The sequence below is a fragment of the Gopherus flavomarginatus genome, chromosome 12 (assembly GCF_025201925.1).
Source record: "Gopherus flavomarginatus isolate rGopFla2 chromosome 12, rGopFla2.mat.asm, whole genome shotgun sequence".
NCBI lineage: Eukaryota > Metazoa > Chordata > Testudines > Testudinidae > Gopherus > Gopherus flavomarginatus.
In genome coordinates, this window is record NC_066628.1 from 32,127,051 (window position 1) to 32,271,229 (window position 144,179).

The 144,179-nt window shown below is 46.0% G+C and overlaps 1 protein-coding gene across 1 annotated transcript; it reads left to right on the forward strand.

Moving 5' to 3' along the window:
- Positions 1-28,234: 28,234 nt before the first annotated feature.
- On the forward strand, positions 28,235-110,218 carry LOC127032178 (heparan sulfate glucosamine 3-O-sulfotransferase 3A1-like). Its single transcript, XM_050919181.1, has 2 exons — positions 28,235-28,746; positions 106,172-110,218. The coding sequence occupies exons 1-2, from the start codon at positions 28,235-28,237 to the stop codon at positions 106,788-106,790; spliced, it is 1,131 nt and encodes a 376-aa protein (XP_050775138.1). The 3' UTR covers positions 106,791-110,218.
- Positions 110,219-144,179: the final 33,961 nt, after the last annotated feature.

Sequence of the window (144,179 nt, forward strand, 5' to 3'; positions counted from 1 at the left end):
AAGTGGACCCCTTTGGTCAGCTAGTGTGACCTCCTGCATAACATAAAAGACCATCATCCCCTCATGAGACTCGCACCAGCCACTCCTGCCTTACCCCTTAGGCAACAGGGAGTATGATCATTAAACCAAGTTGAAAAAACTAGGTCTACTTGCAAAGGGATGACTTGCTTGCTAACTTTGGGGTGGAAAAAGTTTCCCATTAAGAGATGCTGGGAAGGCCTTGAGCTGGAATCATCTGAGCATAACCCAAATGACAAACTGCCTGCACTTGCAGGGGGAAAAGGACCTCTGTCCTTCCTGTCTTTTATTTCTATGTCCAAATATATGGAGCACACCCCTTCCCCTGAGCACTTCCTGGTGACCTAGTTCTTCATCTTGTAAAATTTAACACTGGGACTGGATATAGATTGTGAGAACAGCTGCAGTGACGTAGATTAGATTTAGAAAAAAGGACAGCTCTCATGCTTCTGGGCGTGAGCCAGTCACTAACTGCCTGGGGTCAGGAAGAAGCTTTCCTATAGACAGCTTATTCCATAAGGCTGAGGTTTTTTTCAAAGGGGTCTGAGGGATTTAAACACCCAACTGCCATGGAAAGTCAGTGGAAGTTGGGCACCTGACTCCCTTTGAAAAATCCTAGGCTATCTTCCCACTACTAGGTTTTTATCACCTTCCTCAGAACCATCTGGGGTTGGCCACTGATAGAGACAGGCTGCTGGGCTGCATGGACCTGGGGTCTGACAATTCCTGTAATGGAAGATGCAGTTAGTTATCAGCAATGTTGGACGTGAGGCTACCTCAAGGAATGGTTTGTGAAGGAAACGGTCCAGTTTGCAAACATTATTCTTATAACTAACTCTGCTTCTCTCCTTCCCTAACACTCGTGATAAAAGCCTCCTGACTGAAATGTCCCCATGGATTATTTCCTAAGGGTATCTAATGGCTGTCATGAGTATGGACTGCTACCTTTCTACCATAAGGGTAAAACTGGGCTGTACAGGAGACACAGGCACTGACTTTCCAATGTGCTGGTGTTGGAGGGTGTTGGACCTCCGGCTCGGCCCCAGGCCCCACCCCTACTCCACCCCTTCCCCCAAGGCCCCATCCCTGCTCCACCTCTTCCCACCACAGGTCCGGCTCTTACCACCCCACTCTGCCCCCTCCTTCTCCGGGGGGCTGGTGGCAGTTGCTGGGGGGGCAGTCCCTACATGGGGGGCTGGGTGCAGGAGGGCAGTCCCTGAGGGGGCTGTTCTGCCCTGGACAGGGCATGCTGTCTCTGCAGGAAAGGTACATGTTGCCAGCTCAGTGTTGGGGTGGGGGAGTCTGGATGCTGGGGGCACAGTCCCAGAGGGGGTTGGGTGATGAGGGGAGCAAACTCTGGTTGTGGGGCTGGGTGCATGGGGGGCAGTCCCTGGCTGGGGGGGGACATCCCATACCAAGCAGGGCCTCCCATCTTTGTAGGCAGGCTCTGCAGCTGTACTCTCCCAGCCCCGCTTCCAGCAGCAGTGTGGAAGTGAGGGTGGCAATGCATCATACCAGGCCACCCTTACAGTAAATTAATTAATTTGAACAGTTAACCTTTTGACTTATTTTGCTCATTTAAAATGCTCTTTGTAGACATTTGCCAGTGGTGAAATGAAAGGTACGAGAGCGACTTGAATCGTATTGCTGTCATATAACAAATACTAAACCTTACTGTTTTTATAGATGGACAGGTAGTACCGGAATATATATTGTGTGGATGCGGCCCACATAACAAAGAGAGAGATGCACATACAGCCCACAATGGTAAATAGGTTGAGAACCGCTGCTACAATGCATCATGGGAGCTGTAGTTGTTACCGAAATATCGAATCTTGCTGGCGAGCTCACCCCATAGAGAATTCAAGCATGAAGCTCTCAGACTGCAACATCTAGGAGACACCATGGCACCATTTCCAAATCGTAATTTTTTTGGTCTAAACATTTTGTATTTGGCTGACACACTCTAGTTTTCAGTCAAAAACCAAAACCATTTCAGTCTTCAAGCATTTGACTTTTTGACAAAAAAATCAAAACTTTCCATAGAAAACACACTTTTTGCAAAAAAAAAAAAAAAAAAAAATTCACTTAGTCACAGACCCAGTTTTTCATGGGCCAGTTTCGACAGAACTTTTTTGGCCAGCCCTCATCTCAATTTTTTTTATTTTTGGTTTGGTGAGAGGTGAATGTGTAATCTCAAATGTTTTGCAGGCAGTATGTGGCACTGCTAGGACTGGATAAGCGCTAACCTTGGCAGTAGTCGCTTTCTGCTGGAATATTTAAGCCTTGTTTTTGTTTGTTTGTTCTCTTCTTGTCATGAGCGGGGAGTATCTGGACCTGATGGTGACACTGCCAGGAACTGTGTGTGCTCTTCAGGCCATATACCCGCTGCAAACATCAGAAGCAAAATACTATAGATGACATCTGTTTGGTAGTTCATAAATATTTCATAAAGTACTGTGAGCCACCCGGTGAAAGACAGAGACCTCAGCGCTAGTTCGGAGCTTATTACCGAAGACTGACAAAAGCTGCTAATTGCGTTGGTGGCAATGATAATATTGATGGTGATAGAGGATTAATGACTGTGGTTGATTTGCTTTGCTGTGGGTGATCTGTGTTAAAATGTAATTTGAGGGTGACAGATACGGTTTTGTGGAGGGTTTCCTGTCTTCTCTTGTTAGACCAAAGTATCAATATAAGCAAATAGGTAGCTATTAAGTAATAAGTTATGCATATGGGGACAAATTCTGCTCTGAGATGTGCCAGTGTAAACCTGAAGAATAATGAGAGTTACTCCAGATTTATACTGGCATATCTCAGAATAGAATAAGACACAATGCCTTTCTTCTAGCCCCACCCAAACTGGAGTCAAATGGTTATAAGGCTGAAAGAAAATTCTCAGTGAATTCAGTCCAGTTGCTTTAAACTGTAATTTTTTAAAAGGAGCCTATGGGAATTGGGGAAAGTCAACAGATGCAATTCCCCTCAGTCCCTTTTGAAAATTCCTGCTGAATTGCTTCTACCATGTGTAAAGAGGAGAGATTTTTTAATAAGTAATTGCACTGGGCCAAATTCTGCAGTCCCAATTCAAGGAGAAATCCCTTTTTACCAAACGTACTTCAGTTCTATAGGTCTCTATGGATAGGGGGAGGGAGGCGCAGGGTAAGGGCAGTGGGACTCAAGACTCCAGGTTTCCATTCATAGCTCTGCCACTGGTTTGCTGTATGCAAGATGTCTCACACAGGTATAGAACTGCAGCTATATGTCTCTATAATGTATTCCATGGATGATGTGAGGCTTGATTCATTAATGTTTGTAAAGCATGCTGAGGTCTTTGGCTGAAAGGAGCTTTTATTAAAGAGTCTCCATGCTAAGAACTGCCTAAAACTAATAAACAGAAAGTTGGAGAGATGTAATTTGGGGCCATGATGACAGCTGGCTCTGTGTGCGTGCCTGCACGGATGTGTTTACGAATCTTGGAGATACCTATTACATTTAGAGATAAAAGAATCTTTGATGAACCAAAGGGAAGAATTGTTGAGGTGTTTTTTAAGTTTTTTTTTAAAAAGCTCCTTTATAAGCTTCAATTTTTGCAGCTTGTTGGGGTTTTTCGGGGTGGGGGAGAGGAGGGCTTGCCGGCCATCATTACCTTCCTGCTGGAGCAGATTAACAGATTGCTGGAAGGATGCAATTTAAGTGCAATTAATTCTGCTTCAAGTCCCAATGCAGTGTTGCTAAATAGCTCTCGAATCCCCCGCATCAGAATCCAGAGCCTTGCACTGCCTATCAAATTCTGCCATGGGGCTGCACTTTTAACAGGGTCTGTTCTGCCAGTGCAGCCCTTTGTTTGCAGTCAAACATTTTGCTCTGATAATTGGCTGACAAAAATGGTATTTGTGCTATTGCTCTACATTTTATAGGGATACTTAGGAGGTTTTCTGCTCAGTTACTTCTAAGCACCTCACGTGCAGGGAGCAAACTCCAAACAGGCTTGCAAAATGCCAACCACAGCATCCACTTTGGTATCTGTTTGATATCTATTTTATTGGCTCTGCCAAACTGTCAGAGCAAACATGTTCCCATCTGCTTGCATAAAGTAGTAAGAGTTACTCGTAAAGTAAAACAGATAAAATATAAGACAGTAAAATCACACTAGGCAGTATGCTAGTCACTTTTTTCCAGATAAGACTGTTGTCTTGACTGTAGTAAACAGGATTAAACTGGATTCTTTATTTAATCAACCACCCCCAGATTCTGCAAAGCCTCATACAGGGGTTTAGGTTTATGAAGGTGAAAATGGGACTCCTGGCCATAGGTGCTGGAGCCAAGGGTGTGGGGGGTGCTGCCGCACCCCTTGTCTTGAAGTGGTTTCCGTCCTACACAGGGTTTACAGTTTGGTTCTATGGCTCTCAGCACCCCCACTATACAAATTGTTCCTGCCCTCCCTATTCCTGGTGGGTGTAAAGTTAAGTATGTGCATAAAACTATGGAGGATCATAGCCTTGGTCTATAAGTGCTTTCATGCAGGGATTGTCTTTGTCTTGTGTGTACAGTGCTTAATACAGTGGGGCCCCAGCCCAACAGTGGGCCCTGGCCCTCCATCTGAGCCTGTAATCATCATCCTCTCCTTTACAAACACAGAACACCCCTGCTTGCCTGTTGTCTCTGGTTCTCATCCCTTCCCTCTGGTCCCCCAAGTATTCACAAACATGTCTTGCACATGCTCAGTCTAGGAAGCATTAGCTACAATAAATCTACTTGTCTGAGTGAGGAGGTCTATATAAGTATCTGAGCTCCTCCCAGTCTTTAATGCATTGGTCCTCCCCAGACCCTGTGAGGCAGGGCAGCGCTGTTATCACCTTGTACAGATGGGGCACTGAGGCCCACAGAGGCTAAGTGGCTTGCCTAAGGTCACATAGGAAGACCATGGCAGAAGTGGGGACTTGAACTTGGATATCCCAGCTGGCATCCTAACCACTGGGCAGTCCATCCTGTCAAAGAGCACATGACTATGAAACTGCTGCTCCTACTGGCATTTTTAGGGTGATCAGACTTTCAATGTGAAAAACCATAACCTCTTGGAGAAAGAGGGAGTGGGGTTGGGGGCTGCTTATGAGGAGGGGAATTCAGGGGGAAGTGCACAATAGGGGGGAGAGGGAAAACAGTGCCCTCAGCACCCCTGGCTCTATTCAGTGGGTTTTGGCCTTCCCATTCATAGGCGCTAAACTCTGAGACGCTACAACAGAAAACACAAATTCCCAGATTTGTAGCAGAGCAGAGGGAAAAGTGCTGGCCCCGAATTTTTGGCCAAGGCACTAATGGAACTTCCCGTGCAGCTCACACTCATCATTCATTTTGTTTTAGATTTATCCCGACTTGTCTCCATGGAGCCAGTCAAGGATAAAACGGGTGAAAGTCATTTTTTACATGCGTGCAGCCCGTCTGCACTAAGGCTTATATGGATGCAGCAACTTCCCTGTCACTATGCTGGTGCTAGACAAATACAGAAGGACCTGAATTGCCATGATCCTGCACTGTGTGCAGTCATGCACAGCACAACTTGGTTGTAAACCACCAACATGCTGAGTGAGGTAGCTCTTTGCGCTGGTACAAAATGGCTGCATGTGGTGCAGGTTAATGGAGAATTAGGCCTCCAGTGTAGACAAGATGTCAAAGGAGCTCATGGCAGCTCATGTGTCTCAGCTGAGAAACAAAACACAAAACTTACTGATAAATGTCAACTTCAAAGGGATTCTCCATCTCCCACTCCTGCCCCGGAACAGAGCTTAGCACATTCCACACACTCACCCCCTCGGGCAATGGCCTGAAAAAATAGATGGCCCTTATACACCGTACTCTAAAGGTCAGCAGACTTCATGCTGATGGGCCGACAGGAGGAGTGAATTCCACAGCTGAGGGACCTCTGCTGAGTGCGCTCTGCCACTGACCACAGGTGTCCAAATCCAGGAGCTCATAACTAAAGTGTCTCAACCTACCAGCATATAAGGGACGGGGAGAGGCTTCATTTTCACACCCCTCTGCACTTTGGGTTGGACCCAAAGGCCTGGCCCTTCAGTGGGAGATGAGGGTGCTCAGCACTTCGTTGTCAACAGAGGGTGCTCACAAGGGATGACCAGAGGAACACTCCATTTCACGGCAGCTTCCTAAGTTTCTATATTTATTTTTATTCAGTGCTGGAATGAGAACAAGGATCTGCAAATGCACATGTGCGCGCACTGGCTTGGAGTGTGGGGGAGCCAGGTTCACCTTCCTGCTCTGCTCATTTAGAGCAGACCTTTTCAATCTGATTCAATCAACCTTCCCGGTGAAGGCTCAGGCGAAACCAAAACGTCTCCGCGGAACGTGTGGCTTCGTTGAAGCAGCACGCTTTGCAGCAATTTCTATTAAGCGAAAATGTTCTGAGCAGTGCTTTTGCAGGATTGGGCCTGAAGTGCTGCTGACTACTGAATGCAATGAGAGAGGGGCTGCTCTTGCAGTCGGAACTAGGGCCTGGAAGTTAGGCTCCTAACGACCGAAGAAGCTCTGGGCCTAGGAAACCTTGTGAGACAGCAACAGGCTGATTTTGTTACCAGTTCTTGGTGTCTTAACCAGATAGGATTCACCTCAATGGGGTGGAGGTCCTATTTCTGTGATGGGGGCATCAGAGAAAATGACTTCTGCTGCTTAATAATACAAGGTTTTCTAGCTGAGCATAACATGTGCCTGTATGGAATCCAGCCTGTATGGAATCCAGCCTCATGTACCTTTGTCCTTCAGGGATATGTCCCCAGTCCCCAAGGCCAACTCCTAGAATGACAATGCAAAGCAGTTTTCATCGTTAGTCTCCCACATCTCACAAGCCAAGCACACAGGACAGCTGTAGAGGCCTGATTGTCTTAGGACCCTTCAGCTAGTTTCCTTTGGCTGTCTCCTCACATGCTCTTGCACCACAGTGCCCTTGTGCAAGGTGCCTTTTCCCCCTGCCCCCCGAGGGAATGTACAGCAATAGCCAGCAGCCCTACAATGCAGTGAGCAGGCCTTTGATGTAGTAATCAAGCCAGCTGTGAAGGGTATGTGTCATTGTGTTTGTGTGTCTATGTATACACATGTGCATGCAGGGGCTTGTTCAGCTCTGGTTCTGAGCTACAGTGATGGATCCAAGCCATGAAGTTTAGAATCTGATCTAAACTCATGCAATGCATGAGTGGGGTGGAGCCTGTATTCCGGTGTAAGCTTGGCTCCAGGCAGTGGGAACATCAGCTCTGCGAGGCAGAATGCTGAAGGAAAGCCTGGACTGTGTCTCTGCTCATCAGCCAGTCCCTGCTCACCCCACAGACTGTGCCTGTTACATTGGAGAAACTTCACAGCCAGCTCCCCTATGGGAAAACATGACTCCCCCCCTGCACACCCCTGTGCTGAGACCAGGCAGGGCCAGCAGCTGAGGAAAGCTGGCTGTGGAATTCTGCTGTCCTGCGGGCAGCTTCCGCTGGCACTTTTCACAGATGTCAAAGCACTTGAGAGATGAGGGGCCACTTTAAACTCAGTGACACTGCTGTCTCTGATGGGGGAATGGCTTCCTCCCCACTAACAGGGAGGATCTTCATCAGCTCTGCAGTCAGCCTGCTCTGAGGGAGAGTGTGCAGAGTTTGCAGGGTCATGCCCTTGCCTCTTCCCTGCCCTTCCAGAGTGCTGTGCACCCTGGGGACTCCATCCTGGGGACAGTCCCTGTGCTGCTCCAATTGCAGGGACGTCTGTTGTGACAGACCTAGTATCCTGTCCTCACACGCTCTCACAGTCTGACTGGATGCGATTGCACCAGATTGACACCCGTGTGAGATCAGAATCTGGGCCAAGACACACAAATGTGCTTGTGCTGGCCAGTCCTGCTCTTCATCTCTGCCCACATTGTCCTGTCACTATAGAGACATCCTCTCCTCTCTTCTCTCACCCTGCCCCCTTCTCCCCTGTGTTCTGCCCACCTCCTCCCCACTTCTCCCCACCTGCCGGGGGCAGCCAAGTCCTCCAGTGACCCTGGCAAAGCCCTCATGCTCAGACAGGTTCATGGGCTGCAGTGGTGGCTGACCCCTGTGTGGGGGATCTAACAGGGAGAAGAATCGGTTTCCTCCTTGTACACCCCCAGCATAGCACTGTCCAGTCTTGCTCTCTTAGGGCCCAATCCACTGAAGTCAATGGGAACCTTTCCATTGCCTTAGCGGGTGCCCGGTGCCAGCCCTGCCCTGCTGTGAAGTCTGAACACCAAGGCTTGTGGATAATGAGAACTGATTATTATACACCAAGACCCTCTTCCACAGCAGCCTCTGTCACTGGCCGGCCTTGTGACATGCCTTTACTTGTCTGGACTGTGCAGTGTTCCTGGCAACTGGGATTCCCAGCGGGCTGAGGAGACGATGGAGACGTACGCCTGGCACAGATCTGCCAGGGGTTCCTCTCTCCTGATGCAACCAGTTTACAAACCAACCTAGACTGCAGAGAGTTACTGCTATTCTGGGATGAAAAGGGAGTGATTTATAACAGAGGAGTGGTGATTGTGGGCAGCACCTCTTACAGGCAAAGGGCGTGAGCTCATTTGCAATATAGCCCTTTGCAGGTCTCTCATTCGTGATGCTCTGGCGATGGAGAGACTGCCCTGAAGCCAAGAGGGAGAACTCTTCTGTCAGATCCACTTAGCCTGTCTTGACTGTGAAATGCTGCTCTCACATGGTGGATCTCCCATCTCCCTGCATTTGGCAGGAGCGGGGAGGATTTCGGAGCTGAGATCCTGGCAATGCATGTTTGCAATAAGTCTGGATTAACTGTGATGTCAGACATCTGGTGAAAGCATCATTTAAACGGCGATAGTAAAAACATCATGCCTCAAAGCCAGCCAATCCTGGCTCTTCCAGAGGGTTGATTCTACAGGGGTGGCCTGGCTTGCATCCCGAGGGGGTCAAGTGACACCTGTCTTGGTGTGGCCAACTGTTTCCTGAGCTAGCAGGTGCACCTGCTTTTAAAAAATAAAACAAACAAACAAAACCCAGCTCAACTATATTTTCTCCTGTTTTGCACTCTTTCAAAACCAACAAGTGAACAGCCATTGAAGCAATGCCCTGAATCTGATTAAGAATTCAGACATGAAGAGGTTCACAAATTGCCTGGGATTGAAGTTGGGTTCTTTATTTTTAGTAGTTTCACAGAGAATAAAGAATTAAATGCAGCCTTTTGCAAAGTTCACGCAGGGAATGAAATGCACCCTGATGCAAAGGGCGAGCGCAAGTCCAGTGGGATGACTCAAATACTTAAACTGACATATGTGAACAGGACCTGTGTGAGCCAGGGGAGTAGGTGTGTGTGTGTGTGTGTGTGTGTGTGTAAATTTCTGGTCTACAGGCACTCTATAGGTGTCTTAGTGCATGCAACTCATGTACAACCAAAAATGAGCAGAGGTTTAAAAATTTAGGGCACAGGCTTTGATTTTTGGTCTGGCTTTAATGGGGCCTTGGGTTTTGCACCTGACAAATAGTTGTGAGTGCCATTTTGTGCCAGCAAGTACTGTAGGTGCTGTCTAGGTCATTTGAAAGTTGAAGAATTGAATTTACAAGCACAGCTAAGAACTTAGGGCCCAGATCCTCAGATGCCAGTTAGGCTCCTAACTTCGAGCAATGAAATTAACTTGAAATCAGTGGAAGTTAGCACCCTAAATACTCTTGAAGATCTGGGCCTGGTTCTCTAAATGATCTAAGGCTGAAACTTTCAAGCCACCTAGATCAGTGGGAGTTAGGTGACTTGCCCACACTCATATGGGTAGTCACTGGTAGAGGATGAACCTGAATCTAACCAAAGGATGACCTTCCCTATGGTCCCACTGGCCACGCAGTCTGTCCTGTTCAATTGTGTCTGTCTCTGTAATGTTGTTTCCTGTCTCCCCAGCTGCTGGCGAAAGCGATAGCTCATCCACCGCATTTCAGTTAGCGATGGAGGGAGAGAGGCCTAGGGACCGAATAGGGGCTGAGGTTCACCAGGATGCTGGGATTCCATTTCTGGCTAGGTCACTGGCTGGCTTCGGCCTCAACCCACTGAAGTCAATGGAAAGATTCTTGCTGACCTCAGTGGGCTTTGGAGCCAGCCAGGAGAGGTGCCAGGGTTTCTGGCGCCTGAGGCAGAATTCGGGGGATGGCATTTTGTGCACTCCGCACTGGGCGCGTGGGAGCTTCCGGTTCCGCTCCCATCGCGCCACCGAAAAAGGACCCTCCGCCAAAATTCCGCAGGCGACAGCAGCAGTCATTGAGCTGCTCAATTGCCGGCCACTGTTTTCTGCTGCACATCGGCAGAAGGTCCTTCTTTGGCAGCGCGATGGGAGCGGAACCGGAAGCTCCCATGTGCCCCGTGGGGAGCACACAAAATGCTGCCCCCCGAATCCTGGCGCCCTAGGTGACAGCCTAGGGTCGCCTAATGGAAACACCGACCCTGGAGCCAGCCCTGACCCTCGTTGTGCCCCAGTCCAGCCCTTTCTAAAACAGGGCTAGACTGGCTAGCAATGCTTCCCTTCCTCATACGGAGAGTGATGTTTGGAGATGCTAGTTAGGTGCAAAGTCTTATCTTCTTAGCACATGGGATCAGCCCCAGTGGGCTCTGGTAATACAATATAACTAAACAGCACTTGGAATGGATAGAGCAGAGGGTCAGGACCTGAACAGGTGTCAGGGGCTTGGGACTATCCTGCCCTTCCTATGTTACTCAATGGGTAGGGAAGCGAATGGTCCTGGCGAGAAGGGATCCTGACATGGAAGAGGCTGAGAACTGATGGGATCAAGCTTAGACCCCACCAAGCTAGAAGCAGTCTAAAAACCTAGCACAAGACAGATGCATAAAACCCTGAACCCAGACCTGGGGGCTGGAATCAAATAGATAGTAACTAGCTTCCAGGATAATTTTCACCTGGTTTATGGAGTGGGTTTCCCTTCTCTCCTCAGTTTGAAGAACACACCAGTTCCTAGGCAGGCCCAGAAGCAGTTCCTGCTGACAAAACCATTTCTGAATGCAGCCTGTCCCTCGAAAAATACAGCCTTGCATGTGAACTGACAGTATTGGAATCACTCTGGGGACAACCAGGAGGGCTTTTACCTCAGTTCAGTTGTGCCCACAAAGAACAAGGGATCTTATCCATCCAGCATTGCAGATGGTAAAGCCTGGGCTGCCTTTTCATGCCAAAAAATATCAGCATTGCTGCTTAGAAGTCAAATTCAGAGCAGTTAACCCAGTGTAGCCTGCAGACCTGTACAGTGTATACGCATCCTCCTTAAGCATTCATTTGGCTACAGAATGCCAGGACTTGAAGGGTTAATAGGGATGCTGGCTAGATAGAATATTAGAAATGGAGCAGTGTGGCCTCAACTTATTATTTTCCCAGTTACAATTTTCAAAGCGTGTTTACCAGCTCTAGTCGATACCAACCCTTTCATCGACTGCTGGGGCAGTCAAATAACAGCTCATAACGACTGGCCAGCAGGGAAAAAGATCAAATGCCTTCCAAAAAATCCCAGCCCACCGTCTCGTCGGAGCTCTGCACACTCAAACATCTGAACCCTTGGCAATGATTTAAAGGATGGAGTGCGGTCCAGTACATTCTTCAGCAGACAAGTGGCTGTGTTTTAGAGGGGGGCAGAGGTGGAATAAGACAGTTCTTGGCAAGCAGTGTGAGGAAAAGATTTATGGAGGTTTTGTTGTGTTGTCTTTAGGCAGCTTCTGGGAGGTGGGTTGTGTTTTTTTCTTTAAATCTATTTCTTTCGATCTGAAGCCAAATCCACCTTTCCTACAGAAGACAGGATGATTTGCCATCAGAATTACCATTATTGATTCATTAAACAAAAGCTGCCCTTTTAGCCTTAAAATTCACGGGTGCACAGTCTTTGCCTCAAAGATCTGATGCAAGAAAGTAAGAATGCCTACAATAAAGGCCTTAAATGCTGAGGTTAAAAAGGGATGACCTGAGGTTGGGGATCAGTTCCATGATATTCTCTGGCACCCAAAAACTCCTCCAGCTCTTGAGAGATTAGTACCCAAAAGAAGGTGATTTGTTAAAGCTATGGGTGTGTCTCTTTTGTATCTTAACCCAGGACATCTGGCAGAAGCAAGAAGGGTCTCTGATCGCTGGCTCCAGCCCCCATTCTCAGCCAGTGAGCTGTGCATCATTGAAACACTGACCGTGGATTCTCATGCAAATGGCCGAACGGTGAGAGCAGATGTGAAACATTTGGTTCTGTTCTTGTTGGCTTGTAAAGAAATAATACAACTGATGGGTGGGGGGTGAGGGGGAGAAGGGGCGGGGGGCAGGGGGGTGAGGAGAGAAAGTTTACAACAATGACTTTCTCCCTTGGTGGCCCAAAGTAATGAAGTTTATGTCAGGCTGTGCCAAATTCATATCACTAGGTGAATGGGAATAGTCTTGTCAAATTGGAGGTAGAGGCAATGCACCAATATTATAAACATAGGGAAGTGTGGAAGCTATGGCATGTCCAGTTTGGGAGCATCTATCATTTTCTCCTCAGCCTCAGTTTATAAAGTGGTTTCTTACAGTACTTAGACAGTTTACTCAGGCAGTGTGGACTGGCTGGAAAAGCTGACTGCATGTTTCGAGTATGTTGCGTTTGCTATGGCAGAGCTCTGGTAATGAGGTGCACTGGCAGGTTTTGTTGATATTAACGGACCAAAAAGCAGGTGTGGGGGGGGGGGGAAGGAATTGCAGGCTCAAAGGAACAGGCAAGTAGGAAAAACAATATATGCTACGGATGACCCCTTCCCAGCCTGAAATGAGCACAGCATGTCAGTCATTTCCCAGCCGAATCCCCCGAGTTTCATTCAGCTCACTGTATGTGCAAACATTACTGGGCAAATAATAAATCCTCTAATGACACAAGTGATTCAGCAAAGTGGCTGGAGTTTTCTCAGACGTTGTTCATATTGGCATCCTCAGCATGCAAGTGTTCTCTTCCACATTCACATGGTGCATAACCCACATACATGCACACAAATTCATGTTCACAGACACATATGCACTAGCTCATCTTGGCAGGCTGACAAATCCATGCACACATTACACACATTCATATGAACATATGCATGTAGGTATACACACTTGCATATCTGCAAACACATGCATGCAGGTGTGCATAGACATAAAACATACATGTGTATACATGCACACAAGTATGAATACACACACATGCCACAAACACACATGCAAACAAGCATTCTTATATATGCATATACATACATGCACATCCATATTATTATTTATTTCTCCTGCAGTAGCATCTAGGAGCCCCATTCCTGGACCAGAACTGCACTGTACATCCATACACATCACTATACATACAAGAACACACAACTCACTCTGGTCAAATCAACATAAAGAACTGCTTTCCGGGGACCAACCGCTCAGCCTTAACCAAAGCTAACTGACATTGTACGGGGTTCATAGGCCCTGTTAAATCCGAGTATCTCCCTTTCCCAGCCATGCCCACTGCGCTGCAGTACACATGGAGACGCCATTACCTAAATGACTACCTCCTTTTTGTTCCCATTTCCTTCGGTCCACTTTTCCATCTGTTTGTTTGCTAAGAGAGGCCTCTGCATTGGGAAGCAGAAAGGGGCAATTAGGAAAATTCTGAAGATTGACTCTGGCTCAGCTTTGGGGGTGGATGTGCCCTCTAAGCATATTCCAAAGGATGTTAACTTACAAATCATGAGCCGTGGGAGGGCTAGATTCACTGAGAGAAGTGGGTTTTGTCAGATGTGGGGCCCAGGAGGGAAGGGGGAGAAGGGAGAGAGGGGTCCTTGGGAACAGAGAGGGGGTCACCTGGGAAAACGGTTAAAGACCCAGTTTGTACGTATAGGCTAAGTCTAGACTAGGAAAAGCAATTGTGATTAGGTGGGTTGAGGTTAGCTAGCCCCAACCTAATCTTAACCTTCTTCCTAATCTAAATGCGTGGTAACACCTTGTCTCTTGATTTAGCTGGTTGAGGTCGACCCTAGGGGTTAGCTAACGTCAACTTAAACTCAGCGATGTTGACATACCCATAGATGCATGGACACAAGTCTCGACATACCCATAGTCTCGACATACCCATAGATGCATGGACACAACAGCCTGGTCTGTGCTACAAAGTTTTACTGGTAGAACTTGCCTTACTTTGGCGTATCTTTGCATGTGTCCACACTTGATTCTCAGTCCTGTCTGTGCTAGACGGTGCCATAGGCCACCCTGGAATGCCTGCTCACAATGGAGTGCATCAGCAAAGGCAGCTGAGTGTGCACACACACTAGCAACCCTGCAGTGTTGGCAGCTATATGCCAGTATAAGTGTTATCAGTAAAATCTTCTACTGTAGACGTGGCGATTCTGTTCTGTGAAACAATAAGAACCAGATTTTCAAAACATTCCAGTGGACAAATTGCCTGCACAGATCAGGTAATGACCCACACAGTCATGATAATTGCCCATGCAAATTGGGTGTGAAATTACACCTGCATTTTGTGCTCCAAAGCTATTAAAAACCCAGCTCTGCATTTGCCCCCAAAATGCTTTAGAACTTAAAGTATTCCCAGCCTTGCCTCCCTTTTCATTCTGCTTCCTGGCTCACCCAATGCATATATATTATTGCCATTGGAGACCCTGGAGTTTCAGGTTGCAGCAAAAAGGCACCAGCTAATTCCTTAGAGGAAAAAAGAAAATCCTCACAAACCATTTCTGCATAAACTGTCCAATCCCAGGCAGATTCCCCACTAACGGATGCTAATTTTTGTGTAGTACATGGATGCTATGGTGAATGACATAGTATAAATGCTTAAGCAGGCAGATGGGCAGGCAGGCATATAATGGACAGATTGATAAATGGATGATAGGACGGTCATTTCCCCATAAATCCCCCCGGCAATTTTAGTTGCCTTTGGTTTTCTTTGTTCCTTTCTCATTTCCACGATGCCTTTTATCCAGCAGGATCTCAAAGCGTCACAGATATCTACAGAGATCACTTCACCAACTACTGATGTACAGCCACCTGTGGGAGGCAATGTTGCAGCTTTTTTAACAGTGCACAGCAATGCTGCACAGTAGTTTGGGACAAGAACTGAAGGATGCTGTATCCACCCGAAACAGACAAGGAGCTTTAGGGAAGGCAAATTTCCCATGCAAGGATCTGAGTTTGTGTCTCTCACTCCCTAGTCCAGCAGGAGGCAGCATTCTCTGTCACTGCTTTGAGTGAATTTTACAGAGCCCTCCCCACTGCATCTCACTCAACCTAGTCAACCCAAAACTCCTGTTAAGTGGAGCAGCCTGAATCCTCAGCCTGAACTGAGCAGGAACCCTGATGAAAAACCTTTCAGGGAGAAGGGGACATCTCAGAGAAAACAGCATGGAGAGGCAGCATGGCCCAGTAAAAGGGGCACTGTACTAGGAGGCAACAGTCACGTCTGGCTTCACTTCCTAGCTCTGCCACTGCCTTGCTGGGTGGCCCTGGGCAAGTCACTTCCCCTTTCTGGTTAGACTGCAACAGACAGGGACTCTTTCAATGGATATGTACATCACTTAGCACAATTAGGCCCTGAGCTTGGTTGGGACCTCTAGGTGCCACCGTAATACAAGTCAGAGTCATCCCCACCAACTCTCCAATAAAAACATGGAAAATGGCCCCTTGTTAGTAAGGGATGATCCCAAAGCCTGGGTCTGAATATTGTTCATGAGAGATTTGCCAGGATTTCACACCTGGATTTTACTACCCACCTCAGCCCCAATTAAGTTCAGGAGTCTTCCAATCTGGGGTTTTGGTTCATACTCTCACAGCCCCATTCACTGCAGTGGGCTTTGGCTCAGGCATGTTGTGATGACAGCATATTTGGCTTTCTTTTATAGCCTCTCTCCATCTGCAGTTATCTAAGGCTTCTCACCTGTAAATCTCAAAGCACTTTACTTAGGTGGTTAAGCATTGTTAGCCCTATTTTACAGATGGTGAAACTGAGGCAAGGAGTGGTGATGTCATTTGCTCAGGGTCCAATAGGAAGCCAGAGACAGAGGTGGAGACTGTGGCTCCCAGTTCTGTATCCTGTCCTCAAGAACATGCTGCAATTTCACCTTACTTTGGCAGTGGAAAGATATACAGTATTTTAATACAGAATGTGAATGCAGATGTAGAGTTTAATTTTCCTTGTGTGGTTTGGTTTGTACTTTTTTAAAATTGAGAATATTATAAAAACACCCCGCTCCATGGTATTTACTGTCATTCCAGATTGTACTGAATTGTGATTGTATCCAACCAAGCACAAGGTGCTGCTGGGCACAAATGAAGCAGCACGTAAACAATGATGATAAACCAGATAAGTAGCTGTTTCAAAAGCACTTGGCTGGCAGCAAGAATGCATCTATTCCCCATTCCAGCTAATATTGCTGTCTCAAGTGATCCACACAAAACTATACCAATGAGCAGTTTGTGGGTTTCCTTTGCAGAGCTCTGGTAAATATTTACCTGCGATAGTTGAGGGCTGTTATTAATGCTAGCGATGTGCTGATCATTCAGTTTTCCAGACAATCTTGAGTAACCCACTGCTCAGTGGATCAAGCATACTTGAACACGGACTTGCACTAACATGCCAACATGGGTTGTACTGTGGCTTTTGTCAAGGTGCAGAAGACACTGGCTTACTGGGACACCGGGTTGTCCAAGAAATATACAGGTTGTGTATGTGAAATCTGTGTATATGGCACAGCTAGATTCAGATGTGAAACATTTGACTTGTATAAATAATGGTAGTACATATTTTATATATGTGTATATATAAAGCGCCTTTCATCCAAGGATCTCCAAGTGCTTTGAACACATGAATCAACTAGCACAATGCTTTTGCCAGGCACAAAGTGGTTCATTGACCTTCCCTCTGCTCTATCGGTTCCACTTCACAGGCTGGGGCTGGCTGGCAGCAGTGGAATCAAGCTCCCACCATCTCTCTCCCCCTCCTTGGCTCCGCTGCTGTGTACTTTTGGGGCAGTAGGAAGGACAAGGATTGCAGCTGTGCCTGGTTCTATGCAGGCCACACAAAGAGAGGGGTGGAAGGAGATTCTTGGATCTGGCCCCTCTAGATACCAGTGAAGGGCCAGGAAAAAGTTGGCCTCTGTGAGCTGACATGGATCTGGGTGTTTAAGAGCATTTCAGCGGCACATGTACATGACAATCCCTCTTGCTGGTCAGTGTGGTTTGCGTCTGAATGATTCGATGACTGTACAGCAGCAGCGTGCGAGGTGCTTAGCAGATAGGTATGAAGACGAGGTCCCTGTCCTGTAGAGGAACATGCTATTATGTACAGAATTTAATATTCGGTCTTTGAATGACATTAGTAACATACAAGATATTGATCTGTAACTCGGACGAGTTGTGTGTCCGAGGGATTTATTGTCTTGTTGGATGCAATCATTTATTAGCATCCTACATTCTGGCTGCACTCTGGAAAGGATTGTATCATAAGATAAGAAGTACATGGAGCTCTTAAGCTATTATTCAGTAAGGTACTAAAGCACAGGCGTAACGTCAAGCAGACAAATGGTCCCATTGCAGCCAGTGGGCTGCTCATGGGCTTAGAGTATGGCACATGCTAAAGTATTGTGCAGGATTAGGGACTTGAATGTGTATTTTGGGATCTAACACATGGCCTAATTTTCAGAGGTGCTGAAATGGATGAGATGAGAGCCCCAAAGCTGCATGTGCCATCACCCCGATCTGGGAGGCTGTGCTGAATGTATGGCACCCACACACAGCACCCCACCACTCCAGCTCTCTGCTACATTGTCAAAGGAGCAGAACAGCACCGGTTGCAGCTACATGTTTTCATGTAACTTACATCAGCAGCTGAACTCGCTTCAGGATCTTATTTAGAGAACCCCTAAACTCTATATGTCTCTCTCCAGCTTGCTTCCCCCTGCCTCTGTGCTTCCCGGTACCTCTGTACAGTGTGCCACAATCCCTGTCGTCAGAACCTAAGGAAGGGCACTTACTGCAGCTGTGTGGGTGAAACTCGTAGCAACGAGTTCAGGTGTACGTGGCATTCAGCACCTCTAACTCATCGACTTAGGGAGTGACTAGGGGTTACAGAGCATTGGAAGAGCACACCCTGCCCAATGCAATGCTGTACATGCAGCAGTCATTGCTATGCTGCATAACCTTTTACAGGTGCTGAAGACTGAGCAGCCTGACTTATGCTTGGCAGGATGGGGCCTTTAGCAGTTTACTTTGTGTTCCCAAACTTGTGAAAGTTGAACCTCCCCCTTCAGGAAAATGAGCCCACTCATGCCCCTTCCAATCCCACCAGTGGTTGCTAAGGTTTGGCTCTTCACATGATCCTTCCTCTCCTTTGTCAGATGCTTTGATGAGCAGTGACATAGTTAACAATGTTGCTGTTTAAAGTGTCATCATTTGGCATCTGAGTTCACATTGAAATGAATGGGGGCAGTTCTCACTCTAGAGCCCTTGTTTCAGGCTCTCTGCAAACTCAGGAAGACATTGCTGCACCGGTTACACTCAGGTCATGCTTTCAAGGTATCTTGGCAAACAGAACAGCTGGAGACTTAGTTTAAAAAAAAATTAGAAATGGAAACTCAGACTGTGGTGAAAGATGGAAATACCTGGCTGGGCTCCCCTTTCTCCAGCTAGTCCTGTATACTTTGGGAAATGTTGAGAGAACTGATTTCACAGAACATCTGATCTATTAGAAGGCTATGGAAACCCACCCAGGAAATCACCAACCCCCATATCTTGGGGCAAGCTATGTGAACCAGTCTTGTTTACAGGCTCATTTGAGCTTTTGATCAATTTCCCCCGTGGATTATATTCTGTATAACATAATGCAGAATTCAGGGTGAAATTCTCTCCTCCCTTATGCATAGGACTGCACCATGAATTCAGTGGGATCACATGGGGTCTCAGGGAAGGCAGAATCCAGTTTTTTGGCTGTACAGAAATCAGGATTGTGCCTGGAACCACCAAGTACAAAGTTTTTCTATCAAGGAGCTGGAAAGGTTTTGAATCCTGTTCAGCCTCCTCGTCTTACTGGCTCTTATTAATTCATGGGCAGGTGTTCCTGCCTCAACGTCTCCCAGATGTCCTCTATTCTCATGCCAGCTTACCAGTCATGTTGGTCTATCTTTGTTCCCTGCCTGGGACAGGGTATCAGATACAAGGTGGATGGAGCTGATTTTCAGCACTGGATACAAACAACAGGCAGACGAGAACACTGCCTCCTGCAGCAGCTAAAGCAAGACTGGGTAAGATTTCAATGCACTGTAGTCTGCTCAGAGAATTGTTGCCTGCTTCCCTGGGCGCAGGCAGTACTGCCTGGGTAACTTACCTGTGTGATCACCTGCCTACTGCTTGAAATTTTTCTATCACAATTTTCTTGACAGAATATTGTGAGAGGGGGAGGAGGAAGCATCTGCTTTCCTTACATGATCCATTTTACATCAGAAAACATACAAATCAAAATGTTCCATGAGAAAAAAAAACCATTTTCTGACAAGCTCTATGTAAAGTCAGTGTCTAAGCCAGGGGTGGGCAAACTTTTTGGCCTGAGGGCCACGTCGGGGTTCCAAAACTGTATGGAGGGCCAAGTAGAGAAGGCTGTGCCTCCACAAACATCCTGCCCCCCCCCCCGCCTCCTATCCGTCCGTCCTACTTCCTGCCCCCTGACTGCCTCCCTCAGAACCCCCAACCCCTATCCACACCCCTGCCCCCTGACAGGCCCCCCCAGGACTCCCATGCCTATCCACCCCCCTGTTCCCTGTCCCCTGACTGCCCCAACCCCTACCCACACCCTGTCCCCTGACTTGACCCTTGCTGGTAGGCAACTGAAGCCCTGAAGCATGAGCTTTGGGAACATAAGCCATAAACCAAAAGTGATCCCCAGAACTGCTAAGCTCTTTCCCCTTCCACCACAAGCATCCTGATCATACAGTTGCACTCATACATTTGTCCAGCTCGCTCTTAAAACTGTTTGCCCCCAAAGCTCCTACTGGTAGGCTGTTCCAGAACCTCACACACTCCGATGGTTACAAACTGTCTTCTAATTTCCAGCCTGGATTTGTTCATGGCCAATTTATATCCACTGATCTACCTTAAAGAAGTCTGCATCTCCAGGGGACTGGACAGACACTGACCAGGGCCTGTACATCCCTCTTATCGGCTGGTAAAGATGCGCCTGGTTTGTCCCTCTGTTGCATGGATGCAACTCCCATCAGCAGCATTAACTACAGCACAGATGGCAGACCACATATCTGCAGAAGTCTGAGGGGATGCCCAAAAAGAAGTGGCGCCTGATGCATCCCTGCCCCCACGCTGCAGAGTGCCAACCCTGAAGAGTGGAGGTGAAAGTCCGGGAAAGGGTAGCCTGAAACACCAGTTCTGCTCTCCGTCTTCCATGCCGCCTCTGTGCCCTCTTTCACTCCCACAAGGGGCGCATAGGGCCTCCCCCTCGACCTTCCCTCACTCTCTTGGTTTAGCTGGGGGCTTTATCCTTTGGTGTTGTGTGTGCCCAAGTATGGACAGATGCTGAAGCTCTGTATTTCAGCAGTAGTGCCCAAGCTGGAATCAGGACCCCTTGGTGCTAAGCCCTGCACACACATATGGTGGGGGGAAAAGGATCCCTGCCCCCAAGCTCTAGCACTCTGAGCACACAAGTTGATAAAACACTGAGAAGGAAATGAGCTTCTGGGGATGTAGGTGAGACTTACACAATGGGCCAGATCCTCAGCTAGTGTGAACCAGCGCAGCTGTACTGGAGTCAATATAACAGAACTACTCTCATCTCTACCAGGTGAGGACCTGGCCCTATTCTGTCAAAGTATCCTCGGTATGGATGTGCCCAGCCCCATTTAATGGTAGAAATAATGAAAAAAAATAATAACCATGAACAATCCTAGCCTGTTTCCTCATTCAGCTCTGTGCAGCTCCCAGAGGGGTTTGGGGTGGGGGGCTGGGGAGATTCCAGCAACCTCTGGCAGCTGCTCAGGGACGCAGGGGGGAGATGAAGGATCCTTTCCCAGCAGACAGGATGTCAGTGCCTGAACACAACACAGGAGTGATAGAATGAGACATCCTGCAGGTGAAGGGCAGGAGTTAGGCTGTGGCCACACCCTCTTCCATGCCAGCTGGTCTGGGAGGACTGGAGGGAGCACATCTTGCAGCCTAGGACAAGGTGTAGCAGTGTCATTCTTATGCGTGCTCCCCCTTTTTACCCCCTCTCCCGTGCTGCAGCAGTGCTCATTAATGCTACAATACTCCTATAAGTGTTTTTTCCCCCTGAGTTGAAGGCAAAGGGAGGCATCTGCAGAGCATGGAGCCCCGGAGCCTCCAACCACAGATGAAAAGTCCACTAGGACAAAACCAGAGTTCAAGAGAGAGCTCTGCAGCCCGGTGAGCCATGCAACAGCATTTGCCTTGCAAAGGCCAGCTTTAAATCTGTCTCAGGCTGGATCACACATGCTATGAGTTAGGTGGTCTCAGTGGAATTTCTAGCGGACAATACCTACGTCCCCACAATTCAGAGGCAAAAAGTCCTTGAACTTTCAGTGCAATTTCGAGGAGGGGAAGGCCCAGGAGATTACTGAGATCAATAGAGGATTTGGGTAAAACAGGACCCTCCATTGACTCCTCTCCTCCGGGCTTTTAAATCCTCAGGCTGCTGCTGGACCAGCCCCATTAGCTATTGTTCCTATTCATTCTAAATGAAGGGGCTTTTGTCACAGGAACCCGTTCGGGGTCAGCCTGCCCCTTGGTTATCAATCTGGCTCTCTCTCCTCTGTTCATTACCCCACCTCCCCTGGTACAATGGGATGTTTTCTTCTGGAGCAGCTTCCTGACACCAAGTGGCTCCCTTTGGCTTCCAACCTTGTAATGAGATGTCAGGATGTGCAAGCCTCAGACACCCACGCCCCTAAATTCCCAGTTTAACTCCTGGTCCTATCTACATTATGGGAGTTGCTAGTAAAAAATAAATAAATCAATCAATGAAATTCTAATAGAGGCTGTAACTGGCTACCCATTAATGACACTTCCAAGTTGTCATGTGCTGTAACTTGCATTCCCACAAACTCCTAAATAGTATGGAAAAAACCTTCCTAACCCAGAGAATGGCACAGACCAGCCTGTGCAAAAGGGACTCCTGCTTCAGGGTGCCCAATGCCCCTCCACTGGGACCCAATTCTCAGAAGGTGTCTGCTCAGCACTTCTTGCAAATCAGGCCCCTTTAAGGTGCCTCAGTTTGTGACATCCCCCCAAAAAAAATTAAGCTCCCCCCCCAAATCACTAGCCTCTTTTGAAGATGCAGGCTGTATTTTCAGAGAATAGGCCAGATCCTCCTGCCATTGAAGTCAGCAAGTGTCTTGCCATTAACTTCAAACGGAGAACTGTGCTCCCTGCCAGAAATATAACCAAAAAACCCATTTATAGTCGTATCATATAGTTGGGCTGGGGCCAGGTATGGGATGGTTCAATCTCCCAAAAAGGAGAAGTTGAAGAAATTAGTGGGTGAGTGCAAACAGGGCAGTCTGATGACAGTCTGTAAGTAACGTTAGCACTAGTATCTGCTGTTCAGGCAAAGCAGCATGATCCTGTGTGAAGGACAAAGGCCTGAGAATAACTAGTATTGGAATCTATTCCCAGCTGTGTTTCTGACTTGCCGGACTAGCTTGGAGGACGGATTTAACCTCCCAGTGCCGCAATTCCCATCTGTGAAAAGGGGGATAATGGTGCTCAACCACCCTTGAAAAGAGCTCTGAGATTTACTGATGAAACGCAACATAGCCCTGATTCAGCAAAACTCTTACACCAAGATAACTTTAAGCATGTGCTTAAATCCCATTGATTTCACTGCACTGTAGCTCAAGCCTTGTAAATCCTAAAGGCTAAAGTCATGTTTACAATAAACTTCCTACATTTCTCTCCTTTTCCCTCCAAAAAAGGTTGCCTGTGAGATTTGAGAAAAAAAATTGTTTTCTGAGATTCGGCTGAAAACAAGGAATCTCTTTGAGGAAATACTGTGATCAGTTCAGGAACCATCCCACAAGTACCTGCACGATTTTATATTTCTTTTTCATTTATTTATCACATCTTCAAAAATTTATGAGCAATTTAAATGAGGAGAAGAAAAAGAAAGTGAAACAAAGAATACACTAGCAATCAATGAAGGGGATCTGGCTATAGAATGAACATCCAGGGAAGATTAGATGAATCCAGAGTCTTTACAATCTTTCCAAAACAACGAGGAGTCCTTGTGGAACCTTAGAGACTAACAAATTTATTTGGGCATAAGCTTTTGTGGGCTAAAACCCACTTCGTCAGATGCATGGAGTGAAAAATACAGTAGGCAGGTATATATATTACAGCACATGAAAAGATGGGAGTTACCTTACGAAGTAAGGGGGTCAGTGGTAACAAGGCCAATTCAGACAAAATGGATGTAGCCTATTTCCAACAGCTGACAAAAAGGGGTGAATATCAACAGAGGGAAACGTACTCTTTGTAATGCTAACGAGGGTGGATGGGGCCCATTCCCAATAGTTGACAAGAAGGGGTGAGTATCAACAGAGGGAAATTTACTTTTTGTAGTGACCCAGCCACGCCCAGTCTTTATTCAGGCCTAATTTGATGGTGTCAAGTTTGCAAATTAATTTCAGGTTTGCAGTTTCTTGCTGAAGTCTGGTTTTGACGTTTTTTTTTTTTGTTGAAGAATGGCCACTTTTAAGTCTGTTATTGAGTGTCCAGGGAGATTGAAGTGCCCTCCTACTGGTTTTTGAATGTTACCAGGGCTTTGGAGCTGTGATCTGGCTCCGTTCCAGCTCCGGGCAAAAACCTGCAGCTCCACTGCTCCGGAGCTGCTCCGCGCTCCAGCTCCTGGCTCCTCTCCAAAGTCCTGAATGTTACAATTGTTGATGTCTGATTTGGATCCATTTATTGTTTATGAGAGATTGTCCAGTTTAGCCAATGTACATGGCAGAGGGGCATTGCTGGCACATGATGGCATATATCACATTGGTAGATGTGCAGGTGAATGAGCCCCTGATGGTGTGGCTGATGTGGTTAGGTCCTATGATGGTGTCCCTTGAATAGATATGCAGACAGAGTTGGCAAGGGGTTTGTCGCAGGGACTGGTGCCTGGATTAGTGTTTTTGTTGTGTGGTGTGTAGTTGCTGGTGAGTATTTGCTTCAGGTTGAGGGGCTGTCTATAAGCAAGGACTGGCCTGTCTCCCAAGGTCTGTGAGAGTGAGGGATCGTCCTTCAGGATAGATTGTAGATCCCTGATGATACGCTGGAGAAGTTTTAGTTGAGTGTAGGTGACGGCTAATGGCATTCTGTTACTTTCTTTGCTGGGCCTGTCCAAATGTTCAGAAATCCTGCCAAACCTGAGAAAGCTTTCCCCCCATAACAGAAATAAGATTCACAGCATCGAACACCATTTGTGCTTCCTTTAAAGCCCCAGACAGGGCTTCCAAAGAGAATAGCCAGAGATTCCATGAAGTTTGCTAGGAAATTAAGGATTTGCTGTTGTGGAAGGTACTCAGCTGGTGGTGGCTGGCAATACAAAACCTTATGATAGCTGGATAGATTAGCTAAAACTATAAAAGAAAGGAGAAAAGGACAGAACTAAAATATAACTGAATCTGTCATGATGGCAAAATGTGTTTCAATATTGCTGTGTTCAGTGGAACTACAGTGTGAAACTTCCTTTGTTCTGAAGTGCAAACTTCCTGAAAAATCATGACTATTACACTGAAAAATAGTTATTTTGTATTAAAGCTGAAACAGCTGAGGTGCGAACATTCACAACTATAGATAAATAGATTGTACTCTTCTAATATTTCTAACATTAGAAGTACAATATTCAGCAAACAGTGTTTATACCAAAATGCATAAATCTAGAATAGGAATATTAACAGGACTTAATCTTGAACCCCAATTAGTGCCAAACTCTGCCTCCAGATCCACGCCTTTTACCCTAAGTGAAGTGAACGGGATTTGTGCATGCACACCTGCAGTGGTGCCAATTCAGATGTTTCTTGGGGAGGTCAAATTTCAGTCTCCTCTCAGCCAGGACCCCATTCCTGTCCTATTTTATCCCTTCCTCCCAGAGGGACACTGGGTCTCCCTCAGCCAGGGAATCTCTTCTCTCTTTAACCCATAGTGCATGAGCTGGTGCTGCCAGGAGTCGAGTTCTCAGGGGAGTCCTCTGTGCCCCACTGTACAGGAGCAGACTCCCTGTGTGCCAGATCACAATGCTATTCACTGATTTGGCCCAGCCACCCCTCCGTCTGTATGGAGGGGAAGACGAGTCAAATTTCAGTGGCATTGTGACCACAGAGCCAGTCATGATTTTCAAGGGTTTCTCTGCAACCAGAGGACCTAAACTTTACTCTTTTTTTCCCAAATGAAAGTTGAGAGTCTAATCTAGCCACATGCCTCCAAGAACTTTAAGAAAAAAATCAAATTTCACAAGAGTTGGCAACCGTAGAGACAGACACACCCTGTGCCAATGTTCTCTCTTATGGAGACTTCACTTTTGTTCTTTCTTGATTTTGTTCTCCTTAGTCTACTACTCTGAAATCTAAAATAGCAGTTATTCAAATTGAAAATACAGGTTGCTCTATATGTCTGGAAAAAACATAACAACCAGCATAAACTGCATTAAATTGATCAGAGTCGTTATATAAGACCTGCTTCCAATATCACTGAAGTCAGCTAAGTTTGTTCACTCACTTTTATAGGCTTTGTATTGGGGGCCACATTTACAAAAATATTTAGGGACTTACGATGCAGATAGATATCTAGCTGGAGATAAATGTCTAACTTGTTCTGGCCCTTTAGGTAAATACCACTAGGTGCCCTTATATGCATCTTTAAGTACCTAAATACCTTGGTAAATCTTGCCCTAGGCCCATAAAGTAAGTCAGTTTCACAAATTTTAGATAAGCAATTTTCTCCGGTTACCATGTATCAGGAGTGGGTATAGATCTTGAAAATCACAAATTAAGGATGTTTATTTGCTAAAAGAGAAAAAAAAAGTGTTATCGAATTTCTAAGCAGACCTAATAGAATAATTCATTGTAAATATTTGTTACCAATTATAGTCTGTTTTCTGTTTACAAACACATTTGTATAACTCAACCCATGCTGCAGACATCTAAATAGTATTCATTGCAATTTTTTTATCTTCTTTGAATAATTTGAAAATATACAAGCTCTACTTCCAAGTAGCTGCTGAAGTCTAATTGCTTAGCTACATCCATACCAAATAAACAGAAGAAAAAATCCAAGTCAAGTGTTTCACGTGCAAGTGTGTTTAAAAACTCTATAATCTATGACAAACATTTCATATTAAAAGGACATTCCCACAGGCAATGAAATAATGAAGCCCTTAGTATCAGGCATTCCAGGCATGAAGATGATAGCTATTTCAACATTTGATTTACTCTCAAAGGAGAATAATAAATTCTGAAAGCAATATGCATATTTTTATGACAAACTGAGGGCCCAGTCATGCAACTCGATCCTGAAAGCATAAGTGAGTTCCATTGAAATCGCTGGGGCTGGATCTAGTTTCAGGACTTTGTGGTACTTTATAAATTGCTTCCTACCAGTCTATGACCAGAATCCTGCAAAGATTTATGGATATGCCTAATTTTATACATTTGAGTAGTCTCATTGATTTCAGTGGGATTACTCCTATGTGTAAAATTACTCATGTGCATGAGTGTTTGCAGGATCAGGGCCTAAATCAGAAATTTGTGCTCCAATACCATGGTGATGGATATAGTATGAACACCTAGGTGGATGGATGATTACACAGTCAGATACAGTACTGGATAGGTTTGTCTCAACAGAAAGCCCTTATGGAAGTCTTATAGAACTTAATAGAGAATTGAGATTTTTTTAAGCTATAGAATTTTATAATTCTCTAGAAATTCTAGAAGATGATTTAAAATCGGGGTCTATAGAAATACCCCAAACCCTATAGAATCTAATAGGATGAGATCCTTTCTATAAAATGTTTAAACCATCCTATAGAATGCTGGAGGGAGGACACAATTCTCTATTAATACATTCTATAAGATTCCTTAAACATTCAATAGAAAGTAGATCATTCATTATTAAATCCCATAGGGTTTTAGAAAAACCTCAGCAGACCCCTATTACATTTCTCTAGAACCCTACTTCGTTTCATCCTTAGTTATAATCCTAATAGGGCTTCCTCCATAAAAAGAAGCGACTTCTGTGCTTGCTCTGTTTAAAACATGTTTGGTGAAGAAGTAGCTAGCAAACGCTTAGGGTGAATTACAAACTGTTTTTCCCCTAAATCTGCCTGAGCTTGTGACAATAGAGAATGAGATGAACCTTTGACTACCAAATCCACCTCTCGTTGGAGGCTGATACAAACACAGCGTGCAATGTACCAGCGGCTCCTCCTAGCAGGGGAAGTGGGGTGGGATATTCAGCGCTGCCCACGCCCCTCTCACTCCATTGGGTCATCAGCAAGGGCTGCCCGACCGCCCCGCCTGCAGAGTCCAGCCCCGGCTCTGCGCTCCGCTTTGCCCTAGCTCAGGGGCGCGTCTTGCTCGCTGCGTTTGGAGAAGTTTTGCTCCAGCTCCACGTGTGGCAGCAGCTGGAGGCGAGAGGGGCGGTGACAGCAGCCCCGGAGCGCTCCCCAGCCCCCCCCCCCCGGCAGGTCTCGTCGGCCCAGGTGGCAAGAGAGCGGAGCCAGAGGAGGGAGCCGGAGCCGGAGCCGGAGCCGGGAGTGGCTCGGTCCCGTTGGTTCGCAGCGATTCTCCCTGTGGCGAGCAGCAGCCGCTTCAGTCGTGCAGATTGTGACCCCCTCTCCCCATCCCACTGCCAGGGGACTGGCCGGGCGGGGGCCGGCGATAGGCAGGACTGGGACCTGAGCTCAGGGACTCCGCGAGCGACTCGCCCTCCGCTGGGAGACGGGATCTGTTCTCGTCGGGGCTACCCTGCCTGCGGACGATGCCCCCCTGAAGCATCACCCTTAAGAGACCCGGGGCCGGCGGGGGCACAGCCCGAGCCCCCTCCCAGCTCCAGGGCGGTGACGATGCGGCCCGGGGCAGCCCTGCGCCCCCCCGCTCGCTGCTGACTCCGGGGCCGGGGGGCCGCCTAGCATGGCCGGGGGGCCAGGCTAGCATGGCAGGGAACGGGCCGCCTGCCCCCGCCGCCTGCCCCGAGCCTCTGCCCCGCAGCGTCTTCAGGAAGTTCGTGCTGATGCTCATGTCCCTGCTCATGTCCCTCTACGTCTTCTACTGCCTGGCCGAGCGCTGCCCCAGCCTGCCCGCGCCCCTGCTGGCGGCCGCCCCGGAGCAGGCGGCGGGCGGCGGCGGGTGGCTGGAGCCGGGGTCCCCCTCGCTGCCCAGCTGGCCGCCGGCGGCCCGGAGGAAGCGGCCGAAGCAGCCGCTGCTGCGGCCCGACGCGCCCGGCCGAGGCGCGGGGTCGGGCGGCGGCGGGGAGCCCCCGGGCACGCTGGCCCTGCTGCTGGGCGAGGGCAGCAAGCGGCTGCCGCAGGCCATCATCGTGGGCGTGAAGAAGGGCGGCACGCGGGCGCTGCTGGAGTTCCTGCGGGTGCACCCCGACGTGCGGGCCGCGGGGGCCGAGCCGCACTTCTTCGACCGCGGCTACGAGCGGGGCTTCGCCTGGTACAGGTAGGGGACGGGGCGCGGGGCGGGAGCCGCTGCTGGGAGGCGGAGTTACAGAGGGGTCCTGCTCCCGCCTTGATCCCCAAAGACCCCCCAGAGCCCTGATCCCCAAAGACCCCTCAGAGCCCCCAGAGCCCTGATCCCCAAAGACCCCTCAGAGCTCCCAGAGCCCTGATCCCCAAAGACCCTCAGAGCCCCAATCCCCAAAGATCCCTCAGACCCCCCCCAGAGCCCCGATCCCCAAAGACCCCCCCAGAGCCCTGATCCCCAAAGACCCCTCAGAGCCCCAATCCCCAAAGATCCCTCAGACCCCCCCCCCAGAGCCCCGATCCCCAAAGACCCCTCAGAGCCCCCAGAGCCCTGATCCCCAAAGACCCCTCAGAGCCCCAATCCCCAAAGATCCCTCAGACCCCCCCAGAGCCCTGATCCCCAAAGACCCCTCAGAGCCCCAATCCCCAAAGATCCCTCAGACCCCCCAGAGCCCTGATCCCCAAAGATCCCTCAGACCCCCCCAGAGCCCTGATCCCCAAAGACCCCCCAGAGCCCCAATCCCCAAAGATCCCTCAGACCCCCCCGGAGCCCTGATCCCCAAAGACCCCCCCAGAGCCCTGATCCCCAAAGACCCCTCAGAGCCCCCAGAGCCCCGATCCCCAAAGACCCCCCAGAGCCCCGATCCCCAAAGACCCCTCAGAGCCCCCAGCCCTGATCGCCAAAGATGCCCCTAGCCCCCAAAACACCCCAGCCCTGATTCCTCAAGACATCCCATAGACCTGATCCCTGACGCTCAAAGGACACCATAGCCCCCAGTCCTGATCCCCATAACCCCTCCCAGGCCTTGATTCTCATAGCCCCGATCCTCATACCCCTTATAGCTCTGATCCCCAGACACTCCCTCACACCAATTCTTTTAGCCCCTCCAGCCCTCCAGTTATGATTCCCAGACACCTGTAGCCCACCAGCCCTGATCCTTGAAGATACCCTATAATCCCCACTCCAGCCCTGATCCACAAAGACACTCCTCAGCCCCATAGTGCTCCCTCCAGCCCTGATTCCCAAAGCCCTTCCCAGTCTTGATCCTCAAAGTTTCCTTTGCTCTCCAACCTCCATAGCCTTCTGCACATCCCTTCCCAACTCCCTGCCAGAATCAGGTCATGAAACATGATGAGCAATGTCTCATGTGTCCACAGTTGCATCAGTGAAGGGGAAACAGGGTGAGGGAGAGAAGAGGGGAACAGCATTTATCCTAACCCCATCAGTGCAGGGGGAGCCCAGCATGTGGGGAGGCCACAGCAAAAGTCATTTTATAAGAAGGGACAATCAGCTCTTGAAATGGCCTCCAAAGTTTTCAACCACTTATAGCATGTGATTCATTTAGTGACTGGCTCCTTTTCTTTGTAAGGGTTCTTTAGTGATTAAAACAAACAAGAAAGCAACAGGCATTCATACCCCCTCCTCCTCCTTATTAAGGAAGGGAAGTACCATGTCAGGATGTTTAGGAATTGTTGGGTGTTTTTAAGGTATATTTTGAAGGCTAAGAGCAAGTCTACACTACAAAACTAAGTTGACCTAAGTTACGTCCAGGTATAGCCACTGCAGTAATTGAATCAGTTTTACATGTCCACTTACGCTCCCTGTGTCGTTGATGTGTGTCCTCACCAGGAGCTCTTGCCCCGATTTAACTGCCAGAGTGGGGCATTGTGGGACAGTTTCTGAAAGGCAGCAGCAGTCTACGCTGACACTGTGTTGACCTAATTATATCAGCATAAATGCTACCCCTTCACAGAGGTGGAGTTATTATGTCGGTATAGTGGATGAGTTACATCAGAGAGAGCTACATTTTTGTGTAGATACTTACAGGGTTAGGTTGATGTAAGCTGCCTTATGTCAACCTAGCTCTGTAGTGTAGACCAGGCGTAAGTTGATAACAAACTATATTTTGAAAATCTGGCTCAAGGTACTATCAGTTGTGATGATCTAAAAGATTTAACTCAGCATTTCACTTGATTTTTTTGTGCGTGTTTGCAACTTCCATGTACTTAACTTTACACACACGCTGGGATTGCTCAAGAGTGTAAAATTGAGCATGTTTACAGGATCAGGGCCTAAATCACTATTTTCAGTGGAAATTTGGCTGATAATTTTAGACATCATCCTGATACGAACATTTCTTTAGATGATCTTAAAAAACAAGACTTGTTGCAAGAAAACTGAACTTTTTGTTTTTAAAAAATGTCTCATGGGAAAACTGAACTGCTTATGGATGAAAGTAGATGAAAACATAGCAATACACTTCGGAGCCCTGCCTTTGTTCGATTTTTGTTTTTTGTAGACTGCCTGGCTCATCTTTCTTTTTAAGAAGGAAAAATATCATGCAGAAGAAAGCCTCAGAATTCCCTTAAATTTGCTGTTGTATTTGTAAAATCAGGTAGTATATCCCTGTGAAAATGAGATAAGATTGTATTTTAAAGTAAACAACTGACAGCGTGGAAACAAATATGCTGTCGGGTATTACAAAATCAAGCAAATAAACAACCCCTAAGAATCTAGTCTTTAAAATTTATTTCCTCGATTTAAGTATATGGAAAGTTATATGTTTCACTCATATAATTTTGGGCAATCTGATAATAATTAGAATGTCAGTGGTAGTAATTATCCATAAATAGCCATGAACAAAGTCAGGAAAGAAAGCAAATGTTGTTAAAGTGTCTTTGTTTTATGGTTTTGTTAAAGTAATTAATTTTTCATTTGCAGGAAAAGAAAGTAAGTGTGAGCTCTTGACAATGTGAAAACAGAAATTAAAGCCATAGGGCAATACTTCCAGTGTTATTAGTTAGATTTTTTTTTCTGTTGTGTCATAGTAATTTAAAGTTAATAAAGTTGTGTCCTCTGGCAAGTTCATATGAAAACGACTTGTTGAATCTAAGAATAGGTTGTCCTCCTTTTGCACAATAGAAATATTGGGTTTTTGCATCCGGCAAACAAGCAAAAAAGAAGGGACTTGAAGTCACTTTAGAACTTGTATCTAATTGTCATTTAACTCTTACTAATGTTTTAGTGGAGGGTGGTATTTAGTTAAGATTGTGATGACTGACTATACTGAAATTAGCAGTATCATCATACAGAAAGTCAGAGTCTAGCCCGAGCATTTGTGCAATACATTTTTGCAAAGGGAAGAGACCACTGTACTTCCATATATCGCACTGGATAGAATGCACCTTATTTTCTCAGATTGCAGAATGCATTTTTTTCTGAGAGTAAAGATTTCCTCTTGGGAGGGCTGAAGCTGTCTACAAAATGATATTTTCAGTGTGTGCTTATCCAATTTTCCATGCACTGACCCTATATCAGAAAGGAAATATTAAAAACAAATCTGAAAACCTCAAGAACTTTAATCAACTCTTGACTTTGAAAAATAAACACATGGCTTTGGGAGAGGGTCTGCCATTATTTATGGTAGGTAATTCAGGAAGTCTGTTTCTTTGACAATGGATTCCTTGATTCATTGCAGAGGAGATGGCACTGTGGGTTAGCCCAATCCTGGAAATCTTGCCTGAGCAAGGAATACAGAATCAGAGCATATGTCAGTGACCTACATTGTTGCACAATATATTTCTTAGTGTCTGGGGTTTAAAATTCAAAGAGTTTGGGCTTGATTTGGTAGCTGTTGCCCATGTGAGTAGTTCCCCTTCAGGCTCTTCATGTAATCACAGTGTTATACCATCTGATACTGGAGTGTTTACATTAATTGCTTCACTTTGTTTGCTGTTTGATGTGTTTAGTTTCACTGTTTTGCTATTAGCTCTGTGGAGACTGAAGTACAGTGAGATCTTTGTATGGGGCTATTCATTACTAGGGGCCCAATCCTGCAACTGTTACTCATGTGAGTAATCCGTACTAACGTGTAGTTCCAGAGATGTCAGAGCTGCAGGATCAGAAAGTCGGTAATCAGTTAAATGGTTCTGTTTAAAAACATTATTTTAAAAAAATCTTTGCATGCGTTTGTCATGATCTTTGAGTAGAATTGAATACTGGGAATATCGCCATATGTTTGCTAGTATCTCTTGATTGGTTGTCTTTGGAATCACCATCTTAGGTTTCAGATTTATTTTTATTTTCAAGCAGGCAGACTAAACAGCATCATTACAGGATATAAACATTTTAGTTCACTTTCGGTGGCCTTAGGGAATCTCCATGGGCACTGAATGCTTTATCTAAAATGTAACAAAAAGGGCCAGGATCTTTACACTGAAATGAAAAAGACTTTAGATGCTAATATTCATAGATGTTTATTGACAGCAGCAGCTAAATAGCAGGCTTAAGGGAAGAGAGGGGATCAGTGGATTTTACATGTTTCATGAAGTTTGTGTTTGGATTCTTGAGCGATCGTTCAAATTAGACTGTATATTGTCACAACAGTGCCCCTCACAGGCTGAGAAGAGAGAAGCAGTGTTGACCACAGAGGAGATAAAGGGAAGAACGTCTATTTGGAATAAAAGTCCAGCTTTAGTAGCTGTTGTATGTTATCGTGAGATCCTTTTAATAGGGACGTGAGTGTTTGGAGAGGCTGATACCAGAAGCAAAGCAATATCAGGTTATTTTTTAACCGATTAATTAAATTGTAATGCCTGTAGGATAGCAGACTCTTAAGGCAAAGAACTTGTAGCAAAGCTCTGTGCTAATTGTCTGAACACCTACTGTGGTTCCAGACAATAAATGAAACCGATCTAAAATGCTGTATGTTAAATCAAGTGGAATAATCACCTCTCCTTAGACTGCATTGCGTCTGTTTAAAAGGCAGCTCGCCTACAGTGAGATTTATTTAAAAACAATCTCTGTGATTGTATTTGGGAAGTGTGACACCTACATGTGTATTTGCATGTGGTTTGAATATCAAGGGAAGTTCAATGCCTACAACAGCTTTCTCCATTTCAGTTTTGTGAGTACTTAGTTCATAAGGGAAGGAAGGAGGGGAAACAGCCCACAATGGTCTCATTGACTTTAAAACACAGAAATCTCTGCTCTGGTCCTGAACAAGTCTATTGAGTTGACAGAGTTCAATAGCAGGTGAGCCTGTGTATTAATAGAGCTGAGCCACCATCCCCTCTACCCAGCACATGACTGTATACAGCCTGGGGAAAACTTCAAGTCTTTGGGGTTAATACAGTCGAGTAAGAAATGTCTGAAAGAAAAAATACGTGTTTGTTGATGGTAGTGTGAGCCTCGCTGTTTCTCTCTGATCCTTTGTTAGCTGTTCACCGATTCAGTCGCCCGTCGGAATGTCATTATGCTGTCAGTCACACAGGGAACGTTTATTTCATATGTTTTAATCTCCCTGCCTTTGTAATGCTGCTGCCACTTGCACTAGAGAAAAGTTGAGCTAATCTCATTAGGCTACAGCGTTCTGCAAGAGATGAAAGATTACTCAAGGTTTCTCTGTCAGGCTGGGAGTTTCCACCTGATGCCTCTAGACCTAGGAAGTTCCGTGTCCTTGTATCAATATCCTCTTGGTTTTTTGTTTTTTTTTTTCAAGGCAACCAGTAATGCTTGAGGGTCAAAGTGAGCTGGGAGTTGTTCAGTTCCTGGAAAGAATGGCAGGAAAAAGCAAGTTCATAGCAGCTGGGAGCAGCTGTAAAGGACCTTCTTGTCCAGTGAGTTTCCCAGCCCCTGTGCCTCAAGCCTGGATTCACACAAAGAGTCTGAAATGAAATCGGAGCCTCCAGGACTCTGGAGGTCAGCCGCTATTGCGAGGTCGTATGGCCAGAGCTCATCTGGACAGCAAAGTTCAGAGGAGCGGAGTGGGAGTCATTTGCCACTCGGCGAGTGACCAGAGGAGAGTATGCATTTTGGGTAGGGTGGGAATGTTTGAAAAAGAACTAGCACGGAGGGAAATGTTTGAAAAAGAACTAGCGCAATGAATGAGAACTGTGAGCAGCCCAGATGGCCCAACCATCATGAGTAAAGTAGTGCAGAGCAAACTACTTGATGTAAACACCAAAAGCCCTCTGCTCTCTAAGGGGAGGTGCGCTAGCAGTTGTGAGCCACAACCATCCTCAGTCATATCACTATGCCTGGTAGGGGAGACTTTATGTACCGTACAAATTTCCTCAGGGTAAGTGAGATTTTTCCCCTTCGTCACGCAGCTTGGCTGACAGAGTCTTCGGTTTCTAGACGTTGATGTGTCCCCCACGATACTGGAACTGTGAGCCTTTATGTTGTTTGTATTCTCTGTGGCTAGATAATTATATTCGGGCATTCGCTTCATCTTGATGCTTTTGGTGTTTTAATTCCTGGTTTATACCCCTCAGCCCCCAGTGTGTGCTTGTTGTCAGAAGCTTGCCCGTTAAAGTGGATTTAAGCTTTCCAATCCTTGTGTTCAAGGACAGAGTCATTATTTTTTGGCCGTTTTTTCTATTCCAAGAGATGTTTTTTGTTGGGGAGGCTGGAGTTCAGGAAAGCTCGTTTACATAAAGCCACAACTTTAAATATTTTTGGGAGAGGTGCCTCATTCTATGAACTCTGCTTCTCCCAAACACACTTGACTTGATGACAGTGTTGCCTGCAGATTGTAGAAGTGACTTTGCAACCTGCTTATAGTGAGCTTAGGCTGTGTAGGGAAGACAGTGGGAGAGAATGGGAATCCTGAATTATGTATTTGTGTTGTAGTAGGGCCTGCAAAGCCCAGTCATAGACCCATTGTGCACGGTGCTGTACAAACAACAAAAAACTGGTCCCTGCCCCAAAGAGTTTACAATACGAGACAAGAGACAACCAGTCAGACAGATGGGTGAGTGCAGTGAGACAGTGTTGGCCAGTGTGATGGGCAGTGGTCGAAGCACACCAGCTGCCTAACTTGTGGAGATTTGTGTAGGCCTCATGGCAAAGGAGAGTTTTGAGGAGATGTCTGAAGGAGGTTAGTATAAGTCACTCTGGCCATTTAAAGGGAGTTCCTCAGCCTGAGGGACAGCTGGGGGGCAGCACAAAGGAGCTTGTTTGAAAATTTGACACGTGGGCGATAGAAGCTGGCATCATCGAATGCAGCATAAGATAATGAATGGAGTCAGAGAGGGGAAGTATTGTTCAGTGGTTCAGGTGCTTGCCGGGTCTCAGATTCAGTTCTCTGCTCTGCCATAGACTTCCTGTTTGACCTTGGGCAAGTCGCTTAGCTGCTCCGTGCCTCAGTTTCCCACGTGTACCATGGGGATAATAGAGCTGTCCTGTCTCACAGGAGTATTGTGAGGATAAATACATAAAGATTATGAGGTGCTCAGATACTGTGGTAATGGGGGCAGAGTCATAGACATACCTAAAATAGGGAATCTTGTCATTGGATTTCCTGTTACAGACTGACCATCAGGTTAGTGAGATATTTATCTGTGGGCAAAACACCTTCACTGTGAGGAAAACCCTACACATGCTTCTGTAGCTGTGGAGCGTCCTCTGACAGTGAACCTGTGGGCATGGGGTTGGGGCAGGAGAGCTGTGCAAAGGGGATTACTTTGCACATGATGCAGGGCTCCATGTCCTTTAAAGGGTCAGATTCACCTGTATGTTTCAGCTGCCTTGAGCCACTCTTAAGATACAAAGCACCCATAAACCTGCTCTGACTGTCCAGTAAAACCAGATTTATGGCTGCTTTGCACTGCCGGAGTATGCCAGTGAACTTGGCCCCCAGTTCGCAATACTGTCTGTGTGGAATTTCTTGATTAGGGCAAAGGCTGACTAGTTAAGAGAGTGAATAGACAAGTCCTCAGAGAAAGCTGAAAGAGACAAGTCCCTTCTATCAAAATCCCCTCCATAGCCTGTTCGTTACCTCTGCACAATCTGACATTACTTGGGAACTAGCTTTTTTCACCTCTCTTCACTACGCGATGTAGAGCGCCATCTAGTGTATACACATGGAGGACAATTAAAAAAGCAACGTTGATTCCACATACCCAGCACCCAGTAGGACCCAAACTTATTTTGGGTGGTTAATTTTTGGGGGATAAACCAAAGGGGTTTTGTTTTGTTCAGCTATTTTCAAATAAGTATCATCTTTGATTTCTTGCCTGTAGGGAGGCTGAAAAGATACGTAGTTCCTTTCATTTCTAGTCATTTAGGATAACTCGTCGTTTTGAACAGGAGGAGATCTGTGACAGGGCCAGGTTTTCAAAAGAACCCAGTTCCCATTTAGGCACCAGAATAAGCAGTTGGATGTTTTTAAGTGCTCTGCAGCCAATAACTCCCACTGTGACCCTTACAAACAGGCTTTCAGTGCTGAGCTGGGAGCTCTTTCAGAAGTGTGGCCTCATGTCTGGCTGCCTAAATGGAAGTGGAGCTCTCTTGAAGACTCCATCCTGTTTGTGGGTTCTGAGTAGTATTGAGAATCGGGCTCTGTACATCAAGGACTTTGTAGGCAAAAGTCCCAAGGCCCAGTCCCATGGAAATCAGCTTTGAAATGCCATTTGGCTGTTATGAGAGGAGATTAAGCCCATTTTCCTGCAATTAAGACTGAGGGTACGTCTATACAGCAGCAGGGCTGTGTAATTTCCCGCTTGGGTAGATGTGCATAAGCTAGCTTTGCTCAAGCTAGTGCTCAAGCCCCAATGGCATGCGTGGCAGCTTGAGCTAACCACCTGAGAATGTACCTTGGGGCTGGACAGGATCATATTCAGACAGCTAGCCTGAGGGTATGTCTACACTATGGAGATAGCAGTGTATACTCTGGAGGTTGTGTCAACATCGGTCAGTTCCCATATGTGTAGACATATCCGGAGTGGCACATTTTAAAAGCATGCATGAAGCCAGCGTAACAGTGATACACTTACCTCCATTTTTAATAAGTAGCTGGTGCCATCTTTGATCTTGTGAACTCTTACACAAATATCCCATACATAGGCCAGTAGTGCTGCTGCCCTCAGGAGGACTTTTGTGAGTAATTGTATTGAGTCTTTGGTCCCTGGGTAGAAACCTGGCTCCATTGAGACAATGACAAAACTCCTAGTCACTTCACTGGAGCCAGGATTCATCCCCATATCTTTTGAAGCATAATAGGAAATTAGGCATATGGGAGTAATTAGTTTCTTTCCAAAGAGCTCAGAAGAGGGAACAAGTGATGAGAAAACCTGAGAATAAAAATGTTCTCGAATCTCCCTCTCATATACACATTAACACTTCTTAGCTACTAATTACACTTTTCTTTCCCTTGAGAATATAGGAGTAACCCAAACTGTTTGCATGCTGAAAGAGGGTAAGGGGAGAAGAGGTGATTGTTATGGTCATAAATCTTAGCAAATTCTCATTAAGTACCTTTATTATGGAAGGGAAGTGGATTAGGTTGCAGCTGTAGTTACATTCCTGGGGCCAACCCTATAGCACTTTCTCACATAAGGAGCCCAAAGTAAATCAGTGAGACTATTCATGTGGGTAAGGGCTGCAGGATTGGGCTCTTGCAGTTTACTGCTATACTCTCTAGCTTCCTTACCCCAGATATCCGTTGTTTCCAGCCCTCTTGGCGCTAATCTGCCTTCAGGGAAATTCAGTAGTTATGCAGAGATTTCATACAGTTTGTAAACTGAGAGACCTGATCCTGCAGGCCTGACTCTTTTGAGGAGTCCTTACTCATATGAGTAAGTCTATTGGCTTCAGTGAGGTCTCCTCATGTGAATAAACTCTGCAGGATCAGGCCTATAAATAGAGATTAAATGAATACTTTGGGGAGGGGGTTCTAATTATTCTTAGTCTTTCTATTTCATCGACAATGTGATTCTGCAAGAAGAAAGATGCATATTTTTGTTCCTGCTGAGGTCATTGCTTTCTTTTCTTTGCGGAGAAGTTCATAAAATAATGTTTCTTTTGCAGCACCATCTGTTGCAGTGATACCATCTAAAGTTCCCCCAATCTCCCGCATTCCACAAATCTTGTTACTGGTTTAGTAATACAGCCTAGGACACTGCAAGAAGGAAATTCCACTCTTCGCCCTGTGGGATGCTTTGGAAGCCAGAGAGAGGCTGCATTCATTTGGCATTGATTTGTTATTTAGATGTTTTTGATGCTGTACTGTAGAGGTGCCAGAATGTTGCTCTTTTAAGGCTGACCGTGCTGGTAACTTGACACCTTATTTGCACAAATTGCTGCTGATTGCAGATGCCCCATATTTAACACAGATGCAGCCTACGGTGGCTATGGTGCCCAGCATGCAATGCAGCATCTGGGTTCCATTGGCCTGCCACGACAATCTGAGATGTGAAGGTCCGTACCTCCACGTGAAAGTAGGGAAAGGGGAAACTAGTGGCAGCATTGTAGAACTCTGCAGATCTTGTGTGACCTGTTATCTACATCTTTATGCGCCCAGTTCTAGACTGTAAATCAGGATCTGAATGACCAGGCTGAATTTTCAGTTTGACAGGCCTGATCTAACTCCCACAGAAGTCTGGAGGGAATCTTCCCATTGATTTTGATGGAAATTTCACAGAATCATAGAAATCATAGAATTGTAGGACTGGAAAGGACCTTGATAGGTCATCTAGTCCAGTCCCCTGTACTGAGGCAGGACTAAGAATGATCTAGACCATCCCTGGCAGGTGTTTGTCTAATCTGCTCTTTAAAACCCTAAAAAAGCATGCTGAAGAACTGTTTGCTTTAATTTCCTCCACGGCATATGCCTTTTAAATACTTGCCTACAGCAGCAATTTCAGTTAAGTATAACACCTGGTAATAAAGGATTTCAGTTTTTAAAGGGTTTTTCTAATTTCATCATTAATACAAACACAGTTTTCCAATGTTTCTTCAAACACAATGTCTTTTCTTTCTAACCTCTGCCCCAGTCTCTTTATATATAAACCAGTTCACTGCTGCAGGCATATCTAAATGAGATTTTCACTGGTTAGGATTCATGGGTTTCTTGCTTTCTTCTATCTTTTGATCTTCCTAATCGGTTGGGGGAAAACTTTTTATAAAGCCTATTTGCAATGTTAAAATTCAGATGCTTAAAATCCAAGTTCCTCTTCTTCTGATTGTAGCAAAAGTTTGTAGTTTTCATTGCTTCAGTATTCTTGGTTTATTTTCTTCCTGAATCTTTAACTTCCTATAATGGTCTCTAGGAAGCAGGAGAGGTTCTGTCTGGTTTAAGGAAGTGGCATGCGTTCTGGCTTGACTCACATGCTGTTTACCTAGTGAAGTAGAATGGGGCTTTGCTTGGATAGAACCCAGATCTGAAAGGCCATCTTCGGGCTGGCTGGGTGCACCACACAAAACCAGGTAGGAAACTGCACAGTGGAAAATGTCCAGCTGGAATTCTGGCTGAAGAGCTTCAGAGAGGCTCTGTCTCAGGTCCTCCGTAACAAGAGCCACAGAGCTTCATTCTGAGCTAGGGCCTCAGATGCAGGGGTCATGATCCGAGTAAGCATGCTCCCCTGAAGTGACAAGAGCTGTGAATAGGAAAATGGGGCGGGTGACATGTTAATGCTTCTTTCGCTGCATAGTCTCTGTGGGCCGGGTTCTCTGTTCTGCCACGTTCCTACAGTCTCACTGGCTACAAATGTGCATCCTAACTCATAATGCTACTTAATCCATTTTAGACTTAAAGGGAATGACAACAGTTTTCAGTGGTTCATTCCTCCAGGAGAAGTATTATTGATGAGTAAACACCAAGGGTAGCTAAAACTTCTACTACTTTGAAAGTCTGTCCGTTGTAAAGAGGCACCCTCATGTGGTTTAGATTCCGACGTTAGCTGGTTTGAGGTTTTTTAATGTTTGTTACACGAATCTAATAATGAACAGAAAAGTACCTGGACCAAATTGTCGAGTCTTTCCAGTAGATCAAAATATCCATTGATTTCAAGCCCAGGAGAGTTCCTCCATGCAGACACCATTCATCAAAGGTTTTGTTGGGGCAAGTATGTGAGAAAGTGTCTGGTGAACCGGAGGGTTTGATTTCAGTGAGAGTTTTGCTTATGCCAGGATTGCAGTTTGGCTTTTGATGATACGGTTTGATTTTTCCGTAATTTCAGTAAAAAGGATTTTGTTTGTAATGTTTAAACATATTCGTCTGCGATGTGGGACATTCAAACCCCACATCACTGGGGAGAGCTGGTGGAAACATTTTCAGCAGAGCAGTTCTTCGTTAGAGAAGGCTGCTTCATTGACATTGAACGTTTTTGTGGGAACGTGTTGATTTTCAATGAAATTATCAACGGGAAAGTGTTGAAACAAATCACTTTGACATTTGTGTTTTGATAATGTAAAAAGCATTTTGTTTCAGCTGTATCATTCCATTTTGTTTCATTTCAACTTTGATAGCTCAGATCAAGTGTATTATCTTAATTTCAATTATATTGAATATGATATGATATACTATTTCATGCCATAATGTTTCAACATTACCAAACTGAACTGTTTTGACTGGGCCAAGACTACAGTTTTTTGGTGTTTCTGTTTCGTGAGAAATTTTGACTTTTTTTGGTTCAGTTTGGAACAAATATGAATTTTGAACTGTTGGACTGTTGTTCCCGCAGGACAGAAATTCCAGTTTCCGATGAGCTGTAATACCATGGTAGCAAAGGAAGACCAGGACATGAAACTGAGGGCGATAAAGGGCAATGCCAGCCAGTTTGGCTTCGCTGTCCAGTCAGTGCGAAATGTTAAATATCAACAAACCCCACATATACTAGTGAATGGGATGTTTTAAAGCCCTTTCAGATTTAATGAACTGCAGTACCATTGGCTCAGGTAGGGCATTGTTTTTCTTCTATATGGAGACAAATTCTCCCAGTCTGCAGACTGTCCCACTGGATACAAGGGCCAGTTTGCACTCACAAAGGGCCCATGCCAACTGCCAGTGAAGTTAATGGAAAGAATCCTGGTGACTTCAGTGGTTGCTGGGTTGGGTGGTTTTCAGGTCCGTGGAGCCTGTGACCTGCCATCACAAGATGAACTGAGATCCACATGGAAAACCTTCAGAATGCAGGGATATGCAGAGTGAGGACTGACTCCTATGTGCTGTTCCCTGCTGTCTCCCTTGCCTTCCTGATCTGTTCCTAACCCCTCTGCAGTGGGCAGGTGGCACAGAGCTGGAAAGGGACAGCATTAACTCCTAGAAAGGAGCTTTCCTGGAGGATAATGCTATGTGGGGTTCTTTTTGTTCTGTGTTTGTATAACACCTAACCCAATAAAATCCTGATCCACAACTGAGGCTCCTGGGAGCTACCACAATAGAAAGAATAAGTAGTAACTGTAGTGACAAGTTAACCTTTGTGCAGGAGACTGGAAATCTGTTTCCACCCCCCTCTAACGATGATAATGACTTTCCCATTGCAGATAATACTTTGTCCATTAGATTTTCAAAGTACCACATGGACATTGACTAATGACTCCTCACAGCACCTATCAGGTAGCTGGATTATCATCATCCCCATTTTACAAATGGGGAAACTGAGGCAGAAAGGTACCTTGACTTGCCCACAGTCACCCAGTGAGTCAGTAGCAGAGCCGGGATTGCAACACAGGACCTCTTGATGCCCAGTTCCATGTTGCCACTTGTTAGGCTCTTGTTGTTGTGATGGGTTAGGAGAGTACCAAGGAAAATCCAGGTACAGGAAGTGGTGGGTGGGGTTCTGTGGGGCGGGGAATTTCCAGCAGGGGGCTCCCAGTGTGTTGTCGGAGGCACCACCTTTCATTCTACAAATGAAATTGTGGTCCTTACGCTTGAGGTCGGTCAAAGTTCTTCTGACTCTTTTTACATGGTGTCAATCCTGTCATTTTGGCTGAATGCCAACTCAGGTAATTCTAGTCTCCATCCCTAAAAATTGACCCAGCGGTTTCAATTGGCTATGATATCCCTTCTTCCCCTTTCACAAACTGATGGGCAGTGTGTTACTGGCATCAACTGATTGCTGGATTCCAGCCCAGGACTGGTTGAATTTCAGTGGTGGGGAAGTGATCCTTTGCCTATAGTCTGCAAAACAACGTGGGATCCTTGTGTAAGAAAAGCTCTGTGGTGGTAAGGGATGATGCTAATGTTCTAGCCGAACCCTGGCCTCTCATACGGTGTGAATATTAACATTTATTTACGCTCATTTCCATGGGTTTTCTCAGTGTAGCATCTGAATGACGGTGACTGTTAAACAATCAGTACAGTTTACATCCTCCAGAAGGAAGAACTAAAGCCAGCTGTTGTCATACTGAGTGCTCAGTGCTGTCTTCACTGCATCTGATGTTGTATTGGGCCACAAAAGCAGGTTGGTCTTTCAACTCTGATCACACGGTGAATGGGCATGGGCTGTGTGTGCCACTTGTACAGCTGGGGACAACACGACTTATGGCTTCAGCAGGCCACCTCGGAGACATCTGAATCTCTTTGTTGAGTTGCAGCCTCTATGTCGCTGATTTGATGTGTTTATATATTGCATTAGCATGAGAAGGCCCCAGGTGAGAGCAGGGCCCAATTGTGCTAGGTGCTGTGTCAACATATAGAAAGATGCAGCTCTGCCCTAAAGAGCTCACGCTGTAATGAGACAAAGAGCAGCTGCAAGGTGGGTAAAGGGTTACGTTCCCGAGGGGGCTGACTGGCACTCTGTGCAGTGGTGGGGCTTCTTGTGAGCATGCTCCTTTTAGATATGGTATTTTTTTCACCAGAATGGAGCTTTAGCAGATTTCCGAGTGTGTGTGTGTGGGGTTGGGGATGGGAGGCTGCTTGGGTTGGATGTGGGGGACAGGAAGGAGGGCGAGAGAGGGCGAGGGGAATGGGGGGAGAAGGGCAATGAGGAGGGGGGCGGAGTAAAGGGGAACCAACAGCCAATGTGATACAGAAAAGGAGGGGTGGAAATCCAGAGTCTTGACTTTACAAGTTGAGGGGCAGGGCTGGCAGGGAGCGGTGAGAGCTCCTCTTGACCCCTGCACCCCATGAGGAGAGGCCACTGGGCCCAGTGATATGGGTCTGGAGGGGGTGGTACAGGAGGGCTCTGTGCCCTTGCTGTCACTAGCTGCTTGGGAAAGGTGCTCTGGGAGTCTGGGAATTTTCAGCGCAGGTGACTGTGGTGGGGATTAGGGAAGGGACAAATCCGGAGCCTGCAGGTGTGAGAGTGAGGAGTGTTTCCCTCACCCAGCGAGATCCTCTCTCTGGCATCCCCTCCTGGCTGTGCCAGATGAGAGTGGCAGCCAGACCCCTTGCTTGGAAAAGGCCAGAGCAAAGAAAACAAAATGCTAGCCACATACATCACGTTCTTCATCACAAATGCCCTGTGCTGTGACGGGTTGGACCCCTCCGTCCAGGGTGCCACCTGCTGTGCTGGGGTCCCACTGAGCCCACCCATTCCACCAGCCTGGGATTCTTTATCCTATCCTTGCTCTGCCAGGCCCTCAAGCCTTCTCTGGCACATACACAGGTAAGGGGACACCCAGCTGCAGACACAGACTGAAATCAGCTCTCTGGATTTACCCAGCATTCACATGCACACCTCTTTCGAGCTTTAAACCCAAACTATTGCCTTGCGCTGTATAGAGAGATGTGTACCGCGCAAGCTCCTAAAAATCACCCCCTCCCTCAATGTGGAGGGAGATATGCACAGCTTCTTGCCTCTCTCCCCCCTATTATGAATTGCACAAACTGGGTTTTGAAATAAATAAAAGCAAGTTGATTAACTACAGAAGGTAAGTGTTAAGTGATTATAAAGGATATCGAACAGAAGAAAGCAGATTACTGAGCAAATAAAACAAAAAAACACAACCTAAGCTTAGTTCACTAAAGGAACAGGTTACACATAGTAATTTCTCTCAATAAATGTTGGTTTAGGCAGATTGCAGAGTTTCCTCAGCTTAGAGTTCCAGTTATTTCTCTTTACAGGTTAGACCCCGTCTCAGCCTGGATTCAGCCCTTGCCTTTTCCCAGCTTGATTTCTTTGTTTCTTCAGGTGCTTTCAGCAGTCTTCCTTCTTGGGCGGGGAGACAATTGACTCTCTTCCCAGCCTTAAGTAGGATTTACATAAGGCAGGAATCCTTTGTTTTCAGTGGAAAAATCCCAGCAGTGTCGCAAGTGGTACTCCGTACCAGGTGACATTATCACATGACCTTGCAGTGTTAAAGCCACCATGCGACAAGGCGCCCCAGCACCTCTATACTTGGCTATTCATAGCCCCAGTGCTTGCCACATCAGTTATGAAAGTAAAAACATTGCTTGAGCCCCAGCACCTCTTTCATTACAAATTAAGCACTATAGCAGAGCTACCAGTGAGTGTATGGTTGGAGTGTGAAGAGCAGTGGATCAGAGCTAAGAAGTATTTGCAAAAGATCTCAGTGAGGTGAGACTTCATGTTGCAGGGTATCAATGGCCCACCTAGTCCAATGTCCTCTTTTCTACAGCACCCTGCCCAGGCTGTTTTAGAGACAGACGTTGAGCCTCATTCCCACTTCACTCTGCACCAGGTCTGTTTGTGCAGTACAGTGCCATGGGGCAGCATTTTTTGCTGATCCACCTGGCGATCCGTGTGTTCACCATCTGATTGTGCCATTCTGCTGGGAGCCCATGTCTCAGCACTATTCCCCACAACCCGTCCCGACTGAGTTAATTAATACTGTGCCTGACTCATGTAGGTAGAGGAAAGTGCATTATCTGGGGCTCTGTAGGGGATCAGTAAGGAAAGCCTGAGTGTTCTCCTGTGCCCCTTGACAACAGAGAGTCTGCCAGTATTTGTCATTAGACAAATGCCTCCCTCTTGCTCTCTGTGTACTCAAGTAACTGGCCATTATCTCCTTTAATCCTTGTAATAACAGTGTCAGGGTGTCAAGGAGTCTCCATTGCCCAGGAGCCATTGAGAGGAGGGAAAAAAGCTGGATTGTGTTTTTGAAAAGGCCTGAGAGAGTGAGAACCGTGCAGGATTCTAAAGGGAGCAATTAGCCAAAGAGAGCCGCTGCCGTGGATTTAAAGAGGGAATGCAAAGCTCTCCAGGCCCAGCTACTGCGCCCATTGCTTTCAAAGTGATCATTGTCAGTGGAAACAGAATTGGGCCCTCAATCGCCGCTATTAAATTGCAGACAATTTCCTGCGTAGGGGCGAATTTTCCAGTAGGCATGTGAGGGTTTTAGGGTGAAGGAGAGAACTGTGCACTGCACCCACATTCCAGGGTCACCCTAGTATTAATGAAAACCTCACACTGAGTAGCTTCCTCCTCCTCCAGTACTCTCATGAGGCTGTGTTTTGCAGTCCTTACTCAGTCATAATTCCTGCTAAATCTTGTTGGGCTTGGGCCTAAGGATTTGTCTGTTAAGAACCTGTCCACGGGTGTAACTACATCAGTTTAGTTACCCTGAATCAAACTGCTAATGGAGAGGTTAAACTAATTAAACTAATCTGGTTTCAGCTCCATTTTACCCTAGTGCAGCATATTTCCACTGATGTCAGGAAAGCCGTTCAATTACCTCAAGGCACGCTTTCTTAATATAGACAAGGTCTGAGTCAGGACTGCTTTTTCCCATTCTCACAAACTGAATAACAATGTAGATCTTCAAATTCTGTGATCTGACGGGGAACAGGAGGCAAGGTGAAATGACCTAAATAACAAATTATTCATTGTGAATTACTCACTTGGTTCTAGTTATCAGACCAGAGTCAGAGAACATTGGAAACAAATGTCCTGTAGCTCTCATCTTAGTGAGGCCAGGTGAAAGTCAGAGTACCAGCCAGGTAAATGATCACGACAGACACTAAGGGTATGTCTACACAGCAGAAAAAGGCCCCCAGCAGTGAGTTTCAAAGGTATGTCTACACATTAAAAACTGACAGCTGGCCCATGCCAGCTGACTTGGGCTCGCAGGGCTTGGGCTAAGAGGCTGTTAATTGCAGTGTAGACAGTCAGGCTTGGGCTGGAGCCTGGGCTTCAGGACCCTGCAAGGTGGGAGGGTCCCAGAATTCAGGCTGCAGTCTGAGCCTGAACATCTACACTGCAATTAAACAGCACCATGAGCCCGAGTCAGCTGGCACAGGCTGGCCATGGGTATCTAATTACAGTGTAGACACACCCTCAGAGCCCAGGTCAACTGATTTAGGCTTATACTGTGGGGTTAAAATTAGCTGAGTAGATGTTTAGGCTCGAGATAGGGTCCAGGTTCCATGACGCTCTTCCCTCATGGGGCTCCAGCCCGAGTCTGTGTCTACACTGCTCTTTTTAGCCCGGTAGTGAGAGCCCTGCAAGCCTGAGTTAGTTGCCCCCTGGACTCTGAGACTTGCTGCTGTGGGGTTTTTTGCTGTGTCCCACCTCTCCCTCTCTATACTCATTCATAAGCCGACCCTCTTCTCTGGTGCTTCCCTTTTTTACTAAAAAAAAATTCGGCTTATGAGTCAGTATATACCATGTATATATTATATATAGATACATGCTATCCACAGAAGCAGTGTGGCCTAATGGATAGATAGCACCCTGGCTTGGGATTCAAGAGACCAGGGTTCTTATTGGCCATCTGGGTGACTTTGGGCAACTAATTTTACCACCTTGTGCCTCAGTATTCCCAGCTGTAAAATGGGGATAATGATACTGACTTCTCTTTTAAATTGCTATGAGACCTACTGATGAGAAGTACTATATGAGAGCTAGGTATTATCACAGACTCTATATCCCTGTTATAGATTCTATGTCAGTCTCAGCAGGTATTGTTCAGGGAGCTTTGATTCCCTGGGCATTACGAATGTTCCACTGCTTAGACACCTCTGTTATGTTTGTTCAACAGAAAGGAGTGGTAGAATGGGAATCAGGGAAGGGTGGATGAACAGTTTCTGTGGGTTCAAATGCCCACTGGATTGTAAATCACCAAGTAGAAAATGCATTTCATCATCTCCACGTGTGCATGTACTAAAATCACCATGCAGCTTAGCATGAGGGCCAGCTGGTGGTCAAGAGAGGCCTGGCACCTCTAGGTGATTTAGGTCAGGAGGGAGACACATTAGCAAAGGCCGGTGGGTGGCTCTTGCCCCATGTTTGCTTCTGCAGTGCCTGATTTCAGTCTGTGCTGAGGGCCCCTTACTTTCAGGGGCAATAAATTCACTTGCATACTTTCAGGAATAAAGAATAGCAGGAAATGCAAGCAGCTGGCTGCAGTCTCTGAAGGGGCCAAGATGGGGGAAGTGCTTCACACTCTGACTCAAATACACTGCACAAGCATTTAATTGAATTAGATGGCGTCAACCACCGTGAGTGTGATTCAGCCTCACCATTAGCTGATGGAGCTCCATTGAAGTCACTTTGGCCACTTGTGCCTACTCCACTCAGCCCTGCCTGCACTGAGGTAACAGAACACTTGTCACTTGCAGGGTACCTTACAATCCATGGGCTAGTGATGCTGCATTCAGAGCTGAATGGCTGTGGCTGGAATTGCATAGCAGGCCTTGGAGAAATTCCTGAGCTCCAGCCGAAAACAGAGGCTATATTTGCCGATTTCAGGGGTAGGCATGTGTGTTTTATAGGTTTCATCTGTTCATCGTTTCCTAATTACAGATGATTAGGAGGCCATTTGGCGAAGTGACAGCTAACTTTCAGATCCTGGCTTATGCATGGATGTCTCCGTTTCTGATTCACCCATCTGTGCAATGCTGACATTCAAGTGTCTTTGGCTTCATCAAAAACCAAACTGTTTAAAAATTAACCCACCTCTTTCTCCAACCCATCCACGTGTACATCCCCAACACACACTCCACAATCAAGGCTGCAGGAGGGAAATCTCTGGATAATAAAACCCACCTTTCTCCTAACCCACCCCCCATCAACAACGAGGGATCTTACCCTGCCGAGGTGTAAAAATTCCCCCACTCCAGGCTGTCTGCGCAAGGCAGAGAGATCACTAACAGATGCTTTCCTGCTGCTGTTGAAAGTCACAGCCATTTGCTTGATTTAATAGTTGGGACCCGCCAGCCCCCCAGGGCTAGACAGAAGGCTGCAGGTTTTCAAGTTGTCCTCGAGGTTCTTCAGTACATGAGATCCATCCTCTTATGTTGTAGTTGGTGTTTTTGTTTTTGTTTTTTTGCTTTTTTAAAAAATTATACAACCATCCTCCTTTTCCAACCAAAGACTATTCTGTGGAGACCAGCTTCCACCCAGCTCTGATCTTTCATGTCATTTCTGAGTGTGCCTCAAGTCAATTTCAGCACACAGCCACACCTCATTCTGCGTCAACTGGAACGCCTGTGCCTGTGCTTGTTATAGTGTGCATTCACTGCCTTTAATTGTAAGTGGTAAAGAGAGCAGATATAAACTGAGGGGGATGAGAGATTTAGACACAGTGGGATTTAGACACCCTGGCGAAGACTTTGCTCATATCTGCACTGGGTAAATCTGGGATAAAATGAAGAGTGACTCTGGATTTAGACTAGTGCATCTGAAAGCAGGATTTGTTTCGGTGGGCCAGATTCAGCAGTGATTTATAGGTAGTCTTGGCAGAATTTGATTTTTTTTTTTTAATAATTTTGACGGACAGTATCGATGTTTATTTTTAAATATATGTTAATTTGTATTGATTTAAATTTTCACCGTTGTACAAAATTAGAAGTAGTAAGCATTTTTTCCTATTTTTATCAATGAAAATTTTCACAGTTATGGGAAATTATGCGGGGCGCCTCAGACAATAATTATTTAATGACAGTAGATGCTGAGATTCAGAAACTTTGAATTTGAATTTCAGAGGCTTTATAACCATTATAACACACATTGTATGTTTTGATATGTGATATTGACAAAGTAAATATCCTTAAATCAAACTCTAATGAGTTCTCAAGCAGCATTTTTCTTATTTTGCTTCTCTGTACATATTGATTATGGAAATATTCGTCTCTCTGTATGGTGAAATTGACGTTTACCGATAAAAATTTTGTCCTACCGTGCGGACATACAGGCTGGTGCTAACATGCTGCCAACCTCATTTGACCCCGTGCTGGTGCTTGGGCTGCTGCAGCGACAGAGAGGGCTGCAGCTGTGATTCGCCTCCTGTTGTCATAACCCCTGTAGGAATCCTGGCAGCAGGCGCTAGCTGAGGTGTAGGGAAACCCACATCCCTGCATTCCTGGCCCACCTTGGAATACCCTGATATTCCCACTCTGCAGGTGTCTGAAGGGACAGAGCAGATCCAGTGCTTTGACTGGTGGAGAGGCTTCAGTGGGATTCACTGGCGGGATGGGGAGTACTGTGAGGGCAGTGCTACATCTTCTAGAAGAAGATGCACATTAAAATGGAGGAGTGGCCTCCTTTAACCTGCACCTTCTTACACCCTCTGCTCAGCTGCTTTTTCTGCTTTACTCTTTTCCGACTCCTCTCTGTGCAAGTTACGCCACTATAGACTCTATTACAGGCAGCTACCCCAGCAGTGGAACTTAAATCCCATTAACCATCACCTCTGAATATGTCCCAGTACAGTCCCTCTCCAGCCAGGGGCTGTCCGAACTATGTGGAATGATGTGGCAGGGATACCCCGCCTCAAAAGGACAACAAAGGGATCTGACCAAAGAGCTCATTAGAACTGAGTGTAACTCTTTTTACCCTAGTGGAACTAGCGGACAGCTGGCTGGCTTTAGTTTTCGGTGCTCATGACCCTTTTATGATATACAATCCCCCTGTAAAAATAAATAAATAAATAAATAAATACAGGCCATTCAGTTAACTCAAGTTTGCCGAAAGTATCTTTCACTCTGCTTTTTTTTTAAGACTAAAATAAATACTGTCACAGTAAATATAAGAATTTTTAGTTACGGGGCCCATCTGTGGACTGTAGAGACTCTGGTGCCTAGTGTTTTGTGCCTTGATATTTGATTCTTTGGCTCAGGTTTGGCCCACTGAAAATCTTTCCAGTGTTTTTCCATCAGTGCAGAATACCAAAGCTTACAGCCCATAAATCCAGTAGTTCAGCTGTCGGGGAGCTGAGGGGGCAGGAAGAGGGAGATGAAGACAGAGAGGTTTGAGTAATCAAAGTTTTTGCATCAGGATTGTGTTTCTTCAGATTTTGAATCTATCTTTCACACTGGGCATGTTTATAGGGCCATTAAATCCCAGGATGTAAGGGAGATCAGAGGAGGCGTGGAGGGACTGTAATGTCAGGAATTGGATTGGGTTTCATTCTCCCCTTCCTCCGGACTTACCTCAGTGGTCACACTTGTGACAGGATACACTACGTCTGCTCAGCTGGCCTCGTGGACAGACCTATCTGAGCCCCGCTGTGTGTTTCAAAAAGGATGGAGGCACTGATACGTCTTTCCTCCTTCCAGAGGGAAGTTTTTTTCTGAGTTTTCTTTGGTCAGGCCAAGATTGATGCTGTGACATGTCGGGCTTTGCTAAAGGTCCCCCTGGATGTGTTAACTCCCGCATTTGGGGAAGTTTAATCTTTTTCCCCTTTATAGGTCCCCAAAACAATTCATAGAGGTTTTTTCTCTTCAATTCCATCCTGTAGAGTTGGTGGTGAATTTCACATCAGCAGCGGACCAAGTACTTGTGTCCCTGGCTCCTCCGCCCACCCGCCTCATCCAGTCACTATGGGATCTAGCTTTTGCCTGGAACTAATCTTCATGTCTAAGTCCAGTTACTGCTGTGAGCTATAGCATGGCTTTTGAAACAGAATACGGTATTTTTCTGGCCATTTGATACATAGCTCCTCCTAGATTGCTCATCTCCTCTCTCCTCCCCTGCCTATGATAGCAACTGTTCGGAGTGGAATAAGACACAGATATTTTTTTGTTGCTTTTTGCTTTCTATCCTGGATAGGGTAGAGTCTCTGCTGTCCATCAGCTGCTCAAATTACCTTGCCTCTCCGGATCTGTAGGGGGATCTGCAAAAGATGGTGAATGCATTTAAGAATTACTCAAGCCAATTAGTCTCCTTGGATAAATGCTTCCAAGGAAATTATCAGCAAAGGGGTGGAGGGGAAGAAGAGCCCTATCTGATCACCTTAGTCCAGAGGCTGAACCCTTGACTTATCATATTAGAGTGCTTTGTTATAAGAAAAGAACCCTTTGCAGTGAGAAAGCTCCAGCTTCTGTTTTTTCTCTTGGGAGGCACCTACAGTGCTGTACACTTAGATGCTGGGAACCATGCAGGAATTCCCCTCTAGGGCTGACCACCTGTCCTTTATTTTACAGTACAGACCCTTTTTTCCTCCCCACTATTGCTTGTGTCTGATCAGCACATTTCCAGTGGGAGTTGAAGCCTGTGGAAGTCAAGGGGAGGCTTTCCATTGACTTCATGGGCTTTAGATGAAGCTCTTTGTACGTTGCCAGTGCATTTCTCTTGAGTTCAAATCCTGTTTCCTCGGGTCCCAGAACTCAGTGCCTTCTGGGCTTGACTCTCCTCTCCCATCTGCCTGTTTTACACGGCTGTCGCTCATTGACTTCAGTGGAGTTACCGCTGATTTGCACTGGCCTTTAATATTTAGGGTCACAGGACCTATGGCAAAGAGAGGTGGCCATGAGCTGGAGAGTCAAGAAGAGCTTAAAGAGGAAAGGGACTGAGTGGCCTGGGAAGAGAGGGACATAGAGTTCTTAATGGAGGGGTTTGCACCAAGCGTGACCCCCGAGCCTGTGGGTGCCCACAGGGGAGAGAGACATGGTCAAGTCTGGAGGAGCAGAGCTGCACAGAGAGGTTAGGTAAAGCACGTCTCTGGAGAGCACTGAAAATCAGCACAGCAGATTTGGCCTCTCAGCTGGGTGGGCGACGGGAAGCATTGGTACAGTTGTTCCCATGCCATGGGATGGGAGTTGCTGGCTGGTCCCAGCATCTGGGATTCTGAGACATTTGGAGAGCAGGAAGGACTGTGGAAGAGAGAATTGCAGCAGTGAAGCCTGTCACTGACGGAGTGAGACCCCAGGTCTCTTGAGTCCCAGGCCTGTGCCCGGTCCGCTGGACCAAAGTGCCTTTCACTCTGCCTGCTATGACTCACCTTAAAAGTATTGCTGGAGAAGCCATAAAACTGATATAGCAGTGGGAGATGGAGGCGCTGCTCAAGTAAAACTAGACAGCCTGACTAATCCATTCATCAGAGGGCTCCCAGCTCCTCCAGCAAGGCAGATGAGACAATTCGCAGAAAGTTCATCTTGATCCAGGACATTTAATAAATAAAACGTAATGGGGGAGGGAGGGAGAGACACATCTTGTCAAGAGGCTTGGTTTGGTTTGGTTTAGAGGGTGGATGGAGGGGAACAGAGTTGATATGTGAGGGTGGGTGTTTCCATTGTTTTACTAACCCAATATTTCTGACTCCATTAGAATCCCGCCAGTTAAAACTCTGTGAAAGTAGGTTTCCAGACACGCAGTACTTAACGTCTCTCACAAGGCAAATCAAAACCAGAATATGTTTTAAAAAGTGGATTTGCCTTGTAATCTAATCAGTATTAAATGACAATTCTAAATCTGAGGCTCCATATTTAAAGTGCATTTAATCTCTGGGGGTTGACAGAGTTATTTAATCTAATGAATCACCATTACTGTCCCATAAAGGTGCTGCACAGGCATGGGTTTTTCACTGAAAATTGCAGTGGTTAAATAATTGGAAGTGAGGGCCAGATCCTCAGCTGCTGTGAATCCATCTAGGTTCATTGAAGTCAATGGATTTTACCACCTGAGAATCCAGCCTAGAATTTTTTCGCATCCTTACAACATCTTTGGAGTCTTTGGTCCTGCTTTGAGCAGGGGGTTGGACTAGATGACCTCCTGAGGTCCCTTTCAACCTTAATATTCTATGATTTTAGGGATAGCTCAGCGGTTTAAGCATTGGCCTGCTAAACCCAGCGTTGTGAGTTTACTCCTTGAGGGGGCCACTTAGAGATCTGGGGCAAAAATCTGTCTGGGGATTGGTCCTGCTTTGAGCAGGGGGTTGGACTAGATGACCTTCTGAGGTCCCCTCCAACCCTGATAGTCTGTGAATAAGAGGATAAATAATAGTCAGTTGTCAAAAGTTAATGGTAAATAGGGGGCTGGGATAAAATTCTAATCCCTGTTCTGCAACTGGTTTGCTGTGTGACCTTGGGCAAGGCACTTCCCCGCTGTCCCAGCAGGAGGATAATAACACTTCCCTTCCTCACAGAGGGGTTGTTAGGAGCCAGTTATTAATATCTTCAAAGACTTTGGCGAATGTGAAGTGGTGGTGATCTGCTTTGAATGCCGTTTCCCTGAGATTGCACAGTTTGCTCTTGACCAGACACAGATTCCCTTCCTCTGTAATCTCAGCTGTTAGGTTGCTCCATGTATGTATAAAGCCAACCAAACATCCCTGATTTTTTTCTTTCTGTGCTGCCATCGCTGTCTGCATTTGGTTTTGCTTTACGTTTCCATTATCCTCGTGCAAAGGTGGAAATAATTACTTGGTAAGCAACCTCGTTCTTCTTCATTTTTGAGTCTGTTTATTTAGATTAGAGCTCTTCTGAACCAGCTCTTTCCTTTCCTGGCCTGGACAGTAGTTATTTATTTTTAGCCCATCTTAATAGCTCATTTTTGCTTTGCAATTTACTACATTAATTCCAACGAGCCGTGTTCCAAGTTGATTTCCCCTAAGGCAATGGGGGCCATTGCATCTGTTGATTCTTATTTTTCACCCAAAAAAACTGGCTGTACCTTTGTTTAAAGAAAAAAAAAAAAAGTTTTCCTTATCTCCTTTTAGAGGGAAATAAGATGTGTTCCCATCTGGATTTCCCTTGCTGGCTTTGTAACAATTTCTTAGTCACCCGGTCAATCCACTCATTACAGAGCAAGCTGATCCATATTGTGCTGGTTAGTTACATATTCTCTGAACTTTATATGTTTAAATATATTGCAGTGATAGCAGCAGCAGGCAGGGACTCTGCTTCTGTCAAATGTCAGCGTTGGCATGACTATATCTAGCAAAACTGGGCAAATATTCCTTCTCTGTGGTGTGCACTTTAATTTCCCATGATTATTTCTTTAATAAGACTGATACTTACTGTACATTGCTCATTTGCTGCTAAAATTGGAACCATTAGCGCAATAACTGGCAATTACCTCCTGAGCAGCGCACCATGTGAATATCTACATTGCTTCTCCAAAGGAGGGACTATGGAAGCATGGCTTTTAATAATAGGTGTCTGCGGGCTGCAATATAAGACTCCAGTGTATATTTAGGGATTGTCTTGGCGTGTTTCTGTTTGCAGACAGAGATCTGGATCTGGAGCACTCCTAAGTTAGATGTTCAGCTAGGGACCCATTTCTAATGTGTTATAATGCTAAAGTAACAATTTGGACTTATACCTAGAGAGGCAGTGCAGATACAGTACTGGGTGGGGAGTCGAGAGACCTAGGTTCTAATCCTGGTTTTGCCACTGATTATTAGTGGATAGTGACCTATCCACTAGACCACACTACCTCTGGAATCCTGACACACAAGCAGCAACTGTATCTGGTCTATTTGCAAGGAACCAGTGTGGGGCTGAGAATGCCTGAGGCACCTCTTCTCATTTATCCCTCAAAAACTTTCCACTGTGTTAAAAACAATCTGCCACAAAGAGCAAAAATGAAGCCAAAGTAGTTTTCTTTGGTGGCTTCCTCCCCTTACTGAGCAGAGACTTCTGTCCTGCTTTGATCAGGGAGTGGAGCTTTTATCACCACAGAGCGCCTGATTGTTCATTAGGTTGGTCTATTGCAATAGTGCGCACTGCTGAGGCGGAGAAAATCCCACTCTCATTGTAGACTCAATGCCCTAAATAAGTTATAATGAGGCTTAGCTAAATGAACCTCCAGTTAGTTAGTAAGCCTCTAATTCAGGTGGCTGCTCGCTGACAAAACAAGAGCCTGGAGTATAAATGGGAAAGCAAATTCCGCAGTGCAAGGAACTTTGAGTTAGGGAAGTTTCTTGCTTTAGGCTTTGCTGGTGGAAGGGAAGTGAGGCAAATGTTTGACTCCAGGTAAGTGGAAAAAGAGAAACTGGCCTATGTCCCTCATCCTGTGTATTTAATCTTTCACTTACGGCTCAGCTCTAGGAAGATTATTTTTTAACCCTTGCTAAGCCGAGCGTGGTGGATCAATAGAGAAGCTAGTCAGCTTCATTTCTGGTCTCCTCGTGCACTAAAGGTGTAGGTAGAGTCCCTGTTAATAGAGGTCACATGCACAGTAAGTCGAGGATGAATGATTGTACTCCATGGAGTTCTCCGCTTGGCCTTTATACGCACATTTCTGGCCTGGAGTCTATTTATTATTCATCTTAAAGTTTAATAATTTTGAGGGCTTTCAAAAATAGATTGGTTGCTAGCCCTGGAGACTCGGGGCTTTTATTTTCATGAAGAACGGACAGTGAAAGCCAAAGAGTCTCTTGCCCTTCTTTGCCAGTGTCTGCTGACTCTACATCGTTGAGGGATCGCCTCGGGTGGCAAGAAAGTAATTTGCAGGTTTGTGTGTATATATGCACACCTCTTCTTCCCCACTTTCCAGCGGCTGGTTTACTGAAGACAAAAGCCTTACTACTAGCGACTGCTAATAAAGATTCTTCTGTAGCTCAAATGGGGGCTTGAGGGTTTGGAAGCTGGTGAGCCGTGTTCGGACTGCCAGCATGGAGGTGAAAATGATTAGTCATATGAAACTTGGTAATAGGAAAAGGAATGTGGCTTCAGCCTTCGTTGTGCTACTGGGGTGTAATAGATTTTCTGGCCTCAACAGCGAAACTGGTGCGATCAGGTCTATTCAGCAGATCTGTAGATAGAGCTGCAGTGCTCAGCTGCATTCAGTTATTAATATTATGGTACCATCAAGAGCCCCAGTGTGCTACAGACACACACTTTGAGATAGTCTCTGTCCCAAGGAGCCTACAGTCTGAATAGTCAAGACCAGGGATCGGCCACCTTTGGCCCACGGCCCACCAGGTAAGCACCCTGGCGGGCCAAGCTGGTTTGTTTACCTGCCTTGTCCGCAGGTTTGGCCGATCACAGCTCCCACTGGCTGCAGTTTGCCGTCCCAGGCCAATGGGGGCTGTGGAAAGTGGCACAGGCCAAGGGAGGCGCTTACCCTGGCGGGCCATGTGCCAAAGGTTGCTGATCCCTGCTCAAGACCAAGGAAGGAGGAGAGGGGAAACGGGATGGTGGTGTAAAATGACTTGCCTAAAGATTCATAACAGATCGCTGGTAGAGCAGAGACTAGGATCCCTGACTCCCAGGCCACGTCCTGTGCGCTGTAGTGCGCTGCCTCTCATTCGAGTCAATACAACTAGGATGGCCAGGAGACCAACCTAGCCTAAACAGAGTGGCCATGGCCTTTTCTCAGTCCCATCTGAAATAAAAGCCTCAAACACAAGTGCAAGGAGAACAAGCCATCCCCGGCTCCGATAAAACACAGCTCTATGCTCAAGAATACAAACCAATGCAAAAAGAGAAGGCAAGCCCGGCTATGATAACAAGGGGGCTCCGGGAGCTGCTGTTCATGAGAATGTTCCCCTAAGGGTGACTCCTCTGTGACAGCCTTGATGTCTGTGTTCATTATGCACATCCCTTTCCTACTGCCATCATTGCTCGCGTGCTATCTAGTGTCATTAAGATATCAAGTTTCATTTAGGTACATCCACACTGGCAGTTTAATTATGTCTGTGTACTACTGCGTATTTTATTCATGGACTGTCTCAGGGTGCTTGTCAAACACAAGCCCAGGAGATAAAAGTTCTGTGGATATAGCATGCTAATGTCCTGCTAGTTCCCTCTTGACAAATATGCAGGCTGGTTATTACCAAACTGATTATTTTCATTCATTAACACCACATACATCAGTGCCCTTCACCCTGTATTATTGTGTGCATTCATCTTTTCATAAACAATCACCTGACACGGTTGGGAAAGGGGAGGGCTGGGGGAATTAATGCTCTAAGGGGAATTTCCTGGCTTGGGTTGGTAACAAGGTGCTGTGCATGGACTGCCCTGTTTATGTGATCGCTTCATTAATCAAATGAAAGACAATAGCGCATCACATGTGTGCTGTGTTTCTCAACAATGCCAAACCAGGTTCCATTGTGCTGGTGGCTTAGCTGATGGGGATCTGTATCCAGTTTGCTTTGATTGGAAGGGTAAAATAAAGCCTGGAGATTCCAGTGGGAATCCTTGACAAGCATTCTACTTAGAGTCATCGTTGCTGATGTGTGTCCTGCATTGCTCATCTTCCCTTTTCTTTTTGTATTATTACTATTGTCATGAGGATCATTTGCATGAAAACAAGTTCTTTGTTTTTTTTGCCAGTTCCCTGGCTTCCTCTTATTGCTGTTCCAGAGTTGAAATCCTCCACGACAGCACAACTGGTGGCCGTGGGAATGATTGCATGCTAGTGAACATGCAGGCTTCTGGAAAACAAAAAAGTCCCTCCTTTTCAAATGTAAATCTCTGCTGATGAAAAACCAAGGGAATAAAAGCAAGAACCTAGATGGTACCGACAGGCTTTATGGGGGTGGTTTTGAAACATCAGGGCCAGGGTTTTCAAAAGGGACTAGTGATTTTGGTTGCCAAATTTGAGACACCTCAAAGAAGCCAGACTGAGATTAGGTCTACATTACAGCTGTTACAGAGACAGCTATGACGCTGCAGCTGTGCTGCTGTGGTGCTGTAGCGTAGACACTTCCTACATTGATGGAAGGGAGTTTTCTGTCGATGTAAGTAATCCACCTCTCCAAGAGGCTAGGTCGGGGTTAGTTGACCTAACTAGAGTGCCCAGGGCTTGAAAATTTTCACAGCCCTGAACTACGTAGCTAGGTTGACCTAAGGTTTAGGTGTAGACCAGGCCTTACAGAAAGTGTTGCCCCTTGGTGTATTGCTGATACCATTGGACGATAGCGGTTCCAGTCCATAGACAGTCCCTAAAGCCATTAGTGATCTGCAGAGGCAGTTTTATCTAGAGGACTGAGCAGAGATCTAGGAACTAGAATCTCCTGAGAACTAATCCTTGCTGTCCTACACTGACTGGCCATATCACTTCCCTTCTCTGCCTCAGTTTTCCCATTTTTAAAATGGACATAAATAATAGGAGCTCATTGGGAGGGCTCAGCATTTGAGCTGCGCGTGGTCAGTTTGCCCTGAATACATGGACCACGTGGTTTTGGTTCCACATTTATTCCTTTAAATTCACTGTACCCTCAAACGCTCCTGCTAGAAAACTCACTCACTAGGATATTCGCAGGGAGCTACTAGAATAGCACAAAGGCACATCCAAGGCCAGTTCAGTTTCTTGCTCATGGCAAATACTTGATGGAGCTGCTGTCTGTGATCTTTCAAAGCTATCTATAGATAGTTAGGTGGAGTTGAGGTGCCTAACTCCCTTAGGCTCCTTTTGAAAAGCCTAGAACTTAAATAACTAAGGGGCTTTTGCAGTACCTTGACCATTGGAGATGTTATGGCATAACAGTGCTAATCGTTATTGCTATTGCTACTCCGAGTGGTTATCCAAAATTCAGGGGCTAGCAAGTTGCTTCCATTTGGAAGAGAAATTGATGATACCAGAGTCAGGTTTTTCTTTGAGGCATTCCTGTTTGTTTACAAACATGTTTTTTTTACATAATATCCTGTTTCCCTGAATATGGCAGCAGTCAAACAGCTTGCACTGTGACGCAAAACTGTCTCTCTAGGCTTTTTCCCAGGGCACACTCCCAGTGCTTGTTTTGGCTGCCTCCTTGGCTTTTTGATCCTTCTCTGTCTGGCATTTCTTGCTGCTTCTCTCTCAAACAGAGACACAGAGAGCTTCACCAGTCAATGCCTCGGCCCCTGCATTTTCTCTGTCAGTCTCCAGGAACCCCTTGGGGGAGGGATAGGTCAGTGATTTGCACATTGGCCTGCTAAACTCAGGGTTCTGAGCTCAATCCTTGAGGGGGCCATTTAGGAAACTGGGGTAAAAATCTGTCTGGGGATTGGTCCTGCTTTGAGCAGGGGGTTGGACTAGATGACCTCCTGAGGTCCCTTCCAACCCTATGATTCTATGACCACATGGTTTAGCTTCTACTCAGGCCTTGCTTTAGGCCTGTGTTTTGGGTCATGCTCACGTTGTTTCAGCTATCTGGTTCCACAAAGAAGCTCAATTGCGTTTACCTTGAAGGAACGGCACTGGTTACACTCACCCACTCCAGTGAGATTTAACCCAACCCACAGCATTATCTTCAGAAGTCTCTTTGATCACACCTCCAAAATCTTCACCTCCCAAAGGCTGCAGGTGCTTGGTGGAATTTTCCAAAGTATCTATGTGATTCATAGATTCCAAGGCAAAAGGGACTATTGTGATCATCTGGTCTGAGCTCTACAGAAAACTTCCCCAAAATAATCCCTAGGGCAAAGCTTTTAGAAAAACACTCAGTCTTGATTTAAAAATTGCCAATGATGGAGACTCCACCATGACCCATGGTAAATTGCTCCAGTGGTTAATTACCCTCACTCTTAAAAGAAGAGCCGATTCTTAAATATTTGTTCCCCATGTAGATACTTCTAGACTGTAGTCAAGTCACCCCATAACCTTCTCTTTGTCAGACTCAGGGAGCTCAATCTATTTAGCTTATCACTGTAAGGCAGGTTTTCTAACCCTTTAATCATTCTCATGGCTCTTCTCTGAACTGTCTCCAATTTATCAACATCCTTCTGGAATTGTGGACACCTAAATTGGACAAAGTATTCCAGTAGCTGTCACATCAGTGCTAAATACAGAGGTAAAATAACCTCTCTCCTCCTAATCAAGATTTCCCTGTTTGTGCATCCCAGGTTTGCATTAGTCCTTTTAGCCACACCTGTTCAGCTGATTATCCACCAAAACCCCCAAATCTTTTTCAAGAGTTTTGTCCGCTTCCCAGGATAGAGTCCCCTCATCCTGTAAGTATGGCCTCTAGTTTTTGTTCCTAGATGTGTACATTTACATTTACCTATATTAACATATATTGTTTGCTTACTCCCAGTTTACTGAGCAATCCAGATTGCTCTGAATCAGTGACCTGTCCTCCTCATTAACATTGATTTAGGAGCAGAAATCCTGCTGACTTCCAATGAGATTTGTGGTCCTAAGTCACTTACATGCTTTGGAAAATCCCACCCACCTTTCTTGGTATGGGGCCGATTTTGCCCCCATTGCAGTCAATGACAAAACTTCTTTTGGTTTTAATGGTGCAGGATAGACCTAAATGTAGACACTTCTCACCCTGTGTCATGAAATGTCATGCAAAACACTGATAGGAAGAGTGTAAACGTGCTGTGTGACTAAAAGCATGTCTTTGAAATTCCTACTCTTGTGGAACATTTCAGACTTGGACAATGTCTGAGCTTTTCGTCCCTAAATTTTCCCACTGGCAGTAGCAATCACAGGCAAGGCATTGGGGGCCGCTGGCATTTTAACTCACTGTGTCTGCTAACACTGCTTGAAAGTGATCTGGAGATGAAGGATGATCTTGTGTTTATGGCACTAGCTTGTGATTTCATGGAATCTGCATTCAGTTCCTTGCCACCGACTTCCTGTGTGACCCTGGGCAAGTCACTTGGAGCCAGATATTTAAAGATCTCTGGGCACCTAACTCCCATTTAAATCAATAGGCGTTAGGCACTTAAATACCTTTAAATATCTGGGCTTTGTCTCTCAGATCCCCATCGGGGGAGTTATGAGGATTGATATATTATAGCCTGTAAGGTGCTGTAACTGGGGTTTGCTAGATGATGCGGCTAGTGGGGAGGGAGGAGGAGTGCTGGCTCTTGTAAATGAAACAATGGGGAATCCCTGTAATTGTACTGTGCAGGGGAGCAGAACCCAGTCTGGGATGAGACAATGCAAATTCATGTAATGCTACAGACTAGGTAGAAAGCAGGGTGGTATACCTATGGTGATGTGCAGGGGCAGCCCCCACCTATTGAAGCCCTCCATTTGGCTTTTCTCCTCCATGTGGGAATGGGGGTTCCAGCCGAGATCAGGACTCTAGAAAAGGTTTGTTTTATGCTCTACTTCTTCTAAGTAGCACCCAACACAGTGAACTGTTAGATGAGAGAATCCAATGGGGGCTAGCAGAATACAGGAATATGTCTAAAATGAGGGGACACTTATTAAGGGCCAAGAACTGAGCCTCTAAACTCTGCATTTGGCTAAGGGCCATATGAGGGTCTATTGATCTGGGCCCAAGTGGTTCAAGTTGATTCACAGAAGGGCACTGACTGGTTTCCTTTTTGTTCATTCATCTTTTTGGAGTTTGGCTGCTTATTTTGTACGTGGCTGGTTTGATTCTTAGAAAACCTGGTGTTTCACTGGCTGCAACAGAACAGCCCTGAAGCTACCTATAACTCAAGTGCTCAAATGCTGTGGTGATGAACACGGTATAAATGGATAGACAGAAAACTCTTCTCTAATTGTGGACAATGACTTTACCTTTTTGTACACACATGCACACAACTCTCTCTCTCTCTTTATATACGTATGACTCTATATGATACAAGGTTAGATAGTGATGCATTCCCTGGTATGAGGCTGGAATAACTGAATAGAGAGACTTCGGTGAACGACTCTTAAATTGTGACCTTTTGAGCTGTGGCTAAAATCCATTAATAGACAGTGGGGCCTGTGGAGGCCTGGATGCGACAGCTCAGCGCATTTTCTGCTGCACTGTCCCTTTCCTTAGCCTGAATTTGCAAATCGGGCTGTGGAGACTCTGTTAAGGTTCACGCCTCGGAGACCTTTCCTTCTTTGTCACTTAGCTTTTCCACTTGAGCAGCGAAAACAGGGAGCCCTTTGCTAGCCATTTAAGGTCCTTTTAAGACAAGGACAAAGAATTGGCACCGAAACTATGAGGAATGACTTCATGGGTAAACTTGTGTGATTCCATATACTTTAGATCATAGACTGAGGGTAATAACTCTTTTTATAATACAAATAGATGATTTTTTTGGCCTGGGAGCAATAGAATGAAATATGTAGTAATATATAAAGAAGTCAATTTTCAGCATAATATAAGAAACAGTATATATTCTCTAAGGGGATTCCCTTTAGATATCTAGCTCTATCATAAAACTGTCCATTGATGAGCCCAGATGTGTATTTAAAGAATATCTGGCAGTAAATGGCATGTCACAGTATTTTCTGAAGGCTGAAAATTGACATGGAGTTGCTCAGGGTGGTCCAAGCAAGTCTACCTGGGAGGAGAGAGGGGAGAGAGCAAATATCTGGGGAAATGACCTTATGGTGTGGTATATACCACTGACTCCCATGGGAAGACGTGGAAAGAAACTCCATTGCCTGGGACATTTGAAAAGAGACTGAACAAAAGCACTGCGAGTGAGTACACTAGAGAAGAGTCCTAATAATCTTTTATCTCCAATTTAAGATTATATGTTAACGGAGCTAGAATAGGTTCCCACCCCCGCCCCACTCAGCCAAATTCCCACCAAACTTTGTGTTTTCCTTTGCAGAGTTCTCATACAGAGGTGGGGAGGGAACCCTGCCACCCATCTCCTGGTATACCCAAGTTAAACAAAAGAAACTGGAGTCTTTGAAATACCCTCAGATAGCATTGGAACTCGAGTGGCTGTAAAGCCTACTGTCTCCTCTAAACGCTACCAATGTCATACACTGTCTCAGGGGTCCTCTGCCAAAAGCTCATCTCCTTATGTTTTGACTAATGGCTGTTCCTCTGATGTGCTCTCCCTAACTTCTGATTCCTACCCTTTGAAATCTGGTGATGTGCATTCTCCTCCTCTGGAAGCAGGAAACAGGAATGTGTTTCTCCCAATCTACTCCTGGGGGAATTCTGCGCGACTGCACACGTGGAGAAGTCATGTCCTGTGCAGATTTCTTTGCTTCCCTGCAGAAAAATGACTTTCTGACAGGGAAGCAAAGGGAAGCCACAAGAGTGGCCATGCGCCCCTCCCCAGCAGCACACATGGGCACATCGTTTCAGACACCCAGAGGAGCTAGCAGAGAGGTAAATCACTGTGTGGGCACAGGGCTGTACATCTGCCCATCCCCCTGAGCAGCTGGATCCCCTCCACACACACCCAGACCACCCCACTGAGCCCCCTGCACCCAAACCTCCACCCTGTTGAGCCTCACCACCCTGCATCCAGAACCTCTCTTTACTAGCCCCACCCCCTGCATCTGGACCCCCACCCTTGTACCCATACCACCTCCCGCTGAGCTCCCCACACATGAACCCCCACCCCGATGAGCCTCACCCCCCCATGTTAGCTATTTCTGGAACTTTTGCTGTTATTAGAGATGGAATGAATGTCTGTGATCTATACATGAGTCCAGCAGTTTACATTTATGTGGATTAGTCTACAGCTGTCTGTACTTTTCCAAGTTTGGAAGAACACGGTGTACTCAATGAGAGGCATTGTCAAAAGAATTAAATTAATTCACATCACCATTTTGTGGGTTGGTGCTCCAGTTTGATACCCAGATCATAACTCCTATTAGCATCAGTGAAGGAGAGCGATGTATATGCAGAAAGAGAGATCAAGATTAAATAGCTTGGTTCTCATCACATCCACTGATAAGTGTTTCCACACACCAAATGTTTGGGATGCTGGTTGTATACAGAGGTTCAAGATTTTCCAAGGTTGCTAATGATTTTGGGCACTGCTGTTTTTGGGTGCCTTAGCGGGGTCTGTTTTAAAGAAGTGCCTAGCATCTGCTTACGGAAAATCAGTCCCCTATAAGATGTCGCAAGTTGGGCACCCAAAATCACTAGTCTTTGAAAAATCTCAGCCTCTTTTCCATAGATATGCTGAAAAGTTCCCTCTAAACGTGCAGCTGGTTTTGTGTGATCTGCCTTGCTTTTTTTCTTTCTTTTTGCAAGATCTCAGAAAATTCCAGGAAGGCATCAGTTGTCTTTAACACCCAAAGGAAAAATCGAAGGGAAAGGTTCAATTACTCGCATGAAAAATGAGTTGCCTACCCAGGGCTTTTCCATTTGCTAGTTGTGCTTGTTTTAAAACTGAATTATAGAGACTGCACATTTTTCCGGAGACAAATGCATTAATTTTTCTCAAAACAGACAAGAGGCAAGCAAAGGGAAAATAAGATAATAAGAGTTTCCACGGTGATTTATATGCCTTTGTGAAAAATAATGGGGGCAGAGCACAGAATACACCGGCAGCCCGCAGGGGAGATGGGGGGCAGCTGTGACAAGGAAGATTGCAGGGAAAGCTGCCAGAAGTCCAAATAAGATTGTTGTTTTTAGATGATATAAGATCACTCTGTCTCTCTAGCTGGTTTGAAATATATATATATATAAACATACGTAAAATATATGCCATACGATGCACTTAGAGTCAGCGAAGGCTACATTGTTTATACAGGAAGGGATTGTGTTCCTAGCCTGCCTCATTGCTATCCTTGTTCTTTTGGCCAAGGATAAACTGGGACCTTTAGAAAACAAAGGGATGGATATAATTTTAACAGATTTGATCTTGCATGTATTTATATAGGGTGGGAGAAGTCCCTCCTCATCCCCTGGCTGATTGCAGGGAGGGATATCGGATTCTTTTGACACGCTGTTTGCTCAGCCTAGAGTCAACCGGGGGAGTCGGTTTCACAGTCAAAATCGCAGTGTGGGCTTGGAAGGCTCAGTGGTTTGTGTCAGCTACTGGTCTTGACCTTCAAATTGTTGGTTCAAATCTGGTTGAGGTCAGTGGTACTTGAAAGTTCTTACCATAGTTAGGCCTGTGTGAAATGGTTTGGTGGCCTTGGGTCAATTCTTCATGGACAGATCATGGTGTCAGAGAGCTTAAGATCTGGAAACTGACTTCCTTTTTCCTCTCTAGAGATGGATCCCCTCCTGGGTCAGAATTAAGCCTCACGGGGCAGGGGAAGATTTTGCTCTTCTCTGGATGGGAGCTGAATTAGCATACAGATCTGTTAACCTGGCTCTTTTCGCCCACCCTAAATTTACTAGAAACGAAAAAGACTGCTTGATTGTTTTCAGAGGAGAACCTGCTGGCAAGTCAGCCTCAAAGACAAACCAAGTCACGCACTAATGTGATGGAGAAATTGTTAGGCAATCTGAGAGGAAAGGTGGCTCTATGGGTAAAGACATTGGCCTAGGACTTGGGAGAGCTGGGGTTAATTCCTGGCACTGACGCAGACTTCTGTGACCTTGCTCAAGTCACTTAGTCTCTCTGGGCCTCAGAGAGCTCCCCAGCTGCAAAATGTGCTAATAGCTCTATTTAGTTTTGAAGCTCTTTGGGACAGGGACTGTCTCTGACTCTGTGTCTGTACCGTGCCTGGCAAAACGGGGCCTCCCAGGCATTACAGCAGTACACATAGTTTCAAATAGCTGGCGATCCGTTCCTCTGGGGATGGGTCATAGAAAACCAAGAGATGGGATAAATTGACACATGGGAATTGGAAAAGGATGCCCGTCAGCGTTATGCTTCGTGAAAAATGTGTCCTGGGTCAATGCAAGATACGCATGTCTAGAAAGAGCAGAAGGGAGCTGAGGCCCTGCACGTGGTGGAAAGAAAGGGAAAAAAAATCAAGGGGGATTTTCTTGGCACAGAGTACTGACCTGTGCTGGGGAGCAGGATACCGGGAGCAGTGATCTACTGCAGTGAAGTTTGAGTGAGTGAGTAATAGTCAGACCGTCCTGTTCACTGCTCTCCCCTCCATCTTTCATCCCTCTTGTTCTTCCCAGGTTTTCTTTTCCTCTCCCTTGAACTTTCTATATAAACGTTTCAGCCTTGGCATCATTTCTTCCCATTGAAATGAAACAGTAGGAGCTTAATTGGTTTATTATTCCAACGAGAAGTGCTGAGACTTGGCTCCTGCTGGAAGAAAGACAAAATTCCAGACCTCAGCTCCTGCTCATATTGAGCTGCTTTTTCCTTCCCTGTCTGGGGACAGTGGTGCAGGGGAGATAGCCACGGCACCAAATAGCAAGGTGTGTGCCTTGAGAGGGAATGGCTGGCTTGCTGGGAATAGGTACACTGAGGTTTTCATTCATCTCTCTGCCCTCAGGTGAATCTCGTGGTTCGAATGTTGTCACTGTCAGAAGACAAACACTTTGCACAGTGGATTCAGCCCAGTTCCTAGTGGTCAGGCGTTTGTGTCACAAAAGGAATTGGCACTCTGGCTGGTAGTCTCGGGCTCTGACTAGCTCATGAGGAATGTACTCTCTTAGCCCTAAACCCAGTTTAGGTTTGAGGCACATTGGTAGGGAAGTGTGGCCCATAACTCACACCCCTCTTCCCTTTGCTCTTGGGATAAACTGAAGACCTGGTCTTGAGGGAAAACAGTCCAGCACCGGGGAACTGGAATTTCCAGACAGGGGAAATTCCGACATTTTGAATATTTTTTTGCAGTACAAATCAGATTGAAAAGCCAAAATTTTCTGCAAAATGAAAATTGTAAAAAACTGTCCAAACATTTTGCTTTGATCATGTCGAATTGTTTAGTTTTGATGAGGTAAAAATGCTTTGTTTTCATTTTTGTCATTTTGATTCATTTTGGTTTGACTGATATATTAAAATATTAAATATAATTAAGGCTAAGATTTTGTCATGGATATTTTTAGTAAAAGTCATGGACAATACAGGAAAATTCATGGAAGCCTGTGACCTGTCCCTGACTTTTACTAAAAATATCCATGATAAAATGGGAAGAGACTGAGCAGCTGTGGGATGGCTGGGAGCTCTGGGGCTGCCACCGCCCATGGGGACTCAGAACTGCAGGGTCCCCCTGCCCCCTCCCCAGCGATGGGGAGCTGTGGGAATCCCCCTGCCACCACTGCAGTGGGGAGCTGTGGGGGTCTCACTGCCCCCTGTGGTGGCCAGGGGATGCGGGGACCCCCTTTCCCTCCTGCGGCAGAGTGGAGCTTTGGGTCCCCTACTCCATGGTGGCAGGGGAGCTGCCGGGTCTCCCTGCCCTAAGGCAGCGGCAGGGGAGCTGCTGGGTTCTCCCTGTCCTGTGGTGGCGACAGGGGAGCTGCCGGGGTCCCCCTGCCCTGCGGTGGTGACAGGGGAGCTGCCAGGGTCCCCCTGCCCTGCAGCAACTGGGAGCTGCAGGTACCCCCACTGCCCATGGCGGCTGGGAGCTTGGGGGCAGCGGGACCCTGCAGCTCCCAGCTGCTGGGGCTGAAGTCACAGAGGTCTTTGAAAGTCACAGATTCTGTGACTTCTGCAACCTCATGCCAAAATTGTAGCCTTAAATATAACATAGTTTCAGATGGAAATATGTTCATATTTATGATATTAAAATATAAATATTGAGATATACCTATCTCATAGAACTGGAAGGGACCCCGAAAGGTCAAGTCCAGCCCCCTGCCTTCACTAGCAGGACCAAGTACTGATTTTGCCCCAGATCCCTTAGTGGCCTCCTCAAGGATTGAGCTCATAACCTTGGGTTTAGCAGGCCAGTGCTCAAACCAGTGAGCTATCCCTTTACAAAATGAATCACAATGATAAAGTCAAAATGAAACTTTTTTACCTCATCAGAACTAAACAATTCATTTTGAATTTTTCCCATGTTCCCACAAAACATTTTGATTTTGATTAAACTAATTTTTTTGATGGAAAACTATTCCATCAGTTTTTTCAACCAGTTCTCTCCAGACCCCTTTCAGGCAGGCATGGAGTGTACAAAGTGTGTTCTGGAGTCAAAAAGACTGTGGAGCTGTGGGATATATTCTGCTATGCCCTTCCAGTGAGTTAGGTTGGAATCCTTATGCTACATGGAATAATTTCAGTGGGTCCCTATGCTGTCTTGGTGTCTGAACAACAGCAGAAAGTACTCCTGGGATGAGTGCAATATAAGAACAGAGAGAAATTGAAAGTGGCATCTTACAAAGTGAGCTCTGGATCCTTCCCAGCTCAAACAGCCCAAAATCCACATTCAGTTTGTTTGACTAATGCTAAGTGCATTCCTATCAACCATATCTGCATGGAAAACAGGTCCCTGGTTCTTTTTTGCTAAGAACTGATGTGAGACTTCACTGCACCTTTCAATAGCTCCCAAGCAGAAACTCCTTTGCTAACTGGAACTATGCAGTCAAAAGCCACAAGACCTATAATATTTGCTGCCACTGTGTTGGCATCTCTTTAGGGTTCTTACCCTGTGGAAGTAAGACATCAAGGTCTTTACCTTTCCTTCCCTCTAGCCTCCATGCCAGGGTGAGTTCTTTAAAGACAAAAGTGTTACTTTGAACAGTCCGGAAGAAGAGGAGTTTAATATACACACCGCAGGTGTGCTCTGTGGACTGCGAGATTTGAAAGATTGCATTTCTGTCTGGCTCATGGCCTTGGGAGTGAATAAGTGTGTGGCTGTCACCTCCGGACAATGCGGCAGACAAACTCTTGCCTTTTCTTGCTTAACATCCCAGCATTTTGCAGAGAGATTTCACTCACACGGGCACAGCTGGCCTCTCTCTGCTTGCAGGCCTGCCTCACAGAGAGCCACTACTGAGAGCACCATCGCAAGCCTAGAGGAAAGCACTTGGGTATTTTTGGAAGGTCCATTTCACTCCTATACAGAGTTAAATAATCACCCCCCACAGTGAGTCCTGAGGGAATTATTATTTGGGTGGAGTAATGTGTTGCTACAATGTATGCGCAATGCCTAGATACGGCAGTGCAGTAGGCATTTAGAAACGCTGGTAGGGATGCATTGAAGGACTAATGAACTGGCTAGATAAAAGAAAAATCCTATCTTCAAATATTAAGCCACAGCTTTCAATGCATCCCCCAAAATGTTCAAGCATACTTTTGATTAAAGCTGGTTGGAAAAATCCAGAATTCTAATTATTATTATTATTATTATTTTGATGGAAAGTTCAAATTTTTATGGAAAAAAAGGACAATTTTCATTACAGGTTTGACTCATTTTTCAAGCAGCTCTTCTTCCAATGCCTTTCATCCCACATCATACATCTCTGCACTGGGTGGGGTGCAGCTGGGACTAGAAGCATAGATCCCCAAAACCACGGGGAGAGCTGTTCTTGTGGTTTTTCTGGCTTGGTTAGAAGTCTCTGAAACCCAGCAGCAAAGCCTCTTCTGATGAGATCTCCTGACCATCTGCTACTTATCTGGATGGCACCTTTGGAGTTTTGCTCGTCACTCCTCTGATGTTTCTCTGTAACAAACTGGCATAGTCACTGCTCATTCAAGAGGGAGGGTGCTTCCGGCCCTGCCATGGACTGAGAAGGTGGGCTCGCTTGCAATGCTCTTGGGCCATGCCACCTTGGAGAGGCAGCATGCAGATCTCAGGATGTCTGTCTCTTTCAACTGTGCAGCGCTCAGCCACTTGTCAGGCCTAATTGAAGTAGGTTTTAGGCCCAAGTGGAGAGAAAGTAGGCAGTTGCTCAGGGCCTTGTAGTCAAGCTGAGCTCTGCAATTTATGAGCCAGCTCTGTCACCACAGCCCAGGGTGACCAGATGTCCCAATTGTATAGGTACAGTCCCAATATTTGGGGCTTTGTCTTATATAGGCACCTATTACTCCCCACTCCCTGTCCCAATTTTTACATTTGCTGTCTGGCTATTCTACTTCAGCCCATCATTCACTCTTTCTGGTCCCCTTCCCTCTGCAGCAGAACTGAAGGGACAGAAATCTTTGCCTCAAAGCTCTCCCGCCTTCGAATTCTCTTTGTCTGTCTTTCTCTCTCACACACATCTAGTGGGAAGACTGGCACAGGAGGCCCTGAACTCTGATGGGGAGTGAGCCTGGTGGGCCCAATTTTGTGGCTTTATGCATGGTAATGTTTATTTGCACACTGGATCTTGTGGTCCCACTGTGGTTCCAGTAAAATTAACCTGGGGTTAGATAAAAGCATTGGAAAAACCATCTCCAAGATAATTCGAGTTGTGAGGGGACTGGTAATGTAATACTGCACCTTCTTTGACTAGATTGCTAATTTCAGTGCATTCATTAGTGACTGGTTCTTGCTCTCTTATCAGTTCAGTGACCTACGTGAAATGAATGTGGTGATCTCAGTTCAGTTCCTGATGACTGCAGTTAACTTTCATCAGCAATTAGAGCAGGGGTCCCCAACGCGGTGCCTGCGGGCACCGTAGCGCCCGTGGGGGCATCTTAATGCGCCCGCATCCTGGCCCTCGGGAGAGCACCCGCCAAAATGCCGCAGCGGCATTTCGGCAGCCACGCCTCTCGATGATGGCGCTTTCCGTCGACAAGTGACGTCATCGAGAGGAGTCGCCCCCGAATTTCGGCGAGGATGCCTCTCGCTGACGCCGCTTGCTGTCAACAAGTGACATCATCGAGAGGCGTCGCTCCCGAATTTCGGTGGGGACGCCTCTCGATAATGTTGCTTGTTGACGGCAAGCGACGTCATCGAGAGGCAATGCCGCCGAAATTCGGCGGGATTTCGGTGGGTGCGCCGCCGCAGTGGTCCTTTGACTGGTGCTCGCCAGCCGAAAAAGTTGAGGACCACTGAATTAGAGTGTCCAGGTGAAGCTCCCACTAACACAATGTGGCTCTTTGTCCCCCTCTAGTGGCTAGACCTGTTGGATCGTGAATAGAATTGGGCAGGAACCAGATTTTTTTTTATTTTGCAGGAAATAGTTATTTTAGAGAAAATTTCCAAAATGGAACAAAAAACAAATCAACATTTACAGTAAAACAAAATTCAGAAAAAATGGTTTGGGGTTAATTGCAATGTTTTGTTTCAGTAAAATCAAAACATTTTTGTTCAAATTTTATCCTTTAAAAACATTTAAAATTTGTTCATAAAAACAGTAAATTGTGTTTCAAAATGTCATTTTGAAATGAAAAATTGAAACTTTTTCTTGCAAAAATGTCAAACCAAAGTCTACAGTGTGCTCGCCATGGGCCATTCAGACACACATGACCAGTTGTGGTTTCAGAAAAGACTGTGATTCTCAACTATCAGTTGCAAATAGTGGCCCCGCTGTATGATCATTCATCTTTTAAGTGTTTTGGCATCTGTGTTCCATTTGGTCCTTTCCCTCTTCCCTGCCCCTTACCCCCCAACCCTGCCTCCCTCAGCCACAAGCTGCCGCCAGAGTAGTTAGCTCAAACAATTAGGGAATGCTGACTCATCGAGTGAGTGAATGGAATGAGTGTCTGTGTGAGGTACACAACTTCCTGAGTGGACCTAATTGAAGCCTAAAGAGATTTTTCACAGATTCATGGGTTTTCAAAGGAGAAATTTGCATATTAATAAGAAGCTGTTCAGACTGATTGGCTTAATGTGTATGGGGTAAGTATAATTAAATGTCAGGGGAGATATATCATGAAGTAATGAAGCTGAAGCTAATTTATCAAAAAATGAGGCCTAGAGAGAGACAATCAAATAATAAACAGTTCTTCAACCTTCCTTTTTAAAGGTGACTTGCTTAGTCGGGGCTCGGACGTGCCTCCTTTTTTTTTTTTAGGCTTCCCAAATCAAGGCAAAGTGGGATTTTATTTTTGTTGTGTTTCTCGTTTTCCCCTCATGTGGGGGTGAAAAGGGACATTTCCCTAGTATAAAAGTTCCAGTCGATCTGCCATGGTATCCAGCAGGACCAGCTCCAGTGGATGGTCCTCCTCAAGGAGTTATTGTGGAGGGCGGTGCTGGGAGCTGGTTCCCACAAACTGAGATGGACTCAAGCAACAAAATTTGGATTGGGATTTCTAATTCCCTAAAGTTTGGGTGGGTTTGGATCTGGAATATTTTCCCTTCTGAGAGAAAGGATGTTCTTGAAGTTAAGGCATTCCTGTGACACTCAGGAGACCTAGGGTCTGGTGTCAGCTCTGCCACAGACTCCCACTGTGACCTTGGGTAACTCACTTAAGCCCAGATTTGTAAAGATATGTAGACATTGCTGTACTCAGAATTGCAATACCTAACTGATTTAGGAGCCTGATTTTCATTTCCAAAAGGTATTTAGGCATATAAAGACCAAGTCCCAGTTAGTCTCCTGGGTGCCTAAATCTGTTTAGGGGAAAAAAGAGATTTAGGTGCCTAAAACACTTAGGCGTTGACACGCTGAGCACAGCAATGCCTACACACCTTTAAAAATCTGGGCCTTCATTGCTGTGTGCCTCAGTTTCTCATCTGACAAGGAGGGATAGTAATCATTCCTTCCTCCCATGTTGTGTCTGTCGTCTTTCTATTTAGATTGCAAGATCTTCGGGGTGGCCACTGTCTCTTGCCGCTTTTATGTACACCGCAACTGAGTCTCAATCTTAGCTGGTGCCTCTGCGGACTACTGCAATAAAGAGATGGGCCAGTTGCAAAATTCCAGTCCCAGACTGGAAATCAGACACCCTCACGAGATTTAGGCAGGGTTCAGACCTAAGGGATTGGTTCAGGCCCAGAAATCTGATTGTGACCTCCCTTGCCAACCAGCCCACCCTGGCAGAAACTTGCAATATTCTGTCCCAGGTAGCCACCCTTCAGTGGCTAAGCAGAGGATCCCAGAATTCTGTGTTCACATTTCCAGAGCTGTCAGTCTGGTCTCTTTAACCAGCACTACAGTCAGAGGAATTTTTTTAAAAAAAGATATCTTTTAAAAAGAAAAGCCTGATCTGCCAGCTTCTCATAGCTTGAGTCGTCATTTACACCTGTGCAGAATGAGTGTAAAATGCTTCCATCCTAATTTAGTATCATGATGCTTTCACGTTGCACACCACATGAAGCTAGGAGGCAATAAGAGAAACCGTGGGGAACCCCTCCTTTCATGTCATAAAGCGCAAGAGGGATCAGCAGGTCAGGGAATGATGGGAGCGTCTGTATAAGAACGCTGTACTGGCGTCAGTTTTTATTAAGAAACAAACAACAAAACCAACCAACAACTTGAATGTATCCAGGCGGATCTGTTGGGGAAATGAGAAATCACTTCTAATTTGGGAGCTGCATTAGTGACATGAGTTCAGCGGAGGGCGACAAAAATGATTAGGGGCCTGGAGCATGTGACTTGTGAGGAGAGTCTGAGGGAACTGGGATTGTTTAGTCTGCAGAAGAGAAGAATGAAGGGGGATTTAATAGCTGCTTTCAACTACCTGAAAGGGGGATCCAAGGAGGATAGATATAGGGCCATGGCTACACTTACAGTTCTGCAGCGCTGGTAGTTACAGCTGTGTTCGTACAGCTGTGTAGGGCCAGCGCTGCAGTGTGGCCACACTGACAGCTACCAGCGCTGCAGTGTGGCCACATTTGCAGCATTTGCAGCGCTGTTGGGAGTGGTGCATTGTGGGCAGCTATCCCAGCATTCAAGTGGCTGCAACGTGCTTTTCAAAAGAGGGGGGTGGGGTGGAATGTGACAGGGAGCGTGGAGGAGACAGACAGAATGGATTTTTGGAGTTGACACTGTTCTCAGCTCCCTGCCTTGCAAGTTCTAAGGACTGGAAGACACACAGTGCCTACCTTCAATCATTTTAAAAGTTCTGACCCCCTTCCCCCACTCCTCTCTCATTCACTAAATGCAAATTATGTACTGCTAAATACCCGTCAGACCAGATAAGCAACTGCTCAACACGGACTTCCCCCTCCCCCTCTGCCGTGTGAGCATGCTGTTTGTCTCTTCAAGCAAACAGCTGTGAATATTCCAAAGTAATTCCCCTGCCTGCCTCCGCTCGCTCAGCAAACAGGAGCTGTGTTTGTTTTTTAAATAAGCAGTTTGGCTGAACTCCGAGCTCTCCCTTTCTTCCGGTTTGTTGTGGACAGGAATTCTGGGATACCTCCTTATACCCCGGAGGTCAATAAAAGCGCTGGTGGGGTCCACACTTGCTGACCAGCGCTGGATCACCAGCGCTGGAATCGCTACACCCGAGGCTCGACCGGGTGTACAGCCAGCGCTGCAACCAGGGAGTTGCAGCGCTGGCCGTGCTTCGCAAGTGTGGCCACATCCTAAGTTGCAGCGCTGTAACCCCCTCACCAGCGCTGCAACTCTCTAGAGTAGCCATGACCCTAGACTGTTCTCAGTAGTACCTGATGACAGAACAAGGAGTAATGGTCTCAAGTTGCAGTGGGGGAGGTTTAGGTTGGATGTTAGGAAAAACTTTTTCACTAGGAGGTTGGTGAAGCACTGGAATGGGTTACCTAGGGAGGTGGTGGAATCTTCTTCCTTAGAGGTTTTTAAGATCAGGCTTGACAAAGCCCTGGCTGGGATGATTTAGTTGGGGATTGGTCCTGCTTTGAGCAGGGGATTGGACTAGATGACCTCCTGAGGTCCCTTCCAACCCTGATGTTCTATGATTCTGTGACATTAGGAGTTTGTAGCAGGGCTGATTTGCTTTGATTGTTGGAATTAGCTGTTGCTCTAAAGATTTAGCAAATGACTGATGTCCTAGGGCCTGCCTGGGCCATTGGACTGTTGTGGGATTGGGGTCTGATGTGCAGGGGCGGCTTCAGGCCCCAGCACGCCAAGTGCGTGCTTGGGGCAGCATGCTGCGGTGGGTGCTCTGCCGGTCGCCAGGAGGTCGGCAGGCAGGCTGCCTTCGGCGGTATGCCTGCGGAGAGTCCACTGGTCCCGCAGCACCACCGAAGCCGCGGGACCAGCGGACCCTCCGCAGGCACACCTGCAGGAGGTCCACCGGAGCCGTGGGGCCGGCGACCGGTAGAGCACCCCCCGCGGCATGACGCCGTACTTGGGGCCACGAAATATTTAGAGCCGCCCCTGCTGATGTGGGAGGAAGTGGCTATGATTCATCCCTGCTCCAGTGCTGAGCCTGGTACAGGGCTTACGGGTGGGGAGGCAAGGTCCCTTCCCTTTCCTGTGACTGTTGGCAGCATGGTCAGTAAAGACAAGCTACAGTTTTCAAAGGTGCATGCCTGGCACCTGAATGGAAGATTTCTGACATTGAGTCCCCAAAATTTGAATGGCCTCTGGTGCAAATATGTGCCTTAAGCTCACTCTGTTGCAGAGTCCCCCCTTCGAGTACTGGGAGGACAGCATTCTCCCACATATTTTAAAGAGTTTTAAGGTCAGCTGGCAAAAAGTGAAAAGAATTGTTACTGTTATGAATGTTGTTAATTGTTGGCCACTGCCAGAGGCAGGATACTTGATGGACCGTGGTTTTGTCAGGAATGGCAGGTCTTGGGGAGGAGGGGCATTCTTTCAAAGACAGACCATTTCCTCATTCCCAATGTCCCCTTGGGGAAGGGAAGGGTAGATCAACAGGTCAGCAAACCAGTGGGGGAGAGAGCCGCCTGAGCAGAGCCCAGCTATTGCTTAGGGATGGAGTAATCAACAGATTAACCCTCTGGGCAACAGGGGATGGATCACTCGATGATGACCTGTTCTGTTCGTTCTCTCTGAAGCACCTGACATTGGTCACTGTTGGAAGACAGAATACTGGGCTAGATGGACGTTCGGTCTGACCCAGTATGTTCTTGTCAGTCCTGTGGCTAAGGCCTTGAGCTCCAGGATCACACTGGGATGCTCCAACCTATTGATCACACTGCTGGTGGTGGTGCTGGTGATGAGGACACCAGCTTGCCCAAAGAGAAGCAGTGGTGCGTCCCTCATCAGCCCAGTGGATGGCACTTGTGTGAATGAGTCCTACTGCCACCATGACCCCCCCCCCCAAGCAGAGGGGGAACTGTGGTGCAAGAGACAGTGCTGTGGGAAGCCTCCCGTGTGTGGGATTTCCGAGGGTCCTGGCTTGCAGTAGTCCAGGCTTGGTAGGTGGACAGCTCACAAACAGGACAGGGAAATTGTCTGCAGAGTACCCAGCCAGGACCCACCCACTTCAGCAAACAATAAAAAATACCAGGGCGATTTTAATTGTTTGCTTTTGCAAGTGAGGACACTAAAAAATGACTGCAAAAAAACAGCCAGCTGGGAAGACAAAAAGGGCTGCATCGAGTGCTCAGATTGTATAAACTCAAATTATTTTCTTGTTAAAGAAAGGAAAATCAATGGCCTGCCCAGCTAATGGCATCAAAGGATTTCTGCTTGTCAATAGCACTTAGGAGCTGACAGTCTCTGAGAGATGCCCAGATGCACTTCCCGAAATAACCTCCTTTTGGGATCTTCTTGGTACGTTTCCATTTTCCAGGCCAATTGGAGGACGGCGGGACCCCGGCTTTTCCTCCTGTGGCCACTGCTGCCTTCCTTAGGAGACAAAAGGCTGCTGTGAGTCTTCTCAGAGCATGGAACTCTCAAGTTACCTGACAACCTGAAAGAAAAAACCTTGTCCATCAATAATTAACCATAGCAATTAGGGAGGGGGATTGTAATCTGTAATTAGCTGTGATCAGTGCTGTTTTCCTTCCCCACCCTTCTCCTTCCCTCTGCCTAGCCCCCGAGGGTTCTGTTCCCATCTTTGGCACACCAGTCAGCAACGATTCACTGACGTATCAGGTCCGATAATAAAGAAATAGTAAGAAACAACTGCCCTGCCCTGCCCTGTGCCTCTCATAAGGCCTCAAAAGCCACACTGGGTCAAGCTAGGTCTGTAGATAGAAAGGAGAGCTCTAAGGAACAGCCAGGTGCTGCAGCAAATGGTGTTGGTGAAGCATGTATTGACAAAGGGGCTTTCCTGTGAGGCATTGAATGCTGTCTATTTCCATGGAAGTGGAGGGGATTTCAGGCTGCTCGTGGCCTCTTGGAATTGGGCCCAAAGTTTTTAAAGTGCTTGGAGCCCCTTGGGAATGTAAGACATTGGGCCTGATTGATTCATTAAGAAAAGTGAGTGCTTTATACTGGTGTCCCTGGGAGCTACCAAAATAGTGGCAAGTATAGACAGAAGGAAGATAGCTTGAGAAACCCAGGCAAAGGGTATTTCTGTGTAACAATCCAGTTAATTGTAATATTGAAACCATAGCAGGGGGACAGTACCGTACGGTCCCACTATTCATGCAGGCATTGCCTTTACCCCTCAGAACATGGGGGGAGGGATGTTTTTAACATAAGGCTCCCCGGGTCACATGCAGACATAAGGCCAGATTCCCCCATCAGCAGAGCTGTGTTGCCTGTACTGATTTGCACCAGTGAAGGTTCTGGCCCAGAAGCCCTCACTGTGATTGGTCGTACACCTAATGCTTAGCTATCAGTCATCAGAGTAAACCTCTCATCTTGTGATGCTATATGTGTTTGCTTCTCACCTCTGATCATTTCTGCCTCTCTGAGCCCTGGATTCACAGAAAAGTGCAGCTGACTGTAGGGCTTTGTCTGCACATGGAGTTATTCAGGAAAAGCTCTGTAGATAATCACTTATATTCTGTGTCCTTCTGTCAATTTGCCTGTACAAGCCGCTGATGCGTTTCACATATCATTAGGAAATAAAATGCCGCCCTTCCTGTCTGATACCTGAGGACCTGGGGCACAATGGGTTAATACTCCTGGCTAGAGACCTGTGTTCATATCCCTGTTTTGGGTCCTCTTGAAAACTGGGGTTGATGCAAAATCTCACAGGGTTATTTTCTTAATTGGAGGGTGTTTTATGCCACAGTTAGCACAATAAACAGAGGTGACTGCTGGGCTTGGCTCCCAGCTGCTGGGATGCTATCGTGATAACAAAACTAGTCCCGCCATGCTGCAGGGGGGTGGGCTGAATGGAGAAAAATGTCTCCTTAGAGAAGGCATTTTTAAAGGAAGTGAATCTGATAACACTGGGAAAGACGGTGGGACTCTGGGATCTGTTTCCAACTCTGCCAAAGACCTGCTCTGTGATGTTAAGCAAGTCACTTATTCGCTGTGTGCCTCAGTTTCCCCCCTTTGTAAAACAGTTGTAATAATAGTTGCCTGTATGGGAGTGGACTGTATATGCCACAAGGCTTAATTAATCAACCAGTGTTTGTCAAATGCTTTGTGATCCTCCCATAAAAGCAGCTGTGGAAGCCCACAGTATGTGACTATTGTATAACTAAGCAGCCTAGGCGCCTAGTTATGGGCTGGGAGCCCATTGTGCTAGGTGCTGTCCAAACACAACAGGATGATGTTATACAACCCCAGGGGCCAGTTGCTGCTGTGGGGAATATCGAAAGGTCCCATCTCAGTGGCTGGCTGGCTCTGGAGGCATTCTGCCTGCAGGGGAGAGATGCATGCCGTCAGGGGAACCTGTGAAAGATCGTCAGCCGAGATACCCTTTCAGTGCCTGCAGCATACAGTGCCTGGTCTGATAGCTGGTGCAGAAGGGGTTGGCCTCACAGTTAACTTTCCCTCTCCTCAGCTCACAGAGCACAGATATGAGAATTCTGGTTTCCATTGTGTAATGGTCACTATCTTGGATAGTGAATGGGTTACCTAGGGAGGTAAGCCCCTTTGTCAATACATGCTTCACCCTTCCCCTCTTGTTGGGACGTAGGGTTATAGCAGTTTTAAGACCGAAGCGCATTTTGCCTGCGAGCGCCTCGGTGCATTGAGGCCGAGTTCCTTTCTCCTTGGCGGAGGTGTTGTCATTGTTGTAGGACCAGTGGTGAGCAAAGTGCTGAAGCAGCAGTTTATTTCCCATCAAACTAATTACCACTTTTCCCAACCCCAAGTCTGTGAGGGTTTTGGTTTTGCTCTTGGGGAGGAGGGGACAACACATGTTCTACAGCTGAATGTTCTGCCTGTTGGGGTACTGGGAGGGGGGAGCAGGATAAAGCTGCTTTAGGCTAGTGACAGGATCTTGTTGTTAGCAAAACATCTGAGACCATGAGCCTGGGAGAGATTGCAGAATCCATCGAGCTGGCTGGGGTGTGTAGGGGTGGAAGCGACTGAAAACTACAGATCTGATTAATCAGAGCACTATGGGAATCTGAGATGGGAAATCTCTATTAGATCATCCAGACTGTTTCCTGGCCAATACAGGATTGATCATTCTAGGAGATTTCCTTGTGCTTTAGTCAATGGGACTTCCAGCCTGCCTCACAGTGTCGGAGAGTCTTGTGATAGTTGGTGTTTTTCTTAAAGACTCAGCTCCAGAAGTCACGTGATTACATAAGAATCTTAGCCTTTCTTCTCCTTCCTCGCCCTTTTTTAGGAAGCTTCTAGCCTTTGGGGTAGCAGAGAAAAGCTTGAAACTTTTAAAAATTCAGCAAGAAAAAGAAACAGAAGCCAGCAATATTTTTGTAAAAGAAGCGCTTGATTTTTAAGCCAATCACAAGATTTTGGGGGGCTTGACTCGTTTATTTTGAACTCTTGTGGTTGGCAATACTGGGATTCCTTCCATGGACTCACTGAGCTCACTGTAAGGAAACTTTTTTCTGGGAGACTAAATGCTGCCTTTTTTTGTTCCCTCCCATCACCCCTAGTTGTACTCCAATATGCCACACTAAATAATTCCTCTCACTCCATGGGATTTACATCCTTCAGATGTTTGTCATCTTTTCCCACTAATAACCACACTGCCAATGAAATCAGTTCCCAGGTAATCACCTGCCAATCAGTGTATCACTCTCATCACAGGGATCCTCCAACAACCACTGATCGTAGAGTGGCAGAAGGTCTATCACTCAGTTTGTGCAGTCGACCTGTCCATGCCCATCATTACTGTGTTCTCTCAGAATTTCAATAGAAATGCAGATGCTAAAAGAATGGCATTGGTGGCCTTCTTTTCTCAGTGATTATTGAACCAGCGCCCCAGTAAATTGATAGGGGTTGGCATACTGCCAAGGGTTTCAGCTTGGATGTATAGCCAAGTTTCTGACCACTTGTGCTCACTGCAGATGCCATGGCACTGGATGTAGGAGTAGGGGTGTTTATACCACAAAGGTCTAGCTGAATTTCAATCCCCAAAGTGGAAGTCTTCCAGCTGAAAACTTTAGGGGGGATTTTATTTGCACCACCTGGTATGCTTCCTAATCTATGGTGTGTTGCTGCCATGTTCCAGACAGAGACCCTGGGAGTTTTTTGCCTTCCTCTGCAGCATGGAGCAAGAGTCACTTGCTGGTTTAAACTAGTGTAAATGGTGGATTCTCTGTAACTTGAAGTCTTTAAACCATGATTTGTGGACTTCATTTCTCAACCAGAGAGTTCAGGATCTATTACAGGAGAGGGTGGGTGAGGTTCTGTGGCCTGCAATGTGCAGGAGGTCAGACTAGATGATCATGATGGTCCCTTCGGGCCTTAGAGTCTGCATCTATAAGAGGTGGCTGCATTTCAGCGTTGGGAGAATTCTAATACGTTGCACTTACAGAATGCTCTTCAATTTCAAAATACTGTCTGAACATTGGCTACTCAGTCCTCTCAGTGTGCCAGTGAAGCACGGTAGGTACTATTTGCAGTTTACAGATTAGAAAACTAAAGCAAAGAAAGTGAAGTGACTTGAATAAAAAGTAGGTGTGAGAGCGAGGGTCAGAACTCAGGAGTTCCAGGCTCCCTGTTTTATACTAAGACCATTAGATCACACTACTTCTTCTCACCTGGAAAATGATCAAGAGCAGACTAGCAATGACATGTGCTTGGTAACCCTCCCTCGCAGGGATTCTCAGGGCCAACTCCATTGGTCTAGAGAATCTTTGTAAGATCTTGAGTAGCTCCACTAAAGTCAGTGGGGTTTCTCCAGATTTTCTTTGATATAACTGAGCGCAGGAACATATATCCTTGTATGTGGGATCCATCATATATACTGTGTATGTCTGCTAAGCTTGTAAAGGCCTTTGAGATCCTTATGCATGAAAGGAACTATGTGAATATAAGTCAGCTGTATTACTATTGTCATAATTTAACTAGGTATGGGGCTGACTTCACTCCCAGGATGTGTCAAGTGCTGGTGCTCTGATATGTGCAGAGTACACCAAGCCCTTCCATTGTCTCTTTCAGGCTGTCCGCTTAGCCCTGTCTCCCTTCTGTTAGAATAAGCATCCGGTTACTTATCAGTGAGTTGAAAGGAGAGGAGGGAGCAGAGTGAATAGAAGGAGCTCCACTGATAAGATGTTGCTTGACAGGTATAGCGTGGAAACAGATGCTACAGGCTGCCGATGTAATGAGATACATAAATACCGAGGCTTGCTTGAATAAATGAAGGCATCATCCTCCATAAAGATGTCTCTGGGAGCGCCTGACGTTGGTAACTGTGTATTTCAGCACCAACCCACAGATCAGTTTAATTTCAGAGGGGAAAAGAAGGAAGGATCTTACTCTGAAAGTGAATTGTAATCAGCAGCAGGGCAGATTTACACAGCATATATTGCTTTCTAACGCATGAGAGGAGTCAGGCAAATTGACTCTAAAAATGAAATCACAGAATCCCGTATATTATTCCTGCTCAGTGATTTCTGGATCTGCTTTGCTTCATGTAAGGGTACGTCTTAACTACTGGCCGTATCGGCGGCTAGCAATCGATTTCTCGGGGATTGATATATCGCGTCTCATATAGACGTGATATATCGATCCCCGAATGCGCTCCTGTCGACTCCGGAACTCCACCAATGCGAACGGCAGTAGTGGAGTCGATATGGGGAGCTGCGGACATTGATCCCGCGCCGTGAGGACGGTAGGTAACTCGATCTAAGATACTTCGACTTCAGCTATGCTATTCATGTTGCTGAAGTTGCGTATCTTAGATCGATTTCCCCCCCCAGTGTAGACCAGCCCTAAGAGTCAAAGATTGTTTTTCTAACTGCCAGCACCTCAAGCTCAGCCAGGGCTCTACCAATCCAGAGAGGCAGAATTGTCCAGTGGTTAGAGTGACAGTCTGGGACTTGGGAGACCAGGATTCCAGTCCCTGGTCCATCACAGAGTGACTTTAGATAAATCACTTAGAATCAAATTTATAAAATAATTTAGGAACCTAAAGATGCAAATAGACGCCTAGTGGGATTTTGGTAATTAGGCACTTTTGAAAATCTCACTAGATGCCTATCTGCATTTTAGCTGCCTTAATCCCTTTAAAAATCTGACCCTTAGTTGCTTTCTGCCTCAGTTTCTCAACGATATTTAAAAAAAAATGTGGGTAAAATCATCATTGATGTGGCTGTACTGCCTGTACTGATTTGGCAGTGGGCTCAAAGACAGTCCCTGTGAGTTAGTGAGTGAGTGAAATGGAGATCTTGCAGTGCATATAGAGCTGAAACAGCCTCATTGATATGGTAGGTATGTAGTTTCATCTTCAGCTAAAATGACAGACGCCATAGAAATCCTGAAGAGAGCTGAATAAATATACTCTGCGCTTTTCATCCATGCATCTCAGAGCTTCACAAATGTAAGGGACCATAACCCCCCACCCTTTATATGTAGCTTTATTGCCGGCCAGGTCGGGCCTTGTCTAGCCACTGCTTCTAAAAGTTTGCTGTCACTGGTGTGAATCCTGCCTCAGGGTTCTGATCGAAATAGTGCACTAACAGTACTCTGGTGCAGGTCCCCAATAGTAATACCGGCATCTATGATCCTGATATATAATTGAATACTTGTAGCTTTCTGTTCTTATAGAGCCTTGTTTAGCCACTGCTTTTAAGAATTTGCTGTCACTGTCACGGATACTGCAGCGGGACCCTGATTAAAATAGTAAACAAATCAGTCCCGGCTGCAGAGCCCTGACATTGATATAAGCCTCTATAATTTTAACATATGATATTGTAACAATTAAATGCTTTTAGCTTTATTGGTTTATAGGCCCATATATCCAGACCTCAGGCTTTAGCTGATGATAATAAAAGCTAAATAAATGTAAAATAAAAAACCATGGTTTTAGTTCTCAAACTTGTTTATCAGTAATGTCTCACACTGGGTCGAGAGGAAACCAGATATGAAGAAATAGGGTATAGAACACTGACAAAAGAGGAACTGGGCAGGGAGGGACAAGGGGTCACTTAACTGCCAGTCTGGCTTTAAGCAAAATATAGCATAATAATTACTGCTTGCTTACAGTAACTACAAGGTGGAGTTATCAGATAACCAGCTCAATCACTGCCAAAATGCGTGATCTATGCAATATTCTAATAGCTTGTGCAATATGTATTCGCAATCAAGGGGTCATAAGACAGTCAATGTAATTGCAAAAGAGACCATAACTGGAAATACCTCAAACTGAATTTACAGTAAATAACCTGCTGATTTGCAATATTAATTACCAAAAATAGGCAAATAACTTGTGTAATCAATATGACCTTTTGCGATTTTAGCCTTTATAAGCGTGGTAAAATTTGTGAAGGGCAGAGCAGCTTATCCCTTGCATGGGATTTTCGCTGTCTCTCCCTGTATGCATACTTGTATTCTTGTTTCAACAATAAAGGTGCCTCGACCTGTCTAACCAAAATCGAATGGGTGGTGGTCTTTTCCCCAACACAAAGGATGCTAAGTACTCAATGGACACACCAACAGCAGAGTCAAAACTAGAACTCCTGACTCCCAGTCCACTGATCTTCCTATTGGATTGCACTGCCTTCTTTTGTAAGATGACAGCTCATGTGTTGGATGGCTTTGAATACACACCACTATGTTAGTGAAAATATAGCAGGAAAGTAAACAGTGATGGACTCCAGGGGGCTCTAGAGCAGTGGTCTCCAGGTGGCGAGCGCTGGACAATGAGCCACCGAGGACCGTGGCCAGCGGACAACCATCCTCCGAAATGCCCCTGAGAAGCAGCAATGTCAAGAGGCATTGCCGCTGAAATGCCGCCAAAGTAGCGTCATCAAGAGGCGTCACTGACGAAATGCCGCTGAAAATCAGCGGCAGTTTGGCTGTGGCGCCTCTTGGTGATGTCGCATTTCAGCGGCAACGCCTCTTGATGACACTGCTTTTCGGCAGCATTTCGGCGGATGCTTGTCTGCCGGCCAGTACGCGGGTGCACATAGATGCCCCGGCGGGCACCATTGTGCCCAAAGGCACCGTGTTGGGGACCACTGCCTGAGAGCCATCTACAAATACCCATTTCCATCTGGAGTCCAGGCCCCTGACCAACTCCTCCAGCAAAGGAACAAAAGTAACCCAGAATCTCTGGAATATCAGCAGGCAAATGTCTACCAGGATCTCTATGAGTAGCCAAAAAATGAGGAGAATAGAGGGCCCACATCCCCTGAACATGCTGCTGCTGCTACTGACGGCATTGGGTCTATGATAGCCATGCTGGAGAAGGTTGCTGCGAACCGAGTATGTATCAAGGGCACAAATGTGCAACTCACTGTTATCTCAATTAACTCTTCTCTGTAAGAGCTGACGACAGGTGAATGAAGCAGAAGGGAGAATATCATCAATGGGAGATCAGGAGCTCTCTGCCCTGGTTCAGAGAAGCCTTGTAGACTTGTCTTCCCTTAAACCTAAAGTTGCAGACCTCAAGGGAAAGTCTCGCTGCAATAATTTGAGAATTACAGGAGTACCTGAAGGAACAGAGGAAGGCAACCCCCTGGAATTTGTTCCCTGGCTCCTTTCCGAAGTGCTTAGTCTGCCTGATGATTTTAAATTTGATTTGAAAGAGCACTTAAATGTCTGGCTCCTAAGCCAGCCTCAAATGCCAACCTCCTGTACTGATTGTCAGATTTACTGTAAAAGGAGAAATAATGCAGCTAGCTCGTGGAAAGAAAGAACTGTCTTGGGGGACTTTTTTGAGATTTTTGCAAAAGCTTTGGTTGAACAGAGATGGTTGAGCGAGGGAACTTGCCAAGCAGTGAGGACTCAAATATTTTATAAAGTTTCCAGCTCAGTTTCACATCAAGGTTGGTGAGGAAATGTATCTGTTCCAAAAGCCACCAGACACAGAATTTTTTTTAAAAATAGCCCATAATTAATTGAGTAGCTGTTCTGTTTTATATCAAGTTTGCTTCCCAATTGTTATGTCTGTTCTACCTGCACTTATGAGCTTTTCCAGTTACTATGACTGACTAGCTTACTGGTTTGGGGTGTTTCTTCTGCCCCAAGCCAATACACTATTACATTTTGAAACGTGTCTATCAATTCTCATCAAATGGATGAATATGAAGCACCCTGCAGGGGATTTAAGGGAACAGCTCATCCCAAATTGAGCTCATGGGCATGAATCCATGGAAAGGATTTGTTTAAACTGTGAATTAGCAATAGTAAGTGCCTCTGCTCCTGTAGTTGTGCTGGGAAATTAATGAAACATTTGACAACAACCCTAATCAACATGAACCATTTGTTTGTGAATATACCAGGCCTGTGTGGTAGCTTGGCACTGATGGAGACCAAAGAGATCACCGGCAGGTGGTGTAGTACCCTGTTGCTCTGTAGAAATTTGAGGGCTCCAGCACCCCTTTTTAAAATTGGTGCCAGTGGGAGACCATGCTGTTTCTCCACTTCCTAAATATTGGGGTCCTCAAAACCCAGCAGCTTGACAGCCCATGTGCTGGAAGTGTGAGAGATGGCTCTCCTCCCTGCAAGATGTCATGGAAAGCTGCACAGGAGCGGAGCAATGTAGTAGTAGAGAATCAATGCTGAGCTACGTGCACAGTGATTTCTGCCCTCCCTTTCACCACCTACTTCCTCCCTCTCACCCTGATCCTGCATGCCCCTTCCCTTTACCCACTTATTTCTCCAGTCCCTTTCCCGTTGTTGCCCCATTCCCCTCACCCTGAACCTCTCTCCCAACTTCTTCAGCCCCCTTTCCCCACCCTAACACTGTACAAGCTCAAACCTCGAGTACATGAACAGAACATGAACTAACTTGAATTGTTTGTTCTGTTCTTCAGCTGACGATTTAGGGGAGCAGTCAGATTTCTCTCCTGTTTGGTATATGTTTATTTAATACAGAGAAGGGAAACTGAATATTTGGTTGTAAATTAGAAGGGGGAGGTGATAGGTGGCCCTGGGAAAGTAATCACCATAACATAAATCTCTCTGTGCACCAAACTATATTGCCAGTACTCCGGTGTTTGGTTTGGCAAACTGATGCCAAATAGAGGATAATACACAGGTGTATCCTTGATATACCAAGTTAATAAATATTACATTTGTGGAGCGTGTGCTGCCTTTCTATCTCCTTACAATGTAGAGTATGAGAAAAATAGGACGCCTGTTAATAAATTAATCATATTAAATGGATAGCAGTGGAGCGCCCAGCCTGGCTGCTGTCTCTCTCTAGCCTGCCCGCTCCCCAATTTATGATTGGTTCAGTTTTGTTTGTAGTGTTTACGTGTTTGATAATTGTTGCCCTTTCATTGTGATCTGCTATGCTTCGGAAGAAGTTAGGTGTTACATGTATGTTATGTGTTTTTATGGTCTTGCTTGCCCTTGTTTTTTTGTGCTCTTCCCTCTCCCATTCCGGAGCTCTCTCTTCCCTGTTCCCTGTCAAGTGGCAAGATAATCCGAAATCAGTGGAATAAGTGTCTAAGTCATGTCATCCATAGACTCCCTGCCCCCCACGGATTTCTGTATAGGGAGCAGGATGGAGTATATTAGCGCAAGTGACACAAACATTCCATCGCCTTCATTTATAAGACTAGACATCAAAAAATCATTCTTAACACAGCCAAATGTCCCTGAATCTTAATTGTATTTCCTGGAATGTAAAGCGGGTCAACACTCCAAGTAGTCATTGTTAAAGAAAGCAAAGACAGATGTAATCCTTTTTCAGGAGAAACACTTGACCCTGAATGAGGCTGCTAAATTAGATCGTGACTGGATAGGAAAAGTGGCGTCTTGTTGCTTCTCAACCAAATCGAGAGAAGTAGCAATCCTCTTCCATAAAGTAACAGTCAGTGAGTCAATTTCAGACATTCAGCGCAGATTTTTTATCTTTAAATTCACCATAAATGAATCTGAACTAATCATTGCTAGTATGTAGGGACCTAACTTTAATGATACTGAAACCTTCCACTCAACTATATGGAGAACCCCATCTCCCAACTCTGATTGCTGGGGATTTTAATGAGGTGCTTGAACTTTTTGTGGGCAAATCTTGGCCTCAGGGTCATAAGACAACCAAAACTAGAATTGGTCTGGAGTTTCACACTAAAAATCTGGAACTGTCTGGTGGCTAATACATCCAATGGGTAGGAACTATTCATACTTTTCTCTGGTGCCTGGGTTCTATTCCCGAATAGATTTCTTTTTGATCTCCAGTGACTTGATTTAATTTTGTAATTCACTCCTCCATTAATACAAATGCTGTCTCTGATCATGCCCCTGTAACTCTTCAAATAGTAGCAGAGCTGGGTGAGAAACAGCCATGTAGAAGGAGCTTTTATTCTTCACTTTTATTAGATTTCCCACTTTAAAAAAATTGGAAAAAGAAATTGGCCTGTTCCTGAGGACAAACAAACCCTCAGCATCTTCTAGCAAGCAATTGAGGGAGACACTCAAGGCCTGGTTGAGGGGTAGAATTATAAGTTTTATGTCTTCCAATAGGAGAGAAGATGAAGAAAATATGATAGGCCTTTAGAAAAAGGTAGAAGAGTTTGATTTGTCTTCTGCCACTGTCCCATCTCCAGATTTGCTATAATCCCTGATGAACTGTAGATATGAACTCAATCAGATGCACTAGGCACAAGAAGAATTCACTCTCTTTTGATTCGGGCAGGACTTCTGGGAATGAGGTGAAAAAAGTGACAAATTGCTGGCAGACCACCTAAGACAAAAGACTTCTGCATTTAGAATCATGGCCACACATGATGAATGTGGTAAGTTATGTGCATCAACTAAAGATATTAATAAAGAGTTATATAATTTCCCTAAAGATCTGTACAAATTGGACACGAATCCCACCACAGATGCTTTGGATCAGTTTTTTCAAAAAATATTAAATTACCTCAAATTAGTGCAGCCCAACATAGAAATCATGATGTGCTCCTAACTGAGGATGTCAACTGAACTGATTAAGAATATGGAAGTGGGGAGAGCCCCCAGACCAGAGGGCTTTCCTGCCAAATTCTGTACACACTTTCTTGACCTCCTGCTTCATAAGATGCTTAAAATGTTTGAGTCACTCCTAGAAGACACCCTTTCCCCTGTGCAGAGGGAAGCCCTAATATCAGTTATTCCTATAAACCAATAGTACTGCACTTTTGTCCTGACATCATGGAAGGTTCTGCTTCACTTCTGTAGCTGATTGTCTGAAATGTACCTGCTAGCTCCAGCAGATGTTTCTGTATTGAAATTGAACAGAAAATCCTAGCACCAGTAGCAACTGTCTCTTTTATTGACACCAAGCTGTCAAATCAATCGAACCGGATGTCTTGCCTTCATTTAGGAGCCCATCATGGACCACGGTCCATTGTGTTAGGTTCTGTACAAACACAGAATCAAAAGACAGACTCTGCCACCTCAGGTTAAGCCCCTAGCTGCCCACTCTGCCTATCTCTCTATCTCACTTGCATTCTCTTCCTCTCCCTCTACACAGATGTATACCCAAGACCTTCGTTTGTGGCCCAATCCTACTTCCAGTAAAACCAACGGACAGACTCCCTGTTGACATTAATGGAAGTTGGACTGGCTCTTAACTCCTTTTAAAACATCTCATTCTTTTTTCCTTCTACATTTCTCTGAATGTTTCCCACAACCATTTTGGCTTTTTGATTCCCACAGACTCTTTACTAGAAGCTGGACTGCCTCTTTCTGTTGATTGATTTTATCTGGCATCCAAGGGAAGGGAAAGAAGTAGGTTCAAGTCAATCAGATGTGCCCTGGTAGTTAATCAAAGAAAACTTATAGCCTGGCTGAATGGTTCAGGCCAAGAGAGAGAAGCTAATTGGAAATATTACCCATACCCGTCTAATGTTAGGGACATATTAAAATCTTCGGGCAGACTTTGGCTTTAGTTCATGTACATACGCAAACCACACAAAAACAATAAGTTATCAGTCACAAGAAAGCAGCTTCCCTTTTGTTGTGTGATCTTGTGCAAATTTTAGTCCTGCTTTTGGGAACTGTGGAGGAAAGCAAATTTCTGGTGATAGTGAGTTTTGTTTTTAAGGAAGTAACACTGAAAGGTCATCTCTTAAAAACAGTTTGAAAGAAGAGGAGGATCGACTGTTTTTTTCCCTGAAAGAGAACTTAGTGCTGTGATAGGGAGAAATGACTTGGAAGTTCAAGTCATCTTTCTGGACGGATGCCCTGCCAGTTCCTCCCACCAGCCCTGACCTGAAAGGCATACTGAGAAAGCAGCCTAAGTGTCTATGGACCATATGTTCCATTCTTTCTGGGGAAGGTTCCATATTTCCACACTGCTTCACAGTGCTGCCACCTCAGCTTGCACTGAAGACAAGCCGCACCTGGGGGATGGATGCAGGGAGATTCAAATCTTCTGGCCAAATTGAGTGATTAGAGAAGATGGTTTTGGGAACACATCTGTCTGTCTGCCTAAGTTATTCTATAGACACTGATCTCTCTAGGATCTCTAGATTTAGAAGTTCTGTTCAGAGAAGCACCTCTAAGGCTGGACCATCTTAATGTTGTCTAAAGTACCTTGTAATCAGTGAAGATCACATGTGGCTGGAACCTTAGTTGTTTTTTCCCACTTAGATCTGGCCAGTGAGCGGTTGTCCTGTTCTGGGGGAAAAAAATTGAGATTTCAAAAAATGTCCTGTTCTGTGCTGGGACAGGAGTGAGACCTTCTGACATTTTTTTGTGAAAAGTGTATGTGGGGAGGGAGGGAGAACTGAGAGCTTTAAATATTTTTTTTTTAAACGAGAGAAAGACCCAAACCCCTGGACAGCCAGTGCCTGGTGGGAGGTTAGAGCACTACACTGGGAGACACAGGTTCAAGTCCTTACTCCTAATTAGACAGAGGAAAGACTCTCCCATAATCTCATCTGAGTGTTCCAATCAGCGGGCTATTCTGGGGTAGGTCCTGCGTAGTCGTTCATGTCAGAGCTATTCTATTGTGTATAAATAATTATATATTCATTGGGCCAGAGAGAGAGAGACTGACTCCATTATCCAGTGGTTAGGGCTCTAATTCCATCCTGGACATGAGGAACCTTTCAGAAGAAAGTTTTGTCGAAACTGATCCTGTCATGTGAAAACTTTTGGTTTCAATGAATCATCATTTTCTGACCAAAAACCACTGTGTTGCAAAATTTCTGGCCAGCTCTATTCCCAGTGCTCTATCTACTCACCTCCACCTATGAGGAACAGGGAAATCACCTGGCTTTTTGGAGACAACAGCATTGCTAAGCTTCTGGGTGAAAGATTCTGATTTTCCCACCTGGATATCTCCCATAAATAGACCACTAACACATTTACCCAGCTGGGTAATATTTGAAATGTAGATAGAAAAACAGCAGACAAGAAACCAATTCAGAAGACACCGTGAAACGGGGACAAAGGATCTCAGAATATAATTACCTCATCTTGAATACTGGTTGGGTTATTGGGCTGAGTTTTTTTTTTTTTTAAAGCTGTGTATGTTGTTGACTCTCGGCACCAAAGGAAATATGTTTTGTTTTATCTCCTCCTGCCACATATGCAGAGCCCTGATAATTCTGTATTAACAAGCAGGCTTCATTTTTAACCAAGCTGTCACCCAACAGAGCAACTACACATCGCTGCTGCTCCCACAGAAGTAGCATATGATTAAATCATTTGTAACACTGATGTCACTGACAGATGTGCTCTCAACAGAGGAGATATGCCCCATGCATTTCCCTGCTGATAGCACGGAGAAGTCAAATTGGCACATGTGGTTTGCTGCGTTGCACGTTCAGTCCCATCCCACTTTGTACAAGCACTGAAGAACATAAGAGCGGCCATACTGGGTCAGACCAATGGTCCATCTAGACCAGTATCCTGTCTTCTGCCAGTGGCCTGTGCCAGCTGCTTCAAACGGAGTGAACAGAACATGGCAATTATCAAGTGATCCATCCCCTGTTGTCCAGTCCTAGCATCTGGCAGTCAGAGGCTTGCCTTGTGTTATCCCTTTGGGATCAGAGTTGGGAATCCCATTGGGAATTGTCATATTTGATGGGATTTTTCTTTAATAAGAAAAAAAAAAGCCACTGTGGGTTTGGGAGCCAGACTCACCCTGTAAAAGTAACTGTCCAGCTTCCTGAAGCCTAGAGGAATGAATCACACAACACAGATAGCCAGTCTCCCTCTCCTCCCTGAAACCCTCCCACCTTTATTCCTGGGATTCATTCTTTCACAGTATAGAACCGCATCAGCCAGTTTTCCATACACAAAGAGTTAGGTGTGGGAAGCCTTGTCCCAGAATGGGAACAACTCTGTATTGGTTGATTTCATCTAGATATAAGAAATATCTCTTTCCGGGGTGCATTCTAAATTCACCCGGGGCTCAAGCCTTTAATCACCCAAAACTACTGTGCTAATAAGCGATGGTCACATAAACACCACCCTATACCAGAAACCTACTGACCGCTAGCTTCCATCCAGGACACACCAAACGATCAGTTGTCTACAGCCAAGCTCTACGCTACAACCACATTTGCTCCAATCCCTCAGACAGCGACAAACACCTACAAGATCTCTCAAGCACTCTTAAAACTACAATACCCACCTGTTGAAGTGAAAAAACAGATTGACGGAGCCAGAAGAGTACCCAGAAGTCACCTACTACAGGACAGGCCCAACAAAGAAAATAACAGAACGCCACTAGCCGTCACCTTCAGCACCCAACTAAAACCTCTCCAGCGCATCATCAGAGATCTACAACCTATCTTGAAAGATGATCCCTCACTCTCACAGATCTTGGGAGACAGATTAGTCCTTGCTTACAGACAGCCTCCCACCCTGAAGCAAATACTCACTAGCAACCACACAACAAAAACACTAATCCAGGAACCTATCCTTGGAACAAAGCCCGATGCCAACTCTGTACACACATCTATTCAAGTGACACCATCATAGGACCTAATCACATCAGCCATGCCATCAGGGGCTCGTTCACCTGCACATCTACCAATGTGATATATGCCATCATTTGCCAGCAATGCCCCTCTGCCATGTACATTGACCAAACGGGACAGTCTGTATGCAAAAGAATAAATGGACACAAATCTGACATCAAGAATCATAACATTAAAAAACCAGTAGGAGAACACTTCAACCTCTCTGGTCACTCACAGACTTAAAGGTGGCAATTTTGCAACAGAAAAGCTTCAAAAACAGACTCCAATGAGAAACTGCTGAACTGGAATTTATTTGCAAACTAGATACTATTAACATGGCCTTGAATAGAGACTGGGAGTGGCTGGGTCATTACACAAATTGGATCTTTTTCCCCATGTTAAGTATCCTCACACGTTCTTGTCAACTGTCTGCAATGGGCCATCTTGATTATCACTTCAAAAGTTTTTCTCTTGCTGATAATAACTCATCTTAATTAATTAGCCTCTTAGAGTTGGTATGGCAACGTCCACCTTTTCATGTTGTCTGTATGTATATATATCTTCTTACTGTTTGTTCCATTCTATGCATCCAATGAAGTGAGCTGTAGCCCACAAAAGCTTATGCTCAAATAAATTTGTTAGTCTCTAAGGTACCACAAGTACTCCTGTTCTTTTTGCCAAAACTGACTGGAACTCTAGCAACCTGAGTTCTAGTCCTGGCTCTTCTACATGCCTGCTTAGTCCTCTTGGGCAAGTCACTTCACTGTTCTGTGCCTCAGTTTCCCATCTGTAAAATGGGGGTAATGCTACTGACTTCCTTTGAGATCTATGGTTGAAAAATACTAGGTATATTGCTGACTATTATTCATTTGAAGGGAAGCCACCTGAACAGTGAAAACTGATGAAGGACTCAGGCTATGTCCTTCAATGGCCAGGTTGTTGCAAAACAGATTCAAACTATTATCTTAAAGGGGCAGCATCCCACTTGGTCACAGTTGGCTCCTTGCACAGCTCACGTGTGTAAAGACATACGATATGATCTAAAATCAGTGCAACCACAGGCTCAATGTGCGTGTTAGCGAGTGAGTAGGTAAGCCCTGTATGTGTGTACATTGCAAGTAGGGCTCATCCCTTCTAGTGTTATGATCTTGCAGGATCCTTAGGTTACAGTAGGGCTTCTCCTGCTTGTGTGACAAATAGATTCCATCTTTGGACAGACACCAACTCAACAGCCTCACCCCTATGCTCAGTTAATGGAACCGAATAGTGAGTGGGTAGCATGGCAATGCAGGAGATACAAGCTCATCCAGAAGAGCTGCAGGAGATGTGCACTGATCAAGCAAATGGGCTGATCATGCTCACTTCTACTCCTGTGAATAGGTCTTACTCAAGTGAGTAGCCCCATTGCCTTCACTGGGACTATTTACCCAAGTGAGGGATTGAAAGTCTAACCACTAATTTCTGAATGGCAGATTGGAAACAAGTGGAAGCGTTTCAAGTGTGTAAGGTATTTGTTGCTTCACTTCCTCTCCTAAGATGATGTGCAGCCGTGCTGTGCAGTTGTTAAACAGCTGCCAAGTTCCATCCCAGAGGTGGCCACATTTCAGCAATGTTGGACATTGTTTATAAGACGAGAGGTTAGGGGAAGAATGACCAGTTTTTGCCACTGTAATGAAAAACCTTGAGCTGTAGCAAATATGTTCCTGCATCTTCTCTGAGTGTTACTGTAAGCATTTTATTGTCAGCTTCAGTAACTAAGAACCTGCCTCTTCTTTCGGGGGCAGATCCTGTGCCAGGAGCCAGACAGATTCCTCATGGTCTGGCTACACTGTGCAACAATTGGCAGGGTTTGGAGGTGTCAGTGTCCCTCTTCCGCAGCAGGAACTCAGCTGTGCTGGCTCCCCTGCATGCTAATGCAGAGATGGGATCCAAGGAGAAGCTCCTACATGGATCCCCTTGCCCAGTTTTCCTCTGCAGAGGGATGCTTTAGGGCTAGGGAGGGTGCTAAAACCTCAGGCCTGCAGCAGTGGCCTGTGGTGGTTCCCAGCTGCTCTGCTCCCTGGGCAGGGAGCTTTCCTTTCCCCTCTTTCCCCTTGCACATATCCCTAGTGCCTGGCCCAGCTGCTGCTGGGCTGAATATTCCTGTTGCATAGGCTGCAGTGGTGTCTGCAGGCTGGATGGGAATGGTGCATTCCCACTGGTTGTCAGTGCAGTCCCATCCAGGCCTGTGCTGCCCAGTGAATGTGTCATAGAGTCGAGAGAGGGAGGCTGAGCACTGCCCTTATATATCACTAATAGCTCCATGTCATTACATCAATAAGATTCTCCAGGCCATACAGTCCTGGGACCGCGGCCCTTTAAATCCCTCGGCTCTTAATGACTTTGTGACTTCTAGAAAACCTAGCTTTGTGTAAACAATTTGTCATGGAGCTTCGGCGTCAGCTTCTGTTCCGTTCCCATCGTTTGGCAGATACTTAATGGCCTGCGTGCCCTTTAGGGGCCATGGCTAGGTCAGTGGGAACAAAGCCAACGATGAGCATAAGCATCAGTTTCAGTGTGTGACACTGCTCTGCTGAGCCTTTGGGGTGCCAATACGTTCTGCATCCTCTGGCATACGTTGTCCTTCGTTCGCAGCGCCCAAGGGCTTCTGCATGGAAATAGGATCCTCGCTGCTTGGGAGCTCATCTTGTCCTGCTGATTCCTCCTCCCTTGGCGTCCCAGGCCTCTGCACCTGAGAGCACAATCAGCCCTTGCAGCAACCCACTGGAATGTGGCAAAGAGAGGATTAGAATGTGGAGGGTAACTCTCTTGTCCGCAGCTGTGGATACAGCTGCCATCCACCATGTCCTGGAAGAGCTGTGATGCACATCGAAGCTGGGTAGCTTTCTATCCCTTTCTAGTTTATTAGTGTTCTGGTAGTGAGGCTGGATGGCCAAGTGGTTAGGGCACTAGCCTGGGACTTGGGAGATCTGGGTTCAGGTCCTTCCTCTAACACCGACTTCCTATGTGACCATGGGCAGATCAGCCTTGATTCCCTGTCTGTAAAATGGGATTGTGGTGCTAGAGTGTTGTGAGGCTAATTACATTAAATACTGTAAAGCAGTCAGCTAGATGGAAATAGAGGCCATGTAAGTACCATGGATTATTGGCACATGTGACTGGGGCCCTATTGTGCTAGGAAGAGTTCATACACCAGTGTACCTCCATAGTTCACATGTAGGCCTGAGAGGCTAGCTTAGTTCTCATAGCCCACTTAATCTCTCTCACTTCCAGCAAGGCCCAAAGGGTTTTCAGGAATTCCAGGGGATTGTGGAAAACAAACATCTTCCTGTCCACCAGGACCTCAACAATGTCCCTCACCACCACGTGAAGTCGCATAAGCCCTTTTGGACCCATGCATTTAACCTTCATCAATGCAACTTCAACCCTGTTGAGGCTTGGAAATCCAAATGGAGTTCACAAACAGCCACAAATAAACACCTCATGAAAGACCTGATGCAGGAGATCCCTGGCTTCAATCTCCCACAAAGCTCATGGGACAGGGCCGCCCGGAAGGCGGGGGGGGGCAAGTGGGGCAATTTGCCCCAGACCCTGGGCCCTGCAGGGGCCCCCACAAGAATATAGTATTCTATAATATTGCAACCTTTTTTTATGGAAGGGGCTCCTGAAATTGCTTTGCCCCAGACCCCCTGAATCCTCTGGTCAGCCCTGTCATGGGAAACCCTAAAACACATCCGCACAAACCATGGCAGATGAGAATACTTGCTGCACAAATGGAAATTTAAAGACTCTGCAGTGTGCACCTGTGGTCACCCAGAACAGACCACAGATCATATAATGACTTAGTGCCTGATTCACAAATACAAAGAAGGCATCACAGCAATACACTCTGCTACTCCAGATTCAGTTATCTGGCTTAACCATCTGGATGTAAAATTATAGTTTTTGCTCTACATTTACATCAGCCATATAAAGACGACTTCCAGCAAGGGTGCCAGTTATGATTTTCTTTTTCTTTTTGTCTATTCGGAACTGTAACGAAACTGCCAGTTTCTGTCACAGTCTTCACTGCATATAGATCATGGAAGGTGCTGACTTACAGTTGCTACCAGCCAGAGCTAGACTCGAATAACCTATAGAAATGTAAGCTGTATATCCCGGCTGAAACCAGTTCCTTGAGCCATCCTATACGTTCTTAAGTTATAATTCCTCAGGTGGACAGTAGGCAGCATGTGACAGGGAGTTGTTCGGGGGATCTATGGTGAGGAAGCACCGTGAGTGAGCAGTGTAGCAGAAATGATTCTAAGAACTGCATTCAGATAAAGGAGAGTGAGTTAGTTCTTCAGAGTCCAGTTCTATAAGAACATAAGAGTGGCCATACTGGGTCAGACCAAAGGTCCATCTAGCCCAGTATCCTGTCTTCCAACAGTGGCCAGTGCCAGGTGCCCCAGAGGGAATGAACAGAGCAGTTAATCATCACATGATCCATTCCCTGTCGCTTGTTCCCAGCTTCTGGCAAACAGATGCTAGGGACACCATCCCTGCCTATCCTGGCTAATAGCCATTGTTGGACCTATCCTCCATGAATTTATCTAGTTCTTTTTTGAACCCTGTTATAGTCTTGGCCTTTAGCTAATCCTCTTGAAGGAACGCCACACACAGAGGCAGTTCACTGAGACAGGTGCTACAGTGACACAGAGATGATTCATAGATTATCACATGGTCAGTTGGGATCATTCCACTGCGCCCCAACAACACAATGTGGCGCCATCATGTCATAGCACAGCCCAACAATGCAGCATTGTCATAAGTGACCGTTCCAGCGTAGATCCAGTACAGACACCTGAAGACTGAGCCTGGCCTAGGCCAGCTGGGACAAACAGGTGCCACTAGGTGTTCTAGGAAAAGCCTGGGCTTTATTCGCCAGACCCAGACACCTAACGAGTACGGGTCCCAGTAGGGGTCAGTATCCATTGACTCCAGTGGCTGTGGTTAAAGCAGCTTTATTTGTCCCTTCTGCCTGTGTTTGAATTCACAATGCTTAAGGTGCTGAGCCAGGAGTGAAGCCATCATTGTCTCACGGCCTGGTTTGCAACAGGATCAACTTCAGCTTTCCCAAGGCCCTGGAGGACTGGATAGATTTAGACTGGGACCATGGACCACTCACTGCATCCTATCCACCGATGCATTAAATCCTTCCCAAGCTGTGAAAGAGCCCAAGAAGGTCCTGAGGCAGGAAGTCGACTGCTGCAATTGAGAGAAGTGGCTGATCGGGGAAGGAAATTCTCCTTCATTTTCCCAGACAGGCAGCAGGTACCTGCTGTCACATCTATGAGAGATGCACAGACACCAGGACTGCTGCTGCTGTTTGAAATGAGCCACCGCCGTATGGGAGCTGGTCTCCAGAACAGCTCCGCTTCTGTTGGTTTTATTGCTAATCGCTCCCTGCTTTTCATGCTTAGCGTAAAAGGACACAAACAAACTGGAGGCGATAGCAGCTGTTTGCATCCCGCCTTCCAGCACTGACAATGCGGAGATGGTTGCAGTGCCGGGATTTGATGGCAGAAGCTTACTGGGGAGGGCGGAAATTTACCTTCTGCTGTAAATGACTGGTATAAAATATACATCGGTACATATGCTTATGCTAAAATGAATATAGGAGAAAGGGCTGAAGACACACACGTGTGAATTCTTGCCTACGGCCCCTTGCCTGCACCCAGCTGCTCCCATATTAACACCTAGATTTCCAGAAGTCCTCAGCACCCAGCAGCTTGCGTTGTTCTCAGTGGCAACACTTAGGTGCTGAGCTGTGTTGACAATCTGGCCCAGTATTCTAGCTTTGTTTGTGGCCACAGAAGTGATCTCACACGAGACTTAGACAAATAATAATGGTAGAAAGGAGGATCTGTGGTCTCATCAGATCGAACTGGGGTTGAGCCCACTTACGGCTTGGATGGGAAGACCTAGGAGGTTTTAGGGACAGATTTTTAAAGGCACCTAGTGAGATTACCTAGGCAACTGACTCCTGTTGGACTCAATGCAAGTCAGGCATCTGGGCACTTCTGAAAAAGCTCACTAAGTGCCTGTCTACATCTTTAGGTGCCTCAAAGCCTTTACAAATGTGGCCCTAAGTCCTTATGAAAATCAAGCCCTTGTCTCAAGTTGGACACTCAAAATCAGTGGATGCTTTTGGGCTTTAACCTTTCTTTGTCCACTTGCCCGAGGGGCTCGAAAGTGCATGTTTGTAAATTTGCTTTGAGATGCTTAGAGACAAGCAGCTGAAGAAATACAAAGCACTGGAATACAAAAATGCACATGCTGTATCTGTCCTAACAGCCCCAGTCTCTGAGCTCACCACATCCCTGGCTATTAACCCCTGAGTTCCCTAAGAAGTCTGTCTTTGTAACAGTTGAGCCTGGCGCTACACCGTGGGGGAGCTCTGCACCTTTCAAAAGCCTAGTACTGTAGTCGGTGAGTTTTGGAAGAAGAATGGTTGGATTCTGTGCTGCAGGCCTACAGACGCTTCAGTGATGCATGTAGGACAAGGGCAGCATGTCTTAGTACGAAAGAGGAGAGAGGATGTAACACTTCTTTAAGTTTTGCCGTGCCCCAGGCTTTCTCTTGTCTTGCTCCTCTGAACTGTGCTTATTCCAGGTGTCCATTGTGTCAAGTGCCTGGCTGTGTGGTTGATCTGGCTCATCAGTGGAACGAATGATTGCCTTCACTTGGCAAATCCGGGCTGAGGAGGAGAGATGCAGTCAAACAAAGGCTTTGCCTCCATTGGTCAACAGCTGCACTGAAATCTCTTCTGTCTTTTTGGGTGACTGGCGCCCCTTCAAGTTATGTTAGGATGGGAAAAGGGTGCTGCTTTACATTATTGATTGCCTACTGTCTGCAAGGTAAAGGAGGCCTGTCTTCATATGTTCATACCATGCATCTGGGAGACAAGGACTGTATCTCTGCTCTGATGTCTTTGTTGCATCTAATTTCCACAACATTAGGGCATATAATGACTGCTAGCTCTGTACCGACCGGATACTATAACAGGTGTAGCCAGTTAGCAGTCCCCAGTCTGACAGCTGGACTCTCTAGGCCTTGGCTCTTGCTTTTTCCATGCTGTGACCACCGCCCCCTCTCCGGTACAGCAGGAAAAGTTTTGGGAGAGTGCTGTGACACACCTCCTCTGACCGCCCTGTTAGGCTCCAGGTTGAGAACCCACTCTCTGCCTGAGCCAAATTCATCTTTGGGGTAAGTCTGTCGAAGTCCATGGAGTTGCAGCAGGGACTGATTTACCACAGTGGCTGTGTCCCCCTTCGATTACCCAAATGGAGACATTCCTTGTCTATAGGCAGCATGCTCAGCCTTGGGCTTGGGGCACTCTCCTGGCCTCAGTAGTGTGAGCACAACAGAGGGGTTCCTTCAGCCACTGCATTCCTGAAGAGTTCCTAGGCTCAAGCTTGAAACGGGACCCAGCAGGCAGAGATGGGCGGAAGGAGCTGATGAACTGCAAAAGGCTGAATATGAATAAGTACAAACATCCCAAAGGCTCCCTTTGAGGGAAATCTTCCTCTTAAGCAATTAAATAGGACCCAGAGCCCCACTAAAATTAAAATAACAAAATCCATTTATTCTGGCAGAGACCATTTGTGAGCACCTTTGCCAAAACATTTTTGTGGTGCTGGTCCTTTCAAGTGGCTCCTTTTGCAATAAAATCCAGATGCCATCCATCCACAGAGCCCTCCAGGCAACTGGTGATGTCCATGAAAGATGCCTTTTGTAATTAATTAATCTCCCCAGCGCTGTGGTGGTGCATTCCCAGTGGTTCCCAGCCCATTTCTTTTTGCTGACCCCAGCAGAAAAGGAGCATATTCCTTTCTGAGCGCTGAAGAACGTCTTTGTGCTGGAAGGAGCTCACAAAAAGGGTTAAGCTCCTAACTGGAAAGGCAGCTGGGATTGCAGGAGTTATCAAAACACAAACAGAAGTAAGCAAAGCTTTTCATTGGCCTTGCTGGGCCGCCATTTCCAGAGCCCCTTCCTTTGCTGATCACAGATAGTCCCGTTGATTTACTGACCAGCTCTGCTGTGTCCTGCCGCAATGGAATCAATTGGCCTCAATGGAGCTATTGACTTTAGCAGAGTTACGCTTGGGGTTTAAAATGTTCGTCGCCTCCTACTCTCTCCCCACCGCCCCTGCGAGGGGCTGTCTGCCTCCCAGCCTCACTGTGGAGCTGGGCAACGGTGAAGGGCTGGACTGAGTTGGTAACGAGAGGCAAGTCAGGCTGATGTTATAGGGAGCTAAGCTGCCTTCAGAAGTTGTCTGTCCCTCTAAGGGCATGGCAAAGGGTGCTTGAGCAGTGTATGGGGCCTACTCCCACCCCTGCCCTGTGAACAGCACTCCGTGGTGTTTTGTCATGTGTATGCACACAGACAGATTCATTATCCACACTTGCGTGAAGCTTATGAATGTAGGCGTAAATGTGTGCTCCCCTACAATCCCCTGGGAACACGGTAACTATCAGGCTAATTAAAGTATTAGCAAATGCTGGTAATTATCACAGCTGCTTTGGTGGGAACTCTCACTTTACTTTTGTTAGATCTGGGCCTCTGCATCCTCACAGCTTGGGGTGAATCAGCATTTCCATTATCAACCCCCATCTCCTCCATCCCACTCACCCCCTCTAGGAGTTTATAGCTTGCTTTGGTCATAAAACTTGTGTTTCAGGCTGAAAGCCTCTGCCACAAAGTTTCAGCACCCTCTGCAGCATTCAGTTGGGAATCTCATTTAAATCAGTTTTGTCGTTTAGAGGTGAGTGACAAACTCATGGAACTCGGCTCCCCATGCCTCAGAGCAAACCTCCATGCTTCAGGGCATCAGGCCACTGCCAGTTGATGAGGGTCAGGAAGGCACTTTCCCCGTGGGCTTGGCTATAACGCCCTACTGTAGGGTTTATTGCACTTTCCTCTGAAATGCTTCAGACAGGCCACTGTCAGAGGCAAGGTACTAGACTGGGTGGACCACTACGTTGAACCCCTCTGGCAATTCCTGTGTTGTAGTATCAGAGGGGTAGCCATGTTAGTCTGGATCTGTAAAAAGCAACAGAGAGTCCTGTGGCACCTTATAGACTAACGGATGTATTGGAGCATGAGCTTTCGTGGGTGAATGCCCACTTCGTCAGACGCATGCAACCCACGAAAGCTCATGCTCCAATACATCTGTTAGTCTATAAGGTGTCACAGGACTCTTTGTTCCTGTGTTGTAGAGTATCCAAGGCAAAGTCCTAGGAATGCCAAAGAGTTTGTAACCTGTCAGCCAGTCTTGTTCCTTTCTGGGTAGCAGGAGACAGGCAGCTTGCAGTATTGCCAACCCCAGCGCTCAAAAATCATGGACCAGGCCCCAGAAAATTAAGAGATTGGCTTAAAAATCATAGAATTTTTTTGTAAGTGTAGTAAATGTCGGATTTTTTTTCCTTCTGTTTTTTTTACCCATTCAGGTAGCAGCCAGATCAAGTCTTCAAGCTTCTCTCTATAATAGTGGGGGGCAAGAAACACCCTCTATTTTAATAAAATGCAGAAAGAAAGATGAGATCCTCACCTAATCCTTGGACACTAGGTGCTTGAAATCAATGGGAGTTAGTTGCATAGCCTACTTAAGTGCTTTTGCACATCCCACCAAGCACCAACTGCATTGTTGGGTGCCTAAATACTTCTGACAGTCTGGCCCTAAGTGCCCGAGTCACTTTTGAAAATGGGATTAAGGCTCCTAATTCAGGTGAATTTGAAAATGTTACCCTTAGTGTCTCTGGGCCCCAAGTCCCCAGCTGTACAAAGGGGATGACAGTACTTCTCTGCCTTGCAGTGTCAGATACTCTGGTAATGTTACCTTGTAAGTGCCTTGTAATAGTGTAAGCACCTTGCAGGAATGGTGGAACTCACTCTGTCTCTCTTATTTCATGTCTCCATTGAAACGACGCTCAAAACTCCACTCTCGTCTCTGCTGCCTACAAGCTGCTAAATATGATCAAGATCTTCCTAGCAGCAGCCAGTCATGCAGCTTTTTCAGTTGTCTGCACCTACTCTCACACTTTCTTACCGCACGGTAACGACGGTACGTCATGAGGCCGGAATGAATGGCTCGTGGTATGAAATTAAAGTGGGCTGTGTTTCTTTCGTGTAGCACAGTGCTAGGTCCTAAGCCCTTTGGGACAGGGGCTGTCTCTTTGCTGTGTGTTTGCATAGCGCATAGCACAAGGGGGTCTTGTTCCATGACTGAGGCTCCGAGGAGTTATGGCAATGCAAATAATACAGGCTAATAATACATTGTAACGGCTACATTGCAAACTCCCGTTGTTCTCTGTTGCACTGTACGTTTAGGTTCCTGCCTGCAGATAGGGTTGCCACCTCTGAGATACAAAAACTCAGGGGTGACACTGAGCCCATAAAACTGGACAGCTGGCGTCACATCCTGAATGTCCTTACCGATTTCCCAGGACTGCTACCTCAAACAAAGGAGGATCCTGGGAAAACCTGGGCAAGTTAGCAACTCTACCTGCAGACCCTAACTACAACATGAGCCCCAGAAGGGAGAGAGTGCCATTGGATGGCAGCATGCATACTCTCCCAAGATCACATGCATGCGCTCCAGCTACCTTAACACCTCTCATTCCCTTTAAAGGAGTTAAATGCTTCCAGACTTGCAGTACAAAGCTTCCAAACTGGAGAGAGACAAGTGAGTACCTGCAAAATGGGCATTGTTGTAATTGGTGCTGCTGTGCGAGGAAAGCTATTCGCAAAATCTGCCTTGTCTGGCCAGCGACAGCTAATCCTCAGCCTTGTCAAGGGCGCGCTCTTTGCACAAGTATCTGTGACACATGGCATGCAATAAAAAACATTCCTCTAGAAACAATCAGTCGGTTCTATCTCATTTGTAACCTAACAACTCAGCCTAGGTTTTTGTTGGAGCCTTTTTGATAGATGGCTTTAATTTTGCTCGTGTTTTACACAGGTTTCCAGTCCAGATGTTGCCACTGTCAGACAGTAACAGCAATATGGGCTAGGGGCAGTTCATCATGGCACTCGGGTTCTAGTGCCAAGGGGAGGTCAAAGGCTAGGGGTCAGTTGCTGATTTGATTACAACCCCCGTTTTTCAGGGGCAAAGGGTGCGGTTTCTTTGAGAGCTCTTTTTTTGCACTGAGGTGAAACCTGCTACCAGTGCAGCAGACATCCTGCTTATTTTCAGGGTCCTCTGGGAAGAACAGGCTCATTTACAGCAGATAACAGCTGTTTACAGTGAGAATCGACAAAAAGTAGATCTGAGGTGGCTTCTCACTTGGCCCAGTACGGGTTCATTTGAATGACTGGCATTTTGCAGCCACTGGGCTCATTCAGAGGTGCCCTGTAAGGTGGCATGAGTCTAAGGGGATCGAACATGGTGCAGTTCATGCCCTGCCTCTCAGCTTTGGTGACAGCAGAATGGGTTTGTGATCAATATACTAGACTGGGACTCAGGATGGTTTTGATTCAATTCTCTGCTAGGCCACAGATGCTCAGTGTGACCCTGGGCGAGTCACTTATTCTTCCTATGCCACAGGTACTGACTTTCAGCTTTCACCCCAGCTTGGCCCCAAAGCCCCTTCCCCCAAGGCCCCACCCTGGCTTTGCCTCAACTTGCATGTGTCTGTCTTAACCAGATTCACGTAAAGAAGCTCATAGTTCAGGCTGGCACTGTGAATTCATTCCTCTTTGACTAAGCACTGCAGCGAATATAGGACCAGCTCTTGCAGTCTTTTCTCAGGCAAAATGCACACTCGCATCAATGGACGCTTGACCTGCGTAAGAAGCCCAGCATATGTAATTTGTTTTTAGATCTCGCAGAGTTTAGGCCCAGAAATGTGCATTGCACCTATAACGGTGGGTAACCTTAACCTTGAATTCTCTGGCCTTTTGTGCATTGCATTGAATTCTTAGAGACAAAGGCCACCTTTGCTTTTCCACACCACTTCACACCAAAGGCAATGGGAGTTTCATGAATGGACAGGAAGGAAATGTGGAGTGTCGAATTCGTTGGGGCAGAGGGGAAGGAGGAAAGCATTGAGGGCAGGGGACTAGTACTGAACACTTTAGGTTGAACCGTTGTGCTATCTACTGGACAACCCCAAAAGAGTCACTGACAGTCCTGACTCTTTAAAATTCCTCATACCCTACAGGAAGGGAGTGCCTTTCTTACAGGAACTCAGTCTTATGCAGTGGAATTCAAGCCAGGAGGCAGGAAATCCCAATGTGGGCAAGGAGGAATTTAAAGGGACAGGACACTGGTAATTTATAGATTAAATTGGTTCTTAACTGTGCAGTTGCAAGCAAAGGTTTGAGTTTTTTCCAGAAGTTCCCTGTTATGTTTTCATACCATCTCCTCTTGACTGAGACGCGGCTCTGTCCTCTACCGTACGTGCCAATATCCATGTGAAAATCAGTTAGTCTGAGACAGGCCCATCAAGTGCGTTGCTACATCTCCCTAAGGGTTTGTGTTCACTGCACATGAACGGTGTGTTCTTCACTCGGGTTAGCTAACTCAGGTTAAAAGAAAAGGCAACTCAGCTTTTAATTCAGGTTAGCAACTCGAGTTCAACCCAGGCTCCCCTGCAGACTTTAACTTGAGTTGCTAACCTGAGTTAAAAGCTGAGTTGCCGTGTCACACGGCTATGTTAATCCGAGTTAAGAACATCTTTTTTTTGCAGTGAAGACATACGCTCTACATAACTAGAGAATATGAAACTGCTCTGTACAGTAATTGCCTTGATAGGTGGTGTTTGTACAATGTTATAAGAAACTATTGCAAGCAATCCTGGAGGCACTGGGACACTATAGTTGTTCTCAGAGAAGCCAGAACCTCAGTAACTCCTGGACCTCGTTTCTTTAGAATTTAGTCCCATTGACCATAAATGGGCAGTATCATAACTGATCCTTATTGATCCACTCTTCACGTCGGTGCTGTTGATCAGTTTTCAGTCTGCTTTCTGCACCGAGGCATTTGTGTGGATTAGCTTAATCCAGCTCCAAAACAGATTGAGCTAAGAGTGTCCACATGGGGAGCTAGTATGGAATAGCTATTCCAGGCTATTTCCCCACGTAGATAAGCCCCAAGAGCCTGATCCAGCTCCCACCAAAGTACATGGAGGTATTTCTGGTGACTCCAGTGGAAATGGATCATCGGGTGTTGCTACCTTTCCTGTTGCATTAACTTCATTAGTATGATGTTGCATTCTTGTTTGTTATGTTTCCACGCTGACAGTCTCTCCGCCCTAGCTTCCTCAGTAGCGTCATGCTTTCTGTGGTATTGCCCTTCTCTGAGCCACTGGGATGCTCCAATGTGTCTGCCTGGAGAGGGACAATCCATGTGCCCACCGCATTTCTGTTACTGACACAACTCAGAGGTACCACGCGAGGGTGGAACTGTTCCTTAACGGACATAGCCAATTAAAGAATAAGAAGGAACATGCAGGTGGAGGAACATGCAGCTACGGTCAGTAAGGTCACAGCAACAAATCAAGTCACCCTAAGCAATAGAAAAGAAATGGGAAACTCCCTTATTTGGATTTCAGCCCTGTCCCATGAGCCTTGGTGTGGAGCCCAGCTTTCCCTTCTGTTTCCCGAAGAGCCACCCACAGGCCATGGTTCAGCAAAGTTCTCAGGACGTGCCTCACTTGAAAAAATGCTCAGGTCCAGTGCAGTCAATGGGGCCACTCATGGGCTTGAAATTTGGCCTGTGCTTAAGTACCTTGCTGAATCAGGGCATCATAGCTCTTCCCCTTCACCACTTGTGCAGGAGGAGATGGAATTAACCTCTTGGTCACCAGGACACAGATAGTGTCCTTGCAACCTGATGCTCACTCCCAGGTCATCGCATGCCCCAGTCCAATAATGTTCTGCATTAATGTGTTTTCTCTCTCTGTTCCGGTTAGGGAGCTGATGCCCAGAACCCTGGATGGGCAGATCACCCTGGAGAAAACTCCCAGCTACTTCGTCACCAAGGAAGCACCTGCTCGAATCTCCGCCATGTCGAAGGGCACCAAGCTCATCGTGGTGGTGCGGGATCCCGTGACCCGAGCCATCTCGGATTACACACAGACTCTCTCAAAGAAGCCTGATATCCCCACCTTTGAAAGCCTGACCTTCAAAAACAGGACTACAGGCCTGATCGACACCTCGTGGAGCGCCATCCAGATCGGCATCTACGCCAAGCACCTGGAGAACTGGCTCCTCTACTTCCCCATTGGGCAGATCCTCTTCATCAGTGGGGAGAGGCTGATCAGCGACCCTGCTGGGGAGCTGGGCAGGGTCCAGGACTTTCTGGGCCTTAAGAGGATTATCACAGACAAACACTTCTACTTCAACAAAACCAAGGGCTTCCCCTGCCTGAAGAAAGCTGAAGGCAGCAGCAAACCCCACTGCCTGGGGAAAACGAAAGGCAGGACCCACCCCAATATAGACAGAGAGGTGGTGCAGAGACTGCGGGAGTTCTACAGGCCTTTCAACATGAAGTTCTACCAGATGACTGGGCATGACTTCGGCTGGGACTGAGGCTGAAAAATAAGAATTATTTAAGAAAAGAAAAAATATAATATAATATATATATTTTTTTTACATATCAGAGAGGAAATGTTAGAGGTGTGCTGAAAACGCTCTCCATTCTGTTTGTTCTTTTTGACACAATGTCACTGCTTGGTTTGTTTTCTTTCCTCTATTAGCAGCAGGTTGGTGTCTGCTTCCACGGACGAGGCAAGGTGGCTGTGGGTCAAAGCTTGGTGCTATTGAAGTCAAGAGGGCTCTGGCCCTTTAGGTCAGTGGTTTCAGAATTTGACACTGTCTGTAGAAAAGTCCAGGAGCAACATTTTCAGATTTGCCTAAGTGACTTAGGAGCCTACGTTCCATTTTCAAATGCGACATAGGTACTTAGAAGAGCCTAACTCTTGTTGAAAGTCAGTAGGATTTAGGCTTCTAAGGCCCAGATTTTAAAAGGTATTTAGGCATTGTGCTCAGCCTTGCAATGCCTAACTGATTTAGGCACCTAAATTTCATCATTAAGATTGAGGCTCCTAAATGCCTAAATCACTTTTGAAAATGGGACCTAGGCTCCTAAATTGGTTCGATATTGCAACAGGGAGCTCAGCAACACCTAAATACCTTTACAAATCTGGGCCTTGGTGACTAAGGGCTGAATTTTTAAATCTATTTAGGTGCTTAACCCCCAGGGGAGGTGCCCAAATGCCTTTAAAAATGTATCTCTTAGTCACTTCTGAAAATAGGGCTTAGGGTCCTAAATACCTAAATCACTTTTGAAGATCCCAGAGCTGGTCAAGACACTTCTTCCTGTGAAAATTTATCATTTTTTTTCACGTTTTTATCAGTTTTTCTTTGAATTTGGGGGGGAGGGGTGTTGGTCCAAAAAGTGGAAAAAAATTATGTCATCAAAAACCAAGTTTTTTTTCAGCAACTGGTAAAACTGGAGGGTTTTTTGTATACAAAATTGAACTAATTTGGGTTTTGGTTATAGAAAGCGGGGGAGGCAAAGAAATAGATTTTGACAAAAACTGATCTTTTGACATGAAAATCTCAGTGTAGTCAAAAAGCTGTTTTCCAGCCCACCAGCTCTCAAGCAGCTTCCCCCATCACTTGTACTCTCTCCAGGTCACTATTTCAGAGCTCACCAACCTCTTTCAAGATTCTCAATCAGAGTTCACCGAGCCAACATGCCTCCCATTGGATGTCATCCGCAGAGTTTGAAGCTGTGGCCTTCATGGGATTTCACACTAAGAGGGGAGTCATTGTGGGCGGTAGGGGGATTCCATGTCCTGTATATTCTTGAATAGGGAATAACTAAGTAAGAGCCAGAGTTGGAGGAGGGGAGGTGTGTGAGGTATCCTGCTAAGCCATGTTCAGGAATATGTTGGACGAGGCCCTCTTGGCTTCAGAAAAATCTCAGAAGAGAAAATGTTAGGGCAAAGGTTCATTGGGGGGGACCCACTCCCAGCACGCAAGGTCACATTGACCCCGCTACCTCCCGCCAGTATTGTCATCCTCTGTCTCAGTTCTTGTTTCAGAATGTTCCAGCTCCAGCTTTAATCCCTTTTTTGGGCAGCATCTCGTGCCACAAAATATCTGGGTCAACATTTTATAATCATCTGAACCAAACAAAAGTAGCGATCAGATCAGTCAAATGCAACCCAGAACAAAGCAAAGCCACAGCGCTCGCTGGAGTGCACAGTGCTTCCCTTTGTGTCTTAATCCTCGCGGAGGTCTAAGGGCGGAGTCATGGGTGGCTACAGTGCTCGCCTGTTGTTAAGATCCTGGCCAGCTGTGGTCACAACAGCTAAAGGGGCTGCTGCAACAGCCACACTTTCTCAGCTGAGTAAAACAGCACATGTGGATGAATTTGGACAGTGCAAGAATTTTCATCACCACCTCCAACTTTCATCCAAAACTCAAACCAGAAGATTTCCTTTGGGGCAGCAGTAAAGCTGTTAACTTTGTCCCCTTGTTGTATTTCCCTATCAGCCTCCTCTGGACTTCCATTTTCTAGCCCCAAATGCCAAAATCAGAGCAGGTTGGCAAAAGTTTTTAGCAAAAATCAATGACAGTGTGTATTTCCTTTCCCCTGAGATTTGACATTTTACTGGAATACTTCAGTGAAATTTCAGAATGTGCAATGCTTTGACCAGCGCTATAGTTTCTGAGCTCATGCTCAGCTAGTGGGGGTGATGGAAGAACCATCAAAGTGGCCCTTCTTTACTTGTTTTGCTATCATTGCTTAATCTGAAAATGGAATCTCCAGAAAGCAATTGATTTGTTTCATTCAGGCCGCTGGTTTGGTTACAGCTGTCCCGCTGGCACTGCTCGATGAATGGCCCTCTCCGTATATTCCCGCTTCCCATGTGAGCAATGCCATTTTACACCTCCAGTTCCAAAACCCAGATGTTGTGGGCAATATCGCCTCCTTAAGTGTCATAGTGGTTTAAGCCTAACAGCAAGGTAGTGGCTCGGTCCTTGGAGGATTGAGGGACTGATGCATTTTGAAGTTCACCAAAGGCTGAAGCTGTCTGAGCGCCTTGGTTCTGTTACCCAGAGCTTCTTTCAGCTTGTGGGTGAAGAGCTGGCCCCAGCCAAGTGTTTGACGCTTGATCCAAAAGCCAGTGCAGTCAGTGGAAAGGTTCCTATTGATTTCAGTGGGCCTCAGCTCAGAACCCTACATGAAAAAAGTAAAAAGTCCCAATATGTTTCATCCAGACCATCGGTGGAAGTTTTCAAGATGCGGCTTTTTGGTTTTGGCCATACCGCATCCATTCAGATGAATTGGAACCAAGCAGCTGAAAATCCCACTCGTCATACCTAGCACTTTGAAAAGGTGCTCTTGAGGTCTGGTGACAATTCCCCTTACTTTTAAGAGAGGGCTACAGTATTTATGGTCCTTATGCATTCCCAACACACACAGGACACATTGAAGGGAAATGAAAGCCCTCTCTGTGAAATGTGGCCTATTAGATCGTGTTTCCAGACAGCTCTGACTCATGTGAGAAGCTCACTCATATATTTATATGACATAATGCTTTCCCCTCCCCCAAAGCTGCATTACTCTGCAACAGGGAGTCTCTTGAACTTTGAACTTCCTGGCAGTGGAATAGAGACTCATTTTAAAATATTTATGTTGTCTGAACATTGTATTCAATATTGGTAATTCCTATGGCAAGAATCCCCTGGGCTGCAGATAAGAAACCTCAGTGTCATTTTGCAACCTGGCTTATACATGTAACCAGTGCCAGAGGTGATTTGTATGGGAGTGTAACTTACGCTTCCGTAGGCTAACTTAGCCTTCCCGGGTGGGATTTTCAGACACCCTTAAGTGACGCAGGAAGAAAAATTGCCTTGAAAGCCAATAGAGTTTGTGCTTCTAAATCACTGAGATGGTTCTGAAATCTCATTTACATTTTCTCAGCCCCACTTGGCAACTTCTGAGGGTATGTCTGCATTGCAATGGAGGCGTGCCTGCAACACATGCAGCTATTCACAAGCTAACTTCTGGCTAGCTCAGGTACCACCAGCAATGAAGCTGTGACCATACAAGCAGCTACCCAAGTAACTACCCAGGATTCTAGGCGGTTTTGTACAGCCCACATGCTGCTGCGGCTTCCCTGCTCTGGGCACTCATGCTAGCTAGATTAAAGCTAGTTCAGGTCTCGGTACACATGCTGCATTCAGTTCTCTGATGGCAGTGTAGACATACCCGGAGAGTCTGCATGGTGACAGTGTGGAGAGTCAGAGAGAGGTATAAAGTATACCAAAAGTCCTTCTAAACTTAGATCCACTGCTGCATTTAGCCCACATGATTGTACCATGTCACCCAGTAGTGGCCACTGGACCAGGCATTGCGACTTCCTGAGAGCTCCAGTGAAGCAGCCTCACTGCAATTCATCCCTGCACAGTGAAGGAATCAGTCATGACCTTCCATTTTCCCCAATCGCTTCCCAGACTCAATGTCTTGGATCTCTTATAAGCCATCATCTGCGTTTGAGAACATCGACAAGCCCATCTTGAATCACGTGTTAACAGAATCAAGGACCAGTATGGCTCATAAAGTGTTAGTTGCCTTTAATCACTAAGGCCATGTCTACATCTAAAATTTTGCAGCGCTGGTTGTTACAGCTGTATTAGTACAGCTGTATAGGGCCAGCGCTGCAGAGTGGCCACACTTACAGCAACCAGCGCTGCAAGTGGTGTTAGATGTGGCCACACTGCAGCGCTGTTGGGCGGCTTCAAGGGGTTTCGGGGAACGCGAGAGCAAACCGGGAAAGGAGACCAGCTTCGCCGCGGTTTGCTCTCGCGTTCCGCGAACCACCCTGCAAACCGCAGGGAAGGAGACCTGCTTGCACGGGGGTTCGGGGAACGCGAGAGCAAACCGGGAAAGGAGACCGGCTTCGCCGCGGTTTGCTCTCGCGTTCCGCGAACCACCCTGCAAACCGCAGGGAAGGAGACCTGCTTGCACGGGGGTTCGGGGAACGCGAGAGCAAACCGGGAAAGGAGACCAGCTTCGCCGCGGTTTGCTCTCGCGTTCCGCGAACCACCCTGCAAACCGCAGGGAAGGAGACCTGCTTGCTCGGGTTCGGGGAACGCGAGAGCAAACCGGGAAAGGAGACCAGCTTCGCCGCGTTTTGCTCTCGCGTTCCGCGAACCACCCTGCAAACCGCAGGGAAGGAGACCTGCTTGCTCGGGTTCGGGGAACGCGAGAGCAAACCACGGCGAAGCTGGTCTCCTTCCCCGGTTTGCTCTCGCGTTCCCCGAACCGCCGAGCAAGCAGGTCTCCTTCCCTGCGGTTTGCAGGGTGGTTCGCGGAACGCGAGAGCAAACCGCGGCGAAGCTGGTCTCCTTCCCCGGTTTGCTCTCGCGTTCCCGGAACCACCCTGCAAACCGCAGGGAAGGAGACCTGCTTGCTCGGGGTTCGGGGAACGCGAGAGCAAGCCGGGGAAGGAGACCAGCTTGATTACCAGAGGCTTCCTCAGGTATGCTGGGATACCTGCTTATTCCACGGAGGTCAAGAAAAGCGCTGGTAAGTGTCTATACTTGATTACCAGCGCTGGATCACCAGCGCTGGATCCTCTACACCCGAGACAAAACGGGAGTACGGCCAGCGCTGCAAACAGGGAGTTGCAGCGCTGGTGGTGCCCTGCAGATGTGTACACCTCCTAAGTTGCAGCGCTGTAACTCCCTCACCAGCGCTGCAACTTTCTGATGTAGACAAGCCCTAAGTCTGCTGCTGTCAGACTGAATATGACTAACCATGTCGTGGGATGCCTTTGGAACAAATTGTCTTGCAAAGGTAGAGGTACAGGGATGTAGCATTAATCTCGGTGCAAGGTTCTCCTCCTAACCCTTGTGAAAGCTAACGGGCATCAAAATCAAATGGCTTTATGGCACCAGTGGGGGGAAATAGACCACCTGCTTAGTTACTGAGCGACTGGCATTGTTTAAAAGGGGGACAGTCACAGAGTTTAGGGCCAAAAGTTAGGCTTTGTTACAAAACAAAAAAGTTTCACAAAAGTAAGAGGTGGGATTTTTTAAAAGCACCTAAGTGCCTTGGGCACAACAGGGAGCAAGTGGCACAGGCACAGTGACACATAGGTGCCAACACCCATTGTTTTTCAGTATAATGAAGACCTGCTCTATACACAGGTTTTGTACCAGTAGAAGTGTTGGTTAGGAGGTGGGGTTTTTTTTAACCAACTCTTTCCTGCCCATTGACTTTCAAAGCTCCTAAATCACTTAGGAGCTTTTGAAAATCCCACTGACTGAATAAAACTTGCCATTTCCCTAGTAGCCTAAGAAAAGTTAGGTCCGCAAATCTCGTTGAAATCTAATACAATTTAAACCTCAGATCCTAGAAGGTATTTAAGTGAATTCAAGGAGAGTTAGCCTCTAACATACCTTTGAGGCTCTGGGACCAAATTACCTAAGGCCCTTAGTCTGATTTCAAAATCCTAAACAAGGGAGTGGAATGAATTTAATCAATCCCCTGTGTAAGGAAACCCCCAGCTCAACATTACTGAGCAAGTGTAGCAGAACTGGAAAGTGAAATTGACTTAAAGAGTTTGATTGTTTCCCGATGGAGTAAAGTGGGGCTGGTGGGGGGAGAGAAAGTGAGAATTGGTGATGAAAAGCAAATTAGATGTTTAAAAATCTTTCTGTTTTAATAGCTAAGGTGTTCTTGAGCCCAGATAAGGGTTGGGTTTGTGTATTTTATCATATGCAACGTTAAGACTTTCACAGTATCTCGTTAAAGTGCTGTATTGTATGGAGGGTCATAGCCTTCTCTCAGGGCTTGGCTACACTTGCGAGTTACAGCACATTAAAGCAGCCCTAGGCACACTAGCTCACTCTCCAAGGCACATAGAGTGCTCTGACTCCGCGGCTACAGCACTGCTGATACTCCACCTTGGCGAGTAGAATAACGTTTGATGCGCCCCCCACTGGAGTGCAACGGCGCCAGTGTGGATGAGGTGTTGCATTACTGCGCTCTGATCAGCCTCCAGAAACATCCCATAATCCCCTTAAGTCAAGTGGTCACTCTTGTAATTGTTTTGTATAGGCTCTTTGAAAGCTCCATTTGACAGCTGGCTGCTTATCTGCTCCAAGACAAAGCAACCATTACTGTGGAATGCTGTGTGACAGAGAGAGAGGCAGCGGGAGGGGGAGGTCTGCTGCTGTCTGAACTTAAGACAGGCTGCTGACATGCTCTCAGCCTCCCAAAAACCCTCTCTCTCTCCCCTATACACACAACACACTCCCTGTCTCCCTACACCCACCTACCCCCATTTGAAAAGCATGTTGCAGCCACATGCATGCTGAGATAGCTACCACAATGCACTGCTCTCTGTGGCTGTTGCAAGAGCTGCTAATGTGGCCATGCCAGTGCATTGGCAGCTGTCAGTGTGGACAGACCACAGCGCTTTCCCTACTGTGCTCTACAAAAGCTGGTTTAACTCAAAGCGTGCTACATCTGCAGCTATGCCCTCAGTTACACAGAGGCATCGCCCACTTAGCCTCCATCTGATTGCATTTACACCACTGTAAATCAGTCTTAGCTGACATTGCTTTATAGCTGTGCCCGGCTAGCACAAAGGGGTCCAGGTGCCAAGGCGTTATTGTATTACAAATAATAATAGTGATGTGCTGGTGTAAAATGGGTGTGATGTGGGAATCAGGCCAGCTAGGAATTGCACAGCATGAGTACACAATTGGATACCCCCACCCCCTGGTCATTTTAAATAACTGACAGCCTTGTGATCAGACGTTCTACGCACTTGGAGAGCCCTTCAACTGACTTCAGTGTGACACACAGGTGCTCTCACAGTTCAAAATCAGGCCATGGCTTTTGGTGTAATGGTACAAAACCAACCAGTGCATTTTCCTTCTCTAGATGCTCTGTTGATCAGATGCAAAGTCAACAGCCATCTTTCCATTGACTTCAGTAGGTTTTGGATCAGCCTCAGAAGCCACAATTCAGCAAAGCATTTAGGCCCAGCTTCTCAAAGGCGTTTAGGCACCTAACTCCCATTGATTTCTAAGAGAATTAGGCACTGCAATACCTTTGAGAAGCTGGGCCCTAGGCACATTCTTAAATTTAAGCGCATGCTTTGCTGAATTAGGGTAGACTACTGACCTGAGATCTAGCTGCCTGCATCGGAAAAGATCAGACTAACAGGGCTTACTTTGCAGGGCAGCTTGTGAGTTTTTCACTGATGTGTTAAAAGGATTTTTGTTGGTGTGATTTCCTGGGGGAAAGAAGATGCTGTATCAACATACTGTGCCATTGGTTATATAATAACCTCACAAGGAATTGTCTTATCCAGATATTTTAAACACTAGAAATGAACCTAAACCCCAATATGTCATGGGATTCCAAGGAATGAGGCTCCTGTATTTTAATGCAACTGATATTCCAAGAGGGAGGGCTATAACCTTAAGTTATATTTCAAGCAATGACGTGCTCGGTATATAGAAATGTATATCCTGAATTTACTTTATTTATTTTAAATAACTGATATTCAGCCTCCTTTTTTGCACCCCGCATAGGTTAGCATATATTAAGTTAGATATCCAGGGCAAGGGACTTGTCCATATATTTTTAAACATAGGAGGAAAAAAACCCTCGTGTTTGTACATAGTGTTTTCTGGTTTTCCTTTGCTCTTCTCATTTCCTCCCTTTGGTGCTGTTTCTGTATGGACCAGATTAATTTAATTTAAGACTGAAGAAGCACACATTTAATAAAGTTTACGGGTATTGAGAGGCTGTGCTGTCTTTCTGGTGATGGCTTAGCTGCAAAGGGGAAGCAGGGGAAGGTATATGATACTCAAATGGAAAATTAGTCATTTGTATGTGTTTTTTTCACTTTAAAATAATTCTCTTAGGAGCAATGATCACATGTATGTGCAGATGTTTGAAACAAGGGGCGAATTCTTCTCTCACGCTGGCATAAATTTGTTGTACCTCCTGTTTACCAATTAGGCATTTCTGTGGCACTCATTATCTGTTGGCCAGATTTTTTAAAGACATTTAGGCACTGAGAGAGGCACCTAATGGGGTTTTGAAAAGTGTCGGGATGCCTAAATCCCACTGAAATCAATCCCCCTAGGTAGAGCTCCATGATTAATTTGGTGGCCAAAGCAAAAGACTTGGGGGCTGCACGGGAGGTGGCGGAGGTATGGATTGTTTCAGCTTATCCCAAAACAAAAAATTTCAGCAAAATGAAATGATGAGCCGAGGCGACCAAAACACATTGGTTGGCCTGAAATAAAATCTTTTGTTGTGATTGAGGGGTGTTTTTGTGTTTTTTTTTAATAAAATGGAGGGCAATTCTGAAACAAAATGTCTTTCCAAACCAAAAAGTGAAAAACGCTATTTTGGAAGTTCTGTAATGAACCATTTAGCCCTCTCTGCTATATCTATAGCTCTTTTACAGCCAAAACAATTCACCAAAACCAACCCAAATTCGCAAATTGTTTCAGTCGACTCAAATGAAAAATTTCACCCAGCTCTGGCAATAGGTCTCCTGCCTCCTTAGGCAGCTAAATACCTTGAAAAAATCTGGCCCTGAATGCCTCACAACTATTAATTGGTCCATCTCAGACATCTGTGATTTAGGGAAGTCCTAGAAATGAGGGAACTGCAGCACAAGGAGGTGCAGAGACCTGCCCAAGGTCAGGGCCTAGTGAGTGTCAATCAGAGCAGCACCACTGAAGAGACACAGGGTGGAATGCTGGTGCTGTTGAAGTCCACTTCAGGGGAGCCAGGATTTCACACACAGCATAAGAAGTTGAACATACACTATTTTAGGTCAATTAAGTGAAATCCAAGGTGGAAACATTTAACCAAGAAACGTATGCTGCAGCACAGCCATGATGTATCAGGATCTCTGTGTGGTCAGGTAAAGTGATATTCTATTTACTTTTTTTAGATGTATAAACAGATTAAGTCCCAGGAAAAATATGCTCCCAAACTTCATAATAGTTTATTAAACCACAGAAGTTTAATAGAATCTTTTGGCTTTCACAGAAAAATGTTCCATTTATTTCCTGAGCTGCTTTGATTTTATTTTCTTTTAATTATTGTTATCCGGAGTGAACAATGTGGGTTCTGCACTCCACCCAAAAAAGACTACCCAGATTGTTAGTGGGGAGTTTAGTTTAAATAAAGAAATCAGTGTGTGGTGTTGAGAAGTCTCTGATGCCTCATGGCAAGCACAATATAAAGAAATAGTTTGGCTTAGACACGAAGTAATAATCAGCCTACCTCGCTTTATTAGCCAAGATATTTGCATGCAAACAGGTTTGACTTCATAGCAGCTTTTAATGTGTGTGAGACATTGCAAATGAGAGGTGATGCCATCTCATCATTAGTGCAAGGGACATCGATCCAAGACTTGGGAGTTCCTTACTTATTTTGAGCCTGATTTTCAGATGTGCTGAGCACTGAAATTTCCAAGGATCTGATCTAAAGTCCTGTGAAGTCAGCAAGAGCTGCTGGGTCCTCTGCACATTTGAAAAATATCAAGCCACTTGCTGCTATACTCGAAATGCCATAGTGCTTTAGCTGTGCCATGGTAGTGCTTCAATGTAGACACTGTCTGTGGGTTCTCCAGAGGGGTTCTCTGGTCAGCATAGGCAAGCCACCTGCCTGAGAGGCAGTATCTAGGTCAACAAACAGACCAATTCTTCTGCCAACATAGTGCTGTCTGCATCAGGAGTGACGTTAACTTAACTATGTTGCTCAAGTGTGGATTTTTTCACACCCCTGAGTGCCGTAGGTGGGTCGACCTAACTTTTTACTCATGATTATCGAGCTAATCTCATGATTTTCATTGGCCTGACTCAGGATTTTTGTACATTTGGGATTGGTAACACTGGACAGTGTTCTTTAAATGCTGCCTGTCTATGAATAACAATGATGTTTATAAGTATTCCCTAGCCACAACCTTACAACTGCTTCCCCTGGATGTTGTGGGCCCCAACTCATGGGCCTTGTTGAAAGAAGGAAATAAATTATCTGAGAATTACAGTGTGCTTTATAGGACTGCCACATGACTTCTTTCTAAGGGGCTCTCCCCTGTCATAAAGACAACCTGCAAAGGAAACATGCGTGAAGAAACCATTATCTTTTTTTTTTTAAACATTAGTTGCAATATTTGCCCCTGTCTACAGGTGGGAAATTGACATCTAGAAGTCCTTTGACAGACACATAGTAGGTCGGAGTGCCAGCTGGTGTAAATTAGCATAGCGCCAGTAAGTTCAGAGGGACAATGTTGATTTACACGAGTGGGGGAGCTGGCTCAGTTTCCTGTATTTTCTCCAGATAATTTCTTTTGTTCTCTCACCAAGGCCTAGGATTTAGGGAATGCAAGCAACAGCTAAAGGAAATGACTGAAAGGTACTGGCTGGGAAATATTATCTCCTCTCATTCAGGGCTTATGAAATAAAATCAACAGACTTCCCATAGTGCTCATTGCTCACCATCCCCTCTAGTAGTATAATTGAAGGCAATGGGGAAAATATAGTCTCATAAATAGGATGTGCAAAATAAGTCACTGATCTAATTACCAACCATTCTGCACATGTACAGCTGACTTCTGGCTTTTCTCCTAATAGGGAGGGTTTACTGAGCTATTTGCAATGCCATAGTGCCTAGAAGTCCTAGTGATGGATCAGGACGCCATTGTGTTAGGTACTGTAAAGACAGGTCATGTTTAATATGCATAGTATAGGACAGGGGTCGGCAACCTTTCAGAAGTGGTGTGCTGAGTCTTCATTTATTCACTCGAATTTAAGGTTTCGCATGCCAGGTATACATTTTAACATTTTAGACGATCTCTTTCTATAAGTCTATCATATATAACTAAATTATTGTTGTATGTAAAGTAAATAAAGTTTTTAAAATGTTTAAGAAGCTTCATTTAAAATTAAATTAAAATGCAGAGCCCCCCAGACTGGTGGCCAGGATCCATGCAGTGTGAGTGCCACTGAAAATCAGCTCGCATGCTGCCTTCAGCACCCATGCCATAGGTTGCCTACCCCTGGTATAGGAACTACTACATAGGATATGCAGCTGTAGTATTACTTTTGGTAGGTGTAATCCTACCACCTGGGCTGTTGTGCTCAATTTCACATGCTAAGCAAGACAAGGCTTGTTTAGCAATAACAATGGAGACCTAAAATGAACACACTGGTTTATTGCCATTCTTCTCCTCATAGTCAGTGACGACTAGATGCCCCAGCATGACACTGGTGCCATCGTGCTATGGAGGTACCAATTTTGGGAAAAGACTGAACAGCAACACCCTAATCACTGGGGAGTCTTTAGGGACCCCACAGCACTTCTGCAGGAGCAAGTCTGTAATTCCTTTGTCTCCTGGCCAGATTTTAATTGAGCTAATTACATCTGTACTATCAGCAGTTCTGGAAGAAGGCTATAAACATTGTTGACCCCGAATGGGGAAGTGGCAAGAAAAAGACAAGGACATCTGACCTCCATAAACTCTACTGTAATTTCAACTGACTAAGGCATCCTTCTTCACTTCCTGCCCTGACCTGTTGTGCAGCCTTGCTCTGCAATGTTAAATAGCTGCTGTCTTCCTCCCCAGAGGTGGCTGCATTTCTGAGGCTGATAAAGTGATTCATATACATAGTTTGTAAATTGCTTTGGGATCCTTTGGCAGGAAAGGTACGCTATAAATGTCAGATGTAATTATTAGTGCTAGGTTTGTTTCCCTGGGAGGACCTATCTTTTTCCCCTCTTCATCCTCAAGCCATTATCACAGACATCATCCTCCGGGCTAAGGTGACCAGCACTCATTGCTTCAGATTTTGAAGGCATAAAAGCACCAATTATGTAGTCTCTGAACACTGAACATTATTAAAAAAACCCACAAGTTAGTCATCCAGTGTCAGTAGTGGATGGCTCTCCTCCATCATCTATTTATGCAGTGCTCCTGCAGGCAAAGGTCTGACAAAGCTGTAACCCAGACACTGACTTTGGTTGTCCAATGGGGAACTGGGTTCCAGCACTGAGGGTTCTCCATTGAGAATGCCCTGGCCTCCTGAGGCTGAAATCCAACACTGTTCTCTCAAGCAGCCCAGCTCATACTAGCTGCCATGGAGAGACAAAGCTAGACGCTCCCTCCAGGAGCCAGCACTGAAACCATGTGGGCTTTGCAGCTTAGAATCAATGCATTTAATTTTACCTGAAAGCACAAGAAAAGGGGTCATGGCATGCGGGGAGAAGTGTAATATGCTCCCTGTGGCGCACCTTACAAAGTAGGTGGGCACTGCAGCCTGGCCTAGCTATAGCCCCTGAATGGCTTCCATGCAGAGCCCATAGTGGTCAGCAACCTGGAGGTCACAGAGGCACAAGTAACAGTAGCCTGGTCCACAGACATTCACAAGCTGTAGATGTAGGGTGACCATATTTCCCAAAGGGAAAACAGGCCACCCCTTCCCCCCCGCCAGCAGGCACACACACACACACACACACACACACACACTGGTGCCCCGTGCACACATGGCTGACAGTCTTAGTGCCTGTCTGCCTGCCCTCCCCTCCCTCCGCCCCTCCCCAGGGCTGGGGCTGGCTCATCAATTGATGATCAATAGCAAACAGAACAAATGCTCAGTTTTGCCAAAAAAGTTGGGACGTCTGGGACAGGGCTTAAACAAGGGCCTGTCCTGGCCGAACAGGATGTATGGTCACCCTATGTAGATGAAAACATGGTGTCAGGGCCAGGCTATGGGTGTGCCTGTGTGCACCGATCAGTTACCAAGCTGCGGTCAGGAGACAAGGGGTGGGGAGTGTCTGTGTTGAGCTGGATCAGGAAGTCGGTCAGGCACTAAGTTGCAAGTGGGAGACAAGTAGCAGAGTCAGGAATGACTCAGAAGCTGGAGTCCAGGGGCCACAGCATGGGAAGGTCTGGAGTGGAAGCAAACAGGTGACCTGTGTCATTATTCCCTATGATGGTTCCCTGGTTTACGTGCCAACATGAGCCAATCAATGGGCTACAGGGAGCTGCCACTCAGCCACTGTTGGGTGGTACTTCCTGCAGTGCCTAGCTTCACCCTATCCTCCAGCAGAAACCTACCCTAAGCAGAAGCATTGGTGGCCAAGCCCCCAGCCCCAGGGTCTAGTCTTGCAGGTTCCTACACATGGCGCTTTTGGCCTCAGCTCCAGGAACAAATAAGCACCCAGAAAATACCCTGAACTTGCAGTGACAAAGGCTGAGTGAGCCCCATCAGGGACAGATAGTATCCCCCAGAGGCAATGTGGGAGGGCACGAGGGATCATGTCTCCCCCTCGCCCCTGATTTCTGTTAGAGTTTGCCAGCCCCGCTCTGCTTTGTTTGGATTGAGCTTCAGCCAGTTTGCCTTTACCCAAGCCCCACTCTGGGCAGGCACTGGGAAAGCAAAGACACTGCATGGCCTGGGTTCTTAGTGAATCCATGCATTGAGGGCGTCACAAGGGGGTAATAGAATAGTCGCCTCTGGACAAACCCACGAGCCAGGTGAGCGAGTCCTTGATAACATCCTGTGGGATTGCGCTAGTCCAAGATTCCCTGCAGAGCCTGTAACTGTTCAGAGGCGTCACTCTGGAGCAAAAGCCACTTAAAGGAGGTACCTATGCTGCTATGGCATTAATGTGATGGGTCTGCCCATGTGAAGTGTCTCTAACCCAGTTTATTATCTGACTAGGGTCCCAGGTTATGGCCCTGCCTACCTTTCGTCCACCGCACACACCCTTTGAGGAAGTGTGTGTGGGGCTTGTGAGTCTAGCTGGTATACAGAGCGCTCACGCGATAAGAACACAATGCGGCAATGCTGCCAGAAAGGCACAAGTGCAAGCCCCGGGGCAGGCTCACAGCAGTCAGAGATGGATTGCACCCCTCCAAGCCCTTGAACAAGGGAACGGTCGTTATTTAACTGAAGCAATGTCTCGTTTTAGCTACAAGGCCAGAAGCAGCATGTGAATACCTACCCACAGCAGATGTTTCACACTTCAGCAGCCTAACCCCCTCTAAGACAGCACATTCTCAGTACCTGTTGCCACTGGAAGCTGATAATGAGAACTCTGGACTGAGACTGCTATTTTTAATTGTATTTATTTGATCTCGGGCGGGTTACACTACAAAAGAGATGATGACACCTCCCCCAATGTTGCTCCGTGGGATTGGTCCTGCTTTTGGCTCACATCTTTGCCCAGCTCTAATAAAGAATATGGTGACAGTCCAGTCAGAGGTGTGATTGCAACGTAGGTAGACGTATCTGTGCTAGTAGGGCTAAAAACAGCAGTAGAGCTGCAGCGGCGTGGGCAGTGCGAGCACATCAGGGCCTCTGGGTACCTACTTGCCTTGTTAGCTTGTGCTGAAGGCCACGGCACCTCACAGACCCTGGGATTTTTAGCCACCCTGGTGCGAGTAAAGGCAGCACAGGTATTTCTACCCCAGCTGCCATCACAGCTCAGATTGCAAATGTAGACATACCCAAAAGGAGACAGTGAGCTCCTGTGCTAAGCTACTGCTCTGCTCTACTCTTCTGTGGGCTGGACTGGCTTCACCATTGTTTGTCACAAGCAGAACCTCGCCTCTTCAGTCTCCTTCTTCAATTGGCAGCGTGCACTCAATGTTCATCTCTGGCACCAGCTCCAATGGTAGTTACCAAAACAGATGCCTAGGAACTGGCAACAGTGGAAAACAAATCCCTTCATTTCCTCTGCTCCTTAGAGTTCACTAGGAGCACTCCAGAGGCCCCCCCCCTCATTGAAAAAACATCTGTCTTTACATTTCTGCAGTGAATATGCACTCGGTATTTCACCTTGCGCAATATTTTTCAGAGGTATGGAGACCAACCTGTTTCAAGCACTGACATTAGCCTTGTTTTCTGTTTGCAAATTGCTGCTGAACTAATCCTGACTCCTAAAAATGCATGCACCATCTGTTGCTATATGCCAAAAAGTGTGGCCAAACAATTTGCAGTGCATGTGTTGTTTGGGAACTATTCATTCCAACAATGTGTTATCAGTAGCAAATGAGCAACCAAGTCACATGGTATTGCTTCTGGTCCCCCAAAACCTTTTAAAAAGAAGTAAAGTAAGTAGCAAATAATGTAGTCTCCAATGTGAACTTTCAGATGAATAAATGTCCATGCTTGAATTCATCCGCCTTTAGGGATTCACTCATGTTCTCGGCAGTTCACATTTTTGCAATTAAAGTATTTGCAGAATTGGTATTCATGGAAATACATGTGGGTCTGGATTTTTTTTTTTAACATTTTAGCAGCTCTGTTACTTGCTAATTCCCAACTATTTCTGACCCAGTGCTAGAGAAAGTAGTTGAGATGAAGACCAGGAGACTGAGTATTGATAAGTAGCAGCAATGTCATGCCACACTTTATGTCAGCAGAGGCTGGAAAATACTTGCCTGAAATCACGGGTCATTGAAATCCAAGTTCCATTTGACTAGTGGCAAAGGCTTATTATTATTTAGTCATATTACAGTAGCACCTAGCAGCCACAACACAGATAGAAACCCCATTGCATTAGGTGCTGTACAGGCATAATAAGAGATAGTCCCCAAATGCTTACACTCCACATTGACAAAGAAGGTAGTAAGTAGTATCCCCATCTTATAATTGGGAAATTGCTGCCCAGATAAATTAAGAGTGGGGTTTTAGAAACTCGGCATCTTAGGCCTGTTCTACACTACAGCGTTAGGGGAAGGCAAGGCAGCTTACGGCAACCTAATTATGGAAGGTCTACACTAAAATTTCACTTCCCCAATGTAACTCCTCTGCTACACTGATTTAATAATTCCACCTCCATCAGAGGCGCAGAATCAATGTTGATGTAGTTAGGGTGACGTTGTGTCAGCGTAGACACTACGTGGCTTACGTCAACTGTTACTGGCTTTTAGAAGCCATCCCACAATGCCCCACCCTGGCAGTTCCGTTGGTGCAAGCGCTCCTGGTGAGGACATGTAACCATCGACACAAGGAGCCAAGTGTAGATATGCATAAGTAATGGAATTACTGCGGCAGCTGTATGCCAACCTAAGTTAGGTCAACTTAATTTTGCAATATACCAGCCCCTGAACATGCTCTTGTCTTCCACCTCACATTGCATGCCCACTGGCTTCCATCTGAGCACCAGTCCTGCTCACTGGACACCCCACTGGCCTACCTATTGAGCACAGTCACTGACCATCCCTGAGCAAGAACCCCCTGGATGCTCTGATGGGAAATGATGCAAACAAGCCACCCTAGGATGTGTTGCCTTTTATGATGAGGATTATTTCCTGCCTGCCTATAATCGAGACAACTGGGTGAGAGAGTGTGCACAGCTGCCCAGAGCATATTACGGGGAGGACGCAAGTGCTGATTCCTGTCCTCTGACAAACTGTCCGGTTGGGGAGCCTGTTGGGGACTGCAGATGGTTAAACAAATTAATAGGCCATCTCTGGCACATAACTGATTATCAGCAAGGAAGCCCAAATTTCCCTCCCTTAGATCCCTCACCATCTTGCTTGAATATTCCAGTCCCACCCCCTTTCAGCTTTAACCTTTCAGACACATCCACTGGAGGTGAGCGGGTAAGGGAGAGAAGGAATGAAAGGAGAGGGAGCCTGATCGGAAGCACATTGAATGCAATGAAAAGATTCCCTTCAGCGTCACTTGGCTTTGGATCAGACCCTTTCTGCTCCATCACGTAGGGCTAGGAAAGCATCCCAGGTGCCCCTCGAATGTTCCTCTGCTCCATCCTGAGACAGAGGGATGGTCGGTGCTCACCCAGAGCAGGAGCTGCAGCAATCCCCTCCCCTCCTTCCCAACGCTGGGCCCCAGCGCTTTGGCTAAGGGGGAAAGCAAAATTTCTTTCTGCATTGGCCAAAAATACCCAGCTGAAAAGAATGAAACAGAAGGTTACAGAGAATAAACAAAGAGAGATGGGACCAGGCAAATGGAGGCTAACCAGGCTGGTTCTGCAATGCTCACCCCCTTCATATTTCTCTCCTTCTGGTCACAGCATTACAGGAGTCCTTGATGTCCCGTCTTCCCCGACTGAGACGTATGTTGCACCATTCCACACCCCATTACAGGGACCCACCCCCAACTCCCCAGGTGCTCCCCTCTCTGGCTCAGTCCCAGTCTGCAGCAGTAGAGGAGCCCCACCTACGTTCTCATTTCCACTCTAGTCTGCTGCCCTACAGTATTACCAGAGCTCCCCCACATTGCGTTTACTTGGAGACGTGCCCACTGGAATTAGCCCCTCTGCCCTGGCCAGGGCTCCAGAAGCCTGCAGACCCTGCTAGCTGATAACCCACTCCATCACTCACACATTTTTGTACCTGAAATGTAGCAATGTTCCTTTTCAGTAAAAATAAAAAGCCCCAATAACCCAACACCAGAATTTTTTTTAAATGCTAAGAATTATAATCCAAGAATCTCCCATCTACCTTTTTATCTCCCTTCAATTTGCTATCATAAAATCCATCTGTTTCCATTGGCGCTCCCCCCCTCTCCTCCAGTGGAAAATTCATTTCACAAGCACAGCCGCAGCCTCTGTTCCTTCCAGCAGCAGAACTCTCGTCTCCAGCAAGAAATAAGACAGGACACATTAAAATTAATGTCTGGCAAAAATGAAAGTAACGACAGATTTGAAATGGTATTTGATGAGCTTGGCACCATTCATTTTAAAAGTTCCCCAGTGCAAAGAGCTGCTGCTGTTGTGTGTGTGTGTGTTTCTTGTGTGTGGCTTTGCTGGTTACCTCAGTGACACACACGCAGGTGGCTTTCTGATGTGTGGGTTTGTGTCATGTGGGCCGAGACATGGGTGGGGTGGTTTGTGGCTTTGCACTGGTGAGACACTATAGAGCCCAAGGAGTTATTTCACTCCCTATCCTCTGAAGGGTGTATGCATCAGCGTCAGCATCAGACAGTGCGTCACCACCACCCATCTTGCTAGCACAGATGCCTGCCACATTAGTTTCCGGATAAGAACTTAAAAGCCAGCAGTAACCAATTTCCCTTTAAAAAAATGGACTAATTCAGTATTGTAAGAATAGCAGCAATACTCATCGATTTCCACCCAGAGACCTCCAAATGTTTAGCATGGGAGACAAGCACATTTATCCCTATTTCAATGGCCTTTAGCTCCCATTTAGGCACCCAATTAAGAGTATTTCAAAATACTCTGCACCCAGCACTTCCCTTTGTGACACTCCTGTGTCCTCCTGAGAGATTCTGCCGTTCTTTATAAGCGACATACCTCCAATCACTGAGGCCACGTCCACACTACAGAGTAAAGTCGAAATTAATAAAATCGATTTTATAAAACAGGTTTTATAAAATCGATTTTACGCGTCCACACTAGGGCACATTACTTCGGTGGTGTGCGTCCATGGTCCCAGGCTACCATCGATTTCCGGAGCGGTGCACTCTGGGTAGCTCAGTAAAAGAATGGGACCAATAACTTCGATTTCCGTCCACACTAACCCTAAATCGATATAGTAATATCGATTTTAGGGTTACTCCTCTCGTTGAGCAGGAGTACAGAAATCGATTTTAAGACCCCTTAAAATCGATTTTAAGTGCCTTGTAGTGTGGACGGGTACAGACTTAAATCGATTTAACGCTGTTTAAATAGATTTAACGCTGTAGTGTGGACCATGCCTGAAACTCAGCCACGTGCGGAGTGGCATTGGCCCTCAGGGGACACCTGGTGCACAGAAAGCAATACGCAGGTGTGACGGGGAGGAAAATTCATCTCAAGACACTAGGACAAACCTCTTCTTAAAGCAGAACAGCCGGGACCTTGATTCAGAATGTCTCTGAAAACCCCTGGCACTCAGATTCTTGACTTTCAGCTTAGAAGGTTGCAGAGCTGTGTCGAGCCTGCTGGGATTCGACCCTCTGGAACCGCCCATGTCAAATGGCATAAAACCCACAGAAGCCTGGGTTGCTTCTGCAACCACCCCCACCCCCATGCCTTCAGCTAAAGAAGTGAGTTGTCGCCCTGAAGTCGGTGGGTTTTAGTGGCCCCACCAACTCAGGAGGAGTCTAAATGGGTTTAAATCTGAAAGGCTCAATAGAGCAAAAGAAGAATGTGGATCAATATCTCTGGGATTCAGGATGCAGAGGAAACTCCCCTTCCCAGGGCCCGTCCGAACTCCCAAGCTGCAAGGCCACTGTGAGTGCATTTCCATGTCATGCCGGCCATAATGAGAAGTGACAGCCGATGAAAGCCACTATTCATAGCCTGGCGAAATGGCTCTTCCCCCTAGATGAGATTCAGTGTGGCATGAGTCTAAACACATAGACCAAAGGGCCTGGAGAATGTATCCCCATGTCCCCAGGGGCTGACACAGGCCACATTTTGTTTTGCTAAGGGGGTTTCCTGATTGTGCATCAAAGCAGCTTGTGTTAAACAATGGTAGTCTTTGTGCTGCTCTCTGTTATCCATAGTGAGTGGCTCATCCCTGCCACGCCCCCTTTCTGTTTTATTTTAGTTTGCATTACATTTAAGGTTGGACACTGCCAGTTGGTTACCAAGGCCCACCAGTCTCCTATACTCCTTTGGGTTTGTTGGGGGTCGACGTTAACTCACTCAGCAGGCAGACTATTTACTCCTCTGCTGTTTGTCTTCAGCTGGTGCCATTAGCTCAGACATGAAGCCTGCTGAATATTTTGAACTGGAGCTCCCTATAGCTTCACTCACATCCCAAACTCCTCACCTCTCCCCAGAGGCTCCAGGACACCTTCTTGGCTTTCCCAGATTAAAAAGCTTTTTTTCCTTCTGTCAGGGAGAATATACTGAAGGTCCTGAGATTCATTTGCAGCTGATTACATCTGTCAAAAGTGGGAATCTAAGGGAATCCTATAATACAGCTACATAATAATAAGCCTTTGCCACTAGTCAAACGGATTTTGGATTTCAATAATCCATTATTTCAGGCAAGTATTTTCCAGCCTGCATTGACACGAAGCATGGCATGGCATTGTTACTTCTTAGCAGTACTCAGTCTCTGGTCCTCATCTTAACTACCTTCTCAAGCATTGGATCACAAATAGAGAATTGGTTTGTGTGCTTCTTAAACTGTCCACGTGATGCTTTACAGACTTGCCAATTGGTGCACAGCAATCTGGATTGTTTGCTAAGCTGGGCACAAGCTAACAATGTGAGTTTCAATATGGCAAAATGTAAGGGCATACATTTAGGAACAAAGAAGGCAGGCCATACTTATAGGATGTGGGACTCTATCCTGTGAAGCAGTGACTCTGAAAAAGAATCGAGGTTCATGGTGGACAATCAGCCAAACATGAGGTCCTAGAGTGACAGAGCTAAATAGATTCTTGGATGTATAACCCAGGGAATATCGAGTAGGAATAAGGAAGTTATATTATCTCCCTCTGGCACTGGTGTGACCACTACTGTAACACTGTGTCCAGTTCTGGTGTCCACACTTCTAGAAGGATGTTAATAAATTGGAGAGGGTCAAAGAAGAGCCATGAGAATGATTAAAGGATCAGTCAGCATGCCTTAAACTCAATCTATTTAGCTTATCAAAGAGAAAGTTAGGGGGTGATAAGTGCCTATATGGGGAATAGAGATTTGACAGTAGAAGGCTCTTCAATCTAGCAGATACAGGTCTAACAAGATCCAATGGCTAGCAGTTGAAACTAGACAAATTCCAACTAGAAAATTTTAACAGTGAGGGTAATTAACCATGGGAACAACCTGCCTAAGGCTCTGGTAGACTCTCCATCACTAGACATTTTTAAATCAAGATTGGACGTTCTCTTCTAGTTCAACCACAGCTATTGGACTTGAAGGAAGAATTAATTTGGAGAAGTCCTCTGGCCTGTGTTATGCAGGAGGTCAGACAGGATGACCTCAGCAATGGTCCCTTCTACCTTCATGAGGACACATAGAGATCACAGAGCTTTTTCATATCCAACCCACCAACCAGCAAGATTTCTGTTCACCTCCAGCTAAGAACGAGGCAAATTCAGCAGGTCCAGCTGACAGCATCATCCAGCCACCCTTGAAGGGCAGATATAGAACTAGTGGGCTCCCTGGGCAAAAAATCATGTTATCACTATATCGTACACAATTTTCTCTCATTGTTTCCTTGTCTCTCTCTGTATCCACCTCTTGTCTTATATTTAGATTGTGAGCTCATCGGGGCAGGGCCTGTCCATCCTGTGTCTGTACAGCACCTAACACGACAGGGCCCTGGTCCATGGCTGGGGCTCCTAGGCATGACCGCAGTACAGACAACAAATGCTGCTTGCTGTCAGAGCCTCGCATTCTGTTACTCCATGGGAGTCTGGGGTGGTGCTGTAAGTAGTGCAGGATGGACAGTGGTGTCTATATTACAATTGGTGGGAGCACAGGCAGTGGGGTTGGGGGCACTATGCCCACTAGCGTAACAGGGCCTCACCCCTTTCCGCAGTGAAGCTTTTCCTCCTCACTGCAGGCTTTTGAAAATATTAACAGCAACAACCAGAGAAGCAAAATGGCCGTTTACGGATAATAAAACCAGGCCGATGCCTTGTGTACACAAAAAGTCAGTGCCTCTGAGATGGGCAGCTTTAAATAAATAATCAAGTCTTAAAGCTGAATGCACAATTACTATCTGCATCATAAATAAATGAGGAGCCTTTTATTCATCCATTCTGCCTGCAGCACAGAAAGCACAGAGGGACTCCTCAGAGCGCATACACCAAGGATTGTCATTACTTCACTGGCTCCACTCAGGCGCTAGCCAGCTGTTTGCCTCCGTGTGTCTGTAGCTAAACACAACTTGCTAATGAGGATAATGAAACAACAAACAAACAAACCATCTTCGTCCTCTGTAAACCCTCAGGTCCCAGTTTTACAGTCCCCTCTTTTCACTGTATACAAGGGGTGGAAATGTAGCTGTCATCATTTGAGACTCTTAGTTTTAAAAGATCTGCCTGGGTGTTTTATCTTTGGAAGTGAGTGGGTTGCTTAAGTGTCTGTTTGTACTATCAACACTCTATATTACAGTATATCAGAATAGAACATACACTCAGCTCAGTTGTTATACACTCAGCTCAGTTGTGTTGCTAGCCAGCCCCTCTCTCTCTGCATCTCAACAGAAGCATATATTACATATATACATATATATTTCTTGCTTTTAAAGAGATGAAGGCACTTGTCTTATTAGTGGAGTTATGTGGTGACAGTGCCACTCAAAGAGCATTGCTCTGTCCTATAGGCCAGAAGATTTGAAGCCACAGGGCCAGATCCTCAGCTGATATAACTAGGCAGATTTCTGCAGATTGCAGTGTAGGATCATCAGTTTTCATTGGCTGAGGATCTGGCCTTAGGATCTGAGGGAGAGCTAGGGAGATGATTTCTTGCCACCCCAGACCCATAACTTGATTCAGGCTCCCACAACCCCTCCAGAAAACCAGGGAACCCACAGTCATGGGCTTTGCAAGCTGCAAACCCTGCCTTTGGGTGATTCTGGTGGGACCTGTGGTTTTAGACTCCCACCGTGGCCATGGCAGACTGTCTAGCTGAGGAATGAGGCAGTATTTTGATGTGTATGTTTCCACTGGAAAGGGCTAGAAATGGACACCATTATTTTTCTTAATAACAAAAAGATGAGATATTTAAAAGGATTGAGAGACCAGGGCAGGGAGGGCAGGGCAAATCCCTGAGCTTCACAGGCCCCAAAGTCCACTGATGGGCAGAACTTCAGCTTACACCAATTGAGGATCTAGCCTGTCATCCATACTGCAGTTCTGTACTAGGTGGCTGCTTTACTGTTAGATGTTTACAGAACTCTGGTGAGGGGGCATTTCTCTTTCAAAAAGCAAAGTGAATCTTCTGTGTAGTGCCTAGAAGTATAGTGAGAAGCAACAGTCTCATATTAGGATTCTTAGAGAGCCACGTGAGGAAACCAGAACCTGAAAGGTTCCGCGAGGAACGCTACAACCTCAATTCAACCTTCGGCTTTCTCACCAGGAATTAAGGACTCCAGCTCCACTGGAAATACCCATAGTACATGGGATTGACTTGTCAGGCTCGGCCATGCTACACAGATGTGTTCATTCTTGAAAGCAACCGTGAAGATCCATACGTGGAGCCCTTTGTGTTACAGCTCCTGGCTGACACATGGTGGTCTGGAGCATGATACTACTTGGGGCCTTGAGCTTTCCAAGAGTCTCTGCAAACCTGGCTACTTGTGAGTTGACCCAGCAGCTGGACCAGGTGGGGAATCAACTTTTTGCCTGCTTGTTCCTTCATGCAGCTTAGGGACCTGCTGCGACTTAGGCCTTGCCACCAAAGGCAGAAGCGCCCGCCGCCGAAATACCGCCGAAGACCATCCACGACTAAAGGATTCTCTGCCGAATTGCCACCGAAGATCAGGAAACAAAATATTGGGACAAATAGTGTCCCGACGGTACTCTGGTCAGGACATGGGACAATCTCCTCAAAATCAGGACAGTCCCGATTTTATCGGGCCGTCTGGTCACCCTACTTGTAGCAGTGCTTTAAGGCAGCAGGGAAAGCCTGCGGGAGGGCCTGCCACATGACTAAAGGCAAGTGAGAGGGTTACTAAAACAGAGAAGAATGAAAGAGCTGTGTGAGGAAATTCATCCCCTGTCATGAGCCTGCATCAACAGCATGGAGGAGGGAGCAGATGATGGCACCCCTTTTTAACAGACCAGGAGAGAATTTAGTTCTGCATGTGGCCTCTCTTAGGCACTTTACAATATGAGTTAGTTGCTGGCAGGAAAGTGAGTGCCTAATTGCAGCTTATCTCCTTGGGAGGAACCTGTTAGGTCCCCTCAGACACATTTTGTTATCAGTTTGTCTCTTAGTAGATTAGCCAAGAGTGGCACTGATTTTATTTGTGGTTATTAAACGGTGGCTGTTTAATTTCTGAACCCGAACTTGGCACTGGAGATTGTGATACAACTTCTTCCTCACATTTAACCCAAGGGGCCAAATTCACCACTGAAGTAAAAAGAGTTGAATCTGCCTATGCCAACCATGCATCTGGCTTACACTGAAATTGCCAAGTAAGGATGGATATGGCCAGACCAAAATCCCAGATCCAAATTGCCTGAGCTTTGTGGTGGAAACAGAATTAGGACCCACATTCTGATCTAGGTTAAAATTTTCTGGCTCTGGTTCCATCTCATATGTCAACATGCTTGTGTGTTTCACTGAAGGTGCAATTCCCCTCTGGACAAAGGACCAGCACCCCTTAGTGGGATTGATATATAGGCCTTGTAGTCCATAGGTCTGGTGCTAGCCCACTGCACAGGAGTGAATTCCACCCTGTTCTCTAGAAGTGATTATCATTTGCTGAAAGCTTTCATTTACTTGGGATAGTCTTGCTACAGAGTGCCTATAGTTTCTAATCTAATGGTTCATTAGAATCAGAGAAGGCAGCAGTAGAGCAGACCTATCTGGCCATACATGGCCACGTTCCTGCCTCCCCAGCATTGTTCCCTAAAGTGTATGCTTCAGTGCTTTGTCCAATCTTGTCTCAACTGACTCAAATCAATGGGGTTTCTGCCACGCCCCTTTAGGAGACCCCGCCAAAGTTGACTAGATCACACCATTAGGACACTTTTCCTGATATTCAGCCTAGATTTGCCTTTGCTCAATTTAATCGCATTACTTCTCATCAGATTCCATTAGGCCACCCTGAGTAGATAGGCTTGGCTTCTTTGCTTATTCATTTGGGACATAGGTATGCCCCTCTCCAGCCCACGCTTTTCGCCGAGGCACAGAGAAGGAATTGAGGTGATGCTAAGTGAACGAAAGGAGAGGCCAGACAGCAGAGCTGGCTACCACAGCCGCGCTCAGTATCACCCCTTCCTGTCCCTTTTCTGTTGCCTGGAGGCACAATACACTGCCCATTTGGGTTCTTGCGTGTCACAAGTAGATCTGTATATGCTGCTTGTCAGGCGGGCCACTTAGACCAGGCATGGTTTTGATTCAGTTATTTATACCAGCAGAGTCTATTATTCCAGGAGACTTCCTGGCCTGCTTTGCTCCCTCTTTTTACTTAACAAGATGCTAGCCTGTCTCTAATTCAGGGCTCACCTTTACATAACCCCTGCGGATTTCACACAAAAAGTCATCATTTCAAAGGCAGCAGGGAGCTCCCACTGCTATGAAATCTGAAGTCATCCTAGACCTAGCACGCTTTAAGAGAAAGCAAAGCAGCAGTTACTTGTCTGAAGTGGAGCCCATCCACATTCTTTTGTTATAAGAATTGGGTATTTGACCAAATTGGAAATTGTCACTGAAAATTTTATTTTTGGTCAGGATTTTCTGGGGTTTTGGCAACCCTCCTTCTCCTCCCACTCTCCTCCCCTGCCCCAAAAAAAGCAGATTTTTTTCTTTGTTTCATTGGAAAATAAAAAAAATCTATGAACACTTTCAAATGAAACAGGGAATTTCATTTCAATTGACTTTTCTTTTATAGAAAATATATAGCATTTGTCAATGGGTTCAAGTTTTAATTGAAATGATTGCTAATGTGAGACATCTACTTACTTAGATTGTAAGGGCTTTGGGGCTTCCCCGCAATGTCTGTACAGGGCCCAGCACAATGGGGACGTGGGCTATGATTAGCCCTAGGCACTACAGGAATACAAACAATAATAATTTAGTATTATTAATCCGATTCTCAGCTTCAGTGGAGCTCCAATACATCACGTCCACTGAGGCTCTGGACCACTGGATGTTGCGCTCATTTATAATAAGATTTGGGGCCAAATTCTGCCCAACCTTGGGGTGCAATTCACCTCTGTGCAGAGGGAGCAGCTCCAGGTTTATGCATCACTTGAGTCCCACTTCAGAGAAGGATTTGAATGGCCTCTCATGCTGCAGAGGCTTTGTGCGCTGGAGGGAATTTAAACTCAAAGTTCTAGTGAAGTCAGTGAAGGCAGAATTTGGCCTGTGACATCTAAATAAATTAGATTCCCTCGTAGCCAGATTTTAATATGTAAATTTGACTTAATATACATCAGCCTGAACTTTGCTGAAAGCCTCCATTCCTTTCCCTGGGTGCCATGTAATAAAGCAGTAGTGTGTAACTAATACTGACTGCTACATACAGTGCACTCTACTTATGTGCATAACCACCAGACCAGTACTTTGGAGGTGAATACTTGTGCGGATACAAATTTGCACGAGGGCTTGTGTATATTCACAGCACGGCACCTTTTCCACAAATTTTCTTCTGAACAAAATTTTCCTTCCCGGTGCACAAATATGGTCAGCAAAAGGAGGGGGCACAGAGACCCCCCCTCTTCTCCGAGCAGAAGATAAGAGTCATAGAGAGAGCCAAAGGGAATTATAGGTCTCATTCTTATCAACCCAATGTTCGCTAAGTGCCTCCTCTTGCAGCCCTCAAATGACAAAGCTTCCATTGATTTCAGTGGTGTAAGATCATCCCTAATAGTTTCTGCTGCATTCACCCAGCTAGTGACAATAGCAGCGATGGTGACAGTAATGCAGATAGATCTTTAAAACCAGTGGCATGCACTCCGCTGCTAATACACAGCATTGTGACCCTTTATTACTCAAGCAAAAGCCAGACCAAGATAGAGGAAAGAATCAAAGGAGAAAGGTCTCATTTTTTAGCCTGCTATAATTATCCCTGGTACAAGTCAAATAGCCATGGGCCACATGACAGGAGAAGTTTTTTTAGATAGTTTCCCTGAGCAGCAAAGTTAACCTTTAATCCCCAAAACACGTCCCTAGAGAAACCAAAGGCCCAAGGTTGGGCTCAGTTTCCCTTTTTGTGTATCCAATCTTATTGATCACTCATCTGTTGGCTTGAATCAAATCAGCAGGGGAATGGGGTAAAAGAAATCCTTCATGCATGTACCTCTTTAAAATTGCTCTCTGTTTTTCCTCTTATAGTCTGAGGAAGGAAAGCAACCAGACCTAGCGGATGCTTGGAAGGCACACTCCCCCTCTCGAAGATTGCCCCATCCACCAGCTGGAATAGCATCAGAAGCACAACAATTTCGGAGAAATAGCCTTTTGGTTCATTAATAAAATACAAGACAAGGGTGGGGGGAATGCCCCATCTTTGTATGAAGGCAAATCCCCCTCCGACCAATCGGAAGGAGATGACTTTGGAAAAATGCAGCATCTGATTGGTATTTGGCAAGAGACAGCCAGTAGAGCCAAGTCCAGATCCCCATCCTGTCAGACTTAATTACCTCCATACATAATGAGCTGTGATTGCACACTTCCAAGTCAGCTAGGCATGAGCAAGCACTAAGGTGGTGATTAACTATTTACAGGGCAAAAGCATGTCAGCCCAACCTCCTTGGGAAAGGAGCAGAACAAACAAATCAATAGCAGAAGGCCAGACTATAGAGTCAGGTCTGCAGGGGCGTTTCTGGGCCAGATCCTCAGCTGGTGTAAATTGGCATAGCTCCATTGAAGCCAGAAGAATGATGCTGATTTACATCAGTTGAGGATTTTTCCCTGTAGCTTTGCAAAAAGTTCCAATTTTGCCTAACAGGCTGCAGAAGGACACAGATGCCACATATGGGAAACAGAGTAGAAAAGATTAATCTTGTGTTGTACTAGACACCAAGCAGAATACAAGTTATTCTAGTAAGAAGGCAGGACCTGATCCTCCATTGGTGTAAATCAGTGTAATGCCACGACACTCAAGGCAGCTACACCAATTTACATCAGCGGAGGATACTGAAGGGGGAAAGAAATGGATACTGGGTGTTGCTGATGTAAATTGAGTCAGGAGGCCAGTAATACTAGCGCCTACAGCATTTCTGCATCCCAGACCTGCCTTGGTTCTTTGCACTCTAACTATTATGGCTCCATGTCTAGGTGGCAGCAGGTATCAAGCAGAGTGCACCAGGGGTCGGTCCTGGGGCTGGTTTGTTGAACATCTTCATTAATGATCTGGGTGATAAGATGGATTGCGCCCTCAGCAAGTTTGTGGATGACACTAAGCTGGATGGAGAAGTAAATATGCTGGAGGGTAGGGATAGGGTCCAGAGTGACCTAGACAAATTGGAGGATTGGGCCAAAAGAAAGGGTTCAACAAGGACAACTGCAGAGTCCTGCACTTAGGACAGAAGAATCCCATGCACAGCTACAGGCTGGGGACCGACTGGCTAAGCGCCAGTTCTTCAGAAAAAGACCTGGGCATTACAACATACGAGAAGCTGGATATGACTCAACAATGTGCCCTTGTTGCCAAGAAGGCCAACGGCATATTGGGATGCATTAGTAGGAGCATTGCCAGCAGATCAAGGGAAGTGAGGCCACATCTGGAGTAGTGTGTCTAGTTTTTGACCCCCCCCCCCCATTACAGAAAGGATGTGGACAAATTGGAGAGTCCAGCAGAGGTCAACGGAAATTATTAGGGGGCTGGGGCACAAGACTTATGATGAGAGGCTGAGGGAACTGGGCTTATTTAGTCTGCAGATGAGAAAAATGAGGGGGGGGATTTGATAGCAGCCTTCAACTACCTGAAGGGGGGTTCCAAAAAGGGTGGAGCTCAGCTGTTCTTAGTGGTGTTAGATGACAGAACAAGGAGCAATGGTCTCAAGTTGCAGTGGGGAAGGTCTACGTTGGATATTAGGAAACACTATTTCACTAGGAGGGTGGTGAAGCACTGAAACAGATTACCTAGGGAGGTGGTGGAATCTCCTTCCTTAGAGGTTTTTAAGGCCCGGTTTGACAAAGCCCAGCTGGGATGATTTAGTTGGAGTTGGTCCTTCTTTTAGCAGGGGTTTGGACTAGATGACCTCCTGAGGTCTCTTCCAACTCTAATCTTCTGTGTTTCTATGATTCTATTGCTTACTGCCAAAGTGTCTTTTGGGTACCAGTTGCCAGCTGCTTCAGGTCACAGAGTGATCTGTGACTGAGCTAGGAACTGAAGCTGGGTCTCCTGAGTCCCAGTCTTGTTCCCCATAAACTAGGCTTTCCTAATGACCCCAGCCTCTGTCTCCTGACCTCTCATTCACATTACAGGTCTATGACATGAAGTCTCAGGGTTGCCCCTGCATATGGCTGCACAGCTTCCAGGAACGTCAGTAGCCGCTGGATACTTCTGAGGAAGGAATCGGGCCCTTGCCATATACTGTGTGAGAATTCCCATACAAGCCCATTAGAGAGCAACTTTCTCAGGGAGAGAGTTTTAACTAAAAAAAATCCACAGTCTCATTCTTATCTGATACTATATCTGTCACCTGATAACCAAAGTACATTTCTATGTATAAATAACTCTGGAGAAGAAGAACTGCTTTTAACATACCTGTGACAAAATAAATAAATAAATAAAATAGCATGATTCTATCACTTCCCTTTTAACATGCAAAGAAAGTTTAGTTAGGTATTTTCAGCTTGCTGCTCAGAAATTTAACCTCATAATTTCATGTATGGCCAGGTAAGAAAGGCCCCATTGAAAACACAAGCACATAGCATGAGTATATCTGAAGCCCAGCATACTAAGCTTTGTACGGGTTGTAGTAATGTGAATTACCTTTGGAGTTATCTAGCTGGCACTGAAGAATGTGTGTGTTGCTGTACTATTGAGCCTGTTTAAAGATAGGGCTGGCTGAACATTTTCCCATCAAAACCGGTTTTCAGTGGAAAACTGGGATTTTGAAGGAACAAAACTTTTCACAAGAAAGTGTGTGCTTGCCATAGAAAATATGGATTTTTCATCATAAAAAACCCCAAAACCAAACACCCAAAGCTGAAATACATAAACAGAAAACCAAGCTATTTCAATTCAAATATCCTCGCTCAGGCGAGACCTAGCCTGATCAGGGAGCTCAGCCTGCAGAGCAGAATTGGGAAATACAACCCAAAAGGTATTGCATCCTGACATGTATTTTAATTAGCATAGTATTTCATAATATTGACCTGTATCTCACAGTTTTATCCATGTGGAAATGGCAACTATAGTGACAAACACTGGGTGAAATTCACCCCTCTACAGAGGGACCAGCATGCAGTCTATGCATTACTGAGGTCCTAATTAAGGCCTATTTTGAGGACTTATCTAGAGCAGAACCCTTGTGCTGGCCCCTCTGCAGAGGAGCACACAACACCAGTACTTTGAGCACTGCACTGCCTGCCAGTGTGTTTACAGGTAGAGTTCAAGATGTTGGCTTGAAAGCCCTAAGCGGTTTGGAAGCTGACTCCAGGAGAGCCTGCCCCTCTTCCTGTGCGGACTGCCACAGCTGTCATCAAGAGACATGCCTGAAATTGAGCACCTTCCATGTAAACGTGGCAGGCGTGCTGACAGGCCATTTCCCATGTAGAGTCCTTGACTTTGGAACTCATTCACTCCCTTGATCCAAGAGAGCCTGAATTTGTTAACCTTCCAGGTATCCCATGCAGCCCAGCTAATTGCTCAGGCCTTTGGGAAAGACATGGCTTTCTAAGTGGCCGAGTTGCCAATCATAGGAAGCTATTGAGGGAGCCATTTAGAAGCTATTGAGGGATTTTTGGAAGCATCAGTCCACTCTGAGCATTCATTTGACTAGCAAGCTAGGACAATGGCTGTGGAGTATGGGGTTAAATACAGGTGCAGCTTATTGTGTGAAATCATTGCTGTCAATTACATTCAGTTGCTTTCTCTGATTAAAAAAATTAGCAAAATATTCCCTGTGCTAGTTAGGCAATTGCATGAGGTCATGGGGGACACATTGTGCTAATCAGCGGGAGTCAAGTTTAAATAAGAACTACATGAAATATACTAGATTCAAGATGTTCCCATTTTGCAGTATAGAAGCTTGTGAAATTGATTATATGGTGGGGACCTTGATTTAAGGAGCCCTGAATATGGCCATAGAGTCACCGAGAAGGCCAAGTATGTTTCAGAGGTAAATACAAAAGAGATGGTCTCTAGTAGCAATCTGTACTGCCATGCAAGGGACGGGTTTAGTTTCTGGTTCTGGTCCCAGCATTTCTTCAAAACCTCATAAGAACATAAGAATGGCCATAGTGGTTTAGACCAAAGGTCCAGCTAGCCCAGTATCCTGTCTTCCGACAGTTGCCAATGCCAGGTGCTTCAGAGGGAATAAACAGAACACATAATCATCAAGTGATCATTGAATACTTATGTATTACATACAAAAAACAATGTCAAAGGAACATTATTAACGTTGCAAAGTCAAGCCCTCAAAGATTAGGAAATGCCAGAATTCAGGTTGCCTGGACAACCTTACTTTGAGCCCCCTGTGTGTATGCATTATGACATGGTCTTTCATTGCAGCTCACACAATTTTTCCATAGGACCCTTGCCTCATTCAGTCCACAAAATAGATGATGCTCACTTAATTTGTTCAATGTGTCATTCCGTTTCTTATTTACTGCCCATTATTCAGACCCTGCTCTGAAGACAGAACTATTGATTTCCTCATGGGTTCTTCTATGGAGCTCATCACTGTACAGCTGAGTGCTTCACCAACATTAACCAGTCTTCACAACATCCCTGTGAGATGAGGCAGTGTTGTTATCTCCATTTTACAGATGGGGAATTGAGACACAGAGACATTAAGGTCAAAAGAACCCGCTAATTTTGAGTACCCAATTTGGGACATGTAGGACCTGATGTTTCAGAGTATTTAGCATTATAGATCACTTGAGATGTTCAAAGCACAGCTCCCGTTGACTTCAGCACTTCTGCAAATTGGATCGTAGGGTCTCAAGTCCCAGAAAATGAGGAACACACAAATAGTGACCACCTGTGAAATCTCTGATTTAAGTGACTTGCCCAGCATCCCAACTCTGTGGCAAAGGCAAGGATAGAATCCAGTTCCCCAGGACAGCATTCAGGTGCCTCAAACATGACACCATCCTTTCTCTTCCTGCATTCCCCTGCCTCATCACTACACACTTTCATACTCCTGCAGCAAATGAGGCAGGAGTCCTACAGACAACAGTCTCCTTTTCTATACAACCCTGATTCATCCCCTGAGCAAGTCCATCCTGTGCACTGAATGAGGCGGGGGTCGTGTGGAAGAAAGGAGCTAGTGATCACAAAATTGAAGGCTGTATCATAACACATACACACAGAGGGAATGAATTAAGGTTGCACGGGCAGTCTTCATTCTGGCATTTCCCGGCTTATGAGTGCTTGAACTTGCAGCCTTGATAATGTTTATAATGTAAATTTTTCTGTGTAATGTCCTAGTCTTTTTAAAAAAGCAAACTGGAAAAAAACTCAGAAAATCCATTATGTGACTTCATATTGATGCCCACATAGGTCATCGGCAAGGTTGAAACCTTTGGATCCCTGGCAGAGAGCTGAGCTAACAGAGTAACTGATAGCACTAGTAGGTTTTCATCCTCTCTGTGGACCAGCCCTAGAGGGGAAGAAGACACAGTCGGCCAGTGGATTTCACAGATATTTGCTGACAGCAGAGGAACGGTGAAACACATGAATCTTGGTCTGCATTCCGGGCTATGGCGGGGAGTGTGCGGTTGTGAGCATAGATTCTTCTGCCCATCTGTTCCCCCTCAAGCTTGACTCCTTCTGCTCTGTCCTCTCCAACCTCTCCTTGTTCTAGTTCCAGTCTCTTTGCCTACCCTGTCCCAGTCTTCATTCCTCAGGCTTCTCCTCCCAGTACCAGTCTCTTTTCCCAGCCAGTTCCAGTTTCTTCCTCCCTCTCTGGCTCCCAGTCCTACTTTTCCTCTCAGATACCCTGATCCAATATTAGTTTCCCCCATCCCTCCCCGGTGCCTTGCTCCAGTCTCCAATCTCCCTGGCTTCTTGCCCAATCAGTGCCAGCCACCCCCATCACTCGAAGGCTCCCAATCCCAGCCTTCACTTATCCAGCTCCCAACTCCAACTACCCCCTCTTCCCAGCCCCAGTCTCTTTGCCCAGTCTGACACACTCACAACTTCTCCCTTACCCCCACCTCCAGTCCCAGTCTCCTTCTCCCAATCTGCCCCTTTTCTTGGTCCACTGTGTGCACCCTCGGCATCTGAATCAGACTCCTTCCTCCTCCATGCTGCCCTGGTGCCAGCAGCGGGGGTCACTGAGAGCATAGGAGAGACAGGCTGTCAGTCTCTGTTTCAGTGCCTGGCTCAGAGCAACTGGGAATATGTTACAGGAAAGTCTGGCTTGGCCTCCGTAGCCCGGGGCTGGAGTTTGCTCAGTTGTTCTGTGGGGATGGTGCATATGCAGTCTGGTCACTTGTGGGAGCTGTGAGAGGACAGAGGATGCTCAGTGAGGATGGAACCCTTAGCGTTTTTAGCTGCTAAGCTAGCAAGTTTCTACTGAACATGTGTGAGCTGTGTGTGAGAGCTACGTGTGGCCAAATTTGGATAGATTTTCATAGGGACAGCAAAACGCACATCCCTGACACAAAGGCCATCCTCCCCCTGTCAAATTTCAGGTCCCTACTCTAAAGTTTGGGGATGCTAGAGCTTTTCAAAGAAAAGTTTGCCAGATTTGTTTTAAATGGGCAGGCAGACATCTGGCATGGAAAATTTCAGCCCAATAATTAGAAGTTTGGCAAAGTTATAAGCAATTGAAATGGGAAGAGTTGGTCAACTTAAATAATACGTGATGCTACCAGCCTGACTATAAATATATTTTTGCAATATTCATCCAGCTCTGTATATAATAGGGAACACAACCAGATAAATGGTCTGTGGTCAGTGCAGGAAATGTTGCTCTTCCGAAACTGGTCTATAGAGCTGTGCAAAGATCCTTTGCTATGAACTTGAATTTTCCATGTCATCCTCAAAATCGGGATGACTTCTTATTGTTATATATAACGTGGACAGCTACATGCTTACTTTGAGCACTAGGAATCAGTTTCCTATCTCACCTAGACTCATTGAATTCTGGAGTAACTCAGCTAACTTCCATTGAGTTACTCCACTGGTCAACTAATATTAGAATTTAACATTCGGGACTGGACATTCAGCTGATGTAAATCAGCCCTTCTTAACTGAAGTCAATGGAACTACATTGGTTTACACTTGCTGTGGATCTGGGAAATTTCCTTTGGGCCAGATCTGGGCCAGATCCTCAGGTGGCATTAAATCAGTGTGGCCCTCCTGTCTTCAATAGAGCTTTGTGATTTACACCAGTAAACTGGATCTGGCCCTCTGTTTTCAATTACACACATGCAACCCCAGTTACTGTTGTAGTATCATGTAGATCCCTCCAAGAGCAGAATTCTGTGCTGTATTTTTAAATTGCAATAAGAGCTAAAAATGGAATTCAAATAAGAGCAATCAGCATACTGACCAATCAGGATGTAACATGAGCATTCCACTGGGCTGCTACCATGAAGAAATCTAAGTGGCTGGGTTAGTGGTAATTCTTCTAATGAATGTTCAGACCAGTCCACTGGGCTCCAGCTAATTAGTTCCCAATGCTGTTTTGTGAAAGCGGAGATGCTTATCAAATTCAACTGCCCCTTTAACTCACCTTCCCAACCTTGCTCCAAATCTGTACATGCCATGGGTTTGAAGCCCAGGCTTTTCCCATCAGCCACTGCATGTCCCTTGGGATTTGGGGGCATTTCTTAAATCTTTACTAACTGATGGTAATTTTGACCTACAAGTGAGTAGGAAGTGCCCTTCAAATTCCTTCCTGGCCTCCATACAATCTATTAAGGTGCTTAAGCTGCTCTTTCCCCATAAAACATCTTTTTTTAAACAATGCAAACTTTTCAATTGCAAAAAAAAAAATAAAAGGCATGATTAATTATTCTGAAATAGGCTGCTTATTGCCTGAACTCCATAAAACATACAGCATGATTTAATACACTCCCCAAGAATGTGCTGTTTTTCATTTCTGCACAATCAAGATCTAAATCTCTGTCACTCTCTCCTGTATGAGCTGGAAATGGTTTTATATTCCATCTTGCTTTAAATTATACATATCAAGCTTATAATGGGACATGGCCTGTTTTGTTGCCAAAACCTGCTCTGTTAGATCATCTATTAAACTGTATTTATTTTTTATGACAAACAAGAAAAATGTCAAAACAGCTACTGAGCTCCTGTTAATGAGGACCAAATGCCTCCCTGGGCACCATTCATATTATGTTCATTTGTACAGTAGCCGAGTTAACTTCCTCCTCTTCAGGAGTGCCTCCTCTACTGACAAGGACTTGAGAAAAAAGCTGCATCAAAGTCCCCAGGAATTAAGGCTCTTACTGTCTGCACTCGTGTTCTAGATCTGGGGTCAAAAGTTTTCTAACAGCTGAATGCAAGCAGGGAAGAGGAGCCATGATGGGCCGGGGGAGGAAAGGGCTGAGTTTGAAATAATGCAAAACGAGGGACAACGATTTATGAGCAGCCCCTTGCTTTGAGCCAGTGCATGGGGGAAAAACATTCATGAAATGGTTCTTAAGAGATCCCGAGGAGAACTGGTCAGTGAGTAAAGTAAATGCATCAAGGGGCAAAGCCTGCTTTGTTATACCAGTGTTTTCCCTTGAGTCTGCACTACAGTTGCTAGAACAGCACAGCTGCAGCACTAAGTTGTCCATTGTAGCACTGTAGCATAGACGGTTCCTACATCGGCAGAAGGGCTCATTCCATCAGTGTAGTTAAACCATATTTGAGAGGAGTAGCTAGGTCAATGAAAGAATTCTTCTGGCAGCCTAGATGCATCTACACTACGGATCAGATTGACCTCAGGACAGCGCTCAGAGTGCAACATTTTTCACAGCCTTGAATGACATAGCTAGGTTGATCTAATTTTTAAGGGTAGCCCAGGCTTATGTCTTTCATCATTGGTACCTGATGACAGAACCTGATCAGGTACCTCAGTGGTACCTGATGACAGAACAAGGAGTAATGGTCTCAAGTTGCAGTGGGGGAGGTTTAGGTTGGATAGTAGAAAAGACTTTTTCACTAAGAGGGTGGTGAAGCACTGGAATGGGTTACCCAGGGAGGTGGTGGAATCTCCTTCCTTAGAGGTTTTTAAGGTCAGGCTTGACAAAGCCCTGGCTGGGATGATTTAGTTGGGAATTAGTCCTGCTTTGAGCAGGGGGCTGGACTAGATGACCTCCTGAGGTCCCTTCCAACCCTGATATTCTATGATTCTATGATCAAGTTACCCTGAAATAACAGGTTGCCCTGAAACTCAGGTATAGGGAAACATGACAGGAAGAAGATGGGTATTTTTTGGTAAAGACCTTAGACTGAGATGCAGGTGATATGGGTTCAGTTCCCCCCTCCGGCACAGAGGAGAATGGATAGTCGTGTGGTTAATGGGTCACTCTGGTGCGTGAGAGACTGGCATTCAATTCCTTGCTCTGCTATAGACTTCCTGTGTAACACTGGGTGACTGCTATATTCTCTCTGTGCCTCAGTTCCCTACCTGTGGAATGGAAACAAGAGCACTACTATGCTTCAATAGGGTTACTGTGAGAGTAAAGGCAATAAAAATTGTGAGGTGCTCAGATACTAGTGATGGAGGCCATATACGTACCTAAGATTGAGGATTTGCAGCTTTCTCTCTGTGTGACCTTGAGAGAATCATTTAATCATCCTATGTCTCAGTTCCCAATTTTCTAGATGTCTGCTTTATCCCACTCATTTTCTGTCTTGTCTGTTCAGATTGTAAATTCTTTGGGGCAGGAACTGTCTCTCACTACATGTCTGTGCAGAGCCTAACATAATGGGGCACCATTTCTGGTTGATGCCTCCATGCACTACTGTAATAAAACAATATATACAGTATATAATAAAAATTCATAACCAGTGACTTACATGATTACTTTGGTCTCTTTCCCTGTTTATAGAATCCCTGTGAACAGATTACAATTTTCTCAGATTTAGTTTTTGAAACTCTCTAGATAATTTCTGCCAGTAATTCTTAATCTGTGGATTGTATATGATCAACCAAAACAGACTGAATTTC

Excerpts from the sequence above, each read along its gene's own strand:
- LOC127032178 (XM_050919181.1), top strand. The coding sequence starts at position 28,235 with ATGGCAGGGAACGGGCCGCCTGCCCCCGCCGCCTGCCCCGAGCCTCTG. Across the intron at positions 28,747-106,171 it reads CGGGGCTTCGCCTGGTACAG|GGAGCTGATGCCCAGAACCC; the intron begins GTAGGGGACGGG and ends TGTTCCGGTTAG.